Source organism: Tripterygium wilfordii, chromosome 15 (assembly GCF_013401445.1).
Source record: "Tripterygium wilfordii isolate XIE 37 chromosome 15, ASM1340144v1, whole genome shotgun sequence".
NCBI classification, from domain to species: domain Eukaryota; kingdom Viridiplantae; phylum Streptophyta; class Magnoliopsida; order Celastrales; family Celastraceae; genus Tripterygium; species Tripterygium wilfordii.
Genome location: NC_052246.1, coordinates 5,611,977 through 5,752,722, shown reverse-complemented (window position 1 = coordinate 5,752,722; position 140,746 = coordinate 5,611,977). Strand labels below are relative to the sequence as shown.

The window sequence follows — 140,746 nt, the reverse complement described above, 5'->3', positions numbered from 1 at the left end:
GTCTAGGACTAGAATAACATAAAATTTATTTCGAAAGACAATAAGAACAAAAAAAATCAAGAGAAACAATTTACAGAGTGATGTATCTAGGTTTTGGAAGTCAAATCCCAGCACCAAATTCACTTACAAAAAAAAAAAAAAAGTCCATCCACCTGCATATCAAACATAAGTTTCAAAGTGTCTAACTCCCAAAAGAACGAAGCAATTTAGTTCACAATTGAATCGCTCAGTGTTCATCTAGTGACCCAAATCACAATTAAACATTCATCAATTTCACAACCAAACAAATAGACAAATCAAAGGACAAAAGGAGTAAAATCAAAGCACACAGAAGCAAATAAAGCTTGCGTCTGCAGCATACAAGACTGTGTCTTCTTTCTTTCTTCTATGTATTACTTCCCAATCCCTAAATCGTGGGTTATTCAATTCCTTATTCCGCTTATAAACATTGAAACCGCAGCAAGTTAAGCATTAGAGTAATGGAGACGAGCTTTCGACTACTGAAGATAGTACCTGGTGCGGAACAGCCGAGCCCCGGTGTGACCTAGCGAGCGTGAGATGTTGTATACAGAGAAAGAAGAGGGAGACGGGGATGAAAGTGAAACAGTTTACTAGTTTAGGGAAAGTTAATTTTCCATTATTTTAATATTTTTTGCCACCTATTTCTACATTTATTTTTTCTTTATTTTTTTTAACATCCCTAAACTACACCGTTTTGGTCTTCAAAAGTCATAAGAAGAATTTTTTTGGTCAGGCGGGAACTCGAGATATGATGGAAGCAGAAAAAACGAGATCCTGGTTTCAACTTTTTCTTTTCATGTTGTTTTTCACTTTTTTGTTTGTCTCTATGTGATTTTACTGTGGTAAAACCCTCAAAAGCCCATCAATTACCTAAAATTAACTTACTTTTAAGTCCCTTCACTTCAAATACAAACTGGAAGCCCTTGTACCCTCATATGAGTCTATCATTCTCATTCAATGGTGGATAAAATATAAGAGTATGGTATAACATATAGCACACCTCTCTAATCATTAAATGAGAATTATACACTCTGAGCATTACAGAGCCCCCGAATCCCATATAACTATAACTGATGTGTTGTTTGTCACCTTACGTAAATTGCTAGCTTGGTTGCGGTACGTGTTTGCAAACAAAGAAAAACCAAGCAAAGCAAGCGTAGAGTGATGATGATTATTTAAAGTCTCGTACAAAAAGGGTTTCGAAGAACTTCTCCAATGGGTATCCCAATATGAGTGAAAACTTGTTTTTGAACACCCTTTTTCAATTTGGAGTACACCAATGGGACCCAAAATTTGGAGTACATTCAATATTTCCGGAAACTCATCAAACTTTATTTTATTTTCTTTCCCGTCGTATTCTCTCTCCTCTAGCTTCTCTTCTCTCTTTTCTTTTGTAAAATATTAATGTGATATTGAAATGAGTGATGCGGTTGGAGTGGTATTCTCCTAAAATAGTTTTTTTGTTAAAATAGGGAAAAACTTACTTGTGAAGAATATTACTAAACATGAACACGTTTCTTGAAATCTTAGTTCGGTTATTTATGAGGTAATTGACTTTATTTATTTGCTTGATAAATTATATTTTTAGTCACTAAGAAAATAAGATTATGTTCAATTAATTGAGTCAGCAAATTAATCTTTTTTAAATTAATATTAGGATCGGGGTGAAATTTGTCCTTGTGACAGATTAAACAAGGCTAATTTGGTACACCTAAGCCATCAATTGAAATGATAAGAATAGTGTATATGACCCTCATGACCAGGGTCCGAATCTCTTCCCCCATTTAAAAAAGAGAGCCTGATTTGGTGTGTATTGTCTTATCTCTCATTTGCTTGCGGGCACACACAGTGTAACACATTGGCATCAACATATTTTTATAATTAATATTATCTTATTTATCTTATTATTATTATTATTATTATTAGCGTAAGAAGACTCTAACCTGGAAATTGGAATCTTACCTGGTTCAGTTCTATTATGTTAAATTAATTGAGTCAGCAAATTAATTTTTTAAAATTAATGTTAGGATCGGGGATGAAATTTGTCCGTGTGACAATTTCCTATCTTTCTGAAAGATCGCATACTTTCTTCTTCTTCTTTTTTCCTGAAAATGAATTTTCATGCTCATTGCCTGCATGTGCTATTTCAGAGGTGATAGTCTTCTGTCCCTGCTTAGCCCAGCCTGGAGTATTCATCGGTGGGGTTCCCTTGTAATGATTATGGTCGTGTTCTGCATTTTGCTTTGGTTCAATATCATTACTTACTGTTGAATATTTTTCAACCCAGCTTTAATATTTGAATTTCCTATTATTAAATGTAACGGGCCATTTGATAAAACCTCTAACAACCATTTATAATTGTTGTTATTCATTTGAAAATATGTTTGAATTTTCTTGCGCCTACATTTGAAATTATACAAAATGGTGAATGATCGACTTTATACTTTTGTTATGAAATAACTTATTTTAATTATGATAGTATTGCTTGCAAAGCATATGTGAGTGTTGATAGTGTGAGGATTAATTATACACAATTCCTAAATCTGATTTATGCAATAGAACTAGATTGATAGTAACACAATTGAGAAAGCATATTGTAAAAACTAAGGTTATTTCAGAAAGTAAGGTCGATCACGAAGTATCGATTCCAACGCATGAGATTTGTCCGCGCGGCCGTTGAGGAGCATGAAAGGGACAGCCAAGACAGCGTAGCTACCAATGTAGCTGAGAAGTGGATTGAAGCTTGCTGTATGAAACTTAAGGCAGAATTTGATCTTCACTCTTGAATTATCAAAAATGTCGTATGCACTCCCCGGAAGCACAGCAACCAATAAATCCTCCCAGCGGAGGAGAAGCAGGTAATGAAATGAAGTGCCTGAAATTGTAAACATGAGGAGCAAACTATGCATTTGGTGACAGAAATAACAAAATTAAAGTTGGTTGATAACCAATAATGTATGCAGTTTTTGGGAATATATATGGTTTTTGTGAAAACACTAGAGTGACTTTGTTTTTCTTTGGGATTGGTGAAAGTGGATGTACAAGAGTTTTGTGTTGGAATTGAACTCAAGGTGGGTTTCTACTTGTATAGTGTTTTTGTTTTTTAATAATCGAGAACGAATTCATACAAGTTTGTCTTTGAAAATCTGATATGTACTTAATCTTAGGTCGTCAAAACCGCACGTACAGAAATTTCCCACTTAACGAGAGGATAAGTTGGGACAATGAATTTTTTGTGTGTACATAATATTTATACTTCATAGAATTTTGACATTGATTAGCTTTTGTGGTGCCAACAATGCTATCAAATATTGGTTTAAGGAACCGCTGTGCCAAACAGCACAGTTCCGTTGGGCGTTACCGCCTTTAAAACAGTGCGGCACGCCCCAGTTGAAAAAAAGCTTTAATTTAGAGCTTTTTCAACAGCGGTTGACATCTTTTTTTTTTAAAATTTTTTAATGTGGGACCCACGTGGATACCACATGTTAAAAATTACTTTTTTTATTTAAAAATGATGGATCCACCTATATTATATTTAAATAATATTTATATAAAATAAATTAAATTCTTAATAACATACAAAATGTACTATTAAATTAAATTCTTAACAACATATTTATATAATTAAATTAAATTCTCAATAAGATAAATTAAATTCTTAATAACATACAAAATTCTTAATAACATTTTATATTTATTAATTTATAATTATCTATATGAAATTATATTTATTCATATTATATGTTTATATTAAATATATTATATTACAACTTTTACCTAAAATAATTATAATTTTTACCTAATAAATTAGGCTTATAAATTAATAATAATACAACTAAATATATTTTACCTAACTCATTTCATAGCTTATAAGCTACAAACATCTTTCAATTCACCAAATACCTTACAGCTTATTTTGTGCGGGGCTGTGGTTTCGTTCATTCTAAGGGAAGTGGTAGTTTTTAGGTCTTAGGGTGCGTATGGTAAGGGTTATATTTTAACATTTATATTACTTGTTAATATAAATGCTAGTAGTTATCCAAACACATTTTTTTATGCACGTAAGCCGAGATATTTTCATCATCATTTATACTACTTTTTACGATGTTACTAATTGGAAGCATTTACGTAGCATTTGCATTTTTATTTACTCTTTTGTCCCCATGAAATATTAATTTCCCATTATAACCCTGAGCTTGTCAAAGCAATATCGAACTCCCTCTTAGGGTTCAACTGTGCCGTACTGCTTTCTCCTCTGTCATCCCTGCATGACGTATGTCCACTAATTAAAATATTAACACGAATTACACTATATAATTAATAAATTAATTGTACTCAGTTAAATTAATATCTTATTATGTTAGATAAATTAATTAATATTTATTTTATTTTCATTAATTTTTCTTTATTTTATATATAAACTTTCATATATATGTCTAACCTACACAACTAAAATGCTTAATACCCCTACGCGTAATTTGTCATAATATGCTACATAGCATAATTGTTACCAGCAAAAATTCAACCAAACACTTACCCAACATTCATGCAGCATATCTGCTACTAAAATTGTCCAACATTTCTTCTACCATTATTTCTGCTAACATATCTACTATTTTCAAAAAATTTTACCAAACTAGACCTTAGTCTCAGTGGCCCTATGTTAAGGTATTTAACCAAGAGTTCACGAGTTCAATTCCCCTCTAACACTTACCTATTAAAAAAAATTACACCCATCAATCAGAAGGAATTCAAGAGATGAAGTCAAAATTTGATTTTACTTCCACTGACTTCCACTGTACCTTACTACTAGGCACAACCACTATTACTCAAGAAAATAGAAGAGGAAAAGTACAAATCTTTTGTTCTAGAGCAACCAGGCCTGTACTTATCAACATCAATAATGGTTATAAATTAGCATAATATGTAATATTGGTATATGCTCTTAATCACTTTGAGAAAAATATGAGCACAAATATTGAACAAATACCCAAGAAGAGCTGCAAAATCATTATGTAGGTAAACCAAGAAAGAATGGTTTTAGCTAGATATTGTAATCTCATGGGGCCTGGTCATCTAATGGATAGGGTTGTATATACTTCCTTTGGTTCACTTCTCTGAATTCTCTTGTGGATGCAGACCGGTTAACTTGACTCAGTCTGCGCACATCATCATCTTCCGTTTTGTACTTGCCGGTGATGGTCTTAGAAGTTGGCAACGGAGGCAATTTGTGGAAACTTTTCCTAGCATTAGGATGGCCTTGGGTTCCTGGGGGAAGGCGCATTTGCTGGGAGGATGCCATAGGGGATAGCAAGAAAGGCAGGTTTTCATTCTGACCTGGCCTTGTGCTGGACGAGGTACTACTGGTACTGGATCGTGGTACTTGGCTTTGGATTTTTGATCCAACAGTCCTTTCCTGATCCTGCAATAACATGTACAAGAGTCAATGGACAACCCTCAACATCGTTTGAACTCTAGAAGTTTGCACTGTCATGAAGTCAGTTGCAGTTCACATCCTACCGTTACTTTGGTACAACAGCAATTTTCAATTAACCGAAAAAAATTAGTGACGATCTCAATTAGCTATATATATAGTCAAGGACTAGGTACTGTTCTTGCGACTGGATGGCAATTGCTACATTTGTTGAGCAGGCATCACTGTATTGTAATGTTATTTTATTATGCAAATAATTGACAAGTTATCGTGAAATGTGGTAGAAAAAGTCTTGAGAACAATCTCTAAAGACGAAACTTCTACCTCTTTAGGGGACGCATGATCTTCTTTTGGTTTCTCAGTTGGTATGTCTTTTCTCCTTCGTTCACGATGTCTTTGAGACCTTTGCTTCATTCTGGAGTTCTTATACCTGAGGGAAAAAAAGCATATTCAGATACTTACAATCAGTAACAAGTAAATGATCCATAAACAGAACTAGGTACAGCAATATAACAGAGGTGAATAAAAATAATAGGAACGCTATTAAGTTGCAGCCCTAAGGAAGTGATGTCCAAAAATTATGCACCAGCTACACAAGGATGTTAAGTAGATTCATATTTTGAGCTGTACGAAAGACAAATCGATGAATGCAGTAATGGAAGTTGATTCAGTAATCTTTATTTGTCATTGAAACATTTAGATCCCTAATGCTCTTCCTGACAAGATTTCTTAAAAGGGACATTAGTTTTGCAGTCCTGATATTTATTATCAGTACAAGCGCAGGTATGAATCAAACACATCCGAAACGCAGTACCACAACAAAACCACAAAAAAGACTAGATGGTGACACTGAATTTTGAATTCTAATGACAGTAAGAAAGGTTCTTTTGTCTTTTTGCCCCATCATTTTTAGAATACTCATGATGACACAGAAGCCAATCCACAAAATAATAAAACCGATTAAAAAAAAAAGAAACATGTCTGCATTATATGTCCACATTGACCAGTTACAACACTAACGGAGACTAAGCATATAACTGTATTGCTGTAACACTAGTAGGAGATAATTCATGTCTTTCTCGATGACTAAGGAATTGATTTCCTTATTTTTCCTGGAAATAGAGCATCTAAACAACGTCATATTATTGACATGTATTAGGTACTTCACATGGACAAGGGGTCCAGGTCAATCAATCATGTGTGGGCAAACATAAAATGCTTTCAGCACCTTAATATGGGACTATGATTGACCAGGTTGAAAATTTGTGCTACTAAAAATTGGTACAACTGCCAAGGAAAACTTACTTCCTCCGTTCACTAGCTTGAGGTGGCTCATCCTCCTCTTGGTAGATTACAGGTAAACCTGAAAGGTCACATGCCAAAGGGCTTGTGCGGAAGAACTGCAAGACAAAGATACTTCAAGCATCAGATCAGAAGAAGCCCTGCATTTAATTAATTCCTTGCAGTATGAATCTAACTCTGCTCATCACAAATGATACAGCTCTTGGAGGCATTCCACATTTGCTATGTAGAAAAAAAAACACTTGAAACTGGAGTAGGCAATATGCTAAACACGAAGCTAACGATTCTAGAACCTAAGAGAATTCATCAACTCACATACTTTAACACTCATAATTCAGAAGTCCTTACAAGGTGTCTTTGGTGTTCATAACATGTATGCATTCACGTGATTACAAGCTGAAGCTATTAAAGCACAGAAGTAAAATAATTGAATAAACAGTTTTTTTATATAAAAATAAAGTACTTAGTTATGGAAATCAAACAAAAACTGAAGAAATTAAGAGATAAAGGGAAAAACTGCATGGGCATTCATCAAATTCCTACGACATGCCATAAAGTCCAATGCATACCATTTATATTTGTGCAAAACGCTACTTTGGCTTACTCCCATGAACTTTCACACTTCAAAACCTTTAGACAGAAGATACAAAAGTAGGCAACAGCTGGAGAAATGATGGTTCATGAATCATGACTTAAAAATGCTACTTTTAAACAGACAATACACATATCTTGCTTGCTACATACAGATTGAACAGAGTCATATAATCAACAATTGTCTACATTTTAAAACAAATGTCAAACTCATTACATAACTTCCGTACTGAGGTATTAAAAACAAACTAACATTATCCAACTTGTACTTACTTCGTTCTGAAGGGCCGAAGATGCAGTACCACGATATGTTGGATCCAAAGCAAGAAGTGTGCTCAAAAGACCAATAGAAGATTCGGGGAAATCCCTGAAAGCTTGGAAAATAGTAGGTTTGTAGCATTGGGGAGGTCGGAAGGTTGTTGACAACCTTAACTTTTTCCAATATTCCCCTGAGGGAGTTCCACATAGCTTAAAAATCCTGTGAAGTTGCTCAACCTGAATTCATAAGCAATATGATGTAAAATCTCTACTAACAGCAAGACTGTCCCAGCATTTATAATTATTGGCTGATATTCTATTGGCACTACAATGTAAATGCCATACCTCAGTTCTGCCTGGCATAATTGGCCTCCCAGCAAACATCTCTGCCAAGACGCATCCAGCACTCCAAAGATCAATACCGACTCCATAATCTGTAGAACCCAACAATAGCTCAGGTGCACGATACCAAAGTGTCACAACACGATTTGTGAGAGGACGCTTGGCGTTTGGAAAATAATAATTAGCAAGCCCCAAATCTCCAATCTTTAGCATCCCATTTTTATCAATCAAAAGGTTAGATCCTTTAATGTCTCTATGTAGTATTCCCCTATCATGGCAATGCTGTAGTCCTGAGAGCAGTTGATGCATGTAACATTTGATCTGCATTAGTCAAGCTGACAAGTGTCAAAGAGGACTTTAAAGTTAAATTTAGATAAACGAAAAGGGACAAAAAGAAGGAAAGGAATCTTAAAAGACAGAAGGACTAAAGTAAGAGATGTTCTGCCTGTGGTTCAGTTAGTCCTCCTTCAGGGCGGGAGATGACTCTTGCTAAATCAGACTGCATGAAATCAAACACGAGATAAAGACTATACTGCATTCTCGATGTGGCCAACCCTTCAAGCTTTAGGACATTGGGATGATCCAGCTTCAGCAATATCATAATCTCCCGTGCCATAAATTTCACACTCTCAGGTTCTGAGGTGTCAAAACGAACCTTCTTCAGGGCAACAATCTTTCCAGTGTCTCTGTCTCGAGCTTTATATACGTTACTATAAGTACCCTGGCCTACCTGAAACCAAATTGCAAGACCTAATTACGAAAGCTGGTTTCTTCAGCCTCCTTGGTACTAAAGCTATGTCCTGTTCAAAGGCAAAGAAATGCTATATATATATTTGACTTTTAAATTGATTTGCCAAGGTCAGGATATTGCGGAGCACCTTATTTGAAATGAGACTTGTACAATTCAATAAATTTGGTGCGTGCAGAGCACAAAATCAGAAATGAGTGGCTAATGCAATTTATCCTCCTCACTTATCAATCTGGTCGGCCAAATCCAGGTATAACATTAGCAGGGACGTTTAATGTTTTCCCACATCAAAAAAGAGACTTCTTCTTTGTCTCCAACCTCTGCAGAAGCCATTTCTTCAATCCCATCAAACTTTTTCTTTAAACTAACAAATATCACTAAATTCATATGTACACTAGTGTTCTGCTCTTATCTTCACCATTTAAATTTATAAGAATTGAGAAATAAAGATAATGGAATATCAATTGGCAAGAAAATATATAATTTTTTTTTTGAATTCCCCATTTTGCTAAGTAATCAAAAGCAAAAGCAATCAGATTGCTAACAAAAAAAGAAAAAAAACAACACCAACCTTATCAAGCTTGTCATAGTTCTCTGCACTCTTTGGGACCAAACCAGCCAAAACCTCTCGAGGAATATTATCAGTCAGCCACTTTGGCCATCCATCCACCAATTCATCTTCACCAACAACAAGTATATCTCTCCGTGAATTGTTCCCGCAAGCATGAGCACCATCATCTCTTTTTAGCACCCCCTCACTCAACTTACCTTCTCCACCACCATCATCAAACTCCACTTCCATGGGTGGCTCAGGGCGGTCTATCCTGCCAGATTGCCTCTGGCCAGTAGATCTTCTATTAGGTGCAAAATCCTCTCTCCTACCCGCATACCCATTTTGCATTTTCAGCTTATCCAAACCCGTAGGTGGTGTATTCATTGAAGGCTTTCCCTGAGTACAACCCATAGCTTTCTGGGTCTGATTTGGTGTCAATTTTGGCGAAATTATTTGAAGTGATCGATTGGTTTGTTGTTTCCTGAGAAGAAAACTTGAAGAATAGGCCATGAACAAGGAGGAAGAGAAGGAAAGGAGACACTTGGTGATGTTTGATTTGATAACCGGCCAACGACGGCAGTTTTGGATTCATGCTGTACTGTAGAGATGCTTGCTACTTAGGATTTTGCCGGTGCTCTACCTCTCTTTGCTTCTTCCGCCGCAGGGAAAAGAAAAAAAAACACATTAATCACAAGGAGAGTATAGCTGGTCAATGAGATGTTAACAAGTCACAGGTATTGCCACGTCATCATCAGATGGGGGAGGTGGGTCCTACTGATGGGTTGGGTAGTATATATACTCTGCATCTGCTTAATTTGTACTTGCTTGCATTCAATCACAACAAAACCCCCTCCCCCTCTCTCTCGAGTCTCAACAACAAAACCCTCTCCCATAGTCCCATATACCAGGAAATCAAGAAAGACCCTAATCGCGAGAACTTGATTGGGAGTTTGCGTTCTCCTCTTTTCCTCTATCACTGTCTGCTTTCAATGTTTCAGGTACGAGAGACATTTCGTATTTTTCCGTGGACTTTCAGTTTCATAGTTCATTCCAAATAAAGATGTATCTGGTTCTTTTCATCAGCTTCTTTTCATCATTTGGAAAAATTATGAGACAACACTTATCCAAAAAAATGTATGCAACCGAAATGCGAATACTTTTTTTTAGATGTGAAGGCACCCATGACGGTTAGGAAAATTGAGTGAATTTGTATAGGAGGGAGTAGAAAACGGAGAGTAAAACCATAGGAAAAGACTGGCCAAGTTAATTCAATATTTTTCAATTTCAAGAAAATAGCGGTTACTCATAAAACCAGCCGTTTCTCTTTAGCACACTTCCCATATATATATGACTGCATTACAACAGTCGTTAAATACAGCTTTCATGGTCTATCAAACGGTGCGTCGGGCTGGCTTGCTTGCATCCGAATCACCTGTAAAGTTGCAGAATTGGAAAGAGAATCCGGTGGTTTCATTTTAAACCTGGCGACCATGAGCTGATACCTTTAGCCTGGGAAGGTTTTCTTGGATACAATCCTACACTTCTGGAAACACAGCAATGGCATCTCCAAAAATGAAGTCGATCGTGCTAGATATTCGACATTCCCAATAATTGGATTATGGAAAATCCATATGGCAAATCTTGGTAGTCGTCAATCGCAATGTAATAGTCATGTTTTCATCTACTAATCCACTAACTACTTGGGTGATAGTCTAATTATGTGGGAGACAATGTATGTTGTATTGTATATACAGGCAAACAAGTTCACAGTAAGTTGGTCAATTTTATGTTCAAGGAGAAGAACCAACCCAAAAACAATTCCATTAACTACAAATAGTCTGCCAAAAAGAATAATACAAAATTAATTGACAAGAAACAATGGAGAATGCAATCATGCAATACAAGAAATACATAATAAAGTGAAGCCCAAACGACAGACTGAATTCTTCATTTAAATCTAGACAAAGGAACAGTCGAACAAAAGTGGCTAGATCATAGATGTAGCATGATGTTCTCTTGGACCAGATAAAATATTTACCTTTGCCAAGAAATCTGTAGAACCAGGGAGAAACCAATGAGCGCTGTTAGTAGTTATCTTATCTACCAGATGCATCCTCGCATGTCAAAAAAAGTTCAGCCGTGTGATATATTGGCAAAGATCCCGTTACATGATAGCACATGAACAACTTCTTTCATTTCCATTCTCAAATTCGTCGTCTGAATCCTCCGCTTCACTGCCATTGCCACAATATCAGATCTCAGCAGTAAGGACGTATAAAACAAGAGAGTAAATAAGCAAGGAAGATGGAAGGGTAAGTTGACAGGGTCCAAAGGGACATATCAGATTCATAAGTCCTAACAATGTAATGAAAATGAGGAATGCATATCATTCCACCATTTCAGTGGGAAATTTGGTAAGAGCAGAATGCTTTACTGACTCTCTCATACTCATACCCCTAAGAATTCTATGACGGAAAATCCACCATTCATGTGAAACAATGAAATGGTAAATAAAGCTGAATTCCATGACACCAAAAATTCATTGCTTATTATTCAGATAACTTCTGAAAGACGTAAATAGAGAAGCAGTTTAGATCTGTTCTTAGGTCACAAAACAAGGGCCATATAGAAACAAGACCAGTTGAAGGTTTAGGATGCAGATTTACAATAATTATATATTAGAACATTGCATTGCAGTAAACTTTTGTAGGAATAGAATTGAAACGGAACATATAATAGATATGGGAGAAGCAGAGACAAATTGAGTCTTCAACTATCATTACTGCATACAATTTGTGCATCTAAGTAGCAAAATATTTTTAGCAATCCAAGCAGCGACCATTTGTTGAAAAATTAAACAATCCATTGGCAGAAAATTGATAGTGCTTCTGGAGCAAAATTGGGATCCACCACTGGAAATATGAAATTTCCTTTTCTTGGAAGACTGAAGAGCTCACTCTTACTATATAATAAAAGATAAGTGCTCACCCTAGGTACTTGACCCCACAATATGGATTGAATATTTGAATTACCAGTCTACCCAACTTCACTGCTGTCATGAGAAAACAAACTGCACAGTTTCTGCCCTGTTTTCCAAGTTAAATTCCCAGATGGAGAATTTAAAGACAGCCAACCTAACAGAATATTTGACCAAAACTGAATATGGCAGAGTGTGACTGGGATGAAAGATTGGCATGATTCTATGCAAACATGGAAGAAAACCACAAGAGGAAGAAGAATCAATAAGTCGCCTAAAAAGGAAACATTAATTATAGGCCTTCATTCCCCCAACTAAACTTTCCTGCTCAATTGGAGGAGATGAGACCTAACGACTTACTGACTTTCATCAATGGATGGCAAAGCATTAAAAGAAAGATATTAGAATTAGATTACCATCCTATATTGACTCATTATCTAAAATAAATACACTTTAGAAGTGAATCTGGAGCAGTAATAGGTTGAAATATGTTGCTCTCCCCTCCAATGAATCATACGATGCATAACAACCTAAAAGGAAACTAGCAGTCATCCCTTGCACATAAAATACGTCATCAGGTAAGAAAACCAAATGGATGCCAGCCACTTGAATTTCTTGTTTAAGCAGTAAAAAGAAAGTATTGAAAGATGGTACCAAGGGGGTGCCTCCCATGTACAAACAGCATCACTTACTGGACAATAAATAAATCAAGCACATTAATGAACAAATCAACAGTTACATCCTGATTCTCACCTGACAAAGAAAAAACAAAAAAGGAATTTTATAGAGATATCAATAGACATTTACTTGATGATTTCTATGAAAGACCTAATTTATCTCTAGTAGATATTTGGGAGACATTACCAACCGTTAGCTGACATTTATTATGGCTTGTCTGAATTCTATAAAAAATCTGATCGTTCTCGTGTTTTGGAACTCCTATATATAGGAGATTTTTGTAATCTTGAAAGGTATGCAATAGAAGTGTATGCTTGTGAAAGTTCCCTGTTTCTTTTAACTTTGAAGGTAATCCCTTCTCAGTTTAGGACAAGACTCTGATTCTCAAGTCTGTCCAAGGAGGTGGACTCCTCCCACACCCTCACTCCATCATTTCTACACTCTTCAACCCATCTTAAACCAAATATTAGCTGAAAGTTCGAAACCCAGGTCTCCTTGGCAGCTTCTGGTCAACCAGAAGCCTGTGCTGCATCACCTGACCAGTAGCAGATGCTAGTAATTCAAGGTTTTTGACAATACCTAAGGGAGTTTCTAACCCATAAAAAAGACCTTTTGTCCTTTCTATCCATTTGAGCAAGAACACAGCTAATGGAGTAGAGCTAATAAGTTTCTTTCCTCCAGTGTTGCTTCTAAAAGAAGTTCTGGGCTCCAAGTTATTGTTATATCTTGAATCCATCAATCCCAATTTCATCTATGCAATTCAAAATATTTCTTTATTCTGCTTATCTTTGTCCATTTTTATTGTGATTTCTAAATATCACTTTTCTCATTTCCTTTTCCCTTTTCTTTTTCTTGAGCTTGAAAAATGTCAATGGTAACTTAAGGTATTATAGACAACATTTGAGTCCTCCAAGTTATTGTTATATCTTGAATCCATCAATCCTAATTTCATCTATGCAATTCAAAATGGTTCTTTGATCTGCTTATCTTTGTCCATTTCTATTGTGATCTCTGACTATCATTCTCTCATTTCTTTTTCCCTTTTTCTTTAGCTTGAAAAATGTCAGTAATAACTTGCTATTATGGACAATGTTTAAGTCCTCTAACCTGTTCTGAGTCGGATGACAGAGCTAGAGCAAGAAATTGAACTTGTGAGGCAAATGCGGGCAAGTATTTTCAGATCATCAGAGGGTCAAGAACTTAAAAGATTGTACTTAACAGTTAAAACCTGTCCGCATAGATGATAAATCACATTTGCAAAACTAGAAGGATCCTAAGATCCTTATCTCAAATAAAAATCAGGATTAATACAGGATGCACATTGAGACCCATACACCAAAATAGCAAGAAATGTATAAATAAAAGTAAAATCTTGATCTGGCCCAAATATAATTTAAGGGGAAAAATTTTTGCACACCTGGGCTCAAATTCTCTGATCTCAACAAGCTCACTACCACAAGCATCTGTCCACTTCACTTTCCTCCTTTCTGTGTGACCAGGGATATCATTACCCTTTTCACCAAATGCCTCACGTTGATCAGTGACCTGAATTGGACTTGGAATGCTCTTTGATGGCTTCTTCATGCTACTCTTAAGGGAGATTTTTCTTGTATTGTTTTCTTCAACGAGATCAGTTGAATGATCTTTTCCCTTGTCCGAAACAAGAGGCCCTGGCGAGACATCCTGCTGTTGCGTAGGACCTACTTTAAGAGGGGATGGAGCATCAATTCCTGCAGAAGTGCGACCAAAGCAGACAAAGGAAGCACACCCGCGGGAACGCCGATTCTTCGTGGAAGCCAGCTGGAGCTCAGGGTCAGGTTCTTGGTCCACCAACTGGTAATGATTCCACGGACTAACTCTCATGGGTTTGTCTTCCTGCTTTTGACCCAAGAGAAGAATGGCCAAGCCCCTGCTATACCCAGAAGCTGACGAAGAGAAGAACCCTCCTCCTTCCAATGCCAATAACATCAGTTCTGCTCATCTGGGGCCACAATACACTTTCAGTAAAGCTCCCAACTGAACCACCAGTCCTTTATTCAACCCTATCACAAAATCAGGCATGTTTTCAAATATTCAAGATCACAAACAACTTAAGACTTAACAATGTCACTCTGAAATTCAATGTACATTACCAAATTCCATTTCTTGGGTTTCTCCTTACTTTATGCAGATTTCAGGTGGAACTGTTAAGAACTAGTTACTTTAACAGCACGCTTTCTCAATTATCATTAACTATGCGGTAATGACACGTCACACGTGCATTAATGTCAACATTTTCCCCAGGTTTCACAAAATTACTTAGGCCAGCATCAAACTTGCTTGAAATGTGATCAGTCACATTTCAACAAACTAGTTACGGATAAAAGAGGGAGAAAAAGACCATACCATGCAAAGAAATAAAAGAGACGAAAAAAACTGGCAGCTTGTATGTCACTCAACATGAAGAGAAAACCAAAAAAAGTCAGCGTAAGGTAAATAGTGAGGGGAAACAAGTTCTACCTGTGAAAGATATGGAGAGCTAATCTCACTGAAACAACAAAAATTCAGATGGAAACTGATATAGTGAGCAAAAAATCCATGAAATTGATGTGTACAAATAAATCATCAGACCAAAAACGGCAAATAAATGATTCTGATACACAATGTGATAGCACATTAATATTTCCTAGTATCAAGAAGTTAATAAATGCAGAATCAAATACAATTTTCACAAATCAACATCAGCTTCCTTGGCAGTAAAAACAAAGCTAAATTTAAATAAACAGCCTAATAAGAATTTTTTTTAAAAAAAAAAAAAACAATTGTTTAAGATTCGTTTACTTCATAGCAACAACAGCATCAAATGAATCAAAGCTGCAAACAGCAAAGCAACCAGGTTCGCAATAATGCTCAAAAGATAACAGAAAGTGAAAGAACCACCTTCACAGCAAAAATCTGGATTCCACTCCACTCTCGCTTTCTTAAAATCAAAAACAACGAATTAAGATTCACAACTTCCTAAAATTTTCGGGAACCAAACGTCAAAGAAAGAGAATAAAGAGTGCAATACCTGATGGGAAGTTTCAGATTTGACGGTGATTCCCGGTAACTAAATCGGCGGCGCCGGCATGTCGTATTGCGGCTCGTACGAATTACGTCGCCGTGTAATTGGCGACTGGGGTTGACAAAGAAAAAACTGGTTATAGAATTATTTAAAGGATGATGGAGATAATGACTCAACAGCGCATGATATTGTTAGCGATGGTTCCAGTTTTACTTGGTTGTGTTTTTTCACCTTCTATTTCTATTTCTGCTTTTACTTTTCTTATTTTATTAGTATTTATTGAAATATAAAAATGATCTTCTCTCACTTTCAAGAAAGGGAGTGGGTGTGTGGTAATAATGAAGAGAAAGCTTGCTTTTGTTTGCTTATCCGTGCCTTCAGTTCACATAATTTCAATTTCTAACCATCAATAACACCTTTCTTATTTAAAGAACATCACGTGATTATTCTGCAATTAAACGTGTTTATTGAATAACTCTATTAGAATGGGTGACCTCCTAGGAAGGCAAAACCATGCGAGTCCGATATATTCACGAAAATCGAATAACTCAAAGCATATAATATTATTGATGTGTATTGAATTGAAAATTCTGATATGGTATCAGAGCAATTTGGTCCTATTAGATGTAGCATCTACTCCACTTGCTAGGTCTAACATAACCCAGCCCGTAAATACGAGGGAGTGTTACAAGTAAAAGTCTCACAACGATACCAGAAAATCCAAAACAAACAATATTACTTTGCTAGCATGTATGAGGATGTGGATTTCTGATACCTTCTTTTTTAGTCGGCAGCTTCAGAGGAAGTAATTAGTATTCACTAAGTTGTTTCAATCTATTGGGTCATACAGCTCCAGCCCAAGCTGCATCACTGCTGTTGTTCATGGACCTATAATACTATTTATGTTGTGATCATACATTTCCTGCAACTGGTAATGACAGCATGATCGTAGAAGTATTTGGAATTAATGATTTGGTATGGCAATGCCTCATGGTGGAAAAGAACGTATTATAATAGTCATTCGCTCCCTACAACTACAAGCAGGTAACAAAAGCAAAACACAAGTTTGGAGACGAATGAACTTCCATGGGAAACTCTCAACTGGATAACATAAAGTTGAGCATATAAGGATTTAGCCGATTCTGAGAAACTGCTACAGAACTTATGCTCCGTTTATTTAGAGAAAAACTAACATCTCATGAAAAATATATCTCAAAGAAATAATTATCATGAAAAAACAACTAGTTTCTAGTGTTTGGACAAAAAAATGTTAATGTTTTATATTGTTTGTTACATATATTTATCAATGTGTCAATACATAGCAACTATAAGACATAAATATTAAATTCTATTTTGAGACAATAATCCAACAAAATACAGAATAATATAACTTCTTTTATGCTTTTTATATCCAAACACATCCAATATTACTTCATTTCACTATATTTGTGGATGTGTATATAACAATAAATGGTCGATGTACACAAATATATGCTTAGTATATTCTCTAATAGAATATATTCACAATCATAGTAATATAACTTGTTAAAACAAATATTTTCTAATTAATATTTTTCATATATATACATATAAGATGTATAATTTTAATGTTTTATTATATATATGAGATACAATTTTAATTTACCTAAACGTTCTCTCGGGTCCCACTTGACATTAAGCAAAAAATTATCTTAATTTAATGTCTTATTATATATATTTATCTATATACAGCATTATATATAAAAGATACAAAATTTTAATTCACCCTCAAAAGTCTTTCATGTATACCTTTAACAAAAAAATTAACTTAACAATCAATTTATTATTGTGGGGAGAACAACATCCTAAGAATAATAAGGGAAGTTATTTTCCATCTTACAACCCCTTATTTGGCTTTGATTTATTCTAAATTTTGTTTGATTAACTTTATTTTCGCATCCCCAAACACCACAAAGTTAAGAAAATATTTTTAAGATGTTGATTTTCCGTTAAACAAACAGAGCATTATAGCTGATTCTAATTATTTCCAGCCTCAGGAATTCTCGCTTTTTTCAGTAATAAAACACCCAAATAAAGTCCCGAAATGCAACTAAAATGTAAAAATAATTCACAACCATTTAAAAAACCAAAACGGTAATAAGGTTCACAATATTAAAAACACATCCAATTCAATACCATTCCTCCAAAACTGGCTTAAGCACAGATATTCAAAAATAGTAGACTACCATTGCCTGACAATAAATAATATCTCAGCGCTTCTTTGAGACACCGACAGTCTTCCCTCTGCGACCAGTGGTCTTGGTGTGCTGACCACGGACACGAAGACCCCAGTAGTGTCTCAGACCACGGTGGTTCCTACACAACATTATTATACGTGTTAGCTCAAGTTTTATTAGAGCTCTGGTCAGGCCAAACACCCGGCGTGTTAAAAGATAACAGTGCATCTTAATTCATGGTTAATTTAATAAACATGAGACCAAAAGTTTGAATGGAAGACCATCAACAGCAACCAGGGTTTTAACAAGCATGGGAAAGTTGGAAATGCTTGGACAAGTTCAGCTAACTGAGCTCAATCATACCAAGTACCAAAGTAACAATATGAAAAAAGTTCCCTCTTCTTCATTAAACACAATGCCAATCTACGGAGACATTTTAGCTATGGCAAATTATACATAATTCAAGTTATACTCATTGCATGGAAGTGCTCACCCTCGTGCTGATAATTATAACCATACACTACAAGAGTATTAAATGTAGTAGGATCAGCCATAATATAGCCCTGACATACAGCTATAAACAAACATTTCCAACATATATTGGCAGGACAGCTATCACTTTCAAAGAGAACTCAAGACACCTAACCACTTGACAAAAGCAAAAGAATGCACCAGTTCTTAATGTCTCTACTGTCATGCATCTATACCATGTAAAAAGTAGCTTTGACCCTCAAAATTTTACTTTTATCAACTCCTTACAATGGAAACAAGCTGCACATGTATTCTACCAAGTAAAAAGTATCTTTAACAGTTTAACTAGGTGCCAGTGTCAAACAGCAAAACACTACATCACAAATTTTTTGAGACCTATGAATTGCTTCTTGGTCTTATCAATCTTAAAAATAAATGTAAAGTTACAAAGTTAATTCTACCATTTATGCTGAGAAGATCCTTGTTACCATGGTAACTAGGAAAAAAAAAAAAAAAGAGAGATCGCAAATCCATTTTATAATGGAGATGTAATAATTTACAAAAAAAAATTACCTGATCTTCTTCAAACGTTCCAAATCATCTCTCAATTTCATATCCAAAGCATTTGACACAACCTGAGAATATTTCCCATCCTTGTAATCCTTCTGCCTATTCAAAAACCAGTCTGGGATTTTGAATTGTCGAGGATTAGCAACAACCACCATGAGATTGTCCAGCTCAGCAGGAGTTAATTCACCAGCCCTGTTAGTGATGACAACAAATGAGATATATAAAGTGACAATACTAGCGCTCATAGTCAACATTCACAAATCCATCTAAGCAAGTATAATTTATAATGGATAGAGTACAAAGAAACAAATTCGCATGTATGAAATCACATCATTCCCATAGCAATATAATCATAAATCACTGATCAGAAATCAAAACATCCAGATGAAACCATAATATATTCAACAACAAGATAGATGGTGGTAGCATAGCATGTTCCAGCACAGGAAGGCTAGGTAAAGAGCATTCATGTGTTACACTAAATGGTTAAATAATACAACCCCCAACAAAAGAACAAGAAACGGGCATAGCATATGAAGGAAAAAAAATCTTGCTCAAAACTAATAGTTTAGGGATTCCAATGACAATCTAGCTTTTGAAAGATAATGAACGCTTTGTACTGTTATAGCATGGTTTTAATCCAAATTTTCTTAGCCCCAATAAGCCCACCAGAACAGTGAAAAGATCACTTAATCTAGGAAATCTTCTCAGCAACCCATACTGATATGGCGTTATATATAAAACTTAAGCATAGTCTGGCGTTATATATAAAACTTAAGCATAGTGTTTGCGTCATTTCTTTTTTTTTTTTTGAGAAAATAAGATTAAAATTGTAAAGCAAAACTGAAAAAGAAGACAAAAAGAAACAGAGACCAAACCTCTTGTTCATGTCAACATCGGCCTTCTTGCAGACAATGTTAGCAAATCGCCTCCCAATACCTTTGATTGAGGTCAGAGCGAACATTATCTTCTGCTTCCCATCAACGTTTGTGTTCAGCACACGCAATATGTGCTGAAAATCCTCGATCGCCACCAACGACTGTATATTTGCACAGATTCTCATCAAAATTTTGCAACAATACATTCAAACATACATTACATTTCTACATGTAAAAACGCCACGAAAAGGATCTCAAGAGAAACCACAACTACAAATTAAGATCGCATACAAACTGAAGAAACTCGCACTACTCAAAATATATCTATTAACAAATTCAATCAGATGTCGAAACTATGCTTTACCATTTTTGTACTCGGAGATCGATCGGAGAAAATACAGTCTTTTGGCGTCTCGGAGGATGCAGGAACAACAAAAGAGGCACAGGGAAGTTGTGTTCAAGGGTTTTGTGAATTGTGACCTGTGCAGCGTTTTAGGGCTTTGTTTTTCTCTTGGCGATTTTAACCTCACACTGGATTTATAGACGACTAGACGGGCAGGCCAGCCCGGCCCAACTGACTAGCGGGCCACCATGTAGGCCAGGCCGGCCCACATTACACCTCTACCCATTGTGTAGGAGGCTGACATAAAGACAAGTCTTAATCCCTTGGCAACAATTTCCAACAGAAAATGATATATTAAGTGTCCAATTTTATACCTAGTCAAAAAAAAAAAATTGCCGTATAAGTACCCTTTTTTCAACATAAATACCTATTTTAAAAATTAAAAATTACATAATCACATATTTGCCATTCTTCTTCAATAGTCATGGATCTAAAAAATACCTAAATCTAAGATACACTCTTCATCTCCACTATTGCCATATTTGCCTCCATCTCCACCATTGTCAATATCTTCCTCCACCGCCACCATCGTCACTCCTTCACCACCGTCGCATCTCCACAATCATCTTCTTCATTTTCTTATTCTTCTTATTTTTATTAGTGTTCGTCTTCATCTTGTTAGATCAGAGATGTAATATAGGATCTGAGATCGCAATTTGAGTTCAGATATGAGATCGTATGTTACTGCAGATCTGAGATAATATGTTACTGTTTCAATGTTATTGTTTGAAACAGTAATATTACGCAAGCAAAACGGGCCAACTTCGGGTCTCCCTTTCCGGTAGCCGTTTTAGATTGAATCTAGCTGGGTATTGTGCGTCTCAGTGAGGAAAATCTAACGACAATGGTGATGCAGCAAACCGTCGACGGAATCATCTGAATTTGAGACTTTTTCTTTCATATTACTGTTTCAAAGAGTAACATGAGCTGATATATAACAGGGGTAATGATGTAATTGATATTTTCATGGGTATTTATGTGTCAATGTGTTTTTTGAGTGAACCTATATATCCAAAAATCTCCTTAAAGATACTGGAATGAAATTTTCATAATTTCAATACTAGCATACAATGGCGAGTTTATAGTACAATTGTTGTTTTCCTTGGTTTATCTTCCATCTTGATACATCTTCACAATCTTCAAGAAAATCCATGTTTCTAATTAATACTCTAACTAGAAATTGAAATGTGGACTCTTTTACCATACAAATCTAACTTAAGTGGGATAAGCGGATAAGTCTTGAACTTTAAAAAAATGGTCAATTGAGCCCCTATATTTTTTTTAGGGTCAAATCAATTCCTCAACGTCAAAAACTACTTATGTGGAAGTTATTATCTGAGATAAGTAAATAGGTGTAAAAAATGACGTGACTTTAAAAAATTAAAACAAACAAAAGGACAAACCCTAATCTTCAATCTCTCCTCTCTAGTTCACTATTGACCTATGTGTGACAGCTTTTGATTTCGTGCTTTCTCGTGGATCAAATTTTGATTTCCCGATACCCTACTTTCCCGACAGATTTTTCCATTTTCCCCCAAATCTCTTATTCCTTCAATTTCTTCTTCCCGACAAAACCATATGTTCAATTTCTTCTTCCCGAAAATAAATGAATTTCGAAATAGTTTATAGGGATTAGGGGTTCGGTTGGGGTTTCGTTTGATGTTGGGGTTGGACGGACTTGTTATTTGTCAATTTCTTCTTTCTTCAATCTTTGGATCAACGGGACAATGGGAATCTTGAAACGATTAATGGGTATTTGGAGAAATAAGGGTTTGAAATGATTAATGGGCATTTGAAGCGATCTTTTCTGCTGCAAAGAAGACATAAGGGTCCAGGGAGTTGTATATAAGTTGGACTTGCAACCACACTGGTGAAAGGAATCGAACAACGATCAAGCAGCGGAAGAATAAAAATTTTCGATTCCTAATCCGAGGATCTGTTTAAAAACAACATTCGGTTATGGGTTTAGAATAGTTACCCTTGTAGCGCGCCTTTCGTACTGTCGAAGCATACAACGAACACGAACTTTCTGATCGTGCCTCTACGGTATCCACACGAACGATGCAATCTTCGTGTACGTCTCACGTCCACGAACGAAACTCACGAGCCCTCCAGTTGCTAGACCGAAACGAACCCGCCGTATTCAAATCCGATTCAACACCTTGAATCAGTACAGTGAGCAAAATAGGAGAACACCCTTTGAAAGACTCTCAGCCTTTTCTTGGAAGAACTCACGTATATCTTATATGTTTTCACAAAACATATTCACTACTTTTTTTCCTTTGTCAAATATATATATATATATAGTAATAATAATTGAAAACGGAATCCTCCACACTTCAATTATATATATATATTTTTTAACATATATACATATATATATATATATATATATATATATATATATATATATATATATATATATATATGTATATACACGTTCAAAAACAAACGTGGTTTATCTATATATATCTATATATATAACGTGTATATATATATATATATATATCTCTTTATATATATAAAGAAAATGAGATAAAATAGAATTCCAAAAATGTTTGAGTCCTACTCAAATACTTCTCTTGGTTTCTAGAAATTTATCAATACCAAAGTCAAAATATCCTAGTCCAACTAGGACCGAAAAATGCTCACATTAAATATGAAATTCATCTCATGAATTTTACGTTCCGTATTGCTTATCATTCTTAGTGTGCGACCCTGTAGGTTCCCGTAATGTTGGTAGTAATTATAAAATCCTATTTTAGAATTACAAGCAGTGAGTAATGTCTAGCAACATATCACTACTACCCAAATTACGAGAAGGTCAATGTTTTGACTCAACCTTTACCGCGACTAATGTTACCGTGTTGTAAAATTCCTTTTATCCTCGATATCTTGATTGAACACGAGACATGGATATGTCACCCTCGTATAGCTCAATCAATGTTTCCTGATTCCCGAATAAGCTAATCGAAACAAATGACATTGATATCATTATATCAACTCATTTGAGCATGGCCATGCATTTATCAGCTCTATTCAATTAAGAGGCCTTAGATATCAATCTCGTGTTATGAGAAGGACAAATTCCATCTTGATCATTCACATCCCTCTACATAATTTATTATACACCTGATCACCACCTTTATAGCCACCTTGTTAAGGGCAACGTTTGATAGTGTCAAAATGAACAATTTCTTATGTCGGGAACAATGGTGATCTTAGGTCGAAGGACTACAAAACACCATCATCACAATGAAATTATTTATGACATCCATAACACGATCCATGTAATGATTTCATGGTGGGTCGATCCAGTACATAAATTCTCCAATTTATGTACCTACATGTTGACTTAATATCATATATTAATCAAGCACGTATTAGCCTCTACACATTATTGTCGTCCCTGTTAACAATAATATTTGGCTAAGGACATTTAAGAATATACATTATATTCTAGGGACATTATTACAATAATTCATACTACACAGATATAAATAATTGCAATAACTAAAAATAACTTTATTAATAAAATATCCATGATAATATAATGTGCTAAAGAATCATCATATGATTGACTTTAGTGCACACTCTCCAACAACTGGCATTGCTCGAGTCTGTTGGGTAATAACCTTTTGGGCATGGATGATTGATGAAGGTAATAAGCTTTTGGGCGTGGATGAAGGTAATAAGTTTTTGGGCATGATTTTTATTGCGGATCCATGACATGATGATGCAGTGCTTTATATTGAGTTTATTTTGCTGAAAAAATGAATTATGATATGTCTGGCATATGGAAAATGATGAACAAAAAAATTATCGGCATTACTATTTAAACCCCCTATATTGCTTCTCTCACCCCCTATGATACATACTGACAATTATATTATGCCAAAATCAATCAAACATTGTCTTTCACACTTTTCCAGTTTTCCTTTTGTAATTATGTTGTCATTATTAACTTCTCATTGAGAAGACACTTGTGGAAAATAGAAGACTGTAAATGTAAATGGGCCGACCTTCTTTAGCTACCCTTGTGATTCCGCCCATCAATATGTGTATATATATATATGTTTTGATGCACTCATTGATTTTCATTGGTTTCAATTATAGGACGACTCTCTTTGCCAAATATTCAACTAAAATACAGACAAATAATATTTCAATACTCAATCAAATTATGTAAATTACAACACCATGATTTTAGGAGGAAATATAGAACGTCTACACTTAATAAATGCTTATAGTTGTTCTGCGTACGGCGTAACCCATGCAGCTGCACAAAATATTCTCAACTCGTCAATCAAGTTTTGTCGGATGTTTACCGACATATGAATGACCCTCCATATATAATGCCGTGGAATGGTTATGCACTCCACATAGTAGTACTCTTACCATCCAATCATCATCTGTCTTCAATTTCATCCCTTTCACTATGAATGGACAATCTCGTTTTTTTGTGCTAGTTAACCTTGTGGAGGTTTTCTTACTTGTGTAGGTGCCACCACGATCACATTTTAACAATAATTTGTGTCTCCTCTCGAATCCATCAATCTCTGAACTTTTAGTAACAATAACAAAACTCAAATTATGTCCAGTATTCTACACCTTCATTTACAAGATCATGTTCTTCTTGTTTTATTTCATTTATATCAATATGATCCTGTCAATAATACAAATTAACTTTAATAAAAATCAAAATAATTATTAAAAAAAATAAAATTGATATATTTACCTTATCACTATAACAACTAGAATCACTTGACAATTTTAACTCTTCACCCACCACTTAACAATTTTAACTCTTCACCCCATAATTTCAGATGATCCATTTTTTCTCAACCTTGAATGTGAATTGGAACAACTACCATAAGAGAGATGGTTGACTTTACAGAAATGAAAGTAGTGAAGGTTGCCTTGAGGCTTCAAGCTATAAAGTAAACAGCACTTACAAGAGGAGTTGTGATAAAGCTACTAAGATTATGAGAGCGATGGTCGATGCCTGATTCAGTCAGTCAATGCATTGGAGTCTTTATGTAGATTGAAGAATAACTGAGTAATTGAACCCCTCTCAATCTGAACATGCAAAAAGTTAAAGTGAGAGAATATTTTGAATTGATATGAAAGAGTTCAGAGGGTCCCTTCATCTGAGGGGACCGGGGTGGCATTTGTTGCTAGGAGAACGAATGAAGCAAGGGGTGACCAAAAGGGGATGAAAGCGGGACAAGCGTGGCGTATAATAACAAGTAAATTAAAGGACCAAGGTCAAATCAATCCAATCATGAAAAGTAGCACAAAATATTATTAATTTCAAAGCGAGAAAAAGGAAAGCGTGTTTTATTCGACACATATTGTACTAGTCAACCTTGACTACATTGCATTTTAGTACTAAAGTTTCATGATGAAATAAACCTGATAATCTGACAGGGATGTAAAAAGTAAAATTGATAGTGCATATAGCATCAAAAATCATACGTCACCAGTTCACGGCCACGTGTGTTATGATGGAAAAGTGATATGAGAGCTTCTTTGAACCATTATTTCTTGAAATCGAAGGCTGATTTGATAAGAAAAGAAAAGGCACAATGACTCAATTCACCCCTTTCGTATCTTCTTTGAACCATTTCTTGCGAAAGGCTGATTTGATAAAAAAAGAAAAAAAGAAAAGGCGCAATGGCTCAATTCACCCCTTTTCGGTAAGTACAAAATCTTCTACGTTACTTATCCCAACTTAAGTAGCACAAATTCAAAAAGAAAGCGGAAGCCAGTGGATTGATTTAATCTTAATATACATAACAATCCCATGCAGAATTGTCTAAGGTACATAGAAATTTATACCTGGAGAAGAAAATATTTGTCATATTCTCCATTCTAATTAGTGCAGTCTCTTCCTATTTGTAAGTCTCACAGAAAGCAATAGACTGACAAACCTAAAAACTGGTTGTCTGATGGAAATTGATGTCATAGGGAAATTGTACAGCCTAATTCCTTTGCCGCAGTGTCGAGAAATTGTATATCCATTCCGGTAGCTAGTCGGCTGTGAGCTTCCCAAGTCAAGCATTTTTCAATATCAGATCGCCAATCAATGGCATCCATATTGAAGTATTGATAAGAAGGGCCATGGCTGCCACTTTTTACCCTTTGATTCGGATTATATTTGATTGAGCCAGTATGCAAGATATCACGAAGAACTGACGTGCTTAGTGCACGAACATGAGCACTGGGATGAGAAAGGCATCGTATGGTGGCCGGCAGTCGACACTGCACATATTGTCCCAAAAAAAACACATCAACGAAAGTTATTCATAAGCATTCAAAATGAGCAAATACTGGTTCTTTCATCTTTGTCACAGCTCTGCGTAATTATGCAGTTATCTGCTTATAAAAAAAAAAAGCAGTTACCTAAACCACCGGAAGTGGAAATCATGCGTGGTTGAATGACACGTCATTGACAGCCTAGGCACACACAGAAAATTCAAAACCAAAAGGCTGTTTGCTTACCTTTAACAGGTTTGAAAGCCCATCTGTAACTGCCAATCCCGATTCTCCCCAACCCAGCACAGGCTGAACTGCTCTGGCAGTCGCTTCTAGTAGCTGTAAATTTCAAGAAGATTAAAACATCAAAAGAGAGTTGACCCATGGGAGGTATTGGGAAATCATATGGAACTCCGAAACTCCATTTCCATATAAGCCTTTTACTAATCTGATATTTGATCGGTAATTACTTGAAATTGCAGTTCTCTCTATGTCCGAATCATGTAATTGCATAGATAACAAATAAACTCCGATTGAAGTTACCTCCAGCTGTGGTAAAGTGCATGCTTCTCCATCGACCAGCATTCCATCCGTGGCACGTAGAAGTAGGTCTGATGAACCAGCCACAATTAGCAAGGATTCTGGGCTATCATGGTTTCTCATTAACTCCACAATGAGTTTTACTATCCGCTGGTTGATTCTCCACATCTTCTGACCTTGGTCATCATCTTTGGCAATCCATGGCTGCAACTCTCTATCCGCCTGCAAGCACACAAGGCCTTGGAAGTGACCATACAAGGGGAAATAATAATATAAAAAACAAAAAAGAAAGTAAGGCTGCTCATCCTGACACCAACTAGGTGACACTTTCCCCGATTTTGGACAACAAACAAAATAGTCATTTTGATTAAATCACGTACTGCATGGTCAAAATTTTTTAAATATTTTTGATGATCTGAAAGTTTTTGAATTACTTAAATCTCTCTTAAGGAGATGGTGTCACCCTTGGGGTAAAAAAAAGAAACAGCCTTCACAGGGGAGTGAGGATCTCGATATCTAAGGGAAATTCGCAAATTGAACAAAATTTAGACCTGAAGAACCACTGCTGTAGCCGCTTTTGTTGGGAATGCTGAAACAACATTGCATAGTGCATCAACCACCTATTAAAACCACAAAAATGGTCAAATAACAGATATGTTTTTGAAGGAACACAGCAATTAGAATTCAAATGCAGCTGTAGTTTTAATGTATTACCAGCCCAAAAGCTAGACAATCTTCTCATGCATTGTAGTTAATTATAATTTCCATTTTGCCTAGATAGCAGTATGGAGAATTTGATCATGTACGTGGACATCCTCTAACTTTTATACTAGTCCAACCGACTATGGCAAATAGGAAAGATATGGTTTGTCAATCCATTTAATTCACTAAGAGCATCAGAAAAATCGTCAAATGATAATATGACACCAGCTCATTTTGGATAGAACTCATAATGCATTTATCACAATTAGAAAGTTCTATATCATACAGGGTAAACCGCTGGCATTTTTGATAAGTAAACATATGGAATTAGTTTCCCCTACACATGCGCATATTTTTCTCAGGGAGCTATGGCTTCCGACCACCTTTTCTAAATGTTTAGAAATTGGTCAACACCTCTGAAAGCACCATGGAGCATTTGAGTGATGCAGAAATTCTAATACAAAAAGATGTGAAGAAAGAGAGAGATAATACCAACCACATCACCTTGAAAAGCTTGCATGGAGAAAAAAAATCTAGAATTAGCGGGCTGAAATCATAAGACCAAAATACTAATATTTTTGAGAATGGCCACAACTCATAGAAGTCACAATTTTATTAGAAGCACGAAGATTAAAGAAAAGGCCATATCACATGTAGGGAGTTTGAATGTTGAAAGCATTTCTTTTTACAAGGACCTTTTCAAGGAAAATAGCAATTAGAGCCCTCATTCAATGAATTGCCTCTTAATGCTATTAGAGAAGTTGAAGCTGCATGGTTGGAAAGTCCCTTTTGAGGAAGATGAGGTGAAGGCGGTCTTATAGATGCCTCATGCGATTGGATCTTAATGGTTACCCCATAGAATCTTATCCTAAATATTCCTCGAGTAAACAAAACTTTTACAAGCCTTTTTAATTTGCAACACTTCAACATTTTAACCTACAGCTAGCTTAAATGGGAACAAGGCCTCTAATAAATGTCAGAAGGGGCATCCTTCATCAGGTAATTCTCAATGAACCTATCACCAGAATTTTCTGAAGTGTTAAATGAGTAAATAAGCATTTACTGATAGCGAAGCAGTAGAGAAACACAGCTGGCTTTCTACTTTAGCCAACAGCTAACTCTTACATGAAACAATACCTAAAGATAGTTGTACGCCACTAAGTATGAATGATCGAGTTGTTTGAATATTGTCGAAAGTACTATTACTACAGCTGGCAGTACTTTTTCTTTTTTTATTTAATTATTAAAATGTAGGGGACACCTTTAAGTTAGAAATTTGTATTGCTCCAAATGTATCGATGACTAAAAGATATAAAAAAAATACTAAAAAAGAAAAGAAAAAGAAAGAAGCATCACCTGTCTCCATCCTTGTTGGGCAGAAGTGCTTTCTTCACTAGGCTGAGTTTCAGGAGCACCAATCAACTTGTGCCATAGCAGTGAAACCACAGAGAAACATAACTCTTGTTTCTCTGCAAGAACAGATCTCAGGAGAAGTTTTGCGCTGCAATTGAGTCCTATATGTCTGTCCTTTGTGAGGAAATTTGCTAGATCTGAAGCATCTAGTGGAAAGCCAGTAATCCCTGTAGCCAAGTTACATCCAGACCCTTCTTCTGAAAGTGATGTTCTCTCATGTTTGACCCTAATTTCTGAATGGAGTGAATCTTTGCACTCTTGGGTGGATGACTGCACTGAATTGAAGCAGCTAGGATCCACAATTTGATGATCTGTATTGCCATCGAAATTCACTAGAGGATCCTTCCAAAATGGTGCATGCATTAGGTTCGCTTCTAATGGCTCAGCTTTGTCAACAATTGATGCAACCGCTTTGCCATGAATATCAATTAGGTTATACAGTGATGATGCCCTGGAGTAAATTTCATCATCCCACTTGCACTGCATCAAGACAGAGAGTGCATGCATGCAAGCTTTTGACCGTCTAAACAGTTCAGAAACATGAGCAGCAACCATAGCAGCAGCAACTATCTCATTTGAACTGTAGCTCCATGATGTGCCAACTGAAGATGGCTTCAATGAAAAAAGCGCCTCCAAGATTGCTAAAATTCTGTGCGTATGATGAACTGCTGAGTCAATACTGTTCTGAAATTCGTTAGTAGATCCATTCATTTTTGCAGGCTTGGCTACATCTCGCACATCTTTAGAACTTGAATTAGTACTCCACCTTGAAATCAAGGGGTACAACTGCAGCTCACAAGCAAGAGCACATACAGCAGCCAGAACATAAGAGTCAAATGCTGCTACAGGCCCTTGTTTCTTTAGCTTTCTAAATTTCATGTCATTCTGCTTTTCAGTTGTTTGCATGTCCGGGGTGCTCTCATCCAATGGATAACATTGTTCGCCTCTAGGTCTTTTGCTCTTACTGAATTGAGCTTCATGACTAACACATACAGTTAACACAACAAAGAGCAGGCGTGATGCAAGCTCTACAGAGGCACATGATTCCAGAAAGAGTGAATGGACCATTGTACGGATCTCAGCGACAGCAAGGTTTTTGGAGGCAGACCCTATGCTAGAAAGGTATCTTGATTTTCTGCTTTGTTCTCTGGGAAAATCGGGTGGGAACGTACTCTGAAGAATTGCTTCTACAGTAGAAACAAAGATCTTCATGAGACATGCTTCAGATGGACTTCCACGAGGAAGATATTCTAGCACCTTAAGTAGAGGTATGTAGAGGTTCCATGATAATATAGGAGGCTGCAAAGGAGTGGCAACTATGATTTCAGGAAGATCAACAGCTGAGGAACTTAAAGGAATCAGGCCATAAGCAGCTTCCCATATGGTACAGATCCTCCATTCAACCTCTGGGCCATGAGCACAAAGCATCGAGGCAATCCCTTGGGCAGTGGCTTCAATACTTGCTTCAGCCGCAGGCACTTCTATCTGGTCATAAGCCAATTTCGAGAAGGCAGTTAGATTATACATATACACAAATAGCTTAAAAAATTCAGATTCATGTAGAACAGTAGGGAAAGTAATTTTCAGCAATTTAAAACACAAACCATAATGGATAAAAGAGTGGAAGGAAAATGGTAAACTCCTATTTCACCTGCTTCCGGTAGCAGGAAACATAACCGCCCAAAGGTTCATGTTGAACTCCAAATCCCTCCACTTGTCTGAGTGGAGGAAAAAGCAAAGCAGGCTGTGAAAGTACGCGAAAAAGCAAAGCTGCTGCAGCATCAGCAGCTACACCTGCTCTCATGGACATGGCAGTCCCAATTGCCCGCAAGAAATGCAAGTGCATCCAGTTCCTGGGGAGCTAGATGAACAAACAAAACAAACAAGAAAAATAATTGGGGAAAACCTGAAAGCTAAGTCGGCCAAATTCCTGATCTGCTACTAACCCTTATTTCTTGTCAGTAAGACAGGAAAAATAGCAAAAAAAAAAAAAAAAGGAGGAGAAAGAAACAAAAAAGAAGAAAGCAATTGAGACAAATGCGTCAAGTTTTAATACCTACATTTACTCACCTATGAGAATTATAGTTCCTTTTTTGGTTCCTTTCCACAATTTTAATTAAGCATCCATCTAAAGATTATACTTGATAATTACAACCAAATAGCATCCGCTTGCCATATTAATTAGTGAAGAACTTGACAACATACTTCAAGTGAGGCACTCAGGCATATAATTGATTAATTGGGATAAAAGTGAGTTGCATAGAAGTTATCTAGAGCGAGGATACTAGTAAAGTGGTTTGGTAATACTCGGGTTATATGTTTGAAACGCATAGGCATCATAAAGAGGTTAACATTTCAGATAATAAATTGAAGTTTGAAATTTTCAAATGTTCATATAAACTACGCAGAAAAATTAAGGTTCTAGGAGATTACAGTGGTGTTTAAAAGTCAAATGAAATTGATCACCATCCAATAGCAGCATTAGAAATAATGTTTGCCATTGAGAGAATCTAACTTACCCTTATGCCGGATGCAAAATCTTCAGCAGCCCGAAGGAGTTCAACAAGCTGTACAGCAGCATCAAGTGCATCTGGAGCCCAAGATGGTGGTGCTTCCAGAAGTCCAAGAAGCAGTCTTTGGGTCGCACTTGGGGTGGCAAAGGCATAATACCTGAGCAAGAAGAGAAAAAAAATCACTAACTTCAATGATATGAAGGATGCTTCATCTAACAACAAAATCATCCACTTATAATTAATAAACAAGTCTGCACAAACACAGGGACTTTGTTTTGGGACAACATAACCAGATATAAATTTCATCAGTTCTCGAGTTCCATAGCTCTTTCATTCATCCTTGCAGTTGCAGGTACAACAGATTGCACACACAAGTTCTTTTTTTGTGCATTTAGGTATTAGGAAGTTTCCATGTCCTGATTATCATTGTCGAAGCCAACATGGGTTTGCTTTGGACCATCTATCGATGCATATTACCATAGCACATAAGTGGAAGAAAGTCATTCGACAGTCAACACAACATAAAGCTCAATAGTTACCTATGAAATAAACGTGCATATGGTTCAAGAGCTGGTAAGCCAGCAACTAGATGCTCATCCAAAGCAGTAGTGGGGGGAGGAAGAAGAAGAGCAGGAACAGCAACTGCAGTTAAAGTAGCAGTCTCATAGCGAGCAACTTCATCATCACAGACATTTAATATTACCCCAGCACCATTAGCGACAGCCCACCTTGGAGTTGATGGTATTAGTTGAGGATTCTTTCCAGACCCACGAGAAGAAGCTAAGAGAAAACAGATGTTAATTTGCAGTAGTAGTAATATAGTATTTGTCTCAAGGTGTAAACTTAATTATCAAGATTCAGGACAATAAGATGCCATGTGCTACATTAAGCTTTTAAGAGTCCAAAGCCAAGATTCACCAATCACCATCCACTCTGATTTTTTACATCCAGCATCATGCAAACACTGCAAAGGGAAATCTTGAGGCCTTGTGGTAAAGTTTTTTGCTGAAATTTCAGGGGTCATAGGTTGAAACGTCCCCTCCGCAACACTGCGGTACCTATGTGCATCTTCCCCTTTCCTTAATCATGCCCCTCCATTGCAGGAGCCTTGTGATTAGGAGTTGTTTAACCCCTTTTATTATGTTGTCAACTGTAAACTTTGTTTAGGGGCAATAGGATTCATGGAATCCATGTTCTATGAGAGCAAAATGGACACGCCTAGTAGTATCCGACATATTTATATATGCAGCATCTAAGCCATGCTAAATTTAATTTGAGTAGAAAATATAGGAATATCATGATTCATGAGAAAAATTCTGTTTGGTGCCATCTAAAGGATGCTTCCTCAGTTTCTCCATAATCACACTACATCATAGCTATTAAATTTGTATTTAAGGAACAAATTTTATAAACTACAGCTTTCAATATTTTCCATTAGGCTCTACACTTAAATGCCACTCACCAACTTACAGCAAAATTAAGTTTCATTTATCTACTTTTAAAAAGATGAAACCTTTTCATGTGGAGTTCTCTAGTATGAAAAATTTTCCTCTTGTGAAAAACAGCCAAAAATATTTGAAAACCAAGGATGGAAAATTAGATAGAGTTTCATTGCAAATCACTGTCAAATCAGGAGCAAAATCAGAGGCTTAAGAAGAAAGATCTAGCTAACCTGTTGAGGGGGGTTTGAGTTCCCCAGCTGCATATTTACCCATAACACCACTACACCTGAAATACATTAAAAGGTTTGAACCACCAATAAAATTAAGCTAATCTCTACAAAAGCAGCCCTCAATTTGAAGTAAACCGAAAAACAAGCAGATAAAGAAATAAATAAATGGAAAATATAGACAAATGCTAAATCTCAATAAACAGTCTCAAAACTAGTGAAATTCATCAACAACAAAAAAGGGTCCATTGATTTAGCTGTAATTCCAAGTAAGAGATTCAAAAAAAATAAGTATTTCTAGTTAGGATTGAATGGAGATATCTGGCATTTCCATCACCTCACAGATCCACGAATGAGAATTGAAGTATCTATATGTTGTGAACACTTTTCTTTTCCATTTTCTTTTCTAAAATGGCAATTAACACTTCTTTTTTGTAGGCCACGTAAACAACTTGCTGAATAGTAAGGTTTTATGTCAATTTCTTCTGCTTTTCCAAGTTATTCCATACCAGATGCATATCAAATGGCATGAAACACTTAGGACAAGATCAAAGAGGTCTTTTAGTGAATCTAGTGAGCCTACAACAGAATAGATAAAATCTTTATGTTTCAGAAAGGCATGAAGCTTATGGCCATTCTGAAAAGAAGGCTGAAGTTGAACATAAAGAATAAAAAGATCACTACTATGCGAACAGATGCTCCAGAGATAAGAAGAATGAAGTAATTTAAGGTATTGCCTCTCCATACAACATCAAGCTCCCTCAGTATGCTTTCCTTTGTTGAAATCATTATTACCATTTTAAGCAATAGTTGCCAAATCAGTTTCATGCAAAATTTGTATTCTCACAAACTTTTTTTACTAAGGCCATTCACCATGAAAGAAATGGAAATCATTTTCTGAAGCCATGGCTTCCCCTTGCACCAGGACTTTTTTGAACCCTTTTCCCCTTTTTCTCATAGTTTCACCAGCATTTACGGCTCAAAGTTCTCAAGCCGTTCCTTGGGTTGAAGTGGAAGGTATGGGGAAGGGTAGATGGAAGAAGGTATGTTTGGGATGAATAAATTGAATATTGTTTCAAAAAATGGATATGGTAGTATATCTACAGAAGAGGGCGATACACATATTACAAGGAAACTATAAAAAAGCATAAGGGCCTAGAAAGAGGCAAAGAGCGAGTTAAGGAGATAAAAGAGGACAACCCTAACCTAGGAAGCACCGACTCGGATGCGGGGACACGGGATGCGGGGATTCGCAAATTCTCAAAGAATCCATGATGTGAGTGCGGGGGGACTTGGTAAATAAAAAAATATTTATATATATATTTTTTACATATGTATTTAGAATTATAAAAATGTTGAGATAATATAAAAGAACATGGGAGTTTTAAATGAAGCTGTGATTTTAGCCAAATGGATTTAGTCTATTGGGTTAGAAAGTGAGTCTAATGGGCTAGAAAGTAATAAAGATAACAATAGGCCCAATAGTTAGTGGTGAATCTGGTGATAAGGATAGCAATAGAAAGTGAGTCTAATGGTATGCACGTGTCATCGCACAATTAATACTTCCCTTGCATCAACTAATGACTCTTTGTCTCTATCCATTGTTCACCTTTCTCTCTTTTCAGCTTTCTTCGGCTCTATCTGTTTTACGACCAGTCGATTCAGAAAGGGCCAGATTATGATATCCCTGAACATCACCCTCACCTACGATAGAAAAAATAAAAAAAAAACAAAAGAAAACGCCTTACCCTTTCTTGCTCGGGATGGTCGCACTCGAGAACTTCCCTTGATGCCTATCTTGTAGGGGTTCGAGAAGATCGAACACACCTAACTTTCTTTGGGCAGGACGAATCTTTTTTCTATCCTTTCGAACGAAGTCGACGACGAAGAGAAGAAGTGTGAAAGGAGAGCAGGTCTTCGATTCAGAGCTTCATTCGCGTGTGGAAGGAGAGCTTTAGAGGAGGTCGCGATTGGTTTTAAGTGGAAATCCGAGTCCCCCAGCGTCGATGACGAGTCTTCGATGAGTCATTGTTGTGTTGACTGTTCCGATGCGATCAACGCGCGCGTCTAAAGCGTTGGCGAACTTAGTTCGTATGTGATGCGGACTCGACACCCATTTTGCCGAGTCCGGGCTTCCTAGATCCTAACCTAAAATTCATACAGCTGCAGCTTGTAAGAACATAGATCGGACACCTTTGTAGTCATTGTTTCCTGTTTTTCATCAGCCACAAGATTGCAAACAGGACTAATGGAATTATGTGGTGTCCAATGGCTTACATATATATCCAGATTGCAGTTATAAGAGGTCTAGGGGGAGTTTCAGCCGCCAAGCGATGGAAATCACTACATATACCAAATTTGCTAATATCTCGTTAATAGAATTGTCTTTGAGACTATATAAAAAAACATTACAATGAACAATTTGGAGGATCAAGCACATCTATCATCATATCTCTAAAAAACTTATTAGGAGAATATGCATTCACACAGTCACACACAATGTTGAATCATCTAAGGCAAGGATCCGTGCACCATCATTACTGCACATGAACAAGATTTAAGACTAGTGTTACCTTAACTAAGTAAAATATAAATTAAGAGATTTGACTTTCTGAGAAATGCAAAAGAATTTTTATGAATGGGCAAGAATTTACTGTTGTCAAAATCCCAGGCATTGTTCCTAACTCACGAAAATAAAATTGCTCAAAAGCAGTACACTGCTAATAATAGGAAGGATGTGAACAGCAATGATGCAATAACAAACTGGGTAAAGCATGATGTTAATGTCCAGGTTTCTAATAGCAGTCATTTTATTTGCTGAAAATGTTGCAACTTTTGGCTCTACAATTCCAATGAAACCAGTTTATATAAGTTTTTTTCTTATTCTGAAAACAACATTATGCAGCCATCCAAAGGATGAAATGATGAGTTTGACAAAGAATAAACCCAGTCCATTTCTTAATTTAGTTTTTGAACATTCCATTATTTCGCATTGAAATGTTAGCTAATGAATAGGACAGAAATTAACTTTGGTCAAGTTTCCTAAAGAATCTGTTCAGGTGGTCGACAAATATACAAAAATAGAAAGGAAAGCACCATAATTTAGATTATTTTCCAGCCAATACACCACTTCCTAACCAAAGAGCAACACAAAACCAAATGAAAAGGAAAATACACTCACCAACGGAAGTAATCGCTTCTGATACCAAGAGGTGCAGCAAGCAAAATATCAGTAATCCATGGAGATAAAGGCCTTAAAGGTTTCCTCTCCTGGTGCACCATGGTTATATTTGAAGATTCCCGATCTACAGAGTCACTAGTTGTAGCATGCTTGCCACTACTGCTTCTATCTGTTTCACTATTCTGCTGTTCCATCTTGTATATTGGGCGATTGTAATGAGTTAAAATTCTTAAAATCTCCCCACATGCCAGAGCCCACTGTTCTGAATAATCATTCTGCAAAAAAAAAAATGTATACGTACGAAATGAATTATTTCTTTAACTTTTAAATCCCTTGCATGCTTTTCAAAACAAATAAGAGGCCTGAGAAAGGGATATAAGCTTGTAAAAACTGGAAATAGATGTACTACACACAGTTCATTTGCAAAGAATTTTTTTCACTGCTGAATAATAATTAGAGACTCATAAGTACATGAAAAAAATTAACCTGTTATTATCAGTTACCAAGTAAAAACTGAAGTTTTTTCAGTGGCTTTAAATTTATTCTCATTGTTAAATAATATCAATAAGGTAACAGAATTTATAGACTTAACACCACTAGCACAAAAACAGGACATAAATACGTTGAGCTTAATAGGTCATAAGGGATATCTAGACAGGATATCAATAAAGAGATAGATAGGTGGCCGACTCATTAGCAAAGCAGGGTCTGTCAAGGGATGTGGGTTTTGTAGCATGGCTAAGAGAAGAGTCTTAATTAGCAGAGTACAAAGCACATGATAAATGCTGGGGTATCATGGATGTTTTCCTCTTCCATAAAATCATTAAAACTTCCTTCAAACAATACTAGGATTCCTAAAAAGTAAACTAATAAGAGCCAATTATTTATGACTATGACTTGAATTAGGAAAATAACCCAATGAAATATTAAACTTTATAAAAACATAAAAATAAGACTTAATACTAGCTAGGGTAGGATCTGTAAGTTAGCGGATAGGCTATGAATCTACATTGCATATATCTTTGAATTTGCTCTTTCGAGACCTCTTTAGCTCCCACATCAGTACCTTATTTATTTATAAAAGCAGCATTTATCAACAAAAAAAAAAGAAGAGAGATAGACCATAATAAGTTGCTCCCTTAAGTGAAATAAAAAAGGGCAGTAAAGCCTAAATGATGTTTCAAAGAGGGAAGTAATCAAACAATTCTAAAATGAAATTTACAGGCATAACAGGAATGCTATCATTACCTCATTGCTAGGGCAAACTAAGGAAATGAAAGTAGCAAAAGGAGGATGACTCCTATCATACACCAGTGTGCCATCAATAATACATGATATAATTGGAAGAACAACCGTGTGTCCATGCTCCGGATGATGAAGGACAAATGTTGCTGGAATAAAAAATACAGATATCAGGCCAATAGTCGTTAGCATCTTCAATGGAAATGTTATTTTTCTGGGCATAAACAACACCAGTTAAGAATCAATACCCAAAACATCATCAAAAAGCTGCTTTTCATTAGAAGGGTAATTATTGCGAATCAACTGCAAAATGAATAAACATTGGTAAGTAACATCTATCATGAGCAAGAAACTGCAAATCTATCAGTAAAATTTGCAATTTTTGTATCAGTACTGAAATAGAGTGCTTCTTTAAGTTCCCGAAGTTGAGAAAAATGTTTTCTTAAAAAAAAGAACAGACCTCAGCAATATCCTCAGGAAATCTTTCCGATGTGAACTGGCCAAAGTACTCCACATAGGCCGTGACTTCAGCCTGTGCCAACATTCAAATAAATTAAGTAGCTTATAAACACATTATTTTGAAAAGGGAGAAGTTTTCAAATGGCCCCTCTACTTTCATTAATGAAAGGATCATTTTGGCCCCTGAACTTTATTTAGGATCAATTTAGCCTCTCAACTTCTAATAATGTAGTCCGTTAGCCCCTGAGCCCATTTTTCATCAATTTTTGCAGATGTGGCAGATGTTTTCCGTTACTTATATGACACGTGATTTTCATACTTGCTACCACATCAGCTAAATAGACGGAAATTGTAACGGAATACAATTTTGAAAGTTCATGGGCTAAATTGATCCTAAATGAAGTTCAGGGGCTAAATTGATCCATTCACGAAAGTTCAGAGGCCATGTCAATACTTATCCCTTTTGAAAAATACAAAAATTTAGTCACCAAGGGAAGAAGTGAGAATAGGCAGAGAATATAGGAACTCAGAAAATATTCAACAATGAAGAAGGAAAGAAAAATTTATTGAAAGATCTTAGATAGAAGAAAATCTTATTACTGCAAGCTTAAGATCAAATGAGATGTCATTGAATATGTATATATTTTTGCCAAACATCTTATCCACCATCTGAAGAATTATCTGGCAGCACATTAACTGACATCAGCCACACTTTTGTACCATCATTCTTTTTAAGATAAACTCCCTTTGCAATGGAAATGAACTCTCATAGAGTATTCAGGAACTCTAAGAACAAGGGGAAAAAGTGGTAGCCTGGTAGGAGTTCAAGAGAAGAAATTTGAATACTTGATACCACATAAAGAATTCTTGCATACCCAAATGCCATGGTATCTCATCCTCCTAATTCCTAAATACAACAGAATCAAGCAGAACAAAGACACCCATCCCTCGTTCACTGATCTACCAATCATTGCCCAGCTAGTGGATAGACAAAACCCTGGAACCCATTTCTTCGAGCACATTGAGGTGTCTTAACTAATAGCAAAAAAGTGAAATCCCTACTGTTTTCTATAAATTTAGTTATCATAATGAAAAAATGTCATTTGGAAAAATCACTCAGGGTCAGCCAATCTATTCTCATGCTCAGGTAGCTGTTGGTATTAACAGGTATGGAGCTTTCAATTTCGGCATTCAACACATGCTAAATCACACAATTTACCATGAGAGTTTGAGACTCTTCAAAAGATTTGAATGCAACTTTAACAAAACTGTACATGTTGTTCTTAGTTTCTGAACAGAACTGACACATGTTTTATTTCCAGACAAGCCTTATTCAGCCAGCTTCAATAAGCCAACTTCTCGATATCTTAGTTTGAGCCTCACTCCAACTTCCCTAGAATCTATGCTTCGGCAGTCTACGTAGAAGCAGTGTCCAATGCTCATCCATGCATATGTTCTCATAATAAATAAATGCTGATTAGAAAGAAAATGGGCTCTATAGGATCAACTTATAGTGTAGCTTGAAATAGGCATAAATCTAAAAAAGATAATACGCTACAATTTACTATTGGTATGGGTTCATGTAACCGATCTCAAACTGTTTAGGACAAAGTTTAAATGATGCTATTACACAAATGAGTAATTTAGAATTGAATCACTTCATTAAAGAGAAGACCAAATGTAGGCTGCATCTTGACCACTAATAAAAAAATAAAATCAATGGATTTAAAGTGGAAGGTTTTCCAGCAACCTTTTGAAAAAGTGTAGACCATTCATACCAAAATCTTAATCTCAAAGGAAGGGAATCATTTTTCTTGTTTACATAATACACTTAAGTCTCTCACACTAATCCTCACATATGGGCTGGAGTGCTGGACATGTATCCTTTAAGTGGGTAGGAGAACTGCTTCTTATTTATAGCCTTTTGCCTTTACCACCCGTAATGTGTTGGCAGGACTGACTTTTCAACGGAATACATTTAATTTATAGGTGAGCGGTGAAATTCAACAAAGGATTTGGTGCTTGCCAAGGGCTCTAATACCATTCAAAATGCCGTATAACCTAAATGTTTAAACTGATGGGAAGGCGAACCATTTAGTATTGTTCATGTAACACCAATCAACCACTACAAACAACCCTATAGTCTCTTTCCACATCAAACCACCATGTGCAACTCTTACTTAGCTAAAATAATTGATAAAACTCGTTACTAATAGGTATAAGAGGAAGAATAAAGAGCATCAGAAAGCAACAAGTGGAGGGTCTTGATAAAGACACGTGGCATCTTATTATTAGTGGGTCAGTTTTTGTATTCAGTACCTGGGGTTTAAGTGTGGTAGTGGGAGGTGTAGTCTGCATTTTGGAATTTGGAGACATTTTGTCTAGTGGAGGTCCTAGTCCCTCGAAGGCTAGGTTTATCGTGTATTTCCTCGTTATTTCCTTTCAATCAAATACAGCAATAGCTTCCTGCTGGTTTCTCTGGTGTTTCTATTGCTTGTTCTTTGATATTTCTAGTATTATTGTTATCATTGGTATCGGAGCAGTAACGGTTCTAGTATGGAAAAGGCAAGGATGGAAAGTAGAACAAATGCTTTAGAGAAGGATATGGGTGATATATGAAGACTGTTGTGGGCAGTTTGAAGTAAGACATGGAGACAATGAAACTCTATTTGGCTAAGATGAGAGATTTTCTAAAGGTTCACGATCTGCCGCCGAAGGGAAAAGAAAAAGAGGATGGTGAGTCTTCTCGTCCTCCGGACACTGTCTCAAACCCATGAACAACAGGGGACGAGGATTTCAACCGTAGGAAGCTGGATTTGCCAGTTTTTTCGAGAGATGACCCCACTGGTTGGTTGTTTAGAGCAGAGATATACTTCACAGTGAATCAGGTTGCCAACGACGAGCGCATCGCAACTACGGTGGTTTGTCTTGAAGGTAAAGCATTTAGCTGGTTTCACTGGGTCGAATCACATGCGCCCATCCTCACTTGGTTTAGTTTTAAATATGCTCTGTTAAGGCGATTCCGCAGCTCTCAGGAAGGTATTGGTTATGAAAGCTTGGTGGTGCTCCGGCAAGAGGGCACTGTGGATGAGTATCGAGAACGCTTTGAGCATCTTTTGGCGCCGCTCCATGACGTTAGCGAGGAAATGTTGGCGGACATCTTTGTTAATGGGCTTAAGGAAGTCATTAGGGCTGAAGTAAAGATGAGCCCTACCTTAACCCTAATGGGCTTGATGGAACTGGCCTAAAGGGTAGAAGATAGGAATCTGGCTTTGGCTCAAGCTAAGTCACGTTCTTTCAACTTTGGAGGTAATCGCAGTAATAGTTTTTCTAGCAGTTCTGTGAGAGCTTCTGAGCCATCACGTTCTTCCCCAGTCAACAAAACTGACCTACGAGACAGCAAGACCATTAGAGGCCCACCCCATGGGGTAAAGAGTGGCCATGTTCGCCACCTTTCCAATTCGGAGACCCAATGTCATTGTGAGAAAGGACTTTGTTTTCGTTGCGACGAAAAATACCATCCCGGCCATCACTGTAAACATCGAACTCTGCAACTCCTTCTAATCTCTTATAAAGAGGAGGATGGGGAGGAAACAATTGTTGTACAAGAAGAAGACCCTTCCCATTCCAACTGCAACTTGGGAAGAGATCACTATGGATTTTTTAGGGGGTTTTCCAAGGCTAAAACAAATGGATACTATATTGGTGGTGGTCGATCGCCTTGCCAAGTATGCCCATTTCCTAGTGCTGGGGCATCCTTATACAGCCACTGAAGTTGCTGCTTCGTTTACCAAGGAGATTGTTCGCTTGCATGGATTCCCAAAATCTATTGTATCCGATCATGACAGCGTCTTTGTGAGTCATTTATGGTCTGAGTTGTTTAAACTATCAGGGACTACTTTGAAGATGTCCACTGCTTATCATCCTCAAATGGATGGATAGTCGGAGGTGGTAAACCGCTGTTTGGCAGAGTACCTCAAGCGATTCACAAGCCTTCATCCAAAACAGTGGCCAAAATAGGTGGCGTGGACGGAGTATTGGTATAATACATCCTACCACATCTCAACGGGTATGACTCCATTTCAAGTATTATATGGTAGGCATCCTTCTGTGCTTTTAAAATTCTCTGGAGATAACTCAAGTCTAGAGAAGGTGGATTTGCTCTTGCAAGATCGTAATGTTGTTCTAGGATCGTAATGTTGTTCTAGAACAGATCAAAGAAAATCTTGCTGTCGCGCAAAATCGAATGAAACAATACGCTGATAAGAAGCGTAGGGAAGTGAACTTTCAGCCTGCAAACAATGTTGTTAAAGGCGAAAGGCGCACAGCCCTTCAAACACTCGAGGGGCAAGGCGCCCGCCCGAGCGAAGCTAGGCGCAATATTTTCTAAAAAAAGATAAATATATTATATTGGCTAGATTGCAAACATACATGCAATTTCATTTAGTAGCAAAAGTATCAAGAACCAAAGATGATGAAGAAATGGATGTCGATTTGTTCTTAATAATGGAACCAATCGAACGCTGTAAATTTTACAGAGCGCTTTGAAGCTGTAACAATTGAATGAGCAGTTCAGTTGTATTATACATATGAAAAATAATAAGAAAGAGCCGCAAGGAGAGATGAGACTAAGTAGAGGAGAGAGGAGAGACGACGAAGAGACGCTGCAGCAGAGACACGCAAGAGACAGCAAAGTCGATCTAGGTGGCAAAGATGTTTGACTACTAGTCTCTTTAAAATAACATCAAAAAATAGAAGTCTCTTTAAAATCCCCCTAACCCTTTTGTCCTAGAACTAGAAGTCTCTTTAAAATAACATTAAAAAAATAGATCTTAGAAAATAGAAACCACGTGTCCCATTTTCTCCCATATCTAGAAGTCTCTTCAAAATAAAATTTTAAAAAATCTTTAAAAAAACCCACGTAAACCTCCTTTTTTCTCCTAAGCGCACGCCCGACTAGCCTTGCGCCTGGTCTGAGGCGTGCGCCTAGGCCACGCCTGGCAGAAGCCAGGCGATTAAGGCTAGGCGAGGCCTTTAGGCTGGGCCTCGCCTCGCCTCGCCCGACGCACCTACGCGCGCGCCCAGCGGCCTCGTGACAACACTGTCTGCAGTCCTTCTTTAGCCGCAACCTTATAAATTTAAATCCCTAGCAAGACGTCCCTATCACAAGCTTAGCCCCCACTATTATGGACCTTTTACTGTTCTGGAGAGAATTGGTGGTGCAGTTGCCTATCGCATAGAATTGCCTCCAGGAACTCTTATCCATCTTGTATTCCATGTATCACAGTTAAAAGCATCCCTAGCCCTGAATGTAGTTAGCCAACCACTGCCTCCTGGTTTGAATGATGAGATGGAATTAATAGTTTTCCCTGAAAAGATTAAACAGGTAAGGAAGCTCCTCAATGGTAACCTTGAAGTTCTGATCAAGTGGCGTCATTTGGATGAATGTGACAATTCATGGGAGTTCGCAGGTGATATCATGGAACAGTTTCCCACTTTCAACCTTGAGGACAAGGTTAAGCTCGTAGGGGAGGGTGTTGATAGACTCATTACTAACAGGTATAAGAGGAGGAATAAAGAGCATCAGAAAGCAACAAGTGGAGGGCCTTGATGAAGACACGTGGCATCTTATTATTAGTGGGTCAATTTTTGTATTCAGTACCTGGGGTTTAAGTGTGGTAGTGGGAGGTGTAGTCTGCATTCTGGAATTTGGAGACATTTTGTCTAGTGGAGGTCCTAGCCCCTCGAAGGCTAGGTTTATCTTGTATTTCCTCGTTATTTCCTATTTTCCTTTCAATCAAATACAACAATAGCTTCCTGCTGGTTTCTCTAGTGTTTCTATTGCTTGTTCTTTGATATCTCTAGTATTATTGTTATCAATAATCTTCACAACAATAAATTTTATTTTTTTTTTAATTTCTAAACTAACAACAATCCTCCAACATCCAGAGAACTTGTAAAGTTGTAAACCCAAAAACACATCTAACAAAACCCTCCAAGCCACCTCCAAATCTCAGAACCCTAGTATTATCTTTCATTGGGTAAATTAAAAAAAATGCCTTAGGTTCTGGGGGCACTTCCTTTTCTGGGAACATTTTTGATCATCTGTTTATTTCCTCCTTGTAATTTGTTTGGGCTGCACCCCCTTGGTGCTTGAATAAAACTTTTTCCATTAAAAAAAAGAAAGAGGCTTCTCGAGTCTTGGGGCTGCCACAGTAGATCTAAGTAGCAATAACAATCCCCATCGTTGATTGTTGTGCTTCAGTGATTAAGATAGTAGTTATTACACATCCCTGTACATTTTATAGTCATTGAAAAAGGAAAAAAAGGAACTAGTAATTTTGAAGACTCCTCTGCAAAACCATATTTTAAACCTTGCGATGCTGAGAATTCAATACCCAAATAGAACAGCTTAAAAGCTGAAGAAAATATATGAAAAGAATATAGAACTAATATTATGGAACTGCCAATGCCTTTAAAGTTTGCTCTTTGCTGTTATGATGATATCATATGTCAAGAATATCATGCTTTCCATACATCTCCACTGAGCATGATTACAAACAATAACCCCATAGCAACTAAAATTTCAGAAGGGAGGCACAGATCACACATCTAATACCCTATAAGTAAAACAAATAAGAATTGTAGCATTTGAAACTAAAAAAGAAGTGTTGTTTATCGTACCTTTCGTAGCAGTGCATCTTGAGGGGGAGGCCTGAACAGTGAGGAGAATTGAAGGCCATCAATCCACCTCACAGATGAAGTAGCCATGGATCAATATTTCCTTGCAAAAGCAAGGAGAACACAACAAGTTAATACTCTAGATGCTACCAAGCAAGAATCAAAATGCCATAATTCAACATCCGCTGCAGAGTTATCACTCCCAGGCTCGATAAATTATCAATTCAAAACAGAGAATCAAGGGGCCGTTACGTCCAAATCTTCAAATGATCATTACAACCTCTTCCATATCAGAACTGAAATTTAATCTGTTCACCAAAAACTTTAACAGTGTTAGACCTTCAAAATTGGAGAAACCTACCAACTCTCGAATCTGATGCCCTGCAACAACAGGTCTAGAATCAAAACTGGAACAGATACAAAATATTGTGATTTACCGAGAAAAAAATGGCGGTACGAAAAAATTAAAACAGTAAGATCCCCTCTCAAATCCGCAAGAAAAATTATATCAAGAACAACTCGTATATACTACGCTATTATTTGCTACAAAATATGAATTTCTATCAGATAACGATTTTGAAGTTAAATCTTTGCTACGAAGAACAAAATTCAAGGGAACAACAAATACTTTTAAGAAAAATAAAATCAACTCAAAAAAATTTCAAAAAGGAAAAATAGCAATAACAACATATATTTCTCACAGATTTTCTGCCAAAATAAATTGAGGAAACAATTATTTCACTTAAAACAAAAAAATAAATAAATTAGAGTGCTATTTGCTCAGAAAAATTTTTAAAAATAAATAAAAACGAGGAACAGAAAATCAAAAAAAAAAAAATTTGACAAGAGAGAAGTCGGTACCAAGAGGATAGAGTTCGGAGCAATTCGTCTGCAAAATCACATCTATATTATCTTTACAAATCCAAGTTTTGTTGCTTTGGAATTACTTAGAGGTTGCAGTTCGGCAGAGAGAGAAGAGGAGGTTGGAGGAGATCTTTAGACGGACTCTCCTCGCAGATTGAGTTATTGAGCTGCCACCGTGGAAATGATATTTTTTCGTCTCTCGCCTTGAGAGTCTGCTTGTCCTGCCACGTAACATGTGTCATTCACATGCACCCATATATACACATACATACATTAACATGCATGCATTGAGTTGTCAAAAGGAGCTTAAATTACGGGATGAGATGTGATTGGTAAATAAAAGGATAAGTATTGACAGTCCCTCAACTTTCGTGAATAGATATTTTAATAGATATTTTGGCCCCTAAATTTTATTTAAGATCAATTTAACCTTTGAACTTTCATAATTGTATTCCGTTACCATTTTCGTCTATTTAGTTGATGTGACAGCAATTCTAAAACCCACGCATCATATAAATAACGGAAAACACTTGTCACATCAGTAAAAATTGACAAAAATTGAGGGGCTAAATTGACCCTAAATGAAGTTCGGGGGTTAAAATGATCCTTTCATTAAAGTATAGGACCATTTAAAAAATTATCCTATAAATAAAATAATATTTTTAACAAAAGGACTAGATGAAGTTGTATGGGTATAGTCATAAAATATTGGTTAGAAATTGAAGATGCTTCTGCGACTCTCCAATTCCAAGGTTGTCATTAGTTGAATGGCAATCACATTGCATGTAAAAGGATCACCCACTCATTAAGTCGTGGGTTTGAATCTCATCCCCTCTCCAAATCCCTGTTCAAAAAATTCCAAGGTTGTCACGTGCTAAAAGGAGTATGTTTTCCTTATTAATTTTTTTTTTGTTAATTAGCACTAAATTCTTCAAAAACAAATTTTTATCCTAATAGGTTGATTATAATTTTTTACAATTCATAAAATTCTTAAGTAAAAAAGATATTTTCATTAAAGATAAATAATTTAAAATATCTATTTTATTGAGCAAAGTACCATCAACCCCTTACTTTACTTCTTAATTTTAACAACTTTTTGTTAACTAGCACCGCCCCTTACGACCCACGTCGCAATCTACATTTGATGAAGTACAAAACTTTCTCTGGTTATGATGACGTCACTGGTCAAAAAGTACGTAAGCTATGGGGGCCTTGAGATTGTGCTTGGGGAGACCTATTCGACCCTCAAGTCAGTACTTAAACAAAAAAGAGAATGCTCAGTGTTCAGAACTCTCTTCTCTCAAGTGTGCAAGAGTAGGAAAAGTAGCATGTATCGTTTACCTGTGATGGAGGGTTCTGTCCCCTTTTATACTGGTGGGGAAGTGGTAGTTACGAGCAGTTGTGAAAGATCATGGGTGAGGACGTGGATTTGTCGGTTACTCTTCTAGTAACCGTTTCTCTTATGGAGCATAGCATCAGGATAGGTCATCCTATGGAACCGAGCATGTATGCTCGGCGGGGTACCGAGGGTGGTCCTATGGTCATGCCATGTGACTCTTCTCCTTGCCCTCTTATGTGTTCATCCTCTTGTATGCTCTCCATTCTATGCCAGGTGTTAGGACACGTAACATGTTCTTTGTAGAGCTTATTTTTGGTATTACCAGCACTCATAAACACCAACTATTTCAAATTTATTCAACGATTAAAACAAGAAAATCGGAACCATGTAAGTAATAACATATTTGCATTTGTACGACCAATGGTGGTGGTGTAGTCTCTTCCAGCGTTATATTGCTTGGTGGTCGGCTTTTGATTAGGGCTTTAAATGGTGATTTCAAGTAAATGTCATCTACCTAGTAAGTTTATCTGCATTATCTGTTATGATTGTGTTATAGTTATTATATATTAAAATTTATTTGCATTATATGTTATGATTTTGTTATAGTTATTATATATAGAAATTTATCTGCATTAAAATTTATTTACATTATCTGGTGTAATTTTATTATGGTTAATATATATTGAAATTTATTTGCGCTGAATTTCTATCGGGTCAAGGGTTTAAAATGATTCATCCTCGACTAACTCAATTATACTTTTTTAGTAAAGTAACTCAATTGTACTTGTTTGCACTTGTACATACTTAGAAATGTTACAATATAGGCTAGGTTAATAAGTATATCTTAACTAACAATTTTAATTCTTTCTTATTATCTTAGTCAAAGTCAATTTGTTCTTCCCTATGTCAAGAAGAGCATATTAGGCATTGTATAGTTCTTATGACCGGTGCTAAGAAAGAGTTTCATAGTTGATTTGACTCCTCAATCCTAAGTTTTTTCATATGTTTTGAATAAGAAACTTTGTTCTGCAATATTTTTAGAAATTAAACTCAATATTCGAAGCTCGCATTTTTAGCTTTTGATGGTATCGAAGCGAGGTTAAAAGAAATTATTAAACCCTAAAATAGCTCGATTCAGATATGCAGTCAATAATATCTGTTAGATCAATATCTCTTACTGCATCAAAGGTTGCTTCAGTTCCCGCGCATATTCACATTTTTGTAACCCAATTTATTATAGTATTAACTTTTCTACTTTTAATTTTAATCATAGTCTCCTTGATGATCCGTACACTAAAATTGCAAGTGATCTCTTCACAAGAAATATAATCATTTTGGTGTTGGATGAGGATAAATATCATATCTAGAGCTCGACCATATTCACTAGTGCAATCAAGTCTAGAAACAAGTTGTGCTTCATTGATGGGACTATAGAGCTACTTGACACAATTGATCCAAAATATTTGATTTGAGCACGATGCAGTAGTTTATTGTTGTGTTCACCATTTTTTTTGTTTCAAATTTTGCCATGTCGGTAATTTAGCTGTCCAAAATTGAGAAATTTGTCGAGTGATTATACTAAAATAATTTTAGACTTTACGCTACCCAGTTAAAACGTTTGAGCATTCAGTGATAGAATTGGAACATACCAACTTTTTTCGTGATGAAAAATTACGTTAACTCCCTCCGACTCTAACCCCTAGGGGGTTGGTGATTAAAAAGAACTTTAGGGTCGGTGACGTGACTTGACTAGTCACTATATTATTATTGTATAATTTTCTTACCGGATATTATCACAAATCCAACCTTAACATTTCCTTCGAGAAATTAAACATGCCAATAGATGCATGAAATACAAAGGGTTGTGGTGAAATGTATGTATAACCGATATTTTTTTATGGTATCGTTTGGTCCTTAGATTTGGAGATGGAAATGAAATGAGGATGCCATGAAAACTATTTTCTTGACATTCTCATTTCTTGGCAATGTTTGAATAACATTACCTTACTATTTGGATATATATATATATATATATTTATAAGTACATAAAAATTGTAATAAAAATAAAAAGTAAAATAAAAACGATTATCAAAATTATGTATTTTTCAAAAGGACATCGTAGGTATTTAACAAAAAATAAATGAAGATTCAGTTTCCTTAGAGAAATCCAACTTTCCTTAAAAATTATAGATTTCAATGATTCCATCAATCAAACATCAGAATTATTGGCTAAAAGGAAAAAAAAAATGTCATCAAAAGTTGGATTAGGCAAACTAATTAAACAACCCCTTAAAAAATTTCATTAAAATAATTTTTTTTTCAATCGTTCTTCGTGTAATTATCACTAAATGTGGATTAAATGTGATTTATCCATTGTTTTTGTATTGATAGTGGGAGAGAGAAAAAAACGCACTAGATAGATTCAATCTCTCTTTGATTGACTTAGACACTAATTCCTTTCTAAATTGGGAAATTTTTTTTAATTTAACTGTTAAAAATAAACCAGAAATATAATCAACGCACATAGTGTGCATGCCATTGGCACATTTTTCCCTCACCATTAAAGAGTGGCCCTCCACAATAAGAATCAACTATCATCATTATAGTTGTTATTTATATATCATACAATCGACAGTGGGAATTGCTCATGAAATTTAATTATTTTACATATCCAAAGTTTCTATTTGATTGAAGAATCTCCAAGTTGATCGATTAAAAATAGTTGAATTATTGGACCATTATGGAGAAAGGCTTATTTCATGTTCTAACATAATTTTAAACATATTTACCATATGATATATTCATTCCTAGCCAACTGGATTTCCAAATTCGCCGGCATCATTGTATTTCGGCATAAAGAGATCACCCAAATTGGCGATCAAAACAAATATGTAATTTTAGCCTAAAGAATTTAATGATATATTTTTTTTCGAAACAAAAAAAAATCAAATTTATCACCATCGAATGTTTTGAATTTATATTTGCCGAAAATTGTTGGATTAGTTCCCAAAATATACACATTTATTATTTTTATAAAAACGAAAATAACATATAGCATATCAGTTTGACAGCTAATGGGAGTCCAACAGGTTTATCCCATTAACTTAATCAATGGAGTAATTTTATTTCACTCTTTGATCCCAAAATTCATTGTCTAAAATTTATTGTTTTAGTATATATTTCATTGTTTTTTAAAGCACAATTTAGAATTCATTGTTTTAGTTTTGAATCCATTATTTTTGAAATTCTATTAAAAAAACAATGAAATTAAGATTCACTCAATAAAACTCATCAACAATGAATTTTGTTAAAAAGAGATTTATGCCCTAATTTTGAATATATAATTTTTTTTAAAATTTCGTTTAAAAGACTTGAGTTTCCATGTACTATCACTATGCACTATTACTCCCCAAAATATTTGGTGGTACACGCACCCTCGTTAGATATTTTTGTGCTCTGAAAGCAAAACAAAAAATAAAATAGAAACTTTCCGACAGTCCAATCAGAGAAGAGTTATGGATACGTACAAGCGGAACCTAAAATCTCGCAAACAAAATCAAAAGACGTGGCGCAATGCAGTGCTAGGACTATATCTTTAGATATCTGCAATCCTGTGGGTCCCACCAAATATATTTTGTTTTTTTTCATTGATCGATGGATCTCACGAGACAGCACATGCGATGCATGTATGGTAATCCATGTGTCGGCTTCTAATTCGAAGACTAAAACTAGTGGGGCTTACGTAATGCGTTGACCCCTGGAGACGTGTGAAACTACAGTTCTGTGACTTCTGTATAGTATAATGACATATATGCCCCTGATAATTACTATTAATTATTTTTCACTTGATACGTCTTACAAGGGTTTAATTCTTATCTTCTAATTTTGATTTTTGATTTTGTTTGTTGGCTCAAATAAAATAAAAAAAATTTATCGCGCAAGGAAAAAAAAGAAAGAAAAGAAGCTCATGCAAATGAAAATTGAGGGTAAAAAGATTAATTGACGTAGTAGTGGGAAAGTGACCCAAAATGGAGGAATCTAGAAAGACAAGAAGCATGAACAATGAGAATGGTCCCGTAAAGTAACCGTCGGTGGGTTGTAGCGTATTGCAATTTGCGAGGCAGATGAAATAATTGGCTTGTTTGGGTTTGTATTGTGTTTTTTTTGGTTGTTATGGTAACAGTATTTATTGAAACATCATATTGTTACGGACCCTTTAGTTACCAAAAAAGAGAATACAATGACACACTGTTACCAATTCGTTTGTATAGTATTTTTACCGCTAACAACAGTAATGGTAACTGTGGGGTAATAATCTAAGATAGATAAGTGGCACAAGTTTATTGGGCACATCAGAAAGTTGACCAAGTCATATTTAATGGCCCCATGATTTTTGTCCATGATAGGCCTCCAAATCAGGTAATTGATTTGATAATCCCAACTAATCCGCCGAACTGGATGAGCATGCAATCAAGTTATCCATTATATAAAAAAGAGAGACACTTAAGGTAAAAGGGAAGCTCTATTTTGTGATTATTTGATTGAAGATAATTTTGAAGACTTACTTGAGCATCGGAGTGCCTGTAATCATCCCACGGCGTTCGGGTTCACCGACCGAGAAGAAGAGCATGGAGGAGCCCCACGCTCATATCACAGGGTTTGCTATCAGCTGTGACACCTTAGGCTGGACGACCAAGGTCAACAGTCGAAAAAAGTCCATTAGACTTTCCAAGTAACTTGGGTTTGATTAAAAATCTAAGGGGTTCTTCACTAAGGTTTAGACAGAAAGGCTAAGGCCATCAGTTCAAAAAAGTTCATGGGACTTCCCAAGTATATATCTTAGGTTTGATTAAAAAACCCAAGGGGTTCCTGATAGGTATGATAATACCTATTATTTTTGGTAGAAATATCCCCTCTTAAGCTTTCTTTTGATAAATAATGAGTGTATTTATGTGTTGATTTGTATTTTGATAGGTTGATTGCGGTTTGGATGAAAAGCGACGGAAAAAGGGCTGAATTGAAGAAAATGTCCACCGACCTTCGTGTGTTCCAATAGTCATACCTTTCTGTCACGTTATTGGAATTGAGCGCAACAAAAGGCATTGGAAACTAGACATCTCAAGCTTTCCGTAGAATCTAAAATCATGCAAATCGGAGGTCATATGGAGAAGTTGTGGTCATTTGAATCATGTGCCTAGGGGTAACGCGCCTAGGCGCGCGCCTAGGCGTGGCGCGCCTAGGCGTACAAATTGTGCACGCCCAGGATCACTCCTGCACGCCCAGTCCAGAGAGTTGGACTTGAATTTTAAGTTGTACACGCCTAGGATTGCGCCTAGGCGTGTGCCTAGGCGTGGTGCGCCTAGGCGTGAAAACAACGCGCCTAGGCGTGAAAAGCAATTTTCTGGGGTGTTTTAAGTCGCGATTTGTCCGAGCTGCGGGAGTTTTTAGACCTAGAACTGACTTTCTGGGGAGCGAAAGCAGAGGGAGAGGCGACTCTTGGAGCTAGGAGGAGAGATTCTTCAGCTCAACTTGGATCTACTCAACTAATTGGGTTTATTCATGATTTTCTCATCTCTCCTTTTGTGTTTTTCTCTCATTATGTGTAACTAAATCACTTGTGCCAAGGCTAGGATGAAGCCTTGGGTTTGATGACTTTGTTTATGACTTGATTTACATATATATGAGTTGATTTGGGTATAAATCTTGTGTTTCTATGTTTGATTACAATTTCTTCATGCTTGTGGTGTTTGGCCAACACCTAGGTTTTTTGGATGAAATTGTTTGGAGAATTTGCTTAGACAATAATATGTCAAGTAGATTATGCTTCTTGAAACACTTGATTATGAATGTGTCTCCCTTTAATTAGGTGACAATTTGTATGAATCCTAATCTCCATAGAACTCCATGAATTCCTATGCATGTTTAGACCAATAAGATGGCTAGAATGTATTTAGGAATATCCGACCTAGACCAATAGGATGGCTAGTAATCGATTTTAGGGAGATTTGGCTTAGGTGCGCTAAAACCGACTTAGGTACGGATTCGTTATGCCCGAATTAGCAAATGTGTGTGTGAATTTGTGTCATCGCAAGTTATTTCCCAAGGGGGATTCCAAAGCCTTGGTGTTTATCTCATTTGCATTAGTTACATCCTTATTCAAAGAAAATACCAAAAATACTTTACTATTTGCTTGTTTTAGTTTAATTACCCAACCCAAACAATCTTGAGTTGAACTTTACTTTTGTTTGCATTGTCCATATATACATACAAATATACATTTGGATTAAACATAACACCGTCCCTGTGGATTCGACCCTTGCTTATCATTGTGCTGTAGTCGCCGACTAGTACACTTACTAGTAAGGTTAATTTAGACCCAACAGTTCCCCTAGTAAAATTTTTCTATAGAAAGGCCAAGGCTAATAGTCTAAAAAAGTTCATGGAACTTTCCAAGCAACTTAGGTTTGATTAAAAACCCAAGTGGTTCATCAATGAGATTTGGACAGAAAGCCCAAGGCCATCAATCCAAAAATGTCCATGGGACTTCCTAAATATCTTGGGTTTGATTAAAAAATTCAAGGGGTTTCCCACCGAAGTTTGGATGGAAAAGTCAAGGCTATCAATCCAAAAAAGTCCATGAGACTTTCCAAGTATCTTCGATTTGATTAAAAAATTCAAGGGGTTCCTCATTGTGGTTTAGACTGAACAACTAAGGCCATCAGTCGAAAAACTTCCAAAGTATCTTGGGTTTGATTAAAAACCCAAGGGGTTCCTCACAAAAAGGTCTTCTGCCGGCCTATCAACAAAGGAGAAAAGCCTTAATTGGCCTGTCGACCTATCAACAAATGAGAAAGACCTTAATTGGCTTGCCAACCTATCAATAAGGATGAAAATGGGTCGTGCTGCCCTATTTAGGCTCGGACCAAACTCGGCCCGTAAGACAAAGGAGTCGAGCTCGGCCTTATTGCTAGGCTCATTTATGATTTAGGGTCGAGCTCGGGCTTGGAGAAGTCCGGCCCGTAGACCCTAGAGCCTATATATATACACATATTTATATTTATAATATCATATATGATATATGTAAAATTATAAATATATTCAAAAGCCCAATGAACTGTCCATTGCTGAAGCCCATTTAATAAGCCCCTAATTCCGTAAATCCCTAATTCCTCACCTGTTACCATGACACTTGGTAATTGCGATATATTTGTTGATACATGTTCTTTACTACATAGTATTAGCGGGGACTATTCACTTTTTATGTTTCTTATTCTATAAAAATATCATGCCAATCTTAAGGGATATGGGAAATTGAACTGTGTAATGCATTATTGGTTGTACAACGGCTACAAATTAGGTTTCAAATTCTTCATACTCTTTGCACTTTGGTTAATTGCTACTTTACTATGTTGGAGTCTTGGAGATTACAGAGTAGACTTGGAGATTCATGCCTGCTTGCAATTAAAAAGGATTGTTGGAGTTTCATTATGATTTTTTTTTATTGTTATGAAGAATTTAACTTCTATATTATTTTGGAGTTTAATTATGGATTTTATGTAATGTTGGCTTCTATTATTTTGAAGTTTAATTATGGATTAATGTTGGCTGCTATTGTAGAAATTTGACTTGCATTAATATTGGATTTCATTTGACTTGCTATTTTTTTCTAGGCTTTTCTTATTAATGATCAAGCCTACAAACGGACCGGGTTGAGTCTAGGACTTGTTATTTTCAAATGACTCTTGAGAGAAGTCAAGTTTTTGGAGCCCTATTAGGGCTCGAGCCTAGTTTAAAGGGAAAGAGATGAGCCTAGGGCCTGTCAGGGCCTGACTCAGCTTGGCCCTATTTCATCCCTACCTATCAATAAGGCCTATCGGCCTATTAACAAATGAGAAAAAGGCATGGCCTATCAATAAATGAGAAAGGCCTTAATGGCCTGTTGGCATATCAACAAATGAGAACGACCTTAATGGCTTGCCGGCCTATCTACAAAGGAGAAAAGATCTTAATGAGCTGCCAGCCTATCAAAAAATGAGAAGCTGACCTATGAATAAAGGAGAAATACCTTAATGACATGCCAATCTATCAACAAATGAGCAAGACCTTAATGACCTGTTGGCCTATCAACAAAGGAGAAAGGCGTTAATGGCCTGCTGGCCTATCAAAAAATGAGAAAGGTTTTAATGGTATGTCGGCCTATTAACAAATTAGAAAGGCCTCAATGGTCTGCCGGTCTATCAACAAAAGTGAAATGACTTAATGGAAAATCAACTAATCAACAAAGGAAAAGGGCCAGGATGGACGGCCCAAACTAGGGAGGCTGAATGGCCAACCATGTAGCAACACGTAAGAAAAATATACAAGTACTAAAAAAATAAAATAGTCTTCATTAATTAAATAAAGCAAGTACAAAAGTTGGCTCAAAAGCTCACATTTATATCTAAATATGAAAAAGATGAACATAAAGGCCTCTTCATAAGCCTGATCGACTGTAGCTAGAGGCTGAATGCCAAAGGGGGTCAGTAACAGAATTTTGCTCTTGCCCATCATCAGTCCAGCCATCTGGGCCATTCTCTTCCACGGTTGCTAACTTATCTTCAATTTCAATATGAAGTATCCCAAAAGGGACACTACCACCAACAACTTGGGAGGTCTTAACAGTAAGAGTAAGATCAGCCTCAAGAGGAAAATAATCTAATATACTCTCCTTAATTTCGTCTGAAGAGGAAAACTTGATGTTGCCTTGGCTCTAATAAGGATAATCTCTTGGGATGTTCATCTCCATCAAGGCATCCCTCGACCGAAAGGTCTCATTTATGCAAATGTGCATAAAAACTATTCATAATCTTGAATTTTTGTTTCTCTTTCCACAGAGAAGGATGTATAGGGCAAACTAGTTTTTTAAGTTCCATGAGATCAAGAAGGGCAATAAAGTTTACCATGTGCGTTTTTCCTAGAAGGGGAAGGCAACTTATGATGGCAATTGATTGAGCAAATTTATCGAAGGAAAAGGAAAGAGATACGGCGGAAGGATTTCAGAAGAGAGGTGCTTACCGGGGTTCTGACCAACAAGGTATGTTGATCATGATGAAGCCCTTTCCCGAGTTAAACAAACAGAAGAATTACGTGACAACTTGTAGGACTTTGAAAGGCTATCGAATCAAGTGCATGAATGGCCCAAGAATGCCCTTATAGGGACTTTCATCAGAGGCTTCAAACCAAACTTGACGAGAGAGGTTAAGGCGAGCCGGGCACGCTAAAAGCCAGATTGGTCATCAAACAGTCTATTTAAAGGTGGCTGATATATTGCCTGAATAAGATAAACTAAAAGCACATACATGATCACCTTAGCTTATAAAGCTCTTGCTTAGCTGACAAAAAGATAACCAAATGCACCCTAAATCTGGAACCCGAAACAATTGGCGGCTTGAGTTGCCGGTGCTGGCTACTACACAGGAACTATCAAGAATGGAAGCAATTTAAACTCAATAAATGCCATTGGAAGTGCCAGTATACCAGATTTACAAACCAATATACAGTTGCTACATGCAGCTGCCCTAAAGTTCTTCCATTCATGTTTTCAGCACCCAATAAGTGAACTTGATAATCACAAGTAAAAACACATTGTTTAGAATACTGCATATAATATTTTCTGTTCCCAAGGCTCTCAGGCAGAGAGTTCTGTAAACAATCATGAAATCTTTAAGTACAGGAAAGCAGGTCAACAGAGATGACCTCTTCTATGAACTTTGAGATGTCCATTTACAGATAGAAGATAGAGCAGGTCAATATAGACATGACCTTGCGGAAGATTGCTTGATCAAATTATTCTTTACATAAGAGCAGGTCAACAGAGGTGACCTTGCAGAAAATTACCTGATCAAATTATTCTTTAGATAGTCTTGGAACCACCTTCCTCCAAGACCAGTTTGTTGAGATGCTGCAGCGTTACATCGAAATCATCTTGGCTTCTCAGGAGGCTGAGTCTTACATACCGATCTTCTGCACCGAAAGCTTTACCTGCTCGACCTATGATATTGGCTGCTTCCAGGACTGTGTAACAATTTTTATCTTCTTCTCTCTCACACTTCAACCATGCATAAGCTGCAAGAAATTAAGTTCCAACATTATCTCTGTTGGTTCATACAGTACAGAAAAAGCCTATGCCTCAGAATTACCTGGTGAAGCTTCTCTAATTTTGTTGAAATAGGTGCAATTTTCAGGTGGGATTTCTTGAAGAGAGAAACGTTTCGACATTGATACTGTCTTCCTTATTTTTACCCAGCGACTGCTCATTGTCTCGTGACCAAAATTGAACAAATCTCTTGCTCCCCCTTCAAGCACTACTTTCAGAAGCTTCAATGCCCTTAATTGAGTATCACGAGAAACACCCATCGTATTTAGTTCCATATACCTTGCCATTCTTTCATACACAGCTTTGTCCTTCACCACTGCCCATCTGTATCATCAGAGAAATATGGTGGTTAGAGATTTGTGAAAACTTCTGTGCATTTAAAGAGTTGTGATGTTATAAGGCCGTTAAGCACTCATTAGGGAACAAGTAATCATAGTCTGAATTGTTTAAGGATGTGATGAGGGTGTTACCCGAATCTTGAGCCAGCATGACCAGTGAGCTTGGAAATGGTAAATATCATAAGATCATCATCTGCTGGAGCTGGAATTCCTGTATAATGAGGCCAATAGTAGGCGCGGTCATGGATCGCTTTGGTGTAGAAGCTATGAAGCACTGCCTTGTTCAATTTTCCATCAGGATTATTTGGTGCAGTTACAAACTCAATGAAATTGGCATTAGCATAATCTGAATAGTTCATCCATGATGATGTATCTCCTTCAAACTTAAATTGGACAGAGTTGGAAACTTCTGTTTGCAACTGGTAAAGATTGTAGAAAGGGATTGAGACCACAACCCTTGCAGGTGAAGAAGAAGAATTGAGAGGGGACAAGGCGTAGACTGCAGCCATAAGGACTTGGGTGGAGCCAGCACCAAAAAGAATGTGTCTCCCATCGGTGACTGCATTTCCAACAAGGGCATGTAGTTTACGAATGTGCCGCTCGAGCTCGGCTGAGATGGTGGATTTATCATGGTATGAATATCCCATCCTGTGCCATCCGGCTACTACAACTGCACTACTGGCTGCTTTCTGCATCCAAAAGGGCTCCAAAAAATATGGATCCCCACTGCAAACAAACATCATACTTCGTAAAAAAAATTCTGCTTTTTCTTACTCTGTTCTTGCATTGAAAGGAAGAGAAGAGAAGAGAAGAGAAGAGAAGGAAGAGAAGAGAAGAGAAGGCCACTTCTTCTTCTTCACAACCCTCCTCCTTTATCTGGGCCACACCTAGACCTAATTATGGCTTCGAGCTAGAGCAAGTGTGTGCATGGTGTTGTGTTTGTGAGGAAGACAGAGAGAGGGGAGAAAGTACCCATTAGCATCCGCAATACAAGTAAGGTTGAATTGAGAGCAATCAGAGCCTCCATAGCAAGAGTTGCACTCACAAACAGGGAGATTTCCATCAAGAACCAAGCCATCCAAGTAGGCTCTTCCATGGCCTGAGCAGTACACAGCTGCCACAGCCTCTGCTTCAGTCGCTGCTCTTCTGGTCCATGACAGATCCCAACCACCACCACCCACATATAAATTAATAATTGACAAAATGTTCAAAATTATGGAACTCACCAAGCATACCATATGCTTGGAGCTTAAATTCTTAGCCATTTTTGGTTCTCTGAAAGATCCTTCTCTTTCTTCTGGTTCAATAAAAATGGTTTTTCTTTTACTTTTCTGGTTGGTGATGTCACCACCCACATTAGTCTAATTTGGCTAAAGCAGAAGTCTTGACATCTCCTTTGAATTTTTTTTGTGCAGTAAAATGTTGAGAAAAACATGTGGTATCTGCCATAATGATATTTGTTTAGTCATTAAGCTACAGAATCTATTTTACGTCCCTATCACTTTTACGTGCTAAATTGAATTTAGAATTATTCTTGGTAAAAGTTTTAGAGTTGAATTTAGATATAAAATAGGGACTGACTAATATGATTCTAGAATTACTGTTGAATTTGAGGGCTAAATTTTACATATTAATTTTTGGAAAATGCTTTGTCCCCCAATTTCTCAACTCAATGTTAAACCTCGTTCCCATCCAGCTTGCATGTTGTATGTTTAAGGGGCCTCGATTTGTATTCATAATCAATAGACATCCCACGTACTACATAGATTGATGGTTAAAATGAGGGATAATATTTGGAGTTGTGGCATGACCTTATCGTACCTTAATTTATTGTATTTACAACCATTAAATTAAAGTGGGGATAAGGTTTTATTATTATTATATCTCAAGACATTGAGAATCATCTCCACTTTATTGCTAAATATTTTGTATAGTTTTTTTTTTTTTTGACAGTATAACTAGGATCGCATGGTAGCAAAGGGATTTTAATAGGACATGATAATTGTAGAAATATAAGATATCTATATATTTGTTGTGATTTACCTTTGCATAGTTTTTATATTGCCAATTTTCCCAAATAAAGAAACAATTTATTCCCATTTCACGACTTTTAATTTGGTCTTGCAGGTATTTTTCATGATTTTAATAAGTGATTAACTAGGCCCACCAAATGTTTCTATCCAAAAAAATTAATAATAATAATAATAGTATTGTCTTTGTCCAAATTTGACAGGATTGCATACCCAAAGAATCTTCTATTTGTATGGACATAATCAAGTTTGAGTGAAAGAATCTTATGAGAAAAAAAAATAAATTCTTTCCAACTTTTACAGATCCTTTTTGAGGATAGACAGGATGGTTATTGAAAGAATCAATGAAGAAGACAGGACTTGGTGGGTCAGCTTTTCTATTTCTCTATCCCAAGCCTTCGCAAAACACCCCTTCAACTCTCTTGAACCCAACTTCCGAGCATAGTTTTTAAAACCGACTCATACATCGAACCGTCGAGAATGAAGGTTCAAGGTTTTCAAGGTTTAACTGTTACAATGAAGGTTGATCCCAAGTTTTTATTAAATAATAAAATAATAAATATATATTATATAAATATAATATACCTAAGAATATATTTAAATATATAATATATAAGTATATAAATATATAGATAAACCTAAGAATTGCAAGTTTAGTTTCCTAGATGGTGTATTCCAACTAACATGTATCTGTGAAACGTATAATTTTTTTTAAAAATCATCATATAAGAAATAAGGAGTTAATTATATAATGGCAAGGTTGTAAATGGAATAGTGACATTTTTGTAATACATAGTTAACAGAGGGATTTTTGCATCTGTGAAAGAAAACCAACCTTTATTCTTTCTTCCTAACCTTTATTCTTTCTTCCTCACCTACCCAACACTTCCGTCTCTCTTGCCCGTCAAAATCAATCTCCATCGTCCGGCCACCGATCTGGGCCGACGAACTATCGAATTGAAGCTTTGAACTTCCATAAGCCCATTTCGACATGCCACTGCTGTAAAAGGGTTACTATTTTGACAAAAACTCAATTTGAAGTCGCTAACTTTTCGTGGAAACAAATATTTGATCCGACCGTTGTAGAGGCTTTTGACGGCTTCCACTGCCACAGAAGTGTTTCCCAACTTGAGTTCTACATAGTCCACCCAACTTTTGGTCAGAATAGCCACCGGAGGCGAGACTACAATGTTGATTCGCAGACCAACAGTTTTTTACTAAACCGGCCGGTTCACGGGTTGACGGTTTTGACTAAATAAACCGCGGGTTATCACGGTCCAATGCATAAACGGTCCAAATACATGAATCGACCCGTGTAAGTCATCGGTACACGGGTTTCACGGTCGAATCGGCGGGCCGGACCAGTTTTAAAAACTATGCTTCCAAGTAGGGCTAAAATTTCTTAGCATGTTTCATGTTTGTAATTATGTAAAACCTGTAACAAGCAAACCATTCCCTCTCTGGATTCCCTACTGGGTCTGTGCAGTTAGGCATTCCTAGTACCTAGTCTCCAGATCCATAAAGGCCCTAAGAGCAAGCAAAAACTGCCTAGCATATTAAACATCCCTCATGTCACAAAAAAATATAGTGGAAACTGCAATAGAAAAGGCCAAAATGGTGGAGGAGAATTGCTAGTGAACGAATCAAAACTGCCTCGAATATTAAGGCAAAAGTTACGGCATAACATCTAAACATCCTCAGGTTGTCGTAATGTAAGTTAAATATAACAAACCTTGCAATGGCAACCACAAGCAGAGCTAATCCTTTGGTTTCCCGTCACAGGTACCAAAAATATTCACAATGGATTCAGCATGGAATCTGTGGAAACTAGTCTCGCTCGGAATTGGTCGATTTCTGAGACCCTTGTTCAAAAAGTTGCTTCGTCTTTTCGAGGACGCCAAAGAAAATTGAACCTCCAATACCGATCCACAGAACTCTTGGCCCAATACCCTGTGAACAACCAAAATGAAGTTTTAATTTAGAGTTATATGTTTCAATACAATCAGGATTGGATTTTACTGTAAGACATCTATTCTCAGCTTAATCGTATAAACAGATGTTTGAACACCAATCGCAAGAATTTTTGCCTTCCTGGCCAAAATATATCTACTCAAATGTTCACCATACCCACAAAATATGAGAATTGGAAGAATGCCAAACATTAGTATCGCATTTACTATGCAAAAACAGCAAGAGCAAACCTTCCAAAGAGTATGCTTGCCCTCTTCTCTCATTATAGTCAATGCACAGTCACATATTCCATTGTATTGGTTTGCTGATCCCTGGGCACGTTTAGAAAGAAAGGTACATAAATAAAGACGGTTCAATGGCTTTCCAACCAAAGAAGAAGAAGACACAAAGATTCTTACCTGAACCATCAACCTGGTTTTTATCACATCAAGAGGAGTACTTACAGCTCCAGTTATAGCACCTGTATACTAAGATCTTACTTCAGCATTGTACTAATGTACAAGTTCAATAGAAAAACCATGTTAGCCACTTCAATATTAATATTTGGAACCCAATAGAGGCATTTTGACTTCTTTAATGACAATGTAAAATCGACTTATCAAAGGCAGGGTCAATGTCGTTGACTTCTGTTAAGGCTGCTTTGTTTTGATTCTAATAATTCAAAGCTACATCATTATAGAAAGAACATTCTAACAATTCCAAGCTACATCATAATAGAAATAACACACAAGGTTAGATAACACATCCAACTACTCATCTGGAAATTGACAATTTAATATTGGATTTCCAGTAATCGCCAATTCCACCATGACAGCACAAGGGATCCAGCACTATTTTAAAAAACAGCTGTAGCCAAACATCTTATCTCTGCCTAAGGTCCAATAACCGCCAAGAAGAACAACACAAAAGCAGAGGTGCATCATAATGGGTGATCACTTGTTATAGTGACTCTGTTGCTGGTGTCTTATCTTCAGAAATATGTTTGACATCAGTCCCCAGGAAAAGTACTTCTTTAATAATCTCAAACAAAATGGAAAAAAAAGAAGTTAACAGGACTAACTTCTGGATCCTCTCATGGAAGGAGCTTGGTTTCCAATACACAGAAGGTACTTGGGTTAGTATGACGATGAGCATGACCCTCTACCCGACATTTGTTAGCAATCATATCTTTTATGATATGGGCCGCAGGAATTTTCTGGAGTAAATAATAAAATTTGAAACCAGTAGTAACAACGGATGGTGTATTTTCCAAGACTATCAAGAAAGACACAAGCATGAGTAAAGTAAGATCCGCAGATATATAACTGTCCAAATTTTCTCAAATAGTTACCAGCGAAAGCACCAATAATAGCATTCTCAGCATCATTCAGATCCCTTTTTGCCTGCAGAAAAGGAAGCGAGTTATCATTGCTGCCCAACATTTTTTACCAAAATTGCACATCAGGATAGAGATTTTTGTTTCATTAAATATAAGGCAACAGTAGTAGGGCCCATTCTTTCATCATTACTGAAGATATCTAATAGTATGATCCTACACTGACAATTGCCAAATAAAGAAATTCAGTTACAAGTGCATAGTTGACACGCACAAATACTGGCACAAGGAAGTTTACCGCCAGTTTATATCCTAACCGAAGTTGCTCGTAGAGGCAAAATTGGATGGCATCAAAAGGCAAATCTCGCAGTAAGAAGGAACCGTACCCCTACATCAAAAGGTCAATACATAATGTGTGGTGAGAACAACTCATGGACTAAGAAAGCAAATACGATTCACATGCACAATTGCAACTGAATATCATTAAAAATCATGAAAATGGAGAGGAGCTCATAGAGAAAAAATAGTGCACCCTGTTTACATATAACTATATAAGATCCCAATTCACACACAGTAAACCCTTCTTTTACTACAGGATGATACTCCAAACTATCAGACTGCAGTATTGAATCTTAGTTTGAGAATGAGTGATAATAATATACCGTATAGAGACCTTTAATTCCCTCCTTAGCTAGAATCACACGAACACAATCAGAAGCTGAAGCAAATTGGCAGGTTTGCATCCTTTGCTTAACAACCTGAAAATGACTTGATGAGTACGGGTTGCAAAGGCAAGAGGAAAAGCTAGTTAGAAGAAAAGCAACCTACCTCTGTTGGCACGCGTAGAATAGAAGAAACAGCACCTCCAATAACACCTGCAATCTGAATGAAGTCTTCAAACCTCTTATAAAAATACTAAAATGGCTCTATCCAGTACATTGAATAGAAAGATTCTCAAGAAAAAAAGAACAAATGGCCAGCATGAAGAAAAAAAAGAACAAATGGCCAGCACCGTCATCGTTTAACTGAAAAACTCAAGCGACCATAACTAAGCAACTGCAAAAGTTTTATCCCCAGTTGAAGACAGTTCTATGATGCTTATAATAACATGATCAAAAGTTTTGTCATGATATGTTGGACAAAGCTGGTAAATAGATGATTTTAACTTCCAGAAGAAAAAAAAAATAAAGGCAGAATAAACTCCCATATCAGATTGCATACAAGCAGTTGAAGAACTATAGGATTTGTAAGCACCACATGCTAGGATTAGAGTACCAACTTGAAGCAAGTTAAATTAGATTCAGCAATAAAACTTACCAAAGGTGCAAGGGCACCGAAATTTTCAGGGAAGGTTTCCAGCAATTTCTGCTTTGTAGGTTCATAAACGCCAACAAATAGAGAAGATGCTCTGTGGACAAAAAAAAAAAAAGGAGAACCTTATTGGCTACAGCCCACAGGCCACAAAACGAAGAACTAATCTAATAATTATTTGCATAAATTTGGGCACTACGTGAATCGATAAGAAAAGGAATAAAAATGACTTCAATCTAATACATAAACTAACATAGACTAACACCAAAACGTAGAAACATCTTCTTATCATTTAGCTTAGAGACAGTAGAAAAATATGTTCTTATTCATGGCATTTAACATATTAAATCGCAGTATATGACCCATTATCCTCCATTTCCAAGAAATAAGCAGTTTGCGATAGAGAAGATGAACTCAATAAGCAAGCAAAATGTACAAAGACAGAGTACAGTCACGTCGGTACTTTTGAAAAGAGAACTCAAACAAGATAATTTGGAGGTTCAGTGTGTAAGGGGAGTGAAGCATCATGAATATGAAGAGTTGTCTCAAGGACTTTGGTCAAGGACATATTGCTCCTAATTGCATATGAATATTCCTATGAAAATAGGTCCATGTTTGTTGGAGTTATGGATCCACCTATACTCAAGGAAATATTGAGTCAGGAGGACTCATAAGTGCAAAATGACACAAGTTACTTGTGCCTCAGCTTGAGTTTGGCAGACTACAGAGTACAGAGTTACCTGTGACTACTAATTAATGTCGTACAAGAACTCAAGCTTGAATCGCAAGCTTCACACACTACTAAAGTTGCCAAGTTCAACCAGATTCCAGCGTGGTACAAGGATCAAAATTATTTTTTTTTCCGTTGGTTGGAAAAAAATACTTTATTAAGCACCATGCATGTGCAGAGTAGAGGAATTACAAAGAGGCTACATTGATAGCCACAATAAGACTGTTGTGAGTTCCCGACCACCACAACTTCAGAGTTCAGATTAAAAAAGATATTCTCAACGTAACAGTCTATTGAAGTTTTCCTAATGTTCCAGAATCCAGAGCACCACAACTTTAGGGTTTTTTTTTCTTTTTTTCCTGCATATAGAACTCCAGGTTGTTAGCTATTCTGCTATCATACCACCTGCGACCCATTTGATGCCCACGAGACTTCAGGCAGCCTTCAAGATATGTATGGACCAATGACAAGGAAGAAGAATGTGATTTGTAGAGAGCATCTCTTTACCATGCCTTCCTTTAGGTTGTCCATAGTCAAAATCCTACCCCAAATGACCTCCTAACAGAAAAATGCTGTCGTGGGAGGTGCTTTAGGCTTACACACGCAATGCCAAGAGGAGAGGGGTGGTGATGGTAGGCTTTTATAAGCTCTACGTAGTAAGACTGAACCGTGAAAAGATTACCCTTGGTCATCCTCCAACATAGTCTGTCTTTCATATTATGGTCTATTCTAGAAACTATGTCACCCTTGATTTTAATTCCCAGTCTTGTTGTTCTACTGAAGTTTGTATTCCAATAGGTCCCAGCAGGTTCCAGAAGTTCATCATTTTTCATAAAAATTTAGGCTCGGCTCTGTTTAATTTAGGTACTCTTGGTAGTAATCAAGGTTTCTCAATCTCACGACTATTGGCGATTGAGAATGGCTCTGTAAAATTTTGCACTTTTCTCCAATTTTGACCAAGTCGTCTGTCACAAACCTGACAATTAAGTATTAACTAAACCTCCACCAACTGCTATCTGAACCATATGTAAGTTCCTCAAACCTTTTGCTGGTTTACAATTGTTGCATTCTCGCAGAAGCCAAACAACACTAAGGAACTTGTAAATTCAACTAACAGGAGCTTTAGTAGGACTAACCACATCCAAGCAAAGCTTACAACTTGAAAATCGTCTAGAGACAAAATATGTATGTTAACTCACTCATAATTAGGTTGGCTTGGATTGCTTACACTCCCATCTGGTGTTATGTGTAGAATATCTTAGTACATTACAGCTTGAAACATTTATTTCCTTTAAGGATCTCCAAGTTGGACATCTCAAGTTTTTCCAGAAAATTAGTCCATGTTACAAAATGTTGGAGCCGTAATTTACTTCTCATGTCTAGTTCTTTTATTTTCTGGTTGGAATATGAGAAGCGTAAGAGTGGACAAATATTGCACACTAATCTTTCATATAATATGCGTGTACATGGCAAGTGGATTGCATGAAGCCCATCCTGAAAGCGAAATATCAGGGTTGAGCTTTAAAATACCAAAAAGAGTCTTGTATAGCAATGCAGTAAACTGCCTATAATGGTTCTCTGTATATGATTTCTCTTCCATAAAAGAGCTCAAAGGTAAATAAAAGAGGAGAAAGATATTGATGCTTAACCTGCATGCTCACAGACAACACAGTGACACACACACCACACCATATATATTACCTGTAACATGATATTTTTGATCACTTACAGTAAGACTCCAGCAAGGTTTCCAGCCAATCCTGAATAAAGACCCTTTAATATAATTTTTCCTTCACCATGGACAGCCTAATATGAGACCCATGGACAGTTAATACCAGTAACTCAAAGACATAACAAATTTTAAATGTTATAGAAATTTGCCATTGTGTTTCAACAATTCAAAAGACTAACAGACTAAAAACAATAGGATGATAACTCGCAGGGGTACCGAAAAAAGACTAAATTAGCACTCATGGATGGACCATCCAAAATGTCAGAGCTCCTTCTGTTGATTTTCACAACTAGAAAGTAGAAACTAATTTGAGATAGATTTAAAAACGGAGTTGGGCATTGAAACAAAATTTACAAAACTAAATGAACGGAGCAACATTTAACAAGTCAAACCACCTGTAATCGAGTTTTTATTGTATCAATAGGATATAAAGCCGCTTCTACAACAACACCAGCAATACCTCCAGTTACAATGCCCCCTGAAGAATGAATAAAAAGAGTTTCAAGATCATTAGCCGCTGTAAATCCTCTAATTCAATTTTTATTATATTTTATATAGAAACACTAAGACAAATAGACTCTTCAAAAGCTTATGGCAGGAAACCACATCAGGTAACATAGCTTGCTCAGAATTGGTAAGGGGTAACAGAGAGATATTGTCCGGAATGGCATGAACCAAACAGAGATTTTCGGATATTTAAAAGCAGAAATCATCACAAAAGACGCCTATTTTCCCCCATTTACCTAAAACTCCAGTTTCAAAGGTAATTTACGTAAAATTTACTATCAGGTCCCTGAAGAGCACCATTTTTTCACCTAGCAGAACCAGCTAATAACCAAGCTGCACTAACAACTCCAGGAAAGTAGCATCACAGTATGAGGCTCACAGCGTTATGCCCTCTAATATCTACGGCCATGCCTCAGTTAAATATGAGAAATTAGTTCTATTTCAGTTATTACGAGGGATCTTGCACTTCTCCATCTACCATGGACATGCATAAAAAATTTAGTAGCTATATTCTTCACGTCCTAGGAAGATATCTAAGGGATTAAAAATTTTGAGTCCACACTCGAAGTATTACTGTTGCGGCTCTCTAAGATAACATGATTGTATTGCTTAAATAAATGTATCCACCATTCTTGTGAAATCATAAATTTTCTAATTTACGCTTCCTCCTTTCAACAGAACTTTCCAGAGAATAAGAAGTCCAGGCAACTGCACGAAGATTTCTCATCGTAACACATGCAAAGCTGCCTCAAATAAAATAGTGCTAGTAGGATCCGTAAGCTCGAGCATAGCGACAAGAACGGCCTCCATATGGTTTCAAGTCAAAACAAACTCTATGTTCCATTTAATCAGAGTCTAACATGGACGGATAGAACTTCCACAGGTAATCTCGTACGTACCATAGAAGACACGAAGTAAATCAACTGGAACGCACTCTGCTACTCTAATTGAAGCTGGAAAATCGTTCGGAATTTTCTCGGGATTTGACATTGTCAGAGAAAATGCAGCATCTGCCAAAACGAATTCATATACGCATTCAAGCAAGCAAGAAAGTAAAAGAGAAGGAAAACGGAAGTAAGAATTACCAGTTGAGGCCGTTTGGGACGAAGAACGCTCGAGGACCATCGACAGCAATCAAATCACAGACTTGGCTGCACCAATTGCAATTCCAGTTAACTACTGGTTAGCAATTGTATGTAAAAAGAGGGACGAGCGAAATAGACTGAGTTGTGTTGCAACTGGTGTTTCCAGGGAGAATTTACAGATGCTGCTAGGGGTGTTCATCGGGTTTAAAAACCCGGTCCTACCCGGGATTTATCAGGCAAGCCCGAGATCCTTTTTGTCTGTCCGGGCCAAACCCGACCCGAAGAGCTCTTAATAGAGCCGGGTTTCAGGTCAATATTTATTTAATTTTTCGGGTTATCGGGTGATCCGATAACCCGACTCAATAAATATCTATATTATAAGATATGATATTACGTGGCCTTCTTTATGTTTTTAAAAGAAATTTTCTTGTGCTTTCGATGTGGGAGTTTTTGAAGCCTTATATCATTAATATCCACTAGTTTATGATGTTAATCCCAATCACTTATTGCATCTAACAGTGATATTACTATATTACTTGCCACATCATTACTATCTACCAACTCCCCCAATTAAAGAAGCGAAAATGATATGTGTCCCTAATTTTCTCATCCCTAAACTTCCTTAATCTATGTGGCTGTACAACTCAACATGCCACATAGATATCCAATTAAATAACCAAATTATCAATTAAATAAAAGATATAATTAATTCTGTAATTACTGTTTCTCTCTCATCTAGGTATTTTTTTGTTGTTTACTCCTATTGTATTCGTCTATTCTCTCTCGCAACCTGCGAACTAGTTTTTGCTCCTTTGAAGCTTGAGAAACAATCAATGGCGAGTTGTTTTTCTATACGTGTTTGATCTAGGAGTTTACGGTGGTGTTCGGAGCTTCCTCTTACGTACGTGTTGTTTGGAGCCTTTGGTTTCCAAAAACAATCAATCGCACAGAACTGAAGATGCAAACATTCAATGCTTCGTTTTGGTTAGTTTGCATTAGTTTACGAGTTCTTTGAATGAATGCAACGCTATTTCGCGTATGAACTTATGTACAATTATCTGCGATTTTGATATGGCATGCGATTTTGTTTTCTTTGTTGGTATGATGCTCAGATCTCTCACATGCAATTGTTTGTAGGTTCTTAGTTTTGGTATTTTCGTTACTTTTTATGTTGATGAGTGGTGAATGTAGTTTGGGATTATGTGTACAGTGGCTTATTACACTGTTGAATTATTAATTACATTGTATTAGTGCTTAATTACATTGTGAAGTACTTACTGTAATTAAATGGCAATTTTGCAGTGACAATATGCAGTTCACTCTGAAGGAGAATTACCATGACCAATTAGATCATGTGGATAGTGTAGATGTTCTCAAGCCGATGATTGGGATGTTGTTTGATTCTGTGGATGACTTGTTCAATTTTTATAAGGATTTTGGTCAACACAATGGGTTTTCTGTTAAGAGGAGATCCATAAGTAAGGATAGTAGTGGGATGTACAAATATTTGGTATTTACGTGTGGTAGGTCTGACAAATTTTATAGTCATTCGAAGAATTCTAAATTCTATTTGTCATCGTGCATTCTCTAAGAATGAATGCAAGGCTAGGATTGCTGGACGGCTTTCTATTAATGGTAAGTGGGAGATAACTCAGTTTAACAATAATCACAACCACGAATTAAGTCCAAGCCAATCAAGATATTTTAGGTGCAATAGGGAAATTAACCCATATGTGAAAAGGCAGCTGGAGATTAATGATATGGCAGGGATTAGGCCGAACAAGAGTCATAATGCTTGTGTTATTGGAGCTGGTGGTCATGAAAATTTACCATTTCTTGAGAAAGATACTCGTAACCTTATTTCTAAAGTAAGGCGTATGCGTCTTGGTGAAGGTGATGCTGTTGCAGTTCAGAATTATTTCCTTAAAATACAATCTAACAATGAGGGGTTCTTTTCTTTGATTGATTGGGATGATGATGGGAGATTGAAGAATGTTTTCTGGGCTGATCCACGTAGTGGGGCAGCATACAAAGAATTTGGTGATGTTGTGACGTTTGATACGACATACCTCACCAACAAGTATGACATGCCATTTGCTCCATTTGTTGGTGTTAACCACCATGGTCATTCTATACTTCTCGGTTGTGTTCTCATATCTTCGGAAGATACAGAAACATTTGTTTGGTTATTCAGGACATGGCTAGCTTGTATGGGAGGTGTTGCTCCTCAAGGTATAATAACTGACCAAGATAGGGCAATGAAAAATGCTATAAGAGTTGTATTCCCAGATACCGAGCATAGATTGTGCCTGTGGCATATAATGAAGAAAGTGCCGGAGAAGTTGGGTTCTCACATAGAATACGATGGCATAAGACGGTTGTTGACTAGAGCCATCTACGATTCTCAGAGCATATACGAATTCGAAGGTGGGTATCACAATATAATTAAATAATATTCAGTGTAATTAATTATCATATCAATGCAATTAAATATTGTAATGTAGTTGAAGTTTTTATTTTGCAAACTAATTGTAACCAAGTATTTCCTATTTGTTTTGCAGATTCTTGGCATATGTTGATTTCATTTTATCAGTTGGAAGATAATGTTTGGTTGTCTTCTTTGTACGCCGAGAGGGAGTTGTGGGTACCTATCTTTGTGAAGAAATATTTTTGGGCTGGAATGTCTACAACAGGGCGAAGCGAGAGCATGAATGCATTTTTTGATGGATATGTGAATTCGAAGACGACATTGAAACAATTTGTGGAACAATACAATAATGCTCTTAGGAAAAAGATTGAGAAGGAAAGTCAAGCTGATTTTGATTCCTTCCACAAGCAACTATCTTGTGCTACATTCTATGATATGGAGAAGCAGATTCAAAAACTGTATACTGTACGAAAGTTTTTGGAGTTTCAAAAAGAATTGACTGGAATGATGTATTGTGGATTTAAATCAATTGACGAAAGGGAATGCTCGACTCATTACGTATTATATGAAGATGTTGTGTTTGGTGAAGGTGGTAAGAAGAAGGTTATGTTTGATGTGATGTATGATGGTGAGGACGTTAGTTGTTCATGTTTGAGTTTCGAGTTCAGAGGAATTATTTGTAGGCATGCGCTAGCTATGTTTATTGCTAGGGATATTTTTGTACTCCCAGACAAATACGTGCTTACGCGGTGGAGGAAAGATGTAAGGAGGTGTCATTCACGTGTGAAGATTAATTATGATGGTTGGACATTATCCAATGAACAACGCCGTTACGATGATATGTGTAGATCTTTTTCTCAGTTGGCTGATGTGGCTGCTGACAATGAAGGTTATTTTGTTAATGTAATGCAGTGGATTAAAGTTTCATTGAAGAATATGACACCAAATTCATATGTGTCATTGGTCCCGGGATCCTCTAATCCAAATGATCCAATTGTCAAAAGAGGGAAAGGACGTCCAAGTAGTGTAATGAAGCGGAGGATATTCAAAAGGAGGAGCACGGGGAGTAGCAGTGGTGTTGCTGGATCGTCAAGATCAAATGATATTTCTGTGTTTTGAGAATTCGATCAATTGGTGTTATGTAATTTTTTTTTAGACATTGGATTTGTTGTTATTGAGTTTATGACTTGTATTAATTTTAATTCTGGGAATGAGTTTGACAATTTTTAGTAATTTGTGTTGAGTTTCATTAAATGCATTTTTGTAATTTGTTCTAGGTGTCAAATACGTTACTTCAATATTTACACTATTTTTAATTATTGCACATTGTAATTACTTACATTGTAGTATGTACACCGTGCTTAGCCATCGTATCATATATATTCAAGCAATCACAATTGCTAATCCATTTACTTAAGGACACTTTGCTCAATTTTATAACTGAATGAACTTGGATGGCCTAGATGGTTATAGATTTGGGCGAAAAAAGTACGCATGGTAAATTTTCATAATCGTCCAATTCTCAATGTAATAAATTATGCAAAAAATGTAAATATTTACATTGTATAGTCTCACAATATAATGAACACCAACATCATATTTATAATTGCTACCATTAAAGGATAGGTTCACAATGTATTTAGATGTATCTAAATCCCAAAACATTTACAAAAAGAACTTACATTGGTATTCTAGCATATAAGTAGGCATCAATTTTATTTTTTTTACATTTGTAAATCAAGTTGGAGGTTACTAAAAAACAAAACAAACTTAATAGTTTTCTATTTCATCAAATCAGTGAGATTGTCTCCATCAACATCCCAAGTATGTGGATCGTCATTCAGAAAGGTCTGCACTAGGTTGGCCCGAAACTTGTTTATTTCTGTTTTGGTAAGTTTCTTGGCAATGCTTGTTTTGTTGAATAGGCAATCGATCACGTACATGCAAATTATACCACAATCCACCCTGTTTCATAGTGAGTATTAAAATCCATGGATAAGAAGATTAAATAATGAAAAAATTAAGATATTAAGAATATAATAAATCTTACGAGGTAGCTGATTGTTGGGGTGTGTCCCACATTGTAATCAGTTCTTCACGATCGTATTGACTTTCAGAGGGCATTGGAAAGACCTCGTAATAATATTTGATCTACAAAAGTAAGAAACATTTAAATGGGCATAATAGGGTTAAGAAGTACAAATAAATTTTCATTACCAATTCATCAACGTCCTTCAGGTACGGATCTCTGCATTTTCTATTCCTAGGGAGAATTGAGTTGTAATGGAGCCATAATCCATCCTCAGTGTCCAAAACTAAGGTCATCCAATGATTGGCCACTTCATGGTTTCCGGCAGCATGAATGGGGAAAATGTAATATCTGTATCGCTCATCTTGGTTCTTCAGTTTCTCTACGATACTCTTTTGGAGGAGATCATCTCTTTTCATCCTAATGAATGCCATGCAAGAACTGGTTATGGCAATTGAAGCTGTTCTAACTTGTGTAGGATGAGGAGCTATCACTTTCCCTTGTTTCCTTGTCAAATATTCGATTTGTGCATTAATTATCTGCGCAAGTATGAAAATAATCATAAATGATATACAAAATATTATATAATGTACTCAAAACCCCATGTTAATTAATTTAACAAATGCTTACATTGCTTGACACCATGTTGCCATTCACAAGAGAAATTATGTCACTCCACACGAGGAAATTATCTCCCGACCATACCACAGTGCTGCAAACACCAAATGCATAAAATTATGCATTGTTAGTCAAATATTAGTTAAAGCAAAATGTGTTCCAGATTCTAATTACATTGTGCAAATAACACAATGTAAGTATTTATAGCACAACGTTTTTAATTATATCACAGGGTATTATGCATATGTCAACTTTTTTCGATCAATAAAATTACTCACTTATTTTTTCCAAGCTGAGCAACATCCATCAACTTTTTTTGGTCTCCAGTTGATAAGAACCGGTAAACCCCCGACTTTGTTTGCACTTCTTTTAGAGAGATGGTCTTCTCAGGTATATTGTAATCCTCCACATTGCAAGCAGCCAACTCATTCTGCTCAACAAGAATCTTTGCCTTCTTGTTTTGATTTAACTTTTTCTTCAAATCATACTCAAAATCAGAGTCTTCTCTTTCTATGCGCTTTTTTGTTTTTATACGCCTCACCATTGATATAGATGCTGGTTTTCGTTGATACGTTGCCAATTTCTTGGGGGTATTATCCTTCGCATTTGATACATAATCAGAGATAACAATGTTTGCAATGATATTCTCCACAATCCTGTCCTCCTCAGCATTTTCCTTCTCATTTGTAGCATCATCAACTTCTATATTATCTTCATTCTGTTTAACTTCACGCGCTGCAATTAGTGCATGAACTTCTGACTTTAACTTTGCGGTTTCATCAACCATCAATTGATAGCCTTTTTCAATGACAATTTTGGAAGAAATCACATTCTCAAGTTCCACATTTAGCTTCTCATTGTTCTTGATTTGATACCACAATTCCATCCTTAATTCTTCCACCTCAGATTGCTTTACCTCAATTTTTTTTGTTTGAATCAGAAGGTCATTCTTCAACCTTTCAACTTCCTCCTTAGCATCATTCTTCTCTCTTTCAAGTTCAATTATTCTTACCATTGATTTGTCTTTCTTTCTAGTTGATTCATGATGGACATGAGATGCTGCCATGTTTTCTGGAGATGGCTCTTCACTGCTTTGCATAAGATTTTTGCCACCTAAACCAAGCCGGACCACAGGCGACTCAATATCTTCTGCTGATTGACTGGATTGATTGACAATGTTGTGACGTTCTGGAGTATTTGACGATTCAGTTTCAGATGTAGAATTGTCGGATGCACTCGGAACATCACTAAAGCTAGGAGTTTTATTTGAAGCTTCCAAGTTTGATAATTGAAGCTCACTTTCAATTAAAATTTTCTCTTCATCATTCATTTCCAATCCAGCTTCAATCACCTACAGTGAAATAAGAACAAGAAAGTAGTTTAAGGAAGCGCAATGTAATTAAACATATGACATTGTAATTAATTACAAACACAATGGAATTAGATATCCTTGAGAAAGAATATAAAGTCTGATATGAAATATGATTTCAAGCTATTGTTTGGTCAAAGTAGTATGTTAGTGGACATTTTCTCATCTATGATAAAAATATCTAACAATTACAGCATTTTATAATTCATATTTTCTACCTACACACACATATACAGCCTAATTGTTCTTTCAATATAATTTTGGACAAAAATTTATATTTTAATATTCCACCATTTTCTAAAGATAAGAAGCAAATTTGGTTAAATGTAGTGTCCTAAGACTTTTCAAAAAATTTACTGGAAGGAAGCTTCATGTATATAGCACAATATCATCATCATTGTAACGGGTAACTGAGAAGAGAAAAAAACGCCTATTTCATAGACATGGCTATGGCATCGTAATTAAGAATTCAACATTGTAATTAATAACATACACAATGGAATTAAATATTTTTCAAAGTGGCAGACTAAATGACATTGTAATTCAAACAAGAAAAACTACACATCCAGCTAGCAAAATCAAATGGCAATGTAATTCGAATAATTAAGTAGAAGATTGAAGAATTTTACCTTGTCCTCCGTAATGATGTCTATGTATTGTGCCTTGAAATCCTTTGGCCATCCACTAATGTCCCATTTTAAGAATCTTGGGAAAATTGTTGCATTAACTGGTGTGAACACTTCAGTGTGCTCGCAAAACCAATACTGTTAGAAAAAAAAATTCAAATAAGAGTCTTAAAACCATATTTTTCACAGTAAATGAGTAAGAAAATTAAAATACTTGATCGAATAATTACCGACATAATAGTGACACATCCAGTCACTTTTGTGGGAGATTTTATGTTCTTCTTGATTGAATCCAAGAGATTATCGCAGATTGCCTTTGACCAATTGTATTGCTTTACATTGTCTAGGTTCTCAATGTATTTGATGAATGCCCAAGGAATGTGATCATCTCTTGTTGAAAAAAATAACGCAAGACACGTGTACAACATGATCAATCTTGCTACATCATCGGCATCATCAGTTGTCTTCCCCCTCAATGCTCGATGGATTGCATTCTTTATCTCAGTTGACTTCATTGTATCCACTCCATCGAACCTTCTTTCAACAAACTTTGATTCAATTGGCTTCGACATTCTGCCAATCTTCATATTTCGTTGCCCTGAAACAACTCCGAATACCAATTTTATGTCATTCTCTGTAAGTTGAACACTCTTCTTTGCTAGGACAAAAGCTCCCTTTTTGTCATCATAAATACTCATAATATCACATATTATTTGTTCTTGCTTCTTTGGTGCAACTTCCATGTCTTTCCTCTTGAGTAGTTTCTTGTACATAGCCAAAATGGTGTCTTACGAAGACACATTTTATGCCTCTGCTGCAAAGATATAGTCCTTAGAAGGGATGTTATACCTAACATATTCGACCGATATTGTAAAGCGCTTGGCTTCGGTTTCTCTTTTGGTTGAGGCATCTCTTTTGGTTTATGCTTTTTTGTTTTCGTAGTTCGTATTGTTCTCATTTTTGCCATCCTGTAAAGGGAAACACCACATTATTATAAACACAATGTATTTAATAACAATGAGGTATTAAAAGCATCTCCAGGAAGACCCATTGAGGTATCACTGCAAGAAAATATAGGAGAAAGAGTTTAACAGAAGCAACTATCTGAAATGACACAACCATTATCTTTATACGAACAAATCATGCATACAAATATACAGTACACATTTCAATCAACCTATTTGTACACCACTCCCACGAGTATAGTTTGTATAATAGGCATACACGATATCAAAAGTCACTTTGTTGAAACTTAAAAGCATTCCCTTCACTATCAAACAACAAGGGTGAATGGTTGTTCTTACAGGGCATGTGCTGGGGATAAACCAAAATTCCTTCTAGTTCGTACAAGAAAAACCAAAGAAAACAATAAGCCCAAGCAAGACACAAGGCTACAAATTACACTGTATATATAAAAAATTAACCGAACAACAAAGGTTTGTTAAATATAAAAAATTAAATCACAATAAAGTCTCATAACTATTTACATTGCCCTAGTTATTAAAACTGAATCTGAAATTGTGCAGAAAAACCCAACCGAGATAGATATGGGCAAAATCATATATGATAGGTATGATAATACCTATTGTTTTTGGTAGAAATATCCCCCTCTTAAGCTTTATTTTGATAAATAATGAGTGTATTTATGTGTTGATTTGTATTTTGATAGGTTGATTGCGGTTTGGATGAAAAGCGACGGAAAAAGGGCTGAATTGAAGAAAATGTCCACCGACCTTCGTGTGTTCAAATAGTCATAACTTTCTGTCACGTTATTGGAATTGAGCACAACAAAAGGCATTGGAAACTAGACATCTCAAGCTTTCCGTAGAATCTAAAATCATGCAAATCGGAGGTCATATGGAGAAGTTATGGTCATTTGAATCATGTGCCTAGGGGTAACGCGCCTAGGCGCGCGCCTAGGCGTGGCGCGCCTAGGCGCACAAATTGTGCACGCCCAGGATCACTCCTGCACGCCCAGTCCAGAGAGTTGGACTTGAATTTTAAGTTGTGCACGCCTAGGATTGCGCCTAGGCGTGCGCCTAGGCGTGTGCCTAGGCGTGGTGCGCCTAGGCGTGAAAACAACGCGCCTAGGCGTGAAAAGCAATTTTCTGGGATGTTTTAAGTCGCGATTTGTCCGAGCTGCGGGAGTTTTTTAACCTAGAACTGATTTTCTGGGGAGCAAAACCAGAGGGGGAAGGCGATTCTTGGAGCTAGGAGGAGAGATTCTTCAGCTCAACTTGGATCTACTCAACTAATTGGGTTTATTCATGATTTTCTCATCTCTCCTTTTGTGTTTTTCTCTCATTATGTGTAACTAAATCACTTGTGCCAAGGCTAGGATGAAGCCTTGGGTTTGATGACTTTGTTTATGACTTGATTTACATATATATGAGTTGATTTGGGTATAAATCTTGTGTTTCTATGTTTGATTGCAATTTCTTCATGCTTGTGGTGTTTGGCCAACACCTAGGTTTTTTGGATGAAATTGTTTGGAGAATTTGCTTAGACAATAATATGTCAAGTAGATTATGCTTCTTGAAACACTTGATTATGAATGTGTCTCCCTTTAATTAGGTGACAATTTGTATGAATCCTAATCTCCATAGAACTCCATGAATTCCTATGCATGTTTAGACCAATAAGATGGCTAGAATGTATTTAGGAATATCCGACCTAGACCAATAAGATGGCTAGTAATCGATTTTAGGGAGATTTGGCTTAGGTGCGCTAAAACCGACTTAGGTACGGATTCGTTATGCCCGAATTAGCAAATGTGTGTGTGAATTTGTGTCATCGCAAGTTATTTCCCAAGGGGGATTCCAAAGCCTTGGTGTTTATCTCATTTGCATTAGTTACATCCTTATTCAAAGAAAATACCAAAAATACTTTACTATTTGCTTGTTTTAGTTTAATTACCCAACCCAAACAATCTTGAGTTGAACTTTACTTTTGTTTGCATTGTCCATATATACATACAAATATACATTTGGATTAAACATAACACCGTCCCTGTGGATTCGACCCTTGCTTATCATTGTGCTGTAGTCGCCGACTAGTACACTTGCTAGTAAGGTTAATTTAGACCCAACAAGTTTATGGCGCCGTTGCCGGGGACGGTTGCTTATATTTGATCCATTCTTGTTTATATACATAGATACTTACATACTTAGTTTAGCTCTTTCTTTCTTGATAATTAGTGATCTTTATACTTTTCTTTCTTGTTTGTAGTTCATGCAAGGAAGGCGTTCTCAAGATATAGAAATTCTTCCTGTTGATCTAGACTTGGAACGTGCACGAAGGAACAAGAGAGACAAGGATCTTCTTGAGGAGAAATCTTCCACTCGTTCTATTTCTCCTACATCCAGCTCTAGTTCGTCTAGTGACAAAATTTTGGAAGAACATTCTGAACAAGCGAGCATGGCTGAAAATCGTGAAGAAGTTGGCAATAATGCCAACAATGCAAATGCTCCTGTCACCATAATGGACTACTCTATGCCACAATTCTCTACTAGACAATCTTGCATCGTATTACCAACCATTCCGCCAAATCTCTCTTATGAGCTTAAATGCCATGTGATTAACATGCTCCCATCATTCTCAGGAGCGGAAAATCAAGATGCTAGTGATCACATTGATAATTTTCTAGAGATTTGTGGCACTCAAAAAATTCAGGGCATATCTGAAGAGTTCATACGGTTGAAGCTATTTCCTTTTTCTCTTAAGGAAACTGCTAAGATCTGGTTCAAGACTTTGCCACCAAATTCTATCACTTCTTGGGATCAACTTTCTGCTAAGTTTATTCAGAAGTTCTATACTCAGTCAAGGACACAGAGGCTTAGAGATCAGATTTTCCATTTCAGGCAGAACAAGGGAGAACCACTCTTTCAGGCTTGGGAGCGATATAAAACTCTATTGATTGGTTGCCCGCATCATCAATTCTTGCCATGGCAGATTATATCATACTTTTACCAACATCTGGCTGATGAATGCCGCCATAGGTTAGATGCAGCTGCTGGAGGAAATATTATGGCTAAGGAACCAACTGAGGCCAATGAAATTATTGAGACTGTGGTGGCAAATTCCTCACAATGGGATAATCGTGATCTTGATGCTCCTAGACACATGGTTTATGAGGCTAGTGCTTCAAATTCAGAGATGGCATCTGTGGCTAGGAAATTGGATGCGGTAGTGACTTTGCTGAGCAGAAATCTGGAGCCTTGTGGCATTTGTGGAGGCACCGATCATCCTACTCATGTATGTTCTAGAAGTGGGACATTTCCTGAAGCGGAAGTTAATGCAGTTCAACTTTTTCATAGGCAGCAGAATGATCCCTTTTCTCACACATATAACCCAGGATGGAAGAATCATCCCAATTTCTCCTATGCTTCACCCCAGAATTTCAATCAAGGGCCCAGACCTTGGCAAGCTCCACGACAAGAACCACCTTCTCAAGATGCAAGGAAGTGTACTATGGAGGACCTTATTTCCCAGCTTGCTCAATCACAAGTCACAATGCAACATTCCCAAGCAGAGATGAGCAAGTCAATGACTCAGTTGCAACAAACTGTTTCCAGTAATACTCAATCTATCGCAAAGCTTGAAATGCAAGTAGGACAACTTGCTCATGCCTTGAGTGAAAGACAGCCAGGAAAGCTGCCGAGTCAACCTGAGGTAAATCCTAAGCAGTATGAGGATGCTAATGCTATTACTGTTTTGCGAAGTGGGAAAAATGTGGATAACAAGATTGAGTATAAAAAGCTTGAAGGTGAGAATCATGATGAGCCTATAGTGGTGGAGCCAAGTGCTTCCAAAATACTTCATGTTGAGAAGGAAAAGCCGGAAGTAGAAGAGTATGTTCCAAAAGTGCCTTTTCCATCTCGTCTTGCCCCGGCTAAGAAAAGCAAGTATAATCGGGATATTTTTGAAGTTTTGAAGAAAGTGGAGATTAATATTCCACTCATTGAGGCAATTAAGTCTATTCCCGCATATGCAAAATTTTTGAAGGAGTTGTGCACTAACAAAAGGAAGATAGGTGATCATGAAGAAGTATTTCTCTCCGAAGAAACGAGTGCTATTTTACAAAAGAAGCTCCCGCCCAAATTAAAAGATCCGGGTAGCTTTACCATTCCTTGTATTATTGGAGAGAAAGAAATTGAAAAGGCCTTGATGGATCTTGGTGCAAGTGTAAATATCATGCCTTATTCTGTTTACACTACTTTGAAGATAGGTGAGTTGAAACCAACTTCAGTCACTCTCCAACTAGCTGATCGCTCTTTAGTGCATCCTTTTGGGTTAGTTGAAGATGTTTTAGTAAAGGTGGGTGATTTTGTTATTCCGGTGGATTTTCTGGTGCTTGATATGGAGGGTGAACCTAATCCGACAAGAGATGTACCACTCATTCTAGGCCGCGGTTTTATGGCTACCACAAAGACCATTATAGATGTGGAAAAGGGCATGCTCACAATGACAGTCTTTGACAAGACCATTGAGTTCAAAATCTTTAAGGCTATGAAGAGTCCGGATGTCATTGGAGAATGCCTTCATGTTGATATGGTAGGCCATGAGAGAGTGAATTTATTGACAAAAACGACTTCAAGTGATGAGGTTGTGGAATATCTGGTTGGTGATAGCATTGAAAGCAAAAGGACCCCATCATCGCCAATATCCAACGAGCTCGTGGCTACTTCTCTTGTTACTAGCAAGCTATCTCCAACTTTCAAAGGCGTGCGGACAAGAGCAAGGAAGTTGAAAAAGGCACGGTCCAAAACAATGTTGAGAAGTAAAGCAAGTGCTCCTTTTGAGACATTGAAATTGTCTATCCATGGTACTTTCACGATAACGAATTCTAAGATAGAGAAAGGGTGGAAATTTGTGGCTCGCCAACTTGAATTCTGTGGGCCAAATGTTTCGGGGATTCTGAATGGAAAGCATCCTATGCACCATCCTCCTTGATTTGTTTTCCAAGAATTGTTGTGAAGGTGCTGAGGCTTGTGGTGATTTCTCCAAATCAGGTTGTCTCTCTCCTTATCTAAAACAAGTGTTGTGTTTAAGCTTTCTCCCTCCCTTTATTTATTTGCATTGACGACCATGCATGTTCTTAAAGTTTGGGGAGAGATGCTTAAATTGTTAAGTGTTGATGCATACTTGATTGATTTTGTAGGTACAACTACGTCTGGCTGAAGACATTAAACTTAGCGCTACTTGGGAGGCAACCCAATGAAGAAAGTTTAAATTTCTGGGCATTATGTTTATAGCCAGACCACGCCTAGGCGCGTATTGTGCACGCCTAGGCGCACCTTATACACGCCTAGGTGTGTGTGTTTATAAAAAATATAAAAAAAAATATAAAAAAAAAATCACAAAAAGGGTTCATATGCAAAAGAGGGTGCATGAAGATGTTGAAGAATTGTGGCCAGGCCAGCACCCCAATCCACTCGCTGCATGACTCCAACCCCCAGGTTGTATTGTTTCAACTTGTCCTCTTTTTAGTGCATTATTACATTGTCATGTTTTGCATTGAGGACAATGCATTCTTTAAAGTGTGGGGTGGTGGACTGCATATGGATTATCTTGTGCAAAATTTCACATGATTTTTGTAGTAGCTGAATTTAAAAAAAAAAAAATAATAATAAAAATTTAGTGCTTGAATCTTGCATATTTATGGGAATTTTCTGTTGAATTGAGTGTTATATTGAAATGCAGCTAATCTTGGTTTGTGGAACCCATCATATCCTTCTATATGCTTGACGTCTACTCTATTGCACAATCACTATAATTCACCTGCACGAGAATGTGTGCTTGTGGGGTATGACTTGGGTGAATAGATGTTGGATATGGACTTTCTCTAAGATGATCTAGAACACCGTGTTAGTTATATTCTTGGCACTAGTTAATTACATGCATGTTAAAAAAAAAAAAATTTGATGATGATTAAAAGCATGTTCCGCTCTTGTGATCTTGCTGAGTAACCGGGGCTCTTGTCTAACCAACTCGAGTTTCGCGTAAAAAGGTAAGACAATCTTGATGAACATACTAGGCTAGCTTAACTTCGAAGCCTTTTCAACTCGAGTGATTGATCCGAGGTGTGCTTTATCACATAATGCCCTAAACCAACTGGTTGGGAGTCATTGGTTGAGAACTCGTTACATGGGTTGACTAGAAAGCTTAAAGGAGTGAGCATTGCACGGGCATAGTAAGATGAAAATAAAAAAATAAAAAAAAAGAGAGAAGAAGAAGAAGAAGAGAAGTATGTATATAAATAAAAGTGCCTTGGTATTACTACTTGACTGTTCTTGGAATTCTTAGAATGTGACTATGTTTGGCGCCTATGAACTCTTGGAAGCCAAATAATTATACATTTCTTCTTTGCACGCACTTAATGTAGACGAAGTGATTGAGTAGACGGATAATCTTCATTGAGTATATGTTTGGATGAAGTGTGGGGTCTCCACATCTTTTTGATTGCATGGCATTGATGTATATTGTTTCGATTCTAGTGATTTCCCTCCCATATGTTTGATTTGAGTTATCTTGAAACGTTTGTGGGTGTCGTTCTTGTAAGCCCTCAGGAGACAAAACTCCTCCACTAGGGACACCTAGGGGTTTAACGGCTTGTTGCATATGCTAAATGCAATCGCGATTCCTGCGTTAGTGAGTTAGGATGTTAGTTGGTAGATGTACTTTGTTTAGTTTTACTTGAGGACAAGTAAGGTTTAAGTGTGGGGTGTTTGATAGGTATGATAATACCTATTGTTTTTGGTAGAAATATCCCCCTCTTAAGCTTTATTTTGATAAATAATGAGTGTATTTATGTGTTGATTTGTATTTTGATAGGTTGATTGCGGTTTGGATGAAAAGCGACGGAAAAAGGGCTGAATTGAAGAAAATGTCCACCGACCTTCGTGTGTTCAAATAGTCATAACTTTCTGTCACGTTATTGGAATTGAGCACAACAAAAGGCATTGGAAACTAGACATCTCAAGCTTTCCGTAGAATCTAAAATCATGCAAATCGGAGGTCATATGGAGAAGTTATGGTCATTTGAATCATGTGCCTAGGGGTAACGCGCCTAGGCGCGCGCCTAGGCGTGGCGCGCCTAGGCGCACAAATTGTGCACGCCCAGGATCACTCCTGCACGCCCAGTCCAGAGAGTTGGACTTGAATTTTAAGTTGTGCACGCCTAGGATTGCGCCTAGGCGTGCGCCTAGGCGTGTGCCTAGGCGTGGTGCGCCTAGGCGTGAAAACAACGCGCCTAGGCGTGAAAAGCAATTTTCTGGGATGTTTTAAGTCGCGATTTGTCCGAGCTGCGGGAGTTTTTTAACCTAGAACTGATTTTCTGGGGAGCAAAACCAGAGGGGGAAGGCGATTCTTGGAGCTAGGAGGAGAGATTCTTCAGCTCAACTTGGATCTACTCAACTAATTGGGTTTATTCATGATTTTCTCATCTCTCCTTTTGTGTTTTTCTCTCATTATGTGTAACTAAATCACTTGTGCCAAGGCTAGGATGAAGCCTTGGGTTTGATGACTTTGTTTATGACTTGATTTACATATATATGAGTTGATTTGGGTATAAATCTTGTGTTTCTATGTTTGATTGCAATTTCTTCATGCTTGTGGTGTTTGGCCAACACCTAGGTTTTTTGGATGAAATTGTTTGGAGAATTTGCTTAGACAATAATATGTCAAGTAGATTATGCTTCTTGAAACACTTGATTATGAATGTGTCTCCCTTTAATTAGGTGACAATTTGTATGAATCCTAATCTCCATAGAACTCCATGAATTCCTATGCATGTTTAGACCAATAAGATGGCTAGAATGTATTTAGGAATATCCGACCTAGACCAATAAGATGGCTAGTAATCGATTTTAGGGAGATTTGGCTTAGGTGCGCTAAAACCGACTTAGGTACGGATTCGTTATGCCCGAATTAGCAAATGTGTGTGTGAATTTGTGTCATCGCAAGTTATTTCCCAAGGGGGATTCCAAAGCCTTGGTGTTTATCTCATTTGCATTAGTTACATCCTTATTCAAAGAAAATACCAAAAATACTTTACTATTTGCTTGTTTTAGTTTAATTACCCAACCCAAACAATCTTGAGTTGAACTTTACTTTTGTTTGCATTGTCCATATATACATACAAATATACATTTGGATTAAACATAACACCGTCCCTGTGGATTCGACCCTTGCTTATCATTGTGCTGTAGTCGCCGACTAGTACACTTGCTAGTAAGGTTAATTTAGACCCAACAATATACCAAAACTGCTCTTAAGTAAACTATAGTGCAGAGAGATCTTGAAATTATCAACAAATACTAGGTATGAATATGTGATTCAAACACTTACTTCTTGTTGTTCGAAGAAGTTGACTCCCAAACAGAAAAACCAGCTTCAAATCCTCAAGAAACTCACATCGAACACAAGATCAATACAGGAGAAACCTGATTTTCGAGCATGGTGATCGATATCGATCACTGTGATATCGTTCGTACTCAACAAGTTTTCCGAAAATTGGAGAGGGAGAGAACGACGTTCGTGTTTTTTCAGGCAGTTACAGACTAGATTTTTTTTGGAGATGCAGGGTTTCTCGTGTTTTTGTTTCTCGCGCCTATTTTATGTGTTAATGGTCTTTTTTGGTGTTTTTTTTTTTAAATTCGAAATTGTCCGGCTGGACAACCTACATGTCATGCCACATGGTTATGTAAATTTATGGATAGGTAATTTATGGATGTGTAGTGTTGCCCTTAAAGAAGTCATCTGCAACTCTTGTTCTTCTCCCTCTCCACACCAACCCCCGTCAAACACCCACCCATATGCAGTTCTTCCTCCCCAAATTTTTCGATCTCTCTCTCCACACCAACCCCATCATATTAACAAAACTTGAAATCTCAATATGGGGATCAAGTCCAAACAATTAAGAAGAACCCAACCATTATTTGAATATATCAAATCCAGGAGTCGTCGATGGTGTTCCTAGGAAGCTAGCCACATCCGCCCAAGCAAGTCGAAATGAACCAATACCAAGACCACGAAAACCTCCACCAATCTGTTGAGTTGTTGCCGGATTTTTCCATATCATCCAACAATGGTTCTTGTCTTACCGGGTAACCCGGAACCCGACCCAGAACACTCGGTAACCCGGTGACCCGAGACCTTGTGACCCGGGATTTCTTAACAGGGTTATCGGATCGGGTTTCTATCTCTTTAAAAATACCGGGTCGGGTCAGACCCGATCCGATAACCCAGAACCCGACCCGATATTCACCCCTTGATGTTGTTGCGAGTTGGATAGGGTTTTGCCGTTTTGGGTTGGTCCATGGCCCGGTCCACAACTTTGAAGAAGGTGTTTGTTTTGGGTTTTTCATGCTAGATCAATTTTTACTGGTTCCAAATGTCATGACAAAATTATATACAAAGGTGTTATGTATTTTACATAGAAGCAATTAATTTGAAATGTTCTACATTTCAATGGATTTTCAATTAAGGGTCATGATAGTACTAAAAAAAATTTACATGAAAAAATAGCTATTTACATATTTGAAACTGTAAATTATAATTATTTATTATTTATAAAATAAATATAATTAATTTATAAAATAGAGATAATTAATTAATTTATAAAATAAAGATAATTTATAAATTAATGGGATGAGGGGTTAAATGACAATGGCAATGAAATACTATGAACATATAAAAAGAATAGAAATGAAAATGTTACAAAAATTATTCAAATTGGTAGCATTTTGAAACAAGCATAAAATGTTGGTAAAAGTGCCTTGGTATTGCTGCACGAAAATTGTTGTTTGGCAGCCACAAACAATTTATGCTAGAAACAAACATAAATACTAGTAAAAATGTTTTTCCAAACTCGCCTTAATTTTAAGTTTAGCATAACCAATTGTCATCAAATCATTAGAGTAATAGGCTCACTAAGTAAGTTAAAAAAAAAATACAAAAGATTCACTCCTACTACAATTTTAAACTTCAAAGAGAATAGCATTTCACATGATATCAAAATCTTTACCCTAACAACAAAATCCTAGGTTCTATTTTAATTTCCATACTATTAAAATATTAAATTTTCTTCTTTAATAATTTTCTTTATATTATTTAATTAAAAATAAAAATTAAATTATAGTTTATATATCACTTTTACGAAAACAATTCATATTAATTATAAATAAAAACATTAATTAATAAAAAATAATTAACCACATAAACGCTTTGACCAAGTCATTCAAAACTTCTTATCCACTACAATCGCCAAGAGGCCACACAGAGATCAATTTATCAGACACAGAGGAGCTCAATCACATGCAATCGAAAACTCGTCACAGTTTATCCGATTTTCAATTGTTGGCTTCGTTAAATTGAATTATTCCATGGATTAGCCTATATGTAGTTAAGGATTAGGATTCATGAAATTAAATGATTTCATGGAATATTCAAATGCTTCTTTGAACTTGAAAGCTTTCTTGCCCTCCTATAGCTTAGAATTTCATGTAATAGGGTCTTGGATCAACATTTGGGTTTTTGGAAGGTAGTGATGTTGGATTGCTTGTGGAGGGATGATGTTGTGGAAGTCGAGGCTGAGTGAGATTGTCACGCCCTGATTCTCTGAGCGTGAGGGGAAGAAGGAAATGACATAACACACCAAACATAACAATAAATCAAGTAGAAAATCGGGCAACATCACTACATAAATTTACGAATGCCACCATACAAATATAAAGAAAACCAAACATAACATAATATTCAAGCAGAATTCAAACCAAAGACCCTCAGGACCCACATCCATCTCTATACTATCTAACATAGGAGTCTCAATCACTCGAAACACCCTCTTAGTCATCCATCATGAATCCAAAAAAAAAAAACAGTCTCATAATACATAAACATATATCCTAATCAAATAAAAAGACACGTCCAATGTCCAAAACACAAGTGAATCATCAGCCCAGGCCACCATGGTCACGCCCCATCCAACTGATTTGAAGGACCTACATCAGAAGCAGACTCACTTGAAAGGATAAGAAACTAGGGTATGAGCCGAATCCAAGTTCCGGACCAATTGTAAATACTAAAGAATGTCAAATATCAAGAACAAGAGTCCCAATCACACGGAGCACCCTCCTGGTTATCCAACATAAATCCATAAATACAATCTCATAATACATAAATATATATCTTAATCAAATAAAAAGACACATCCAATGTCCAAAACAGAAGTGAATCATCAGCCTAGGCCACCACAGTCATGTCCTATCCTACTGATCTCAAGGATCTACATCAGAAGCAGATTCACCTGAAAGGATAATAAAAGAGGGTATGAGATGAATCCAAGTAGGGATATATATATAGAGTATAAATAAAGACTGAGATCTAAAGAAAATAAATGCAACGACATGTCAATAAAAATATGCTCCCGCTCCATCCAACAGAACCTCCAAGCTCACCTCCAATGATCAACCGCAGACCGTGAGTTCATTTCACTACGAATAGCCAATGAACCATGCCTATCGCTATTCTCTAGCATCACCAAATTTATGGACCACCAGTAAATACAAGAGAATGTCAAATATCAAGCACAAGAGTCTCGGTCACATGGAGCACCCTCTTGTCCCAATATCTGGCTCAAGAGTCTCGATCACACGGAGCACCCTCTTGCCCAAAATCACACACACATATATATCCGACACAAGAGTCCCGATCACACGGAGCACTTTCTTCGATCCACCATGTCGCAAGAAAGGTTAATGGGTTAGTTATTGATAAACGCATATATTCTCTCATTTTAGTACTCTCTAAACTTGGTTTTGTTAGAGGACTAGCTTTAAAAATGACTTATTACTTTGTTTTCCTCATTTTTCAGTTTTCTCGAGCACTGGATGATTTTTGATGGAAAACAGTTGATTTTGAGTATTTTGAAGAACCGTCAATTGAAGAATGAAGCTAAGACCTTTAAGAACTTCGGAGAATATTTTACTAATTTTTGGTGAAGCCAATTAACCCATAAAAGTTGACCTGAAATATGATCTCTACATAATTACGCTACCTATGAAGAAGTGGATCTAGAAGATTTCACATAATTTTTCTAGAGACATATGAGATAGCTCTGGAAAGCTAAGACATCAAGGTTAAATTTAAATATTTTTCAGGATTTTTTTGAAGGTTGGAATGTGGTCAGAATCAGTGAAACAGTAGTCCAGTTTCCAAGTTAACTTAGGAATCAGAATTTCCTTCTATTGTTCTTTACTGTTTAGGAAACTTGGGGTTGCCGTGAGGCTTCCTTAGGGTTCTAGTATTGTTTTAGATGAAGTTTAGGATTTTGGGGAAACATATTTAAGTAGAAATTTAGAGAATTAGAACTCATTCTCACACACATTCAGACACTCAACCAACTTTTCTAGGTTATTCTCCAACCTTTCTTGTGGTTTTTCATTTATGACCATGTGTAACTAAACGCTTTTGTTAGGGCGTGATGAAGTCTTCATATGATCCTCTAGTTTGTTTATTACTCCTATCTTTGATTGCTCTTTTAATGTTGGATTTCTAATCATCGTGCTATATACTTGTTTGATTGCTCGGATGATTGGCCACTAACTAAGTTTTCAATTAAGTAATTTGATGCAAGCTCATGTAGATACCACACGGGGTTTGGGATCAGCTTCTTGTGATTAGGAATTGGGAACGCCTAGGATAGATATCATACTCTTAGGGTTTACATGGCATGTTAATGAATTCTTGAACGTAAAGGACATCTTGCATGTTCATATTTGAGTTAGATATCATAACCAAATTGCATGCTAAGATAAATGAATTAGCCTAGATACCATAAGTAATTCATGTTTTAGTGGATTCGCCAACAACATCGATTGAGTGGATTAAAGGTAAGGTAATCAACAACTAGAGAGGATTATTAAGATTGATTCATTGTCCTAGTGTTTTCATAAATTTGCTTTCTCAACCAAAATCAACAAGTTTGTGTTTTTTTTACTTATTTTTTTAATTTCATTGCTTGCTATCTACAATCAATCATATCTCAATAACTATCTCTTTTGCTAAATTTAGTATTGTAGTTAATTGTATTGTTTGTCCAATCCTTGTGATTCGATCTCGTTCTTGCATAAGCTATTCTACTATGGTCTTGTGCACTTGTGAGTAATTTAATTTTAGATTTTTGTTTGCTTATTTGAGCGATCGAAAATTGCTATCAGCTATGTTGTCTATTGAAAGTGATTTGGTGAAAAAAGTGGATTATATTAATATAATTAATGATTTTGCATCTCAAAATGTTAAGAGAGTCATATTTAAGTAATTATTTTTAGAGTTAAATTTTTAAGAACTATATGACAATGACGAAAAAAAAATTAAGAGGGCTCATTTTTTAGAGTTCGCATAGGGCTCCCGTAGACTCAGGTATTTACTCTCTATAACATTGTAAAATTGGTTAAATTAATTGATTCAATTTTTAAAATAAGGGTATTGATAATAGGTGTCCTAAGAATACTTATTAATTATTGATTACAACATATCATAATATGTCATGTGTGATGAATACACTCTCACCTAATATTTTAAACTCAAAATACATATATTTTTTTAATTTACAATGCACCTTTTTATCCTTATCTAGTGTGTAATGACACTCATTATCATTTTCCTTAAAATAATTATAAAGATATTTTCCGACAATTATGGATTGTCTTTGTCTTATCCAAGAGGAAGCCACCCTTTTAACGTAGGCCCCACTAAAAAATAATAAATTAATTAACACGGAACATGAAATGTGGATAAGTTGGATTAAACGCCCCCATCGGACCAATTTTTTCTTGCCTTTTGTTTTGTCTCTCTTGGTGGCGTTGCTTGCCCTCTGAGTTTTCGTGCGTCACCACCCCGACCGACTAGGGAGTAGTGAGTAGGGTGGTTAAATTCCAAAACGAAAAGTCAACAGTTGGGTACTTTGTTTGACTTTTCAAACATCTGTTGTTGCTGCTGAAACTGTAACAGAGATTTCAACCCCCTGACACGTCACACGTGGCAGATCATGATTCGTTTCTTGCACCGTTGTATCCCTCCGTGTTTGGCTCTCTCACAATCCCCACAAACGTATTCAACTGTATACGCGGAATCTCTTTTAGTAAGGAAAGGTAGACAGACACAAACTTTCAATGCCTTAAATTTGGCGACTTCTCTACTTTTGTTGTAAATTGAATTTGTGGGTGTTGATTCAATCCTTTTATTTCGATAATATTTTTTCCACCTTGGAGGAAAGCACCCGCGTGAGCAGGGGTGGATTTGGTTTCTGTTACATTCTTTGACTTTCGTGGGTTCTGTGATTCCTTTTCAGGTTTTGTAGCCCTCCATTTCTTGATTCTGAAAGTGGGTTTCAATTTTCTTTTGAGATTCTCCTTATGATTGACGATGTAGTGTTGGTATTTACTAGCTTTTAATTTACTTGTCTGTGAATTGCCTTGTTTTATTCTGTGATCAATAGGCGTATATTGTTGCGATACAAAAATGGTGAAAAGGTCAAATGGGTTCTGTGATGGTCGTTTTCCGGAAGAGCTAAAGAAAGTATTGAGATCGGTGGCGTCGAATTGGGGGGATGTGGTGGATGATATGGATGCCTTGTGTGTGATACCTCTGAGAGGTGCAATGACTAATGAGGTTTATCAGATTAATTGGCCCAAAAAGAATGGTGATCTTCCTCGGAAGGTCTTGGTTCGTCTTTATGGAGAAGGTGTGGAGGTTTTCTTTAATAGGGAGGATGAGATTAGGACCTTTAAATGCATGTCAAAGCATGGACAAGGGCCTAGGCTTCTTGGCCGATTTGCCGAGGGCAGGGTGGAGGAGTTTATTCATGCTAAGGTGTGTGCTTCTTATTTTAGTTACAGTTTGTGTTTTCCTTTTTTTCCAGTTTGTGTTTGTTTTGAATCATTTACATATTGTACTATGGAATTTGAAGTTTTCAGAAAGTCTGTTATGCAGTTTTTCACTATAGGCACCAATTGGACTAAATTTAGGAATGGAAATCGACACGAAATAAGTTTCTGCAAGTCATAGTATTTAGATATGATATTACATGTTGATGCTCCAATGTAACAGTGCTCTCAGTAGATGCCAATTTACAGGATCGAATTACGTATTATGTTCGAACACTATCTATTTCCACCCGTCAACTAGTAATGTAAAATACTATAAGATTAAACAAGATGTCAGCATCGATTTTTGTACCGTGTTCAAGTTCGAAGTCAAGCAACCAGATTTAATTCAATTTTATCTGTATGATATGAAGATTCCAGTTCTCCAGGAGTGATGCATCATTTTACTTGGTCATACGTTTTCAGTTCTATCTATTTCAGTTGTCCGTCTTTAATCTGTTACCTATTGGCCATAGGTTTTCTGCTTTTACTTTTTCATGCATTATTTTTCTTTTTGGCCGGAATTTCTAGACTCTATCAGCTGCTGACCTCCGTGATCCAGATATCTCTGCTCTGGTAGCTTCTAAGTTGAGAGAGTTCCACAATCTTGATATGCCTGGCCCCAGAACGATGCTTCTTTGGGAGAGGCTGAGGTATGTGTGTGTATGGCAAGATCAAAGTCTGCTTGTAGAGCTGAAGATAACTGATGCCATTGCCACTTGATTTTTGTTCTCAGGAACTGGCTTAGTGAGGCCAAATCGTTGTGTTCCCTTGAAGATGCAAATGAACTTCGCTTGGATGTTCTAGCTGAAGAAATCGATATGCTTGAGAAGGAGTTTTCACTGGATTATCAAGATATTGGGTTTTGCCATAATGACCTGCAATATGGGAACATAATGATGGATGAAGAGACGAGATCAATCACTATTATAGTGAGTTCCTAATGTCTTTTCAGTAAACTTCATTGAGGCAACTGATTTATATAACAATTTTGTCCCTCTCCCTTTTGACATCTGTTTGCTTTTACGAAAACTCTATCTTTCTAGCCAATCAAAGGTAAAGCAAAGTTTACGTTGATTCAAGTTTGATGACCCTAGTTAAATAAATTACACTTTCTTGGGTCCTTGTGGTATTTCTCTTCTTATAAGTTTTGCCTTCTTCTGAGGTAGTTAGGCATAGACAATTGAGTCCATTATCTTACTTTTCTTTTGGTTTTTCCTCTTGATTAAGAAACTAAAGTGAACAGAATATGAATGCAAATATCTGTAACATACATTCTAATTCCTAAAATTCGATTTTTTAACATTCTCAGGATTATGAATACGCAAGCTATAATCCTATTGCTTATGATCTTGCTAATCACTTCTGTGAAATGGTTGCAAATTACCATTCCGAGACGCCTCATATTTTGGATTACAGCAGATACCCAGGTAAGCAACTGGAAGAAAAAAAACTGGGTTTTCCAATGTTTCATGGCCTATAAGTCTTCTTTGCACTTTAATAGTACGTAAATAAGAGTATGATTAATTTGCTTTTTTTAAAATACAGGAAAGGAGGAGCGCAGAAGATTTGTCCATGCATATCTGAGTTCTGATGGTCAGTCCTTAAGTTTCTTGGTTCACCGTTTTAGTTTCGTTATGACAGGCATGAATTTGGTTGCTTGGACATACAATTTATCTTTATAGCTACATAACGTATGCAATAATACTACACATCTGTTACGGGCCTTATGGCCTAATTTGGACCAGTACATGGCTTTCTTCGGATGTTCAGATTGTGCACGACCGATGCAGAAATTAACTTTCCTTGATCATCTGCATTTCGATTTGAACTTCAGACAACAAATTTTTACAATTTAATAGTACTATTTTCTATCATAACTTGGAGTGGCTTAGATTACTACTGTGTTTCAAATAGCTGTCCTCAAAATGGTTTCATGCTGGTGTTGTGCATTTGTAGATTGCAAGGCATTCTTGTTCAACCTCCTATCCTGACTGTTTGATATTAATAGTCAAAGGGGGCTGCCTACATTTCGGAATCTTCGCTGGCCTTAGTGAATGTTAGATACTAAATAGAGGATGCCAAAGTCGATATGTTTTATATGGATCCTGTTGCATTCTACCTTTTAATTATTTGTTTCGCGTACTTATAGTAAATCTATCATTTTACATAGGCAACCAACCAGCTGAGCTCGAAGTGGAGCATCTTCTTAGAGATGCAGAGAAGTATACTCTTCCAAATCATCTATTTTGGGGCTTGTGGGGAGTGATTTCGGTAAAACCAAATCTGTCTGAATCCTGATTTATTTTGACTAAATCTGCATGTTTCCGTTTGAAGAGAGAGAGATAAAACATACTCTCTGCTCTGTTTACAGGGCTACGTAAACACACTTGAATTCGACTTCATGGAATACGCAAGACAAAGGTTTAACCAGTACTGGCTCAGAAAACCGACACTCTTGACATCCTCCAGCACTCCCAGCCCCTGATGAAAATGTGAATGGTTCTTCAATAAATATTAATGTGAAGAGCCAAAATTAGTTTCAAGATGTAATTGTCGTATCAGCTTGTAAACTCGTAAGATTTTGTACATAATCGTCGATAATTTAACATTGAATAACTGGGTTTTTCTTCACAGTATGTCTTCAATATGTTCCTATTCATAGAGAGTGCAGTAAAACTCATTTTCAAGGAAAAGTTGATATCACTCGATCATCAATACCTGTTAGCAGATGTTAGCCAAGGCACACAGGGCATAACATTAAAGATAAGTTTTTTGGGGGAAAAAAACAACAAAAAGAAGAGAGACAGATGGTGCAGAAAATTTTATTTATGCAACAGAAATTACATCCACCAAACAATGTTACAAAGAAATACAGAGAGAAGGTTCTCGACGGATGACAAAACTTCCAACATTGTAGCATGTCCTCACAAAGACCCATGCATCTACTAGTATTTAATCCGAAACCTAAAAAGGCAAACATGCTGTAACACATTGACACACCCAAGCCAAACCCCACATCACCAATCATCTTTGCTTTTGTAAACTGTAAGACTGTAGCCTAATTGTGAAACTCTCACTGGATATAACTAACAAATTCACACAATGACTGCAATGTACAATATTTGTAATAGAATGGAGAAATCAAATAAATGAATCTAATTTGTGGTGAATGAGATCGAGAGTTCTTGGAGCTCTAGCTCCGTATTTTCCAAAGTCTGCGAAAGTAGGCCACCATTGATGCTCCCGGTAACACATATCCTTCATAAGATAGAAAAGGCCTACATCAAGCAAGATACAGTGAATGGAAGCATCGTGAAAATTACAGCTTTGTAGACTAATCCACAATACTCAACCCCCTTTATCTGTATAAAGTAAAATACACTTACCAATCTTAAAGACATTTTTCTTTAGTTTCAAAAGGACCTCCAACCTTGCTCAAAGTATAATGTACAGATTCCCCTTTGAACAATAAATATAGAAAAGAAAAAAACATTTAATTTTATTTTTGTTGCCTAAACTTTAAGCTTCATCTCAACCTTCTCCCTTTGAGATTAAATGAATGACAGAGGTGAAAGTGAAACCAACTGCAAACCATATTTAACAAACATCTAGATGCTTGTAATGATATCAATACGACGTTCGATTAAGTTTTGAAAATATGGAGAAATTTACATGGAGAAATTCAAATACCATGTGGTTCTCTGGATCTCCAAAACAAGGCGCTTTACATGGAGAAAATTTTCCTGATATAAAACATCACATATGACACTAGTCATGCAGTTGTGGCCCTGATACATAGAATTATATTGTTTCTTGAGTCTTCAGTTGTGTAAAAGACACACATAAAGCTTAAACTGATCCCTGACAAAAACGCACCTATTACCTTGCAGTCCGCCAAAACTGCATAAAGCCACGGTGGTTTCAAAGCATCCGGAGTCCTGTCCAACACTCCAACATATTGCTATGTGGTCTGAACCATCCGATGTGAATAATACATATGTTTCATACCCATTATTGTTATGATTGACTGAATACCATACCCTCTTTCAGTATTTAAAAGAAGATTATCAAGAGGCACCTGAAGACTTTGTTCCGGAGCAGGTTGTGGGACTGTATGGCACGAGGTGTCCTAGTATGGATGGACAATAATACGTATCCATGATTTAATTCTTTCTATATTGGCCCTGGATGTTTCTTCACAAGAAGATCCAACAGGAACACTTTTCAATCCACCTAAAATTAAAAGCCTTCCATAGATTATGGAAAGTAATGAAGTGGTCCCTTGACAAAAATAGTGCCCTGGTATTGGGTTTCCTTACTAGTGTGTTCAAGCATAATTGGATTTTATTTCAAGGCAAAATGCACAGATGGCCATACTCCCTGAGTTAGAGTCCCTAAACAACTTCAAACCGATGACACATTGTCATCTGGTCGAAAAGCATCTGCCATTCTAAACTATCTGACACTATCTTAACTTGTTTCTTTAAGAATCTCAGATTCTCAGTAGAAGTTTTTTATTATTTTTTTCCTCTCAGCTGTTTCATTGATTTGCATGCTTCTATTTTCTACACCATTAGCTTATTCTCTTTCCTGTTTTATTTTTTTCCCTCAAAGGAAACCCAAAGTTCTATTCCCCTATCATGATAATAACAATAAAATAAAAAATAATAATAATAATAAACATTACTTATCAAGAAAAAAAAAAAAGGAAACCCCAAACAGATGCCGCTTATGTAGTCAAGATTATGCACGACTTACTCACCTGATCTATTCTCAACCAGCACTTCGAAAAATCAATAATCTGAGTCTGCTATAATTTCCGTATTTTCAATTTCAGCATCTGTAAATGTGAGTGCCCTCTGTAGCCTCCTAGGAGAAAGCACCTCAACCTCAGCCATATATGTGGCAGACACAGGTCGATGATCAGAAAGTTTAACCTCAGTCCTCTTGTAACTCAGTAACTTCATTCCCTTGCCGTAAGAAAGGATGCGATCACACCTAAAATAAAAATAGAAAGTTCTGTTAAGCATCATATCATCAGATTATATAAACAAAAAAAAAAGCATCATCATCATCAAACCCTTAGTCTCAAACAATTTGGGGACTACATGAATTTATAAGAAAATGAGTCGTAGTCCCCTACATTAGGGATCAGATATTAACTAGGAAAAAGTGGATAACCAATAGTTATTTGACAATATACTATTTCATCCTTGCAAGCCTTAACACACAAATGCTTAACATTAATATGCATCTACAGAATCGGAGCCCGTTTAACATAATTTGCCTTATTTAAAAATAAAATAAAATTGAGGCCAGCTACAGAATATAGGACAGTGAAATGTATGTAGATTTACTAAGATTGCTGTAATCTATATGAAATATCAGATGGACAAAAAAATCCCATATAATGGAATAAAGTCCTGTTGTGCATATAGAAAGAACAAAAAGTATTTTCATCATATGACATCAAGGGAGAGGATATATTTGCCGGAAGATAATCTTAAAGAAATAGCAACATGATTAAGAACATGATGAAAATTCTACCTATCAAGGAAAAGAGAGAATATAAGAGATCATATATGTCAAACTTTATTAACAGAAGAATAACTAAAACCAAATAGCATAACATACGATAGCATGTAAGCAAAAAATAACATGACGTTAGTCAAAAAGGTGCAATAAACCACAGAAAAGCATGTTTACGAAAGGTATCAATTGTAAGAAATAGTAGATACAGATTCAAGTGAAAGGTTGATTTCAGGAAAAAACTAAGGAAGAGCCAGTAGATGATCATGAGACAATGCAATACCAAAAAACTGATCAAACAATCAATAATTATATTAAAAAATTAAAGCAAACTACATAAAATTATAAATGACTTGTATATTGTGTGTGTCTGTTATACACACACATATACCAACTGGGTCGCAGAAGCGTACCATGCCGGAGTACGCCTCCCAGCCTTTGGATCCTCCCCATAATACTTCTCAGAATTTAGCTCATACTTATATGTTGGTGGAAAAGTTAAAGCACCCTCAGACCATCCATCAAATGCATGACCTTTTCTCAGCTCTCGTACAAGCTGCCAACAGTACAAATTCAAAGCTTAAGTATCCGTCCTAGGTGCTCAACTAAAGAACACTGCACTGGGCATTACACCAGCCAAAAGTGTCGGACATGGGGCTATACTCAAGATCCAAATACCATGCCCATAAAATTCAAGCCATTATTACAATATGGCTCAGGATGTCCAATTCAAAATATCCACAATTATTCAGAATGGAAAATTTTCCACATGATAAAAATATCATATGTTGGTGTCCACTGTCCTAGCGATTATCTAACGTTATACTAGACGAAAGGTAAATGTCATGACAATAATATGGATTTTGTTAAGGTTGCACCTTTTTTTTTTCTTGGCAATAGAAGCATGCACATGAACCACACATGTATCCCTCCAACTCACACACACATGCAACCCACACACACTCACATAAATGCACACAAATGCACACACAAATGCTACCCACAAGGTGGAAAGTTTTTGAATAATAGTATTAGATGAAAAAACTTGTAATGGATATTTACACAGCTTAAATGTTGTATCCTACATCTGCCAAAGAAGTGTAGATGTGTTTTATTTTGATTTGCAAGGGATTAACACCTTTAAGAACAACAATCACATAAATATAAGTCATTGATTATGAGGAAAGGGACACAGATAGAAATATGGATTTTGCTTGTGCACGGGAGTTGAATAAACATATTAAACATAATTTGATCATTTTTACTCAAATCTTAAGACATAGAACGACACTAATGTGTATTTGGTATTACTAGTAAGATTATGTGCATATCACTTCAAGAAGGTTAAACCCTTAAATAACATCTATAACAATATATGATTAGTCCAAAAAAAGAACAGAACAAAATAATATTTTCTAACCTTAATAATTTTGGACAACACTCATTTTTCTCACACACAACAGCTGTTAGGTCAAAGGAAATCGTATTATCCACATGTTAACAGTTACATCTCTATACTAATGTGAATAGTTCAGTTTGTCCATCAGCTGTGGCATCAGCAAACAGTAAAAACGCGAAAGTTGAAACTAGCAATAGAAGTTCTTTTTTTAACTATCACTCGTACAAACTTCTCTTGTATGTCCTTGGTTGAGCTCAATTATCAAGGAATAACTTCACAGAACTTCAGAAGTAGAGTATAAATCATGATGTTTGTTAAATTGGCAGAAATTATAACCTTAAATTTTAGAGTGTAAACAACAAAGAGTGCAAGTGCCAAATTAGATCCATACATGAATACTGAGAGGTTTGAGGGGGGAGGACAGTGGTGACCACTGATAGAAAATCATTGAAATTTGTTTTATCAAGCCCATACTGTTACGACACAATCAAAGCACATGAACTGTATGAAAACTTTTAGACATCCAATTTTGGTGAAACAATTGAGAAGAAAGTTTGTTATAGGAAGAGTTAAGTGTTAACCAAAAAACTGTGAATAACACAAATTGAATAAAGTGCTAAATTTTCAGTAAAATACTGGATATTAAATTAATAGGAATAGATTTTGTAAAAATTCAAACATTACTAATGATTTCTAACCTACCTGGTCGCTCTCCACCAACTTGGACCACTCCTTTTCGGAGATAAGTTCAAGTGCTCTCACATATGACAAGTTAATACGATAGTTCAGATCACCCAACCAGATTATCCTTCTGCATAAACAATAAATTCATCTGGTAAAGCATTTCTTCCAAGGTGGAAGATCCAATCCACAAAAACCAGTGAAATAAAAAATAATCAAATGCATCTTTTTTTCACATTAAGTTTAATATATATAGAAAACCATGTGCCAGAACATAAACAATCATGCCAATGAGCACCTCCTGTTTCTAGTTCTTGTATTTATATTTCATGTATCATGATATAGGCAAAATTCCACCATATATGGATTACCCAGAACTTCAGAGTTCATGTGATCTGCACATTTGCCAAATATTATTTCATAAGTGTCCACCGTTCTAGTGATAAAAAAACATAAATCCACAGGATTCTCGTTCTTTTGCATGATTTGAATCTAAGACTTATCCTATCCCATGCCACACAATCTTTTTCCCATTTCATTCTGCACAATTCTCCATAACATAGAAGGGCCCTCAAAGCTCCACGAAAGGACTCCAGGGTAGGTGTTTGAGACTCCTCAACCTTCAAGATGGAATGCAACATATTCCTATGTGCATCAACAAAGACTTGGGAAATCATGACATCATTTTACCAGTGGGGGGGGGGGGGATAGAGAGAGAGAGAGAGAGCCTCATTTATAATTCTCCACTCCACATTTGTGTGGAATTGAAGAATGGCTCTAGTGAAGTTTACAGTGACTAACATATTCTTTCCAGTGGCCCAGTTCACTCAGTCAATGCTAGTCTATAATATGAAATTATGAATCAAGTGCCTAAAATATAACTTGTTTTCCATAATTTTTCTTCATTGAACTTTTGTCTTTCCACTGACAAAGTAGAATTAGGAACAACAAACAACTGTCCTAAAAATCAGATGGCACTTTGGACACAGACTTGTGAAACTTAAGAATGTCCCTAGTGAAGTTACCAGCTGCGAACGTTATTCTTTCCAGTGTGCTCAACTTTTGTCAAAAAAAAATAGAAACTGAGAAATATAGTATTCAAAAATTTTGACTTCAAGAATTTTGAGTGCAAGTATAGCAGAAACAAATTAGCTCTTCATGCTAAAAAAATGATGGGCTATACTCACTCGTGATCATGAATACTTTTGGGCAGGCCAATGTTGGAGACTGGACGGAATTGGGTTCTTCTATGTATTTCATGCACATCAGCGTTTCTTTTCAGTTCATCTCCATCTTTTTCACCTGATGTCAGGTGAGTAGTTACAAAGCAAAATAGTGTCTGATATATGGACATGCTGACAGACACTGATCCCTGGAAGATTGAAAACCCATTATGCTATGTGAAGAAGTCCCATATAGTAACACCGTAATAAAGTTCATTATGGATTTGGAAACAGAAACAAGCACAAAAATGTTAGAACAAGGCCCTCTCAAATAAACTATGCCTATATTTACTTCCCTAAATGCAAAATATCATACAAGTTTTTTCTTTTCTGCCCTATATCCTCAAGAGGAAACAAGCAAGGCATCCTCAATTTCACATCAATTGTCCTTTTCAACCGTTGCATGTGTAAATCTTACTCCTTTTTGCTCCCCCAATAACTACCTACATGTGTGTGCTACCAACTCGCACTTTGCTCAAAAGAAAAGAAAATCAACTTCCTTATTATACCAACATGAAGATTTTAATGAAAATTTCAAAGTTGATTAAAATGGAAGTAGTCTCACAAACAATAAGATAGTCACATCCTGGTGAACAAATCTAATTCCAACTTCCCCAACACGAGGTACTAGTTAAATAAAACGTAAGCAACTCCTACGCGCAAGACTCCCACAGGGGAGGCAACATGAGGCAAGGCAGGACATACACAACCTTGCCTAATGGAGACGTTGTTTTCATAATTTGAACCTGTGACTAATGCAGTGAAGTAACTTCACTCGTGGAAGTTAGTAATATGAATGAGCCAAAAAACACTCCATTTAGTCTCATACAACATCTATTTTAGTTAAAAGGTGATGACAAGATTTTGTAATACAAATGTACATATTGCTTGCAAGCAAATATAACCTTAAAATCATAGAGTAAACGGGAAAAAAAAATACATTTTCAAAACATGTATTCTTCATTTCTTCTAAATGAAAACAAGATGTGATTTATGAGAACACACAAAAGTGGAACGCCAAGTTAGTTTAGAAAACAAACCTTGTTCCCAATGTAACCCATAACACCAACACCAACAGTAGACACTCTTAGGTTCTGAATATGCCTGCGTAAGCTCCTCCGAACCCATACAGTGAGAAAAATCCCAACCATCTGCTTACTAACTATCCTTACATATGAAGACCTTCTTTTCCGATTCATGAGAGCTTCAAGGTCAAGTTCTGCGAGTAAAGCTATTCCAGGAGACACCTCATTGGTGAATGATTTAAAAGATCTATATTTTTTGAAAGTGTTGGATGCATTGAAAGATTTAACAGAATTGAAGGTACTTGTCCTCTCCAAAACATGCTGAGATAACAAGTCTCGGGGAGGCTCCGGCCAGCTCAAACCAATCTTTTCAGAGTTGCTTAACAGTTTAGTTAATTTTCCAAATTTTTGGGCAGCTGGCTCTTCTACGTTATCTGTACAATCTTCTGTTCGGAGGCAATTCAATCTATCTAGTTTCTTTGGAGAAGAAAATTTCCTCTGCAAATCCTGTTCTACTGGCATATCTAACTTCTCACTCTCAATGCAGTCTAGTTCAGAACTCTTGAAGTTGTTTTCTTCATTGATTGGACCAGCCTTGACTTCACTATAACTGTTGGAGTTATCATCTAACGGATAAATTTCCTCACCAATATCACTATCACTCTCAAGAAATAATTGTTCTTCTATATCAGGGATATCTTCAGATGGCTTGAACTTTGATGGGGATGGAGGATCACTAAAACTTTTGATCTTCATTGTTGAAGGTCGAATCCGATTTAATGTTTCACGAATGATGTTTTCCCATTTTGCAACTGGACGGTTATCTTCTGGACCAAATATATTCCCAGCATTTAGGGGTACAATTTCCTGTATTCTGCAAAACATGAAGTAACTATCATAATTCTGGACAGGAGATACAAAAAAACCGAAAGATACCAACAAAAACATAGGATAATGCGTCATACTTTCAAATAAACTGAAAGAGAATACAGAATGACATGTGGAAATAATACAAGAAATTTTAAGGGGATATAAGAGCTCAAATAACAACTAGTGAGGAATCAGAAACAAAAAATTCTGATAAAAGTTGGATGGCAGGGCTGCACATTTTTTTTTAAAGTTTCAAATTGATAGCTACTGAGGTAAGAGCACTACGTTGGGCATTGCTTACCCAAGCACATAAATGTCAGCGGGTTCGTTGATGTTGATCCAATCATCAATGTCTAGGTCGTCAGGTGGAACTTGTCCTCCGACATTCCATGTGCCAACACGAATTCTAAAAAAAGTATAAGTTTTCATTTCAGAAAACACATTTAACAAACTTAAACTGACAAAAAAAAGTCCTTAGACTGTTCAAAACCAAAGCAGCCATAGGTTAGTGCCTTAATTTGACGTCATCAAGATAGAGGGAATTTTACCTGAGTTCCTTTGTATTGATATACTGTGCCCTAAAAGTTTCGGAAGTCCGTCTTCTTAACTTTGCAAGACCATCTAATGTAAAAAAACCAAAGAATTATGCAAAAGAATCAACAAAAAGAAATTATGAAATACTTCAGTAGAAAAACACTTAACAAGATTTCAAGTAGCCAAAAATCAGATAAATAATCTGCGAATCAACAAAGTTGCAGCCCAACCATACCATTTAGAAACCAAATATTTAACTCATTTTAGAATGCAAAACATAGACCATAGGTTAAACATGTAACCAAATATCAGAACCAAAGATGATGGGCCTATGCTTTTCTAATGCATTGGTCCAAGTGCTTCCTAATTAACAAAGTGAACAATGCTTTCTTTTCCATTATATTCACAATAAACTATTCTATAATAAATTCCATTGCGAGTTTTCAACAATTACTTAACCAGGAAAACAAAGTAGCTGTAAATCCATTAACTTTTAACAGAGAATTAATTAGATAAAAATTTGTGTATGAAGATCTAAGGTAGTCCTGGCTCTGTTTGAGCAGCACAAAATAGAAGGCCCCAAAGCTGCCTTTGCCTACCAAAGGATTTGAGAATATCCTTTTTCGTAATGAATATTGTGATTCTCAATTTGAATCCATATGTGTGAAAGAAAATTCATGGTAAACATACGTCAAGAATCATATAACACAAGATGTCCCTTATATTAGAAGCAAATTAAAAAAAAAATTAACAATTAAAAATTCTGGCTCAAAATTGCAAAAAATTTTCCATCAAATTCAACTATCTGCAACTGCTTTATACCATGATTCACCAAAATAGAATATTTCAGCAATGCAGATGAGACACATTACCATTAAAATCACTCCGAGCAGTCCGCAAATTCTGCTCCCATTCATCAGTCACTGTACAAAAAATAGAAAAGTAAAACTCCACTTTAGGGTCACAATCCGCTTGAGTTATTGTCCGCCCTGAGCTCAAGGCCTCCACGACTGTGTCTTTAAAAGGTGCCTCAAATGTTATGATACTGCGCCAAACTTATAAACCATGTGACTTGGTACTCTCCAAGCGAGACGTGGGACATTTTATGTCTTAACAGTCAAAAATTACCGAAATTGGAATTGCTGGGGGGTAGTACCAGTTAGGGGAGTTAACGTTACCTTGGTCATCTTCAGAGTCAGAATATGGATCGTCAGGGTCGGCGCTGTAATCAGAATCTTTGGCGCTGATGTTGAGCCATTTGCGCATGACCACGCGAGCCCATGGAAGCTGTAGGTACCACCAAGCCAAACAACAGTTTTCAGCGCAATCGCTCTGCAAGTCCTCCGATATGAACATTAAAACACAAAAGAACCAACAAAAAAAAAAGAGCCGAGAGGAGCAGACGAAGAAAGCACCTCCGATTGCCGCGGCTTTTTGCGAGACTCCATTTGCTCTGTAGACCTGGTATAAGCAAATACCATCTAGCTAATCACACAATAAACGAACAACAACAACGAATCGAAGCCGCTTCTCTGCATTGTGCGGGTAATAACCGAAGAACGATCAAAATTCAACATCAACAACCACTGCTAATTTAATTATTATTATTATTACAATTAGTGGAGAATTAATGAACTATATATATAGTTATAGTTATAGTCATAGTTATATACACTATATGTATTATATTGTCTGCAGATCAGCAGATGGTGTGAATCGTGTTATGGTGTGGAAAGGTTGAAACAAAGAACATCTCCGGTCTCCCACGTACCCTCAATTGACAGGCCACGTGGATGATGTATAAAACTGTGGGTGGGTCCCAGCCATGTTTAAGCACAGGTGGATAACTCAATTCTTGATTGGTTTGGTTAATTTTGATGTGGGACTCAATGCTGTGCACCACAAACCGTGTGTTGCTATCAGGTGCTGGTTTCCTTTCCTGGCTATCTACCTAATACCCCGTACTACATCTCATGATCTATGAGCATAAAAGTAATGAGAAAACATTAGAGGAGAAAATGTAGACATTGCTTGTATATTTATAGATTGAATTAATGAGTTACTCAGTCAACCACCCACTACTTTTTCATGATATCAATCAGTAACATTAAGGATTGTGTTGTCCCACATCGATAAAGATGTGTGGATATATCATATTTATAAGGACTAAGTCCATCATTAATCATTAATAAGACACTTTTTTAGGTTTAAGTGGATTGGACTTAGCTCACTGGTTTGGTTCTAAGGAGAACCAAAGTCGTACAGGTTCGATGTATCCATGGGAATCAGATAACCCAAAGCGGACAATATTATTGGTGTGTATGAAGGTTTGGATTCTCAACATATTGAGAGAAGTTTGCATACACATTTCGTACCTACACAAAACATAAAGATATAGTCACCGTGTTGCGTTTGGTGGACAATTTTGAAAAGAACATGTATGCTGTCAGGCACTCTGATGCCCTATTGTATTTTTCTATTGGAGTGAATATATGCTCTGTTTATCAAAAAAAAAAAAAAAAAACATGTACGTTGGTCTAAATGATAACATATTTTTTTTTATTTAGTAATTTTAATAAGCTTGTCAAATTAATAATTTATTTATATAATAATAATAATATTATTATTAATGATATTTCAAAAGCATTAACTAAAAAATAATTTATTGAATTATTGAATCAGTCAAAAATATTAAAGAGTAAACGAGGGTATTTTAGGTAAATCAATGAAAAGAGTATGATATTTTGATAAAATTTGGTACAAATATTTGAAAGGGTCTTCAAAACCACTATTTTCAGAATGCTCATTCAAATTGTCACCAAATTAACTGAAATGCTACTTGTTACTTTTAATGTATTTTGTGCTGAAGTAGTATCTGCATCAAATGCACCCTATATATAAATCATAAATACGTTTTTATCCTAAGTCATAAATCATAAAACTCAAATTGTTTATTGAAACTTGGAAAAATTTAATTTAAAAAACCAAATCAAATAAGCTTTTTTTTTTGGGTAAGGAAAATTAAATAAGCTTAGCTAGTGCTTATGCATAAAATGATCATGTGCGTCCAAATTTCGATTCCAATCTCAAACATATTTCTCTACGGTATTTGGAAAAAAAAAAATGATCTTGTCCTTAGATAAAGAATAATAATTATTATTTTGTTTTGGTTGCTTAAGATAACAAAAGAATAGACGGTGCATATCCATGATTATGTATAATAATTATTTAAAAGCAAGGCCTGCACTTGCTAATCAAACCAGAAAATGATGGGCCTTGTGACCACATGCTTTCAAAGCATAATAAGTAATAATAGTAGTACTAACAATAGCTAGAGGGAAAAAAGACACCAAAGAATATCTAATAAAATCTTGAAAAGAAAGAATAATAATTAATTATCTGCACATATTTGTTGTTAAAATCAAAATATACAGAGATTTATGATAAGGAATGGAATCACTATATGTCCATAATTTTGATGTCCATAATTGTTCATAATCTAGATGAGAAGTGTGTGAGACCATTTTGTATTAAATGGCCCCCCACACTTCTCCTCATGTCACCTAGATTATGGACAATTATGGACATCAAAATTATGGATATATATCATTTTGGGATAGGGAAAACGAGTCTTTTAATTATACAAAATTAAAATTTGTGATTTTTGACTTCTTGATAATTAATTGATTATGTTGTCAAGTCTAAACAATACCCCCATCTCACAGAGATTGAGCCAATTTTTTAAAAATGAAAAAAAAAACTTAAAACTCTTACTGCCATGAAAAATCATGGTTTAGGAAAATCAATCATGAAGAGTGAAATTAAAAGTAAACAACAACAACAAATATTCTACATTTGATTTGGTTATATGTTACTGTATTTGTTTATACTTGAGACACATTTAATCAAGATGGGCCATGTATACACAACATGGACCATAAACAATATTATTTGTCCTTCAAATTTTCTGAATATGCACACTTTTGGTCACATCTAATCATCTATGATAAAAGACAAAAATAAAAGAAATTATATATGAACTTACAAGAATTTTTTTTGGGTAACATGAAATCAGGGGAGGATTCAGGGGACTACACTAGGTTGTAGTTCCCAAATATTTGGGTAAAAAAAATATACTCATACATTTATACATAAATAAATATACTTATATATATTTATATACAGACTCATATCTAAATATACACTTAGCGACTTAATAAAAAACACACTTTATAAACAGGTCCATACCTAAATATCTAAGGTCATAAGCGGTTAAGGACTAACTGTGCAAGTGTGTAACCGTATTGCTTTGTAAGTTCGTCTCAAGACTCTCAACTCTCGACAAACCTAAATGTCTAATCCGCTAATCTCAATAACATGTGCTGTCAATTAAATAAGTGTAATGTTGTAAATAGTCCAAACAAATTTTCAAAGGGGTGCTGCCCCCCATGCCCCTTTAACTTTTAGTAGTTCCCCAACATCAAATCATATCTCCACCCCTGCGTGGAACCCACTCAGTTGCCCACCAGACAACTGATTGGTAAACCCTGCAACCCTCATAAACTAGATGAGACTCGGATCAAGACCCATTACTGGAGATAACGCAGGGTAGTATTAGCACACATTGGGTTAAACAAGAGTTCATCTTGCAAATTGTGATAATGAAAATACTCATGAAACTTGAACTTACGACCTCTCGCTTACGCTAAGAGTTACCACGGTCAAGTTTGCCATCTTGATCTGTTGTTTATCAGCTTGCTGCACATACTGTCATCAAACCTTAATATATATATCAAGGTTTGATCTTCTAGTTTTGATAAAAAAAAATATGGAGTAAAAGTAAAAAAAAAAGGGTAAAAATTACAATAAAAGGCTTAAATCGAAATTGTGATTATGTGATATATAATATAATATGGATTAATCGTCTCAAGGGTTTCTTGTTTGCCAATTTTCCTCCCTTTTTTTTTCTCTAAATCCTTGACTTGCTTTAATTATCAGATATGTTTTCATGCTCGTTATCTTAATCAACAGACAAATTCCACCCTTATCACTAGAATTTCTTTATAATACAGACAGACATATATAACCAGATTAATTATCACAAAACAAGGCATATAAAAAAGACATATCAAATCAAGTACTAAGGATCTGTCGTACCAGATATATATATATATATATATATATATACACACACACGTACCTCGTACGTGTTCTCTAACAGATTGGACTTGGAGGGATTGGAGTTGCTTTAGCTCTCTCTCTCTGCGTTTTTTTTCCTGCAAAATTTCTCTTCTAGAGAAAGAACTAGTAGGTCAGTACTTGGTGTTTTGTTCTACCGACAGAGAAAGGCCGAGAGAGAGGGACCATGTCTATTATGACTTTCGCTAGCTTCTGATGTTGATCGTTTATATATGGACCAAATGCAACAAATAAATATATATAATTAAAAATTTTCATCCTCTTTTGTCGTGACACGTGGCTACATACAATAATTTTGTCTTTATTACACAAAAAGACAAACGTATAGATAATAACACTTCACCGGGAGTATTTCGTTCAGGGATTGTAGTCCATATAATTTTGACACGTCTAACTTCTTATTTTTTCCAATTTTTTTTTTAGTAATATTCATTTTCAATATGGGCAATACAATATTAATGGGGTTTCACATGCATTGATGTATCATATTAATGATCATGCATGTGTCTTTTCATCTCATCATCATTCATCAATACTTAATTAATCGATTTGTTTTTTTTTTTTGAAAGTCGAAAAAACTTATCGCATTAGTTAAGAACCAATACAGAGTACACATCATGTGATAATTTTCTCTACCCAATGGTAGACGAAACTCATAAGACAAAACCCATCAATAAACGAAACAAACAAAGCCCTATCTGTGTCAATGGGCACCAAATGTACTTCGACACTGGATAAAAATGAAAACACAATGCAAAACAAACAAATAACTCGTCTTCACACTGAGGTAGGATTGAAACAATAAACTTTCATCTGTAGAACCAGATCTATCAGTTGGAAATCACATCCAAGACATATGTGACAATTTAAGGTAGTATCAAAACATATTTGAAAAACAGAAGCAGATCCGGATGAAGATCGAAAGAGATCAACCATCATCCTCATCTTCTTCTTCATTGTCGCATTAATGTTATCAATCGTCAAACCCACAGGTAAAACACTCGAAGAACTCAAATTATTCGATAAGCATACTAAGGCTATCTCACGAGAAATAAAGAAAACTACGGGGAAGAAGGTGAAGAAGAAGGATCTCCACTCCTCCAATCAGACTGTCGATTTGGAGAGTTTGAAGAAGTTGAGAGAGTTTTGGAGAAGTTGAGAAATTTTATTAATCGATTAGTTAGTTAAATAGTATAATTGACATCATATATCTATATCTATATACTTACTATAATATAAAAGTTGATTTTGAGGTCTACAATTGCTCCTCATATAAGCTTAATTAATATCATGTGGTACCTCTTATGAAGATTCTAACTATGGTTATACCTATATTTATTTTTCCAAACTTGTCTACTATTAATTTTTTTTAAATAACAATAGTAGCAATAATGATGATGTAATAAAATAAATTTCTATATCTATTAGGACTAAGATTATTGTCTTAATACATGTCCCTTATATTATATATATATATTGTGTTTTTTATATGGTGGGAACCTCTTCAAGATAGGGTCTTTTGGATCCATCTCGTCGGAGTACTAAATCCCCAGACCCGTGCATTGTGTACTCTTACAATTTTCTTACATGAGAACCGACAGGGGCGATACTAGGGGGCTACACTAGGCTATAGCCTCCCTAAATTTTTAAAAAATATATATATAGTATTACTACTTGTGTACATATACATATACATATGTGTGTGTGTTTGTATACATATTTTTATGTGTAAATATACTTTTGTGTGTATTCCTTAATAAGTGTATATATATTTGTATATTTAACTATAATGCTTGAAAAGTTATCCTTTTACTTATTACCTAATCGTAATGAACAACACATAACAACAATAGTAACTTTGAAATGACCCATTCTATTATTGTTAGTATTAAATAACAATATATAATACTTATGTGTTCTAATTGTATATTTATATATTCTTTCATCTTACATGGTCTTTATTTAGTGTCCATCAATTTTAATATGTATTTATGTTAACCTTTTGGGATTATTTTATGAAACCAAACATTAAGATGAATGTTCATCGATAATATCATTTAAATAAGTTGTATTGTTGTAAAATAACTCTAAAAAAAATTTAGGGGCGTTCCCCCAAACTGCTGCCAAACTTTTTCAAACCCAAGGGGCCTCGCTGACATTTTTACTAGGGGTGTGTCACAAAATGTTAGACTAGAGATTTTGAACCTATGTAGGACTCATGAGTTTCATAAGATGTTAGAAAACCATGCAACTCGGTGAACCCCTTGGGATTACGTATATATTGTGGTTAATTATGCATGGATGCGCAATCATGCAATGTAGTCATCGACCATAGGTAAGAATTTAGAATACAACCGATCGATACACTAGTGATCAGTACATATTTATGCACCCTTAGTCCTATAATAATGTGATGTAATATTAAAATTTAATTAAAAAAATAATCTAAGGAACAACAATTTTTTTTGTTAGCATCATGGTTTCGAGTGTTTTTTTTACATTAAATTTAAAAAATAGGTTCATTATCATGACATGATGATTAGGTTGATCTTGAAGAAAACAAAGTATATGGTACTTGTAAATAATTGATATATTTTTGTTTTCTAAATGAATTGAGTCTTATATTAGCTTCAACCATTGACACCTGTTAAGGTACAGAGCAATTAAAATTGTAGACAATGCATTGATATAGCCAAAACTATATTAAAATTATGACACAATAATTCACATCTTTACATACATACATATATATATATATATAGATATATAGATATATATATATATCTCCGTAATCTATGGCGGCATTCACATGTCAACAGTAATAAATTAATGCAATTATAAGTTCCCAGTCTCTTTTGATCCTTCCATCTGGACTCCTCTTTAATATTTTGAGACTGAATTAATTTAAAGATTATCGCCACAGCAACATAATTAACTAAATTTATTAATGATATGTCATTATTATTATTGTAACTACCAGCCCAATAGAAAGCTATAACTTGTCTTGTCTCGTATGTCATGCTATAATTAGTTATATATATTAATGTTCTTTGCTGTCTTATTTTCTTGGCTCAGAATGCATGGATGACCTCATATACACCACAGTGGACCACCAATATTTCATATGTTAATAGAATGTTTTGGCACCGATTTTTTCTTCTAAGATCATTTCTATTGGTGCGTAGACTCAGAAAATACTTTCTTGTTTGAGAGATATTAGGACATTATGTATATACTATTCCATTGGGTTAATATCAATCCGATGTGGATATTAGTCTTGAGAGGTTAAACAATAGATTACTACTAGATCAAGAAACCCTTTTTCAACTTCTCTATCATATTACTAAAGCTTAATTAGATCCACTAGAGGAGAAAAATGAAAGAGGCGAGAGAAGTTTTGGCCCAAATCATTTGAGGTATTTGTGGAGTATTTGGCTCATACCTGTCATGGTGTAGCTTTCCGGACAGTAGGTGATCTTTGGGAGACAAAGAGCAATCTGTCCGGACAGCTCAAGGAGCCGTCTGGATGAATATTGAAATTATGCACTTCGGGACACCTGCTTTAAATAGAATTTTAGGCCTTATTCGTTAGCAACTAGTTAAGAGCTTCCTTTAGAGAGAGAAACGGAGAGAGAACACTTCCAAAGGAGAAACACTTGAGAAAGAATGAGATGATCCAAGAGAGAGACGAAAGAGCGGCTCTTGAGGTTCCTATTGTCTTGTGGGTAGGTGGATTTCTTGTCTTTGTTATTTTCTCCATTGGTTTTCTTGTTGAGAGAGTTTGTAGGAACAAGATAACACCTAAAGTGGGATTGTTCTACTTGTATTGGGTAGTCTCTCGATTAGTAAACTTCTCCATAGTGAAATTGGTTCTCTACTGCATGTGGACGTAGGTCTTTGTGTGCCGAATCATATATATCACTTGTTTTTGTCTCTTCACAGCTTTGATTTTGTTATTGTTTGATTCTTTGCATTGCTAATTAGTTCAATCGATTGGTTTGGTGCTATTATCTGTGGGTATTTATGATTTTAGCAGCATAGTACTATCGTCACTTTGGACTTAAAACTCGTATGGTTTTTTCCTTTCTAAAAGGCAACTCAAGGATTATTATGTGGGCCATGTATATAAACCACATTGTTTGGCCTTCACTAAGCAATATGAGACTTTAATACTCTCATGCAATTGTAGGCCCGGTTATTCAATGCTCAACAAGTGGATTGTACATGTTAGAGTCCCATTGGTACCCCTCACCTTATGGATGGTAGTCTATTCATAAGAACATTCGAAAGGCCCAACAGATGACCCAAATGGATGGATGGATGGATGTCTTTTTAGGATCGAGTATATGCTCTGATATCATGTTATATATTTTGAAGAAATATATGAGAAGTAGAAAAAGGAAGTGAGAAAAGTTTTATCCCAAACCACTTGAAATACTATCCTCACTTTTGGGTGAAGTACTATCCTCACTTTATGGCACATAATAGTTTGACCTTCACTAAACAATATGGCACTTTAAGAGTCCCAGATAACCATGGGCTTTTTACGCCTCCGATGGGTTCTCTAGGTAAGTTTCGTAGATAAATCAGCCCGTTAGCAAAAACCCATTGACTCAAGTTTCTTTAAAGCTTTATGACATGCTTGTGTCACAGAAGTTGTTGGTAACCTCTTGGTTTAAATTTTTTGGGCTGTAATGCTACTCTTACATTTTTTGGATTTTGAAGTGACAGACCTAGCAGTAATTAATGTTCAATTTATGTTTTGGGATAATCGTTGGAGTCAAATTTTTTTTTTCTTTTTTTTTCTGAGTACTGTAGTTACAGACTTGGAAGTTCCTTAACGTGTGTTCGATTATTTACTTGTTAGAGATTATTGCATATTTCTTTCAATTTTTAGATGAGGTTTTATGTATTGCTAGTGATATGTCATGATCTATGGGCTGCTTGCATCTTTTGCTTACGAGAAGCCTCCTTGATTTGATTCTAGTTCCGCTGGTTAAGCGTTAAGACAGTAAACGAAGACAATAATTCGTGACATAGGTTAGGTCCAACAATGATATAATACAACTTGTGTTGTTAAACGTATACTTTATCAACAAACACATAATTTATATGTGTATATATGAAGATATGCAATCAATGTATCATCAATCGAGACCTTTGACAATCCTGCAAAATCACACTATAAGTAGAACGTGAAATTTGGACACTAGTGTGGTGTCAGCTAGGGAAGCCCCAACAATCAACTCAATTGGTGGTAGGGATAATATGTAGTGAGAAGTGAAATGCTTTTAGAGAGAGGGAGAGCAAAATAACTCATGTAGTTGATAGAGTTAATGAGGCTGGGGACTCATGTATTTATAGTGATGTGGGTCATGTGACTGACGCATGATACTTGAGCTGTCATACCTTGGGCTTGGATTGGGCCTTAGACCTTAGAAGGAGCTTCCTGGCAACTTGTGTTTTGAGCCTTAGTAAAGTAGACGGGCCTGTTAGACTTGGCTCTCATGTGCCTTATGGGCATGGTTCAAGACTCTCATAGGTTTTTGTTGAGTTTGACTAAGACTCTCGTGGGTCTAATTGTCGATTTATTTGTGTCTTGGGTCTATCGGACTCGACAAAAACTCTCGTGGATCTAGCAATATTTTCGATCGAATGTTGGATCATGAGCTTATTCAACTAAGACTCTCGTGTGTTTAATATTTGTCGATTGAAACTCTCATGAGCCTTATAGTGTAGATTCGTACGAATGCAGTTTTTAGCCCATATAATATTTTTCAATATTCAAACCATTCAATTTATTACTTCCTTTCATAAGAAATTTTAGCTAACATTTTCAGATATTACCTCCTTTCATAATATTTTTAAAAAGTAGACTGAAGGACCAATTACATAGTTTTTTCAAACTTCAAGGGAGATAATTTGCTATTTTTATATAGTTATGGGGAATTAATGAAATTAAACCAAAGTTCAAGGGCTCCAGTTACATATTTCGTTTTGCGAGACAGTAAAGATAGTTATCCTATAAAGGACAACGTCTCCAATGGAGGATGAAAAATCCAACTCCAACTAGAGACTGACAGAGCTCATGCGGAGCATGCAGAGGATAACAAAAGATGCAAACCCTTCTTCAACCATGTAAGTTCTTCTCTCTCCTCAACTCTTCTGAACAACCGTGTTTTGATTTTGTTGTTGTCCACAACTCGATTCGTATTAGAGCTCCTCAAAGCAACCCCAATTCACCACTTCAAAAAATCCAAACTTTCGGCGCATTTTCTCGCAATACCCTAGTTGTCTCAAACAATTTTCCGGTTTGGGGAAGTACCCAAATTGTCTCTTGCTCTCAAAAGCATGTTGTAGATAGTGTTTGGAATTCCCAATTGCCCGGAAAGGCTGATGAACCTAGAATTGATGAGAATGAGGAGCTTGAATTGCTGAACAAGCCGTCTCCATTAAAAAATGGTTCATCTTCAGTAGTTGATAATGAATCCAAAAAACTTGATGAGGAGGAGGCGCTGGCACCTTTTATGAAGTTCTTCAAGCCTAGAGATTCTTCTTCACCAGAAGCCGAAGAAGACAATGGTGAATTAGGTGTTATGGAGCAGAAAAGTGAGGTAAAAACTGATGATGAGGAAGCTAAGAAGATTAATGTTGAGTATTATGACCCAAAAAAGGGTGACTTAGTGGTGGGTGTGGTTGTGTCTGGGAATGAGAATAAGCTTGATGTGAATGTTGGGGCAGATTTATTGGGTACAATGTTGACAAAGGAGGTTCTTCCTTTATATGAAAAAGAGATGGAATACTTGTTATGTGACTTAAGCAAGAATGGTAAGGAGTTTATGGTTGGAGGGAAGACGGGAATTGTAAGGAATGATGATGCACTGAACGGGGAACCAGGCCTTGGGAGGCCTGTAGTGGAGACTGGAACTATTCTGTTTGCGGAGGTCCTGGGGAGAACATTGAGTGGGAGACCGCTGCTATCCTCTAGATGGCTCTTCCGAAGGATTGCTTGGCATCGAGTGAGGCAGGTTTTTTTCTCACTTATTTCATTTACTTTTTTATGGAATGAATCCAAGAGCTTGCTCCATAAATCTTCTTTGTAAATTCTATTGGAATGCATTTTTTTCAATGGTTTGATGATCTATGAGGCACTTGAACATTTAATTTATCACAAAAGATAAAAGATAATGCAAGATATGTTATCTGCTTGATGAGACCATAATACTAATGTCTTACTACATTTTAGTTTCCAGCTATCAATTTCCATGATGTCGTGTACCTTCTGGTACTGTCTCTAGACAATTGCAAGATCCAATTATATTTACGTAATTTTACCATCTCGAGAGCAGATAAGGCAACTCAATGAACCCATTGAGGTTAAGATTATGGAATGGAATACGGGGGGCCTTCTCACGAGGATAGAGGTTTGTGTTTAATTTTCCTATTGTCTAATTCCTTTATTTAAGCTTTCTCTGTGCCACATTTAGTCAGATTTTTCATGTTTGATTTTTCAGGGATTGAGAGCTTTCCTTCCAAAAGCTGAGTTGGTCAATAGGGTGAACAACTTTACTGAATTGAAACAAAATGTAAGCTGAAATTTGATGGGATTCTCATTGTGTACTTCTGCTAGTTTAATTAGATGTTCTTTGATTCCTTCAGAAACATATAGTTGCAAAGTATTATGCAAAAATTGGAACAACCTAATGCCATAATTTTACGTGAAAGTATAAAATGCCTCCTGATCTGCTGGAAAAACCAATGGTATTAATGGACTGACTTGTATGTAACATATTGCTGTTACAACCTGTGGTTCTTGAAGAAGCTGATGAGAGGCAACCATTTTAAATTAACTTTCGGAGCATGATTTCTTGTAATTTTACATGTAGATACAGTTTCATGGAAGATTATCTTGAGTTCCTTGAGTTCCATGGAGATGCAAAACTCTTTAGCCTCCTGCATATTGTATCATTCAGGACTTTTTTGGAATAGTTGCAAAATGAAAGCATTTCTAGATATGATGATAAAATCCAGCCATTTGGTTCATCTACCTACCCTCAAATTTTTGCCCCTGTGCCAGGCTGACATGCTGCATAGTTGATTCCCTTATGATGCTGGTTAAGAGTTTAACTGCTTGTTCTAATATCTCCCATAAATTGGCTTACTGCTGCTGTGTGGATTGCATTATTCTCATGTTTGCTGGTTTCTTGGTGATGTAGATTGGCCGTCGAATATTTGTCCGGATCACTCGAATAAATGAGGATACTAATGACTTAATACTGAGCGAGAGGGAAGCATGGGTTAGTTTTCATGACCCATTCTGTGTTACTTCGGTACTTCCTTCTAGGAAAGAAAGCTGAATGACTTTGGGTTGTTGCAGGAAAAGTTGCACCTTAAGGAGGGAACTCTTCTGGAAGGAACTGTCAAGAAAATTTTCCCATATGGAGCCCAAATAAGGATAGGTGAAACTAATAGAAGGTACAGTACAAAGTTGGGCTTGCAAAATTTTTTTCCTGCTACAATGCTAAATGCATTTCAACTTATTTAATTTTGCTTGTTCTTTGGTGAGAAACAAAGAAAGTGGACCAAATTTAGAAAAGGAAAGAAAGGCCAAAAAATAAGGAAGTTTTCTGCCAATGCATGCCAAACATAATCATAAATTGGCCAAAAAGAAAATTGTAATCTTGAATTATATTTATAGATTGAAACTAGTTCCTCAAAATATTATGAATTGTTTGGAACTACTCAACATTTGGATAGTGATTTGGAATACTACATATTAGAATATGGAACATTAAGGAATCTGTATATAATTTCTGCTAAAATTTCTGTGTTCAACTGTGGTTATGCGAACTCATCTTTTATGTGTCTTACTGAAGTTTGAAAATATGTGTGTTATCTTTGTTTTTGAAGTTATATTATTCTTTGTCATAGCAAAGTGCTATCCTAATTTTAAGAAATCCTTTTCAGTGGGTTGCTGCACGTCTCCAACATCACTCGTGCCCAGGTCAATTCAGTTGATGAGCTACTTAAAGTGGATGAGAAGCTGAAGGTTCTGGTTGTGAACTCGATGTTTCCTGATAAAATCTCTCTCAGGTACTTAAGGATGAATCATTTCGTTTTTGAAGTTTTTGTTGAATGTTCTATCTTTTTGTGCTACTATCCGTGAGCTACTTATAAAACCCATTTTCACGCAAAAGTTTAACTTCTTGGAGTCCTTAGTTACAGTAGTTATTAGAAGTTCTGTTTAAATTTATGAAAAATGCAATTGAGCCTAAGTTTCAAAATAAATACTGTTGCCTCTTATGCTGGAACTGTGGCTTAACTTTCTCAGGATGACAATAGAAACTCACAAAGCTAATCTTGCGTGTTAAAGAGTTGTTTCATGTTTGTAATGGATTTACTGATTAAGAATCCTGCAACCTGCATTACTATTTTGGGTTCATTTTGATTTACTTTCTCTTCATCACAAGTTTTGTTAAGATTTTGCTTCTCTTATATCTTAAGATCATTATAAATTTTGCAACCACTGCACAAAGATAGTGCTCTTTATTTGCAGAACTTTATCTATCGAGGAGGGGCACATGACAGCGACTTTTTGGTCGCAGTTAAAACTTTTTTGAACATGCATTTTCAAATCTTAATCTTGTTTTTTCATATTGTATAAAGTCTCAAAAATTTAATCGTTGATTACTGACAACGGATGACTGTTGTTAATTATTTTGCTTCTCTGGTTTGCAGTATTGCTCACCTCGAAAGTGAGCCTGGCCTATTTATATCTAACAAAGAGGTGCGCATTTTTTATCCAACTTAGAACTTTTGCATAATTAGCGGGAGTATTGTCTGAATCTTCATTTAAGTTCTAAACTTGGACCGTAATTGAGAGATAATGTATGTGCTTTATGTCATTAGAAAGTATTTGCCGAGGCAGAAGAGATGGCGAAGAGATACAGGCAGAAGCTACCTAACGTTCTGCCAACTCATACGTTAGAGACACCTTCGACTAGTGGTCTACCTTTTGACAACGAAGCGAGTATGTATGCAAATTGGAAGTGGTTCAGATTTGAAAGAGAGAATGAAGTGCAATGAGCCTTGAAGAAGTTGACAATTTTGAAATTAAAGGAGAGCTGTCCTTCCTACCCGGTGCATCATCAGTCTCTGTATGCTCCACAGAATGGAGAATTGTAGAATGACTTTAAGGTCATTGTTTCACAGAGTGAATTAAAAACCGTTTTGACCTATATTTCATTCTGGTTGACAAAGAATCCATGGTACAGCTGATGGTCACAGCTTTCAACTGATGACTTCCACTGTAAAAATGTGTTATACGTACAAATCAGATGTTTTTTCATTTGTAGTTGACAGTTGAGTCTTGCAAGCGAGATATTAGGTTAACTTGCATATACTGTGGTTGGCGGTGGTTGGCGAATGAGCATCCTCATGGTCAGTGTAATCCTTCTCTGTAGTTATTACAATTCACTGGTAAAATGCATCTAATGGGATGATTGGTAGTAAAGAATAATGGTTTAAGGATGATCTGTTATCACGAAATTCATCCGCCGACAATTGAAATAACTACTGATGCATTCAAGTAACAATTTTAGTTAACATACTTGGTAAATGTTAACTGGTAAGGTTGTTTTAATCAAGAAGAAAATTTCAAAAAAACATCCTGCATACATATCATCCAGTCATATGGAATTTCAGAATCATAAAATTTTAGACTAGAAAGTAAAATACAATTGGCATAATCAAAATCCTCCAGTTTCAAGAGCATATCATCACTTATTATTTATTAATTAAGAACCCGCAGCCACCTACCTCCATCAATAACATATAATCTCTCGTACTGGAGTAAAATGCCCTAGAGAAACAACAAGAATTAGAGAAACCTGATCAATCATCCAACTGCTTAATCTCAGCCTTTAATTGCTCAATCTTGAGCCCCATGGATCGCTGCAATGCCGCCTTGTCACCCTCAGGAAGCTTGCCCAGAAGCCCCTCAAACATGTCGACGACTTCCTTCGCCGCAGCGCGTGCGCATTCTGCTTCTTCGTCGAAATAGACGGTCTCTTTGGACTCCATAGCCATCTCAATCTCCTCTCTGGCCTCCGCAAACTTGAGGTTTATCATGTCCACTTCCCTGTCAACATCCACCTCCGACGCTGAGTGAGTAGAGTATCTTCTCGAGTGAGTCGGGAACTGTAATTGCAATTCGGGATCAGTTCGGTATGGGAGATAGAGGAATTGTGAAGTCGGTGAGTGAAGAAACGAGGGCTTCCCATATGGGACCAAGTCAGTTACTCGACGAGCTAGAACCGCGCGTCTCGAGATCAATTTGTAGGATCGTCGATACATTCTCGCTCTCTTCGCACAAGAAAGATGAAACCAGACCCTCAATTTCCCAGAAAAGATTCGCACAAGAATTGCGGAGCCCCAATTCACTCTTTTTTGAGACTCTTTGAGTAATAAAGATCAAAGAAGTTAGCCCATTTATTGGGCCTACGACCCATAAAAGTAATTGGGCCTCGTTTAATCCAAAAAACTAAAAAGCCACTGAAGCCTTAAGCCCATAGAAAGCAAGTGATAGAAAAGAAAATGAGAATGCTAGAGACTCTCAAAATTTGACCTCCAAAAGTTCCTAAATCCATGTGGCATTAAAATAGCCATTGATTAAAAAAACACATATAAGACCCACTTCACATCCAACACTCCACATTAAATGGGGGTCTTTTTTTGGGGATCTCAAGCATTATCCAAAAGAAAAAGACACGGACATGCACATGCTGTGTTTGTTGTGATAGCTATATTGATTCTCTGTTGTACATGTATATTTCCATAGGTATTTGAGACTCCGCAATCCCCTAAAGTCTACAATCCATATCTAATAATGGAGAAAAAATATACAAATTTGAAAAATAGAAAAACAATAATGTGGTGTGAAACACATCAATCAATTGTAGACTTTATAATTTTAAACGAATTGTGGAGCCCAAAATTCTACTGTACTCTAGACCTTTAATTTTACTTCTTGTTCTATCAAAGAGAAGTAGATATCATCTTTGATGATTTATATAATGGGTATTCAAACATAATTGCATATATTTCTTGTTACTTTCTTTCTCTTTATAATTTGTTCTATTTTCATTGATAACTTTTGCAGATGTGGCCAATGTTAGAACTACACAGGCACACAGCTCATGTAGAGATTCTCTCCATATATGAAAGGCTGGTCTCCTCTTAACTGTTAAGATGAGTAGAGCTAGAGCTGCATGTGACATTGTGACTAATAAAGAAAAACTCAAACTTTTTGTTTGAGCCAAATTCTTTCCTTGATGAAATTGTGGCTGCGTTGAATAATTTTTGGTGGAAGAACAGAGGTGATAAAGGGACCTATTGGACAAAATGGCAATCTATGTGTAAGCCGAAAAAAATTCCCAACTGTTTGTTTTGGCAGCGGAGGAGAACCAGGAGGTAACAAGATTGGATTGGATTTCGGGTTTGTTCTTTAGACGGCCCAGCCCACAAAAAATTCGCTCCTGTTATGCGGCCCAGCCCACAAAAGAGAAGTTCTTTTGGCGGTTAAATCCCTAATAAAAATTTGGTCTCGAACTTTTTGGCTCCAAAATTTCAAAATTTGCTTAAAAACATTTCTTTCACTAGCAGGGCAAGAAATTCAAAATCAAAAGCCACAATGCCGTCCAATTTCATCGCCGTCCAGTGCTGCCAGTGTTCCACAATGCAGGCACTTGGTCGAAACTAACACTTACTTGTTTGAATCAAAGCAACGATGGAGTTGATTTTGTGTTTCTGTGTGTGTATTTGTGCAGGTGAAGCAGCAGAAGAAGAGCAGCAACAAGTGGAATTGCGTGGTGTGCAACCAGAAACAATCGGTGCGCAAGGTGTTCGCTCAGAGTCCAATGGCCAAGGACATCCGCCACTTCGTTTAGTCCTTCAATATTTCACGCAAACTCGCCGATGATGCACCACAAGCAGAACCAGAGCAAATCCCTGACACGACGCCGCATCTGGAATTGGAGAAGAGACGCACCGATTGGAGCGAGTACCTGGACCCCCTACCTCCACCGGATAGCCCTAATGAAGAACAACAAATCGGTAACTGATTGATCTGAAACAAACAACGTCGCCGTCATCTGATCAGGAATTATGGAATTGAGATTCTTGTACTTGTTTGGTTGGATAGATATTGTGACGGAGTTGCCGAGAGAGGTGTTTAAGAGACCCAAATTGACAGCTACTGATGGAGGGAGAGGTGATGATGATGGCAGACTTTACAAGCCATTTTTCTGTAAGAGGAATAACAACTCCCAAGGTCAGTATTTCTATGCTTTACTTGGACAAAGAACTTCATTAATGGCACTACTGCATTATGATGTGAAGTTGGATTTTGGATTTTTCAGGGAAGGAGCCAACAATGGCCAAGGGTGCTTCAAACTCAAAATGGAGCAAATACATGAACAATAATGACATTACAGCAGGTGATAGTGAGAGCCAACTTGATGCCAAGAGTGCAGATGTTGTCTTGGAGTACTTGGATAACCTACCAAACCATGAAAGAGTAGAAGATGCCATCCACCCAGATTTTCTTTGAAGCTCTTGGTAGTATTTCTGCTTGAAATTTGAGACTCTACTATATATCAATAGATGCTTATTGGGTCTCAAATGTTGAACTCAAAACTCCTTTACCTTCACCATGATCAAGATTTTTTTACAAGTTTTCTTCTGCAGAGGAATATTTTAGCTGAACGAAAATCGGAGAGTACAATACTTTTGAGTTGCCATGGGGCATTGCTTGGATAACATTTTTTGGGAGTTAAGGGCAAGTGGACTTATTATTATTAAGCTATTAACCAATTTTTGATGATTTTATGGAGTACAGGGACAGTAACTATCTTCAAGCCCTGGTTTATTGTCTTTCAAGGTTTTACTCATTTGGGTCATATTTTTACTGAGCTTGAACCAGTTGTTTTGAACATCTGATGCAGTCAAGACTTGAAAAGTCAAGGTTTTGCTCATTTGGGTCGTATTCTTACCGAGCTTGAACCAATTGCTTTGAACATCTGATGCAGCCAAGACTTGAAGAGTTCAAGGTTTTTCTCATTTGGATCATATTTTTACTGAGCTTGAACTAGTTGCTTTGAACATCTGATGCAGTCAAGACTTGAAGAGTACTTCCAAGTTTTTAAATGTTATGTCGTTAGGGCTACCTCTCATGTTGTTGAATTGATACATAATATAACAGGAAGTTTTATTTGCTTCTCACCACGGCATGGATTCAGTTAAATGCCAAAATTGGATAGCATTTGTAGTCTTCTTGACCTCACCAACAAAGTTTTATTTGCTTCTCACCCCCATGTGTGTATGCATTGCAGTATTCAAACATTGATAAAATGGCTATATGCATGAGGCAATGCAAAGTACTTTCCTTTGCTTTTAACTTCTAGGATAACTAAATAAGGTGAAAGAAGCATCCAGCAGCAGTTTCAAATATAGTAAAATAAAAGTGAGATTCTAATATAACCTCATTACAATCTCTTCACAAACAATGATCTACATATGAAATACGTGAGATAAATATGCTACATTATTAACAGTCTAGAACAGCACAATTACAATCGATATGGCAGGTGAATTACTCTAAACAATGGCGTGGAATACCTCCTCAAGAAACTACACAAAGGATGAACTGCCAAATGAGTTCCTGTGAGAAGCCTAGGATTGAAAGCCTGAAAACCAAAACAAATTTAATCCATCTTCCCAAGTACGGGTCAACCATGTCCGGAAAAGCATTAAGGTGTTAAGCTGTGAGCGACGGATAATACACAAGACATAAATATCATGATGCACTAATCTTTCTTTATCCTTGCCTCATAACCCCCTTCAGGTCGCTTCACAAGATTGTAGGGCATGTGTGTCCCGAGAAGTCTGTCCCATATGGAGAAGAATGGCTGAGAATAGTTATACTTTGTCCCTTGTAGTTGATGATGGATGTCATGGTAAGCAGTGTTGTTCTTGAAGAATAAGTGGAAGATGTTGCCAGGCAACCAAAGTCCACAGTGATCATCAACAGTTTTAACCACTGCAAAGCAGAAGAAAATAACCGCTGTTCTTGCAGTCATTCCTGAGACTAGAAAAGAGAGGGCCCCACCAAGTGTGTCAAGCAAGAGACCCTCAAGTGGGTGATTGTAGAGGGCGCCGATTGCATAAGGTACCACCAGCCGATGATGCTGCGAGTGGATATGGCGATAAAGGAATGTGTTCTGATGCATATAGCGGTGCACAAAGTACTGCCATGTGTCCATGACAAGCATTGCAAGAATGATCTGCACAATTTGGAAGGGAATGGATGGCTGGAATGTGACCCCTGAAACATCTGCTGTCGAGGTCAACTGTAGCAGAAACACCAAGATAAGGCACAGAAAGTCAGGATACTAATTACACAGCAAACTCAAAAGATACAATTACTATATGCACAGAAATTAGCTATCGATTTAAGTTCTTGCTTAGAGTAGTGATTGGCAGGTGGAAGGGTTCAGAACCAAATTTACAAATATGTTTAAGGCATCTAATCCACTGATCTTTTCTCTGCAGTTTGTGCAAAGAAGACAACCACTTCCATGGCTAACGCCACTTTGAAGCATATCAGGTGTTGCACCCAGGCAAAACTGGTTTGCTTGAACATTTTAGTATCTACATAATGATGCCAAAGACTACTGCATTGATGCTGAAAGAAATATATCAGACATGCATCATAAAAGAGCACACAAGCCCAATAGCGCAACTGTGCGAGCCAAGAGGGAAAAGTACAAGCAACAAAAAAAAAAGGCAAGAGTCACACGTTTCATTTACTTTTTCACCCCTAGAAAAATTAATTTCAATTCACTCATGAGCATTAGATGCATGGGCTACTTGTTTTATTTTTAAATTATAACGAAGCAGAACAGAACTTTTTCAGTTCTAATGTTAAAGGGATGGAAAATCATTCAAAGAAAGCATTTGTGGAGGAAGAAACTTTCCAGTAGTTTTATGAAAAAACATTGACCCAGATGCCTAGTTCAGAAAACAAGAGTTAATTGTTAGTCTTGAACCTTTATTTTCTAATTTTAGGAGTGTTTGGGAGTGTAGAATGATGCAAAACCATCACAAGATGAGAACAACTATAAAGAACCAAAATGCCATGATGATTTATGATAATTATCACCAGGTAACAAGAAACAGGCAGTAGGCCATTAGCGGAGATACGAATGCTGCGATAATGAAGGAGGTAGATACACAGATGGGAGGGAAGTTATGAACCTCTACTTCATTTATTTTTTATCACTATAATATTTTTTTGAAGGGTGGATCCTTTCCAAGGTTGGGCCTCAATGGATCCACCTTATAAACCACAGATACTAGCAACCACCTGCCAGCCACTAATATAAATTTAATAAAAAAAACTCTCTATTTAATTTAGTATAGCATGAAGTAAAATGATTAGAAACGTCTATCTCATCCATTTTGAGACCAATGGGAAAGAGGCCCATGTAACCTTTAAGAGTCAAAGTCCCGGGTAAGATAATGTCAGGAGACATAAAGATTAATCCTGCTTATATATTTTTTTGAATGGTAAAAGTTTATAAAAGCACCAAGGGTCCTGCTTATACTGTTAGTTTTAAATTCCAAGAACCCAGTGCTCGATAAAAATAAAAATAAAGGTTAAAAGACTATGTGAAGGAGAATAGGCAATTGAGGGTTTGCTAGGTCCAACTATGTAGAAGGGTCGAGAAACCAGAATTTGTATTTAGACAACAGAGTGATCCCGTCCTACTGATCTACCAACTGGTTATCAACCAAACCACGCCATTATTAGGTATAAATATCCAGAATCATGCCAAACATAATGAACTCCTTAGGCATAAGAGAACAAATAAACTAATTTGCGATTGATTGGCAGCATTGTGCTTTCTACCATAACTTATATCCTAGCTCATACTAACAATGTAACCTACGATTTAACTTCCAAGGAATTGCAAAGATACAATGTAAGATCACGTATTCAAATTTAACCCAAGTCTAGCTCCATTCCATGAGTTTCTTCAATAATGAATAAGATAAGAATAGTAGCATACCATGGGTTACTATGTATTCTTGCACTTGCACACACATTTCTATATGTACAAAAGAAACAAGTTCCATAGAAACTGAACACAGAATATCCTATTGTCTATATGAGGGTAAAAGCATATATAATGCGCCAAACAGCATAGTTGCGACAAGGAATTAAAAGTGGCAAAGAGGCATAGTTGTCATGATCCACTAAGAATCAGCCCTATGACAATACTCTTTTTTCTATGAAAAAGATAATAGTTGCAGTAGATATCATCATCTACTTCTTTCAAGAGGATAATTGATGCAGGGCAGCAGGAGACAATTTGACAGTTTCTCTATTTACTAGCAATTCTAATCCTTTTGTGATTAGAAGTTATGCTTTGGTAGTTGTAAGGAAATTCTAGTCTAATAAAGATCGTATGAGCTTTCTCGATTCATACTACGGTAAAATTTGGCTTTGTAAGCCTGTAAAAAAGGCAAGGTTGGTCTTGTTATTGACAGAACTCAGATTTAAAAGAAGTATATCTTTGAGAGTTTTTCTCACATTCAAGTTGATTATAGTGTCACCGCAATATCATGTTTATGTAGGTATATTAACATGTCAACCCAACTCCAACTCCTAGATAATATGTAAATGTATCTTAAGCCATATGTGAAATGACATCTGCATCATGAAAATTGAGTTTGACACTCCTCACCATAACACCATGAATCACAGAAAATAATAACAAATCAAATAAAAAGGAACACAAGCAATTGTTGTGGGTTCAACAACTAACCAAGAAAAGAACATGAGCAACTGTGGCCTGAACAAGCTGTTGAAGCAAAACACCCTTAACCACCATGGCAAGCGGCACCAAATTTTTCTCCTCCTCCTCTTTTCTGGTATGTAAGCGGTACCTATCCAAAGGCGGCAGCAACTGATAAAATCCGGCATATAACCAGTACACCACAATTGGGGCAAAAGTACCCATAGCTTCGTCGCTCACATATCCTTCCCAAAAAACCATCTTTAATCCAAAGTAGAAGATCAAATAACTCAAATTAGCTCAAAATTAGAGGAGGGATTTCATCGAGCAACTGAATTTTCAACCTGAAAAGGGAAAAAAATCGAAAAATCAGGAATCAGACGCAAAAACCTAATCTGGGGGATGCTTCTAACGATAAAATTTTCCACTTTTTCACAGAAAAGACAATATTGGATGCTGAAATTGAACAAACAAATCAAAAGGAACGAGGTTCGTTGACTTACAGGATCACGAAGCCATGAAGAGGAGAATGTGATTCTCCAGATCTGCTCCTACCTCCTATTCCGGTCAATTATATCTGATCGATGGGAGGGAGAACAAGAGGCGTTGAACACGAACACATTTACAGATTGTTCATTACTGATTATATCCTCTTATACTAATCTATTCCTTTGAGAGGTTGATCTTTCGTGGCCGCCAGGGGAATTTCTGCGGATACCCACAGAATCCAACGGTCATCAATATCGTCAGTGGGCCAAACTGATCTTAATCCTCTATTTAAACAAAAATTTCAAAGTCAAATTTTCTTTTAATTTAATTTTTTAATAAATTAAAAATATTTTGAATTTGCTTTTCCTTTTAATTTGTAGCCCGCTCACTCATATCCATGTTCTCCCTGAATAGGCAAACAGAAAGAAAATAAAATATATGTTCTCGTTTAAAAATAAATAAATAAATATCTATGTTATTCTTTAACTAGGTCATAAAAAAGTGATGGGTGGAATACAGATAAATTTCATAAAAATTGTTGTTTTATGTCTGTGGAAGTGGGAATTATGTTAATCGGGGGAGTGTTTTTTATTTTTGTTTTTAAGAGATGGATGAGATGGGAGAGGGGGATTCGAACCCTGATTATGAAGGTAATGCATATTATTTTTAGCACTCTAATTAGTGGTTCGGATATAATTGACGAGTGTTAAAAAAAAGGTGGTATATGACTTTAACTATCAAAATAAAATTTTAAGTTCAAAAATTTTCGCTCTAAAAAAAGTACTACATAAAGTGTTAAAATAATATTTATAGTGGCGGGCACTAAATTTAGTATTCTTGGAAGAGAATGCGAGGGGTGTGTTGTAAATGACGGAAAAATTATTAAGACTAAGATGTATGATTGAATTTTATTTTAAATATGTTTGGTAAAAAAAAAATTTAATACCTCTCATTAGAGTCAATGAATTTAAAAAATGTTAATACCATTTTTATCTAAGTTTACATCAAATTAATATTGTTAACCGTAAAATATCCTTGATTTAACCTTTTTAATAAACAAAAATGTTATCTTTTACCTACAAACTCGGACTTCCGAAGGTCAGTATGATTTTCTTACTTCTTAAATTGTTTATCTACTTTAGCACCCCCATTTGTGCTCGCGTTAATAGTATAGTTTGACAAATAAATGTTCATCCTGAAGCAGAATCATATGAAAAAAGAAAGCAAAGAGACTTGCTACAACTCCAAGAGTAGCCATAAATATGTGAAAATGAGACCTTGGAGTCGGTAGCAAACCAAGTTCAACTGACTCCTTCCAATGATACCGAAACATTACTCCACAGACGAGAGTCTTGGTATCAACACAGAGAATAATCGAAAATAGAAATCGAAAGAACACGACACCAAGATTTACAAGGTTTGACCAATTATGCCTACGTCCTTGGAGTTATAGAGAGTTTTCACTATTTCAGAGAAAAAATACAAGCATCTTACGGTTGTAGGGTTACAATCACAATTATATATCCTAACCCTACTTAATCAGCTGGGCTGAAAATTACAATAAAGTCCCCAAAAAATTACGCTCAATAGTTGCTCAACCTTAACTGCTCAACAGCCGTTCAACAGACGCTCAAATGTAGACAGGTCTAGAACGGGCAGCAGCTAGCGCTCGACAGATGCTAAACAAGCGTTCAACAGATGCTCGACAAAATTAACAACAATCTTTGTCAGATCATCAAGTTGGGTCACCGCGCACAAAAACAGGCTCCATACTTATATCCCAATAGAGAGTTCCAACAATTTTTCCGGCCATTGTAATTAGAAGAAGGAAGAAAAACCTTGCCCATATCATCCAATTGCCACCTTCGAATTTTTTGGAAATCAGCATGATATCGGATATCCCACCCAAAAGAAGAAAATTGGATAGAAAAGTGTGGTCAACAAGTAGTAGTTGATTTTGCCCACCGCCCATTTGGACACTCTTCCCTCACTTGGCAATAAAATCCCCGCCGTGAATACGCTCAGTGCACAGGAAACACCATTAACAACCATACAAAATGGGCTTACTTTGACTACCATGTTTAGAAACAGTAACAATATGAAATGTGAAGGAAGAATTACAAACGTCACCACTAAAGCCATACACTTCATAATCAAAAACGTTTTCTTTTTCAATACTAGTTATATAAACATAATCCAGTAAGTTAAATCGCAAAAGAAAATTGAAATCCACAAAATTCACTTTGAGTGCTTGTCACAGTCATGTATATGTGAATAAAGGGAAAGGCTATCAAAATATATTCCATACTGGGCTTACTTTTTTGTGAACTTAATACTGGAATTTTACCTAATTTCTCAATCAGAGAAACATAAATCAATCGATAAAAATGCAAATAACATAAGAGAAATCGATAATGAGTAATAAAAGATAAAAATCAAAACCAGGAGCATAATAAACCAGGATTCTAAAGATTACTTCTTTCTTCATGTCATATACTCATAAACATGTAACACAAGTAATCATGCCAAAGTTCATCAAATTCACATAGATAACAACAGAAATCAAGCTTGAAAAAAAAGAGACTAATAAAGAGAAAACAACCAATGGTGCTACCATATCTAGTATGTCATATGCCTAATACCTGCACATAGGAGATAAAACACTATGAGGGATGTTCTGTTATAAGTTGATAGATTATCAATGGTGAATATTGAGCTTATCGGATCAATTGGTGGATAGTTGCTGAAATGAATATATAGGAAGAGAAAGAGTATTAGAAGTTCTATTAAAGTCTAAAGAGCGTGAGATTGGCCTCCTCGAATTGCTAGATTGTTTGATTTCCTTTCGTAATTCACATTCCCCTACAGAATTTTCAGCTTCAATTCAATGATCTTTACATCCCAAATCCTAGTCCACATACACATAAACACAATATTACCCCTCAAAAGCCAAACGAAAGCAAAATCCAACAAAAATACATGCTCCCCTTCACTAGTTTCTGAAGAGAAAAGGAAATCCTTACAGAGAGAAAAAAAATCATAAAAAAAGTTAATCATGACCATTCTCCATCAAAACAAGACATGCACAAAGCAATCATCCAAATTACAATAAACGGTACAAGACTTCACAAACTACGAACATCCAGAAGCTCGAGAAATTAAAAAGGAGAATCATAAAGTAGAGGTACCTGAATCTTGGCTTTGACGTTGTAAACGGTGTCAGAGCTTTCGACCTCGAGAGTGATTGTCTTCCCCATCAGGGTTTTCATGAAAATCTGCATCTTCGTCGCCTGAGTTTCCTTCTAATTAGTCTCGCAGACACAGGGAGCACGACTGCAGGAGAGCTCCTCTTCAGAACTGCTACGCTACTCGGGAGAGACACTACTAGTCTATTTATTTATATTATTCTCTTTGTTATTGTTTTTATACTTTTTTGTTATTTATTATTAAAATAAAAATATATTTCAAAATATATCTTAATAGTAAGATTCCAATAATAATTGTCGCTCAAGAAAAATATTTAGAGATAAATGTCAAATTACGCAGACATCGCACAATTTTGCCGAACATACCAAATGAGTCTAAATAAGAATTTTGGGGAAAGACAATTTTTGGTCACACAAATATCTGACTAGGTTTAACTCAATCATCCATTTTTCAAATGTTTTAATTTGGGTACCCAAATTTTTAAACTGTTCCAAATTAGTCACAAGACATATTTCGCCCAATTCAGGCAGTCAATCATCCGACGTGACACTTTGACCTGACAATAAAAATTAAAATCATGTAATATTTTCTGCCGTGCACAAATAGTGCTAATGTGGCGGAAAACTAGACGGGCAAAAAGTACCCAAAAAATCATTCCCGCAAAAAAATTAAACTAACCCTAAATTCATAAAAACCTAAAATCACTCTGCCACTACAAATATTGTAAACTAGTGCTCTCAACATCACACCTTCTCAAGTTCGACAAAGACGCAAGATTTGTGGAACGATTCAACACTCGATCAAGAAGATTAACAATCTAGGTTATTTCGATTCAAGTCTTTGTTGGGTTTTTATATTTTGTGGGTAGATTACTTGAAGGTTTGTTGGGTTTTATTTTTGCATTTAAACTACCTGTGTAATATTTTAAATATGCATTTGTTATACAACATTTGTACTCTCCTTCACCAGGTTAGCAAGAAACCAGAACAATACATAATTGTTTAGTTATTATGATTGTTGGAAAAACAGGTTGGAAATGTTGCTTCTGGGAGTAGTAGTGTTACAAATGAGGCAAGGGTGTTAACTGGTACAGGTGTTGCAGGTAGAACTGTGGAAAGGGCAAAGATGCTGTTGGTAGAATTGCTGGAAGGGATAGAAGTGTTGCAGGTAGAATTGTGGGAAGGGGCATATGTGTTGCTGGTAGCCCTGGAAAAAGGACCAAGGATAATGCTAGAAGGCTGCCAAACACATATTCAACACTTCAAGGTTCAACCTCAAGCTCTAGGTGCTCCGCAATGATAAATGCAACTCAGGAGTCTATCACAAATGCCAAAAAGAATGAATGAAACAGGTGTATGAATCAATACTCGGAGGTTGTTCCACTTTTTGTGTTATTACGAAGGACAGTGCTAGAAACTCTAAAAATTTAACCCCCAAAAGTCCCTCAAATCTATGTGACATTAAAATAGTCATTTATAAAAAACACACGTGTAGAGCCCACTTCACATCAAACCCTCCACATTAAATGGGGTCTTTTCGGTATCACTTTTTGGGGATCTCAAGCATTATCCTATTATGAATGTGTGTTTGGACTATTTGCTGCATGAGATAGCTATGTTTTTGAGACAATATAATGATATGGACTCTTATTTATTTTATAAATTATTTGGGTTAATTGAGTGATTGATATGCCATGAAATTACAATTCCAGTGAGTTATTTGAAACAAAGTGATAAGTTCTGGTTTGATTACAATCGTCATTACAAGTGTCAAGCCACATCAGCCTAAATTAGTTCATTTTGATTATATTGTGCCACGTGGGATGGTTGACTATCCGAATTGAGCGAAATCTGTCTATGTGATTACTTTGGAACAATTTAGAAATTTAGATATCCAAATTGAAAAGTTTGAAAAATGGGTGATTGAGTTGAATTTGATAAGATATTTCAGTGATCAAAAATTATCTTTCCTCTAAGAATTTTGTTGGGGAGCATTGCATCAGAATCCGAGTGCATCAAAAAATGAGCAAGGGTTCTCATAAATTCATATAGCCAATTTGTAAATTTAGGATAAAAACTTGTTTGATGATGTTGAAATGTCAAATTACGAAGTATTAAAAGCCCATTAATGAAGTCAAAGGCTCACCATACTATCTTAGAAACAGGAGTCCAATACCCAGGCCCACGGCCCATTATAAACGAGTCTCTTCCGTAGGCGTAAACCACTTCTTGTTATTTGTTAAGCTCCCATCTCTACCTTTTGCCACCACATAACACGCAACCATGCTCCTTGCCTGCACAGACTGCATCTTCTCCGCTTCGATGCTCAATCCCATCTCTCGCAGCTACAATTCGTTGTCCTGGAGGGGGCCGAGTCATAACTCACTCAGCCGAGCAAGGAAAATTCGGCGACTCTGCATAACGAGTTTGATCACCAACCCTGAATCGTTCGAAGTAGGCCGACTCATTGGCAGCTACGGCTTCATGAATGTCACAAGGTAACAGTTTTAGGGGTTTTGATTTCTCTGTTAGATTCTGTATTGTTTGCCAGGGGACTTGTCTTGTGTGTTTAAAGATAAGTCCGAACAGTTAATCCCACCAGGGCCTTGCTTAGCCCATGGTGTTTGTTTGTCCTCGTGGAGAACTTGCTCTGGATATGTATGTCTATACGAATGTATCTGTGTACACATTTGGGGTTTTCAGGACCTCGATCCGGAAGTCAATTTGGTATGCAGTACGCTTGTTCTCCGTTTTTGTTTTTTGTTTATGGAGGACAGCATTAAATGAAGCATTAGATGTTAAATTGTATGGTAAAACCACTTTGAAGATGTCTTTTAAATTATTAAGGGGATAAACTATAAAGCTCTTAGGCCATTTAGTGGATAAGCAGAACGCCTTCACTGGCCATTTTCTTTGTTTCATTCCTGTATATATCAAGTCAAGTCATTCTCCTTACCTTCATGCTTTTAAGACGTGTATATCTCTTTTTTTGCTCCTGGTACTTTTAATTCATGTGCCATGATTTTATTTTCAATGACTAGACAAGGGTTTCTTTTTGGATACTTTTTAGGTAGTATTGGGCTCCTTTTAGTTATTCAGGATTTGGGGAAAGAAGAGTTCTGAAGACGCGTTTCATAGACTTAACCATTATTTTGTTGTAGGGCAATTATAAACAAAAGTGAACATAAACTTTTAGTCATATATGGTTGATGTTGATGGTGGCATGTGGTCGTTATAGAAGTTAAAAGAAAGGACAGCCGTTTGAAACAAAAAAAATATTTAATAGCCTCATTGGAGTTATTTCCTTTATTATTCTAAAAATGAGGTTGGCGATCCCAGTAAGGTCTTGACTTGATGCTCACTTGTTTTCTTCATTTGTTTAGCTTTGTTTAAAAAAAAGTAAACAATTCTTGTGCACAAGGCCTCCACACTAGGTGGGGTCGGGACAAGCAGGATGTACGTAAATCTTACCCCCACATAATTTGTGAAATGATTGTTTCTAGGAATTGAATTTGTGACCTCTAGATTACACCATTGTAACTCTACCACTGGGGCATATCTTCGCCTTTAAAACAACTCCCGTGCACAAGGCTCCACAGTGGGCGGAATCGAGAATATGCAAGATATATGCAGTCTTCCCCTGCATAATATGTAGAGAGGTGGTTTAGCTTTTTCTAGAACTTCCTAAATCCTAGGAAATGACTTTTTATAATTGCAATTACTTCTTTTTTTCAGCTATTCAGGTTTTCAATCAGGTGCAGAAGTTGAATTTTCTTCTAGAGCTCTGGGGCAATTGGGACTTCAGGATGTGGGAGAAGGCAGTGTAAAAATCAGGTGCATTTTCATGGATGGATGAGAATTGTACCATAGGCATAGATAATGACACTAAGATAAGTGGATTCAGTATCTTTTCTTGCTACTGATACTATTCATGGCAGTTATTTTGCAGACTTTATGAAGGTAGAATAGCACAAGGTTCACTTAGAGGAACTCCAGTTATTTTTAAGGTGGTTCTCAATTTATCTGATCCTTTTTTTTCATGAAAATTTTAGTGAAATAATAAATAACGGGATTCATTTAATAGAATAATTATTTTTTTAAATTTTTTTTGAGTTGTTAAATAGCTTTAAATTTGCAAAAGGGCAAGCATTGCTGCAATTGCTATATGTAATTTCATTTTTGATAATATACTAAGCTCTTTCCCTTTTATATTGATGAGCATATGTTTCAACGAAAGGACCTGCACTTATGTGATTCGCTTGTTCCTTAGTTATAAGTTGTGGGGCTTTGTCCTTACTTTCTACTCTATGCTATGGCAGTAGATAGTTGTTTTTAAAGCAGCTGCTTTTTGCTTTTGTATGTGTATTCAGACTTGAAATTTTTGAAGAGAAATGTTGTGTGCTAAATTGAGTCTTGCCGAACTTTACTGTTATGTGATTTTGATTTGGTTTGGTTCTTGAACTCACTATAATCCTCTCAAGCATAACATACTTAGCCATGAAGGTTTTTCCGGGGCGACGAGCTGGTGGAACTGAGGCTGATATGATGGCCGCAAATGAGCTAAGTGCTCATGTTTTCCTTCAGGTAAAGCAAAGAAGTATTTTAAAGTGCCAACGGGATATGCGTTATATTTAGGGTATTCTCTTGCTTCTGCGCAGCAGTATTTTAGTTTCTCAGGGTGAATGAGTCATACTGATTGATGCTTGTTATTGTCTTGCAGAGCAGTTCAAAAGGTGTCTGTCAGAACCTTGTGCTTCTTCTTGGTGGGTTTGAGACAAAAACTGGAGAGCAGGTTTGTCATACAATTTTATGATTGCCATATTTACGAAGTGCATGGAATTATCTGTGTTGGTAAATTTAAAGTGAACCAAAAGTAATGCTCTACAGTGGCTTGTTTTCCGTAACGATGGGAAGTACAGTGCAGCAGATTATGCAAAGGTTACCAGTGAAAACATGACAAAAAGCCGTTCCCTCGAACAGAACTATTGGAATCATTTTGATAATGAGCAAGCAATTAAACGCAGAAGCTTTTTTGTTATGAAGCTGTTTCAGGGTGTGATGAGTGGTCTGTCTTACATGCATGACCATGAAAGATTACACCAGAGTCTTGGACCATCATCTGTTGTTCTCAAGTAAGTTCCATAGGTATCTCCTTAGCTGTTCTCAAGTAAGTTCCAGAGGTATCTCTTTAGCTATCATATTTCTGAACTTTTGTATTAATGTGGCGCATATGGTTGCTCATTTGCGTCTTGCTCAAAAGAAAAAATGAAAAAGGTTGTTCATTTGTGTCGATAAAAGTTTACAAGATAATATTCTTGTCAATGCCAGTACAATGACTGAGAGAGATGCTGCTTACTTAGTTCCACAACTTCGGGATCTAGCCTTTTCAGCTGATATTAGGTACAGTTTTCTTCCTTTTATATTTATTTAGATCATATTTCAGCGTACAGTTCAACGAGGAACTATTTCTCTTTACATTTCCATGTGTTTTATATGGATATTAATTAGTGGAGGGAAATCGTATATTCTATTGGTATTATGATAATTCATAATTGTTTTGTGGTCTGCCTCCATATGTGATTTCAAAAACAATAACATAACTACAACAATAGAATTGCTCATTCACTTGTAAAAGATAAGCTGTTATTTCACATATGATATTTGATAAAGCTGTTCAATGTATGACGAGATGCCCCACTTTTGTTTGCCTCTGGGACCGTTATGTAAATTAAATTACAATACACAACCATTCTTCAGATGGCCAATGTGGCTGATTTTGTAGCTAAGTTATGTCATTTAATTGAGGAAACTGCAAATACTTGAGAGAAGAATATATATTTTCCAACTATTCACATTGTATATTTAATCTTATGACCAACCCGCCATGAGGACCTAAGAACTCGGTACAAGTTTACTCCCTTATTGGAGTGAGGATCGCCTGTGTATATGGAGGCGATTGAGAGTTGACCCCTAACCGGCGTAAGGATCTCTTGGCAAAACTACTCATCGGTCTTAAATTTGTATTCTAGGCACCATCTTGTTCCTGGAGACTATGCTAACCAGCGAACTGATTAAAGGATCTTCAATTCTTTTAACTTGAAATACCAAAAAGGTATTAGGGCATGTGTAATTAACTTAAAAAGGTATTTTTGGCATTTTATCATAAGAAGATGGAGAGGAAACTAAGATGAGACTCCATCCTTTTTCTTTTTTTTTTTCTGTGCTTAAGATGAGACTCCATCATTGTAGAAGATGTCTTGCTATTAGTTCTATATTCTTTTCTTTCAGTTATCAAAGCCTGGCTGTATTTTTATTTTTACTTTTTTTGAGGACGAGGAACCTGTCCGAGGTTATGCCTCATGGGATCCAACCCTGCTGACTAAACCCTGGATAGAAGCAGCTACTCACAAACCAAATTATTGAAAAGCATGTAATTGGATGTCATCATAACTAATGACAGCGCCTTTTGAATTTAGATGGTTATCAAATCATTGTTTTATTAGGACTTGGAAGTGCACTCAAATATTATAAAGCCTGACAAAATTAATGAAAGTAAGCCCCCCTCCCCCTTCTACACACACCATAAGAAGAAAAGAAAAACCCAACACAAATTTTTGTGTATATAAAGGTCTTTTCTTTCCCATTACAATCGTGTGGCTTGTCAGTTATCCATATTTAGAAGAAGGTCCTGGAACATTGTCAGAGGGACTCTGGAGAAGGGCGTCCACTGCTGGTGTCTTCACTCCCATGGAGAAAAGAGCATTTGGAATAGCTGATGACATGTAATTTTTGAATTCATTTTCATCAATGTGGGATTGGGATCCTTAAGCTTTCACTTCAATACGTGGTCTTTCTTCTCTTGTCACAGATATGAAGCAGGTCTTCTTTTTGCATATTTTGCTTTTGTTCCATTTTGTGAAGCAGGCGCTATGGACAGCCTTTCTTTGCAAGTAAGTTCGTTTGCTTTGGAATTTCCATCAATTCTAGCATAGATTTTATCATCATACAGGTGAGGCTGGCAAGTCTTGACGCAAAGTAAATAAAGAAATATATAGATGAGATTATGGAAATAGGTTCACCAATAACCCTTTACTTTGAATGCATGAACTTTCAGAGGCTCTTGGAGAGCACTTTCCGACTTGATCTAGAAGCTACAAGAGAGTAAGTTGTCGGTTATATGCCACAAATGATGTATTTGTCACTTTGATAATATAATTCTTCCTCTACACCATCTAAACTTCAGTTTCCAGTAACATAACTTCATGAAATATTGAGACTCAGGTTGTGGAATATTTTCTTTTTTCTGGTTTGTTTGATTCTGGACATTTTCCTTTGATCGTAACTAATCTATTGCATGGTACACATGGTTGGCTTTTAAGCAATCTCTCTGTAGGGAGTCCTTTATATATGCTACATACGATGTTCTACAAGTAAATTACTTCAAATAAAAACTAGGACCTTCACCCCGGCTACCTTTAACCATTGCCCGAATCATATGTTAAGTAGCTAAAATGGTCTTCAGCATTTGAAACATATTTTCGAACATTGCTCTGCTGATATACAATATGAAATTTTAATGGATGGAATTACAAGAAAAAGTGAACATGTTGGATTAGGTTTGGCATTCTGCTAACAAGTTTATGGACCATCTGTCATACTTGCTGTAGTGTCTTAATTAAGCTTACATTTGGTAGTATGACCATTGTATCAACTTGTATTCGTCTCTAATTCTTAAAGTGGATTGTATTAGTTCATTTAATCTCCTGCTTTTGAATAATATTTTAGCAGAGTCTTTAATGGTCGGCTCTCTTTTGCTGACTCCTATATGTTTGTTTGCCTTTATTTTATGTGCAGGTATTGTCTAGCAGATGACCGCTTACTCGAAGCTGTCAAGTTTCTTGATCTTGGTGATCGTGCTGGTTGGGAATTACTTCAGGTATGACTACTTTTGTTATCTTGTTGACCTAAGCAATTTTTGTCACTTATCTTGAATATCATGGAAAGAGGGCACCAAGTGGGGTGCAACGTTCTACCTCAAAGCCAAGAAAGTAACTAATAAATGGTAGTAGCATCTGACATAACATTAAAATCTTTTTCATTACAATTTTCAACCAAAGGAGATATGAATAAGTTATAGGACGATTGGCCACTCTGCCTTTAGTTCATAGCCAATAAATTGGCATTCTAGACATTGCCAAGTATTATCAACTCACTCTTGTCTAGATTCACCTTAGATTTGTCATTACTTCAAAGGAAAATTAGTTTTGATAGACCTCCACCCACAATACTTGTACAGTCTACTAAACAATAGAAGAGAGTCATTATCTCCCCCCCCCCCTTTTTCTCTCCTGATGTATTCTAAAGCACTCAACTATACAATTTTCCACCATGTTTCTCCGCCTCTTAGAACAAAGGGACTTCATCCTTGACCAAAATGCGATATTTGTGTTTATGAAGATGGAAGGAGATGTTACTCACTTCATGATTCACTTAGACCGATAATCTCTGTTCGAATATGTATAAATGATGTGAAACGTCCCAACCCAACAAGTTAGCTTATTGGGTTGAATGACAAAATAACTAATCTCAACATCGTATCGAAGCACGAGGTTTGGGTTCAACTTTTGCTTCTACAATTTAAATCCCCATTTGTTGTTGCCCTAAGTGTGGGTCTTTGTGTGCGTTTGTTGTTACCCCAAGTGAAGGTCTTGTGTGAGGGTAGCCCTAGTGTCGGGCCTCGTTTATTATGCATGTGTTAGGCAGTCGGATTATCCAACCCACATGTGAGGGGAATGTTAGAATATGTATAAATGATGTGAAACGCCTCAACCCAACAAGTTAACTTATTGGGTTGAACGACAAAGTAACTAATCTTAACAATCTCCAAATGCCGTTCTATTTGTCAAAGAAAAAAAGAAAGTATTTGCATGGTCAAAGGCATTCTCCAACTCACGTTTATATAGATCTTCAGTAGCCTTTTTCTTTAAATGACAATCAACCCAGTGTCCAAAAGTTTATTCTCATTAGCTTCCACTTTCCTGAGTTTACAAGCCAACACCACGGACATCAATTTTATACACACATCCAGCAAGCCTTGTCCTATAATTTGGGAATTTGCATTTTGTAAACCACAATGTCCTAGATCTTTACTCCAAGCTACCCCGTTCATTTCAATGAGTTTTTCTCATGTATACTACCCCTCTCTAGTTTGCCTTCTCTCAATCCTTAATGGTTCAACCATATTTTTTCAAGGGATTCATGGAATGCTACTTACCTCCAAGAAATTCGACAATGGTTGAAAGCGGGTCTAGATATTATAAGGTTAATATGATCAGGTTGTCCAAGAGAAAGTCAGATTAGGTTTTGTTCTATCTTGAAGCCTTGCAGTCAGTAGGGTCCTGTAGGTTGTGAATTAAATATTCTTTATTTTGTTCTTGGCAGAATTAAGTTTCATGTGTACTGAATTTTTGAATAGGATAGCTGCATTTTTTCTTTACTTGATTTGGTTTCTCTTATGGTCACCAGATATTCTCGGTATTTTAGTAATTGTTGCCGATGTCTTGCTCTACAACATTGTTATGATTGGATGCAGGCAATGCTGAATCCTGACTTTAGAAAGCGGCCAATTGCTGAAACTATTCTCAAGCATCGATTTGTCACTGGCGCTGTTCTTTAAGTCATAGGCTTAGAGCAACTTGTTTTGTAAAAATAATAAAATTCACTGTAATCTAGTGTTCAATTAATTGAAAGGAAATTCTTTAATGACGCTTTTTCATGGAAATATTTGGAGTTCCACTAGATAGGGAGGTTTTGCTCACCACAGACCAACCTCCATTGATGGATGGTTTACAATAGCAGGTATTATTATACTGTTGACAGGTATTAGGATTATATGTTCATTTAATCTCCAACAATCTTAAGACAGTATTTATGGCGAGATCATTGCAACAATTGACACAAGACTTTGTCAAGTCTTTTCAAAATAAAAAACAAAATTATTTTGAAAAATCTCTAACATATTTAACCCACACACATAATCTACCACAAAACTTCATGAGCCCTAGTAGCTTTTACCTTTCTGTGGCTTCAATATTGTCTTCATGCGTGAATTGTGAAATACAACTTTGACATTACAAATTATGGCTTCTTCTTCTCTCCTTCATTGATCTTTCTTGTTTATGATCCTCCTCTCTTTGCCTCTCAATGCTGCATTACCTTCTCTTGCTGCCCTAACCTACCATGGAGGCCCTCTACTCACAGGAAATCTTAACTTCTCATATGGTATGGCCAATTTGGGAAAGTAGAGAAGAATACAATCACGGCATTCATCAACTCCTTAAACCACGACGAGGGGCTTAATCTTCAACCGCAAGTCTCCTCGTGGTGGGATATGGTTGAAAGCTACCAATTAGCGACCGGGCAGAAGGGCGATGCCATTGCAGTGAAAGTGGTGAAGACGATGGCTGATGCTGATTGCTCCGCGGGCAAAAACCTTATCGCGAACAATGCCTCGTCGATTTTCGAGAAGGCGGTTGGGAAGGATGTTGATATGGTGCTGGTACTTTTTACGGTTAGGGATGTTGCGGTGCAAGGGTTGTGTAGTACTACTGGGAAGTGCTCAAAGCATGGAATTTATGGTCAACATCTCATCTCTATTATCATATTTATTTATGTAGTCTTATTTTCTCATATCCATTTTAAGGGATAAATATAGTAACACGCTACTTGCTACCATGACGACATCATAGAATCATCTGGTGATAGCGTAATTGGTTCTCTCTCTAGACCTTGCGAGTACGGTATTTGATGTTAGGAGTTCGTATCAAACAGTTGGGATATTTCTTTGTAAAATTCTTTGTCCCACTTTTGGCCCCCAAATTAACAATGGGAGTTAGTACTAAATTATTAACAATATATATGTACATATCTTCATGTAGATATAGTGTAGTGTTTTATTAATAGATGCATTGGAATATGAAGTTACGCCATCCTTCATTGGTTCTCTATTTCAATTAAGCTTCTGAGGATACTATCTGAAGCACTGTTTACAACTTCGGACAAATTCCTGTGAAACAAAACCATAAAAAAAAAAAAAAGTGTGAGATTTAGAGGAACCCTTTCGAGTGTTAAATAATAAAAAAAATTATACCGTACCTATATTCATTTTAAGGTTATTTATATGGATCTAACGACTTCGCAATTCATTTAGAATTGTACAGTGTACAAATTATAAT

The 140,746-nt window shown here is 36.4% G+C and overlaps 14 protein-coding genes, 1 long non-coding RNA gene, 1 other non-coding gene and 1 pseudogene across 31 annotated transcripts in view; 6 read left to right on the top strand and 11 right to left on the bottom strand.

Annotated features, from left to right (window-relative positions):
• Positions 1 to 636, bottom strand: part of LOC120017221 (protein S-acyltransferase 8) — a 6,966-nt gene extending 6,330 nt beyond the window's left edge. The window contains exon 1 of one of the 4 annotated variants that reach the window (XM_038870375.1): positions 514 to 636. The gene's annotated coding sequence lies outside the window, so the exon portion shown is untranslated. Of the gene's footprint in view, positions 1 to 86; positions 154 to 513 lie in introns of those variants that run through there. The other 3 variants (XM_038870378.1, XM_038870374.1, XM_038870377.1) reach the window with 3 other exon arrangements.
• A 4,223-nt stretch (positions 637 to 4,859) lies between these two features.
• Positions 4,860 to 9,901, bottom strand: LOC120017021 (probable serine/threonine-protein kinase At1g54610). Its single transcript, XM_038870060.1, has 7 exons — positions 9,268 to 9,901; positions 8,394 to 8,678; positions 7,952 to 8,269; positions 7,622 to 7,843; positions 6,761 to 6,855; positions 5,780 to 5,885; positions 4,860 to 5,443 (listed from the first exon to the last, which is right to left on the bottom strand). Exons 1-7 carry the CDS (start codon positions 9,757 to 9,759, stop codon positions 5,081 to 5,083), a joined length of 1,881 nt encoding a protein of 626 aa, XP_038725988.1. The 5' UTR covers positions 9,760 to 9,901; the 3' UTR covers positions 4,860 to 5,080.
• A 177-nt stretch (positions 9,902 to 10,078) lies between these two features.
• LOC120017023 lies at positions 10,079 to 11,137 on the top strand. Its single transcript, XR_005472073.1, has 2 exons — positions 10,079 to 10,247; positions 10,615 to 11,137. It is a non-coding gene; the product is annotated as an uncharacterized LOC120017023 (long non-coding RNA).
• LOC120017022 lies at positions 11,054 to 16,153 on the bottom strand. Its single transcript, XM_038870061.1, has 3 exons — positions 15,954 to 16,153; positions 14,322 to 14,946; positions 11,054 to 11,483 (listed from the first exon to the last, which is right to left on the bottom strand). Exons 2-3 carry the CDS (start codon positions 14,870 to 14,872, stop codon positions 11,414 to 11,416), a joined length of 621 nt encoding a protein of 206 aa, XP_038725989.1. The 5' UTR covers positions 14,873 to 14,946; positions 15,954 to 16,153; the 3' UTR covers positions 11,054 to 11,413.
• Positions 16,154 to 18,031: 1,878 nt separating this feature from the next.
• On the bottom strand, positions 18,032 to 20,586 carry LOC120016372 (40S ribosomal protein S18-like). Its single transcript, XM_038869111.1, has 4 exons — positions 20,447 to 20,586; positions 20,083 to 20,243; positions 19,208 to 19,396; positions 18,032 to 18,302 (listed from the first exon to the last, which is right to left on the bottom strand). Exons 1-4 carry the CDS (start codon positions 20,447 to 20,449, stop codon positions 18,197 to 18,199), a joined length of 459 nt encoding a protein of 152 aa, XP_038725039.1. The 5' UTR covers positions 20,450 to 20,586; the 3' UTR covers positions 18,032 to 18,196.
• Positions 20,587 to 26,185: 5,599 nt separating this feature from the next.
• LOC119980078 (protein GIGANTEA-like) lies at positions 26,186 to 46,219 on the bottom strand. Of its 3 annotated transcripts, none has more exons than XM_038822736.1 (15): positions 46,005 to 46,219; positions 45,147 to 45,524; positions 38,464 to 38,535; positions 38,252 to 38,306; positions 38,010 to 38,152; positions 36,762 to 37,036; positions 33,584 to 33,639; positions 32,451 to 32,691; positions 31,918 to 32,068; positions 31,050 to 31,259; positions 29,342 to 30,883; positions 27,835 to 27,903; positions 27,287 to 27,505; positions 26,990 to 27,082; positions 26,186 to 26,749 (listed from the first exon to the last, which is right to left on the bottom strand). In XM_038822736.1, exons 2-15 carry the CDS (start codon positions 45,231 to 45,233, stop codon positions 26,450 to 26,452), a joined length of 3,513 nt encoding a protein of 1,170 aa, XP_038678664.1. In that variant the 5' UTR covers positions 45,234 to 45,524; positions 46,005 to 46,219; the 3' UTR covers positions 26,186 to 26,449. The 3 variants fall into 3 exon arrangements, with proteins under 3 accessions (XP_038678664.1, XP_038678663.1, XP_038678665.1); XM_038822735.1 differs by having other exon boundaries at positions 45,147 to 45,451; XM_038822737.1 differs by lacking the exon at positions 31,050 to 31,259 and having other exon boundaries at positions 45,147 to 45,451.
• Positions 46,220 to 56,955: 10,736 nt separating this feature from the next.
• On the bottom strand, positions 56,956 to 59,114 carry LOC120016325 (tryptophan aminotransferase-related protein 4-like). Its single transcript, XM_038869045.1, has 4 exons — positions 58,792 to 59,114; positions 57,952 to 58,545; positions 57,525 to 57,805; positions 56,956 to 57,450 (listed from the first exon to the last, which is right to left on the bottom strand). The coding sequence occupies exons 1-4, from the start codon at positions 59,082 to 59,084 to the stop codon at positions 57,239 to 57,241; spliced, it is 1,380 nt and encodes a 459-aa protein (XP_038724973.1). The 5' UTR covers positions 59,085 to 59,114; the 3' UTR covers positions 56,956 to 57,238.
• Positions 59,115 to 61,477: 2,363 nt separating this feature from the next.
• Positions 61,478 to 68,678, bottom strand: LOC120015997 (probable S-adenosylmethionine carrier 2, chloroplastic). The gene is made up of 12 exons (XM_038868536.1): positions 68,501 to 68,678; positions 68,315 to 68,425; positions 67,304 to 67,386; positions 66,906 to 66,982; positions 64,453 to 64,543; positions 63,964 to 64,017; positions 63,798 to 63,893; positions 63,434 to 63,523; positions 63,151 to 63,202; positions 62,219 to 62,280; positions 62,051 to 62,131; positions 61,478 to 61,799 (listed from the first exon to the last, which is right to left on the bottom strand). Exons 1-12 carry the CDS (start codon positions 68,538 to 68,540, stop codon positions 61,677 to 61,679), a joined length of 960 nt encoding a protein of 319 aa, XP_038724464.1. The 5' UTR covers positions 68,541 to 68,678; the 3' UTR covers positions 61,478 to 61,676.
• A 1,131-nt stretch (positions 68,679 to 69,809) lies between these two features.
• Positions 69,810 to 72,047, top strand: LOC119979789 (protein FAR1-RELATED SEQUENCE 5-like). The gene is made up of 3 exons (XM_038822423.1): positions 69,810 to 70,010; positions 70,093 to 70,927; positions 71,062 to 72,047. The coding sequence occupies exons 1-3, from the start codon at positions 69,810 to 69,812 to the stop codon at positions 72,045 to 72,047; spliced, it is 2,022 nt and encodes a 673-aa protein (XP_038678351.1).
• A 7,354-nt stretch (positions 72,048 to 79,401) lies between these two features.
• LOC119980165 lies at positions 79,402 to 79,508 on the bottom strand. Its single transcript, XR_005463803.1, has one exon. It is a non-coding gene; the product is annotated as a small nucleolar RNA R71 (small nucleolar RNA).
• Positions 79,509 to 90,705: 11,197 nt separating this feature from the next.
• Positions 90,706 to 94,135, top strand: LOC120016088 (probable choline kinase 1). 2 transcript variants are annotated; one of them, XM_038868682.1, is made up of 8 exons: positions 90,706 to 90,954; positions 91,070 to 91,443; positions 92,028 to 92,149; positions 92,233 to 92,428; positions 92,809 to 92,926; positions 93,045 to 93,092; positions 93,670 to 93,770; positions 93,871 to 94,135. In XM_038868682.1, the coding sequence occupies exons 2-8, from the start codon at positions 91,093 to 91,095 to the stop codon at positions 93,982 to 93,984; spliced, it is 1,050 nt and encodes a 349-aa protein (XP_038724610.1). In that variant the 5' UTR covers positions 90,706 to 90,954; positions 91,070 to 91,092; the 3' UTR covers positions 93,985 to 94,135. The 2 variants fall into 2 exon arrangements, with proteins under 2 accessions (XP_038724610.1, XP_038724609.1); XM_038868681.1 differs by having other exon boundaries at positions 90,707 to 90,922.
• A 172-nt stretch (positions 94,136 to 94,307) lies between these two features.
• Positions 94,308 to 108,086, bottom strand: LOC120015972 (type IV inositol polyphosphate 5-phosphatase 3-like). 8 transcript variants are annotated; one of them, XR_005471860.1, is made up of 13 exons: positions 104,176 to 104,383; positions 103,939 to 104,092; positions 103,633 to 103,683; positions 102,775 to 102,847; positions 102,528 to 102,632; positions 101,372 to 102,230; positions 100,296 to 100,480; positions 99,130 to 99,238; positions 97,442 to 97,584; positions 96,262 to 96,497; positions 95,376 to 95,437; positions 95,190 to 95,287; positions 94,308 to 94,777 (listed from the first exon to the last, which is right to left on the bottom strand). XR_005471860.1 is itself a non-coding variant. In XM_038868509.1 (12 exons), exons 2-11 carry the CDS (start codon positions 104,206 to 104,208, stop codon positions 96,293 to 96,295), a joined length of 1,917 nt encoding a protein of 638 aa, XP_038724437.1. In that variant the 5' UTR covers positions 104,209 to 104,221; positions 107,961 to 108,086; the 3' UTR covers positions 94,308 to 94,757; positions 96,262 to 96,292. The 8 variants fall into 8 exon arrangements, 5 of the variants coding, with proteins under 5 accessions (XP_038724437.1, XP_038724439.1, XP_038724436.1 ...); XR_005471861.1 differs by having other exon boundaries at positions 94,308 to 94,757; XR_005471862.1 differs by having other exon boundaries at positions 94,308 to 94,757; positions 95,383 to 95,437.
• A 5,908-nt stretch (positions 108,087 to 113,994) lies between these two features.
• On the top strand, positions 113,995 to 118,351 carry LOC120016105 (protein PIGMENT DEFECTIVE 338, chloroplastic-like). The gene is made up of 8 exons (XM_038868711.1): positions 113,995 to 114,987; positions 115,309 to 115,383; positions 115,474 to 115,545; positions 116,176 to 116,256; positions 116,337 to 116,434; positions 116,927 to 117,052; positions 117,698 to 117,746; positions 117,869 to 118,351. Exons 1-8 carry the CDS (start codon positions 114,076 to 114,078, stop codon positions 118,043 to 118,045), a joined length of 1,590 nt encoding a protein of 529 aa, XP_038724639.1. The 5' UTR covers positions 113,995 to 114,075; the 3' UTR covers positions 118,046 to 118,351.
• A 501-nt stretch (positions 118,352 to 118,852) lies between these two features.
• LOC119979788 lies at positions 118,853 to 119,314 on the bottom strand. The gene has a single exon (XM_038822422.1). The coding sequence runs from the start codon at positions 119,312 to 119,314 to the stop codon at positions 118,853 to 118,855; it is 462 nt and encodes a 153-aa protein (XP_038678350.1).
• A 1,336-nt stretch (positions 119,315 to 120,650) lies between these two features.
• Positions 120,651 to 122,294, top strand: LOC120017035 (annotated as a pseudogene).
• Positions 122,295 to 122,431: 137 nt separating this feature from the next.
• LOC120017034 (very-long-chain aldehyde decarbonylase GL1-9-like) lies at positions 122,432 to 126,499 on the bottom strand. The gene is made up of 3 exons (XM_038870075.1): positions 126,321 to 126,499; positions 125,848 to 126,161; positions 122,432 to 123,366 (listed from the first exon to the last, which is right to left on the bottom strand). The coding sequence occupies exons 2-3, from the start codon at positions 126,076 to 126,078 to the stop codon at positions 122,824 to 122,826; spliced, it is 774 nt and encodes a 257-aa protein (XP_038726003.1). The 5' UTR covers positions 126,079 to 126,161; positions 126,321 to 126,499; the 3' UTR covers positions 122,432 to 122,823.
• A 5,259-nt stretch (positions 126,500 to 131,758) lies between these two features.
• On the top strand, positions 131,759 to 139,274 carry LOC120016028. 3 transcript variants are annotated; one of them, XM_038868597.1, is made up of 12 exons: positions 131,759 to 132,010; positions 133,248 to 133,346; positions 133,462 to 133,519; positions 134,016 to 134,096; positions 134,233 to 134,304; positions 134,400 to 134,644; positions 134,841 to 134,912; positions 136,178 to 136,294; positions 136,381 to 136,462; positions 136,627 to 136,673; positions 137,367 to 137,448; positions 139,105 to 139,274. In XM_038868597.1, the coding sequence occupies exons 1-12, from the start codon at positions 131,796 to 131,798 to the stop codon at positions 139,186 to 139,188; spliced, it is 1,254 nt and encodes a 417-aa protein (XP_038724525.1). In that variant the 5' UTR covers positions 131,759 to 131,795; the 3' UTR covers positions 139,189 to 139,274. The 3 variants fall into 3 exon arrangements, with proteins under 3 accessions (XP_038724525.1, XP_038724526.1, XP_038724527.1); XM_038868598.1 differs by having other exon boundaries at positions 131,969 to 132,010; positions 133,451 to 133,519; positions 134,008 to 134,096; XM_038868599.1 differs by lacking the exon at positions 131,759 to 132,010 and having other exon boundaries at positions 133,295 to 133,346; positions 134,008 to 134,096.
• The last annotated feature ends 1,472 nt before the right edge of the window (positions 139,275 to 140,746 follow it).

What these genes read in the sequence shown, in the direction of transcription:
- LOC119979789 (XM_038822423.1), top strand. Translation starts at nt 69,810, where the DNA reads ATGCAGTTCACTCTGAAGGAGAATTACCATGACCAATTAGATCATGTG. An exon ending in GTGGGATGTACAAATATTTG is followed by an intron (nt 70,011 to 70,092) that starts GTATTTACGTGT and finishes GCATTCTCTAAG; the next exon opens with AATGAATGCAAGGCTAGGAT. An exon ending in GAGCATATACGAATTCGAAG is followed by an intron (nt 70,928 to 71,061) that starts GTGGGTATCACA and finishes TTTGTTTTGCAG; the next exon opens with ATTCTTGGCATATGTTGATT.
- LOC120016088 (XM_038868682.1), top strand. Translation starts at nt 91,093, where the DNA reads ATGGTGAAAAGGTCAAATGGGTTCTGTGATGGTCGTTTTCCGGAAGAG. An exon ending in CTTCTTTGGGAGAGGCTGAG is followed by an intron (nt 92,150 to 92,232) that starts GTATGTGTGTGT and finishes TTTTGTTCTCAG; the next exon opens with GAACTGGCTTAGTGAGGCCA. An exon ending in GCTTGTGGGGAGTGATTTCG is followed by an intron (nt 93,771 to 93,870) that starts GTAAAACCAAAT and finishes CTCTGTTTACAG; the next exon opens with GGCTACGTAAACACACTTGA.
- LOC120016028 (XM_038868597.1), top strand. Translation starts at nt 131,796, where the DNA reads ATGCTCCTTGCCTGCACAGACTGCATCTTCTCCGCTTCGATGCTCAAT. An exon ending in AGACAAAAACTGGAGAGCAG is followed by an intron (nt 134,305 to 134,399) that starts GTTTGTCATACA and finishes AATGCTCTACAG; the next exon opens with TGGCTTGTTTTCCGTAACGA. An exon ending in TGGACAGCCTTTCTTTGCAA is followed by an intron (nt 136,463 to 136,626) that starts GTAAGTTCGTTT and finishes ATGAACTTTCAG; the next exon opens with AGGCTCTTGGAGAGCACTTT.
- LOC120016325 (XM_038869045.1), bottom strand. Translation starts at nt 59,084, where the DNA reads ATGGCTAAGAATTTAAGCTCCAAGCATATGGTATGCTTGGTGAGTTCC. An exon ending in CATGCTGGCTCAAGATTCGG is followed by an intron (nt 57,806 to 57,951) that starts GTAACACCCTCA and finishes CTGATGATACAG; the next exon opens with ATGGGCAGTGGTGAAGGACA. An exon ending in AATTAGAGAAGCTTCACCAG is followed by an intron (nt 57,451 to 57,524) that starts GTAATTCTGAGG and finishes AATTTCTTGCAG; the next exon opens with CTTATGCATGGTTGAAGTGT.
- LOC120016372 (XM_038869111.1), bottom strand. An exon ending in GATGTTGACATGAACAAGAG is followed by an intron (nt 19,397 to 20,082) that starts GTTTGGTCTCTG and finishes CATCACTAACAG; the next exon opens with GGCTGGTGAATTAACTCCTG. An exon ending in GAACGTTTGAAGAAGATCAG is followed by an intron (nt 18,303 to 19,207) that starts GTAATTTTTTTT and finishes AATGTTGTGTAG; the next exon opens with GAACCACCGTGGTCTGAGAC.
- LOC120017021 (XM_038870060.1), bottom strand. Translation starts at nt 9,759, where the DNA reads ATGGCCTATTCTTCAAGTTTTCTTCTCAGGAAACAACAAACCAATCGA. An exon ending in TTATGCCAGGCAGAACTGAG is followed by an intron (nt 7,844 to 7,951) that starts GTATGGCATTTA and finishes TTATGAATTCAG; the next exon opens with GTTGAGCAACTTCACAGGAT. An exon ending in CTTCGGCCCTTCAGAACGAA is followed by an intron (nt 6,856 to 7,621) that starts GTAAGTACAAGT and finishes TTTGTCTTGCAG; the next exon opens with TTCTTCCGCACAAGCCCTTT.
- LOC119980078 (XM_038822736.1), bottom strand. Translation starts at nt 45,233, where the DNA reads ATGGCTACTTCATCTGTGAGGTGGATTGATGGCCTTCAATTCTCCTCA. An exon ending in AAGATGCACTGCTACGAAAG is followed by an intron (nt 38,536 to 45,146) that starts GTACGATAAACA and finishes ATGTTGGCACAG; the next exon opens with GCTGAAGTCACGGCCTATGT. An exon ending in AGAAGCGATTACTTCCGTTG is followed by an intron (nt 33,640 to 36,761) that starts GTGAGTGTATTT and finishes AATGTATTTCAG; the next exon opens with GTGTAGTGGTGTTATGGGTA.
- LOC120017034 (XM_038870075.1), bottom strand. Translation starts at nt 126,078, where the DNA reads ATGGTTTTTTGGGAAGGATATGTGAGCGACGAAGCTATGGGTACTTTT. An exon ending in TTGCTCATGTTCTTTTCTTG is followed by an intron (nt 123,367 to 125,847) that starts GTTAGTTGTTGA and finishes TTTCTGCTACAG; the next exon opens with TTGACCTCGACAGCAGATGT.
- LOC119979788 (XM_038822422.1), bottom strand. Translation starts at nt 119,314, where the DNA reads ATGTATCGACGATCCTACAAATTGATCTCGAGACGCGCGGTTCTAGCT.
- LOC120015972 (XM_038868508.1), bottom strand. Translation starts at nt 104,241, where the DNA reads ATGGTATTTGCTTATACCAGGTCTACAGAGCAAATGGAGTCTCGCAAA. An exon ending in TGACTCTGAAGATGACCAAG is followed by an intron (nt 103,684 to 103,938) that starts GTAACGTTAACT and finishes TTTTTTGTACAG; the next exon opens with TGACTGATGAATGGGAGCAG. An exon ending in AAAAGTATTCATGATCACGA is followed by an intron (nt 99,239 to 100,295) that starts GTGAGTATAGCC and finishes TTGTTTATGCAG; the next exon opens with AAGGATAATCTGGTTGGGTG.
- LOC120015997 (XM_038868536.1), bottom strand. Translation starts at nt 68,540, where the DNA reads ATGGTCCTCGAGCGTTCTTCGTCCCAAACGGCCTCAACTG. An exon ending in TATTATTGGTGCTTTCGCTG is followed by an intron (nt 62,281 to 63,150) that starts GTAACTATTTGA and finishes CTTAGTATACAG; the next exon opens with GTGCTATAACTGGAGCTGTA. An exon ending in GCAAGCATACTCTTTGGAAG is followed by an intron (nt 61,800 to 62,050) that starts GTTTGCTCTTGC and finishes GGTTGTTCACAG; the next exon opens with GGTATTGGGCCAAGAGTTCT.
- LOC120016105 (XM_038868711.1), top strand. Translation starts at nt 114,076, where the DNA reads ATGCAAACCCTTCTTCAACCATGTAAGTTCTTCTCTCTCCTCAACTCT. An exon ending in GCCTTCTCACGAGGATAGAG is followed by an intron (nt 115,384 to 115,473) that starts GTTTGTGTTTAA and finishes TTGATTTTTCAG; the next exon opens with GGATTGAGAGCTTTCCTTCC. An exon ending in TTACTGAATTGAAACAAAAT is followed by an intron (nt 115,546 to 116,175) that starts GTAAGCTGAAAT and finishes TTGGTGATGTAG; the next exon opens with ATTGGCCGTCGAATATTTGT.
- LOC120017022 (XM_038870061.1), bottom strand. Translation starts at nt 14,872, where the DNA reads ATGTTATTGGCATTGGAAGGAGGAGGGTTCTTCTCTTCGTCAGCTTCT. An exon ending in ATCAGAGAATTTGAGCCCAG is followed by an intron (nt 11,484 to 14,321) that starts GTGTGCAAAAAT and finishes TGGCAATGGCAG; the next exon opens with TGAAGCGGAGGATTCAGACG.